Source organism: Schistocerca cancellata, chromosome 3 (assembly GCF_023864275.1).
Source record: "Schistocerca cancellata isolate TAMUIC-IGC-003103 chromosome 3, iqSchCanc2.1, whole genome shotgun sequence".
NCBI lineage: Eukaryota > Metazoa > Arthropoda > Insecta > Orthoptera > Acrididae > Schistocerca > Schistocerca cancellata.
In genome coordinates this window covers 766,624,473-766,768,651 of record NC_064628.1, presented here as the reverse complement: position 1 = coordinate 766,768,651, position 144,179 = coordinate 766,624,473, and the positions used below count along the sequence as shown (strand labels likewise).

Here is a 144,179-nt window from a genome sequence, read left to right as displayed (position 1 = left end):
CAAGCATCAACTTTAGGTTACAGTATCTCCGGATGTAATTAACATTTTACAATGCAACAAACGGCACTGATTACGTATTTGTTTATATGTTCAGATGTGCTAACAAAACTAACGTGGACCCATTTAAAAAAAACGTAGGTTTGTGTTAAAAAACATACTTCCGTGCATTTTTGTATGGTTTGTATTAAACAATTACACTGTATTACACAATTACACTAGCCCCTCTCCTCACGTTCGGTCTGTGGAATCTGTTCGTCAGTATTTGATGTGGTTTACGAAATATATCCAGCGGTAACGTTAGGTGACTCACCCTGTATATATATATATATATATATATATATATATATATATATATATATATATATATATATATATATATATATATTTGCGGACATTGTGACGGAAGTTTGTCTCGGAACACTGTTTCAGATTGTAAGCTCCTACTCCCAAATAGTCGGAACCTACTAAGGTTGCACAACATTGCCTCTTATGATTTCATCACTAATGCTCCTTGCTGAAGCTTAATTCTTAAATGAACATGTAGCCTGGTTGCTACTGAACATTCCCGATCGGATAAATATGCATAATACTCGGCTTAAACACGTGAAGGGAATGCACATATGCATTACAACCAGAACTCGCTATATCAGAAAACATCTGTCTCGTACACTTCTAAATTCTTTTTATACCTCCCACAATCATTGTTGTCATTATTATTGGAATTGTTATTATTACTATTATCATTATTAGTAGCAGCAATTGCAGTAGTACAAGTACTGGCAGTATGAACCTTATTAGTTCAATTTTTTGATTCTCCTATATCTATTCAGAGAAGTGTTGACATACTCACACATTCGACACTTTACCGAGTCTATGACGATAGTGCAAGAAAACATGACACAAGGATGAAATGTATTTTGTAAATTGTGATTAATTGTTAAAATAAATTTACAGCAGTCTTCTAATAATCTAGACAACTCGATGTTAGCCCATAAACAAAAGTTTCCATGAACAAAATAATACACAAATAGCGAGCTTTTAGTACCCCGGAGGTAAAAAGTTGTCCAGTAGGAAGCAATTGCAGTGCTACTGTCCTCAGACACATCATACTTGCATGATTGCAGCGAGAAGGAAGAAAGCTGGAAGAACACTGATGTAACTGCGGAACTTGATTTCTGATATCTGAAACCCTTAACATTAGACTCGTGCTTGCTCCGTTTCTGATTTCTGCTTCCCACCTATCTCGCAGAACTTGTGACAGCTAGCGAGCCTGCAAACGATTGTATTAACAAGTTATGCTAGTATGACCAATAATTCTTCAAGTCAACCGTTTATTACTAAAAACACGGTTGCTTGCAGAATTACATTGAATTGCAACAGAAGAAGCGATTTATTTTTGCCTCGCTTCAAAACATTTTTTTTTCTCTTGTTGCCATCTTAAAATTAGCATATGTTGCCTAAACACAGTGGCGTTTATACAACTTCATCTCGCTAACTTTACAATGCAGTTAAAATTGTGACAGAATTCTGAAACAATTTAGTTACTAAACAAACAATTGAGAATAAGGCAGTTCAATACCTTATAAGAAGTTAGTGCTCAGCATAAATATAAATGTGCAATTTCTTCCCTTTATGTTGCAAATCTATATTAATTATCATTTCATCGACTATTGATGACCCGTGAAACAATTATGTTATTTCACTGAAAAATCGAGAAGTTTCTCTTATGTAGCAATAGATAACAGAATTTCTTGAATTCTTCTGGGCCTGCAGCATTACACAGGGTAATTCATGAGGGTATGCAAATATTTCAATATGTTATTCTACAAGTAAAACTAAAGGAAAAAAGTTCATAGGTCCGCAAATGTTTAGTTACGGAGTGACAGCTAATAAAATATTTTTCCTGAAATTTAGCAATTTCACAAATATGAAGCTATCGCAAAGTTGTACGAGGTTTAAGTAAAGCATGATTGCCATTTGTTTTGTTCTTATTGGTCTGGTTAATCTAATGAAACATGTCCCAGACGTGTATCCGCAGTATTTTCCGGAACATCCAGAGAAGTAACTCCACTAATGGTTCATGCGTTCGGAATCCTCCGAGTTGGATAACGTACACGACATACGTTGACTGCAGCCGTAGCATTACCATCACATTTGCCATAAATAAACACCATAATCGGCGTATTCCTCTGTCGTAAATGTGAAAGGCATCGCTATGTCATAAAGGATGTACAAACTACAACAGTTACTATGTGGTTTCACTTAAATGCACTTTTGTTGTTATGTTCTTCACTGAACAATACAGGAAACTAACTCATTTCAAGGTTAGGAACCGACTGAAACAACTCATAAACGGTTGCCAACAATGACATAAACGTTTCTACATTCTTAATGGAAAGTAAACAAATTTACTTGTATAATAATGTTTGCTTCTCTGGATGTTCTGGAAAACTACTGCAGATACACGTGTGGGACATAATTTATTAGGTCCACCGGACCAATAACTACAAAATAAATGGAAATCGTTACTTACTTTAGCCTCGTACAGTTTTGCGATGGCTTCATGTTAGCGAAGTTGCTAAATTTCAGGCAAAATCTTTTATTAGACTTAACTCTGTAACTAAACATTTGCAGACCTATGTTTATATGACCTTTTTTCTTTAGTTTTATTTGTAGAAATAATATATTAAAATATTTACATATATTCGTGAATCACCCTGTAGATGTCTTGTAAGGACATTACATGTTTAGCAAGCCAAAACGCTACTATATTTAAAGACTTTTTATTATAATGTTATTTTTTGGTCCTCTAAGGTTCTCTAATGGCCACTATGACCGTTATCAAGCTCCCTGCAAATATATGTAGTTGTTAGTGCATACGCTGAGGAGACAAAAGTCATGGGGAAGGGTACGGTGGGGCTATTCCGCTCACAGTGCTTATTCCCATGAAATAGGAAATGTTGGAACAGTGCGCTAGTTCGCCACACAGTCAACGCTTTTTGGCCTGCGGTGTGCGCCAGTATCTCTGAGCTGTCGCACGTGCCAGTAGTACGGCTGTTTTCTGTTACAGTATTGACAGGACAGAAGAACAAACTCACCTTGTGATGGATTATTACCGTAGTTAAAGAATACAACCTAACAAATTAAGGCGGACCATCTACAATAACGTTAAAGTTATTCAACTCTTTATTTTGCTTGTATAAGAAAGCAGGTTATGCAGTGTGTATCAAAAATCATTGCTGGATTTTTCCACAAAGGTCTAATTTGGGGCGTCTTTCGAAATGTCTGTACATGGCCCGTACACGTGGGGCTATTTTCTTATTTTCACTTGGTCAAATTATTAGTTTAATGCGAAATTCTAGATAATTTTTTTGTGATGGCCCGTACATACAAAAGGAAAAACCCTAGCGCTTCATGGTCCGAGGAAAAATGGTTCAAATGGCTCTGAGCACTATGGGACTTAACTTCTGAGGTCATCAGTCCCCTAGAACTTAGAACTACTTAAACTTAACTAACCTAAGGACATCACACACATCCATGCCCGAGGCAAGATTCGAACCTGCGTCCGTAGCGGTCGCGCGGTTCCAGACTATAGCGCCTAGAACCGCTCGGCAACCCTGGCCGGCTCCGAGGAAAAAATGAACCACACAGTAACAAGTGCGATTGGGGAAGACGTGCGTAAGAGAACAGCTGCTGGGTTGTTCATAATTCATTATTCGACACTTAAAGATTGGGTAACTATTTTAAAACGTGATTCGGCAATGGGAGGAAAGAAACCTCATAGACCAGCTGGTCATCAGACTGTATTCATCCTAGAAGAAGAGGATGATTTAACTTGTAGGTTGAAAGACTTAGCTGCAAAAGTTTTTCTGCACTCCGGAAGAAATTCGAGAAGCGGGATCCACGTATACAACGACGAATAACATCAAACAGCCCTGGGGCATGGAACACATGATTACAGGTAAAGACTAGTTGACTGGTCTATGAAGAGGCATAGTGATTCATCACACCGAAAACCACAAGGCTTGTCAAAAACTGAAGTGAAGGGGATGAATAAGCTGGCTGTGGCTGCAGTTTTCGATGTGTATCAAAATTCGTCCGAGCAGACTGGACTTTGTGGTCAGCCTCATTTCATCTTCAGTGCTGACGAGACGGGTTTGTACCATAATAATTCCGCACTTAAAACAGTGACACCATAAGGTACCAGGGAAATAGTTAAGATAACAAACGTCGAGAGGGGAGGAAATGTCACTATTATAGCTTGCTGTAGTGCTAGTGGCTTTTTTTATTCCTCCCTTTGCTATCTTCAAAGGTGTTCGATTTAAGTAATGTACAAACATCACTTACCAGTGAGTTCTAAGCCACCATGCCTGATTCTGGGTATGTGAACGACGTTTTTCTAAAATGGTTCGAACACTTTCAGAAGCACCGCTCACTTGGAAAGTGTATTCTGATTTTGGATGGCCATAGCTATCATTGTTCTCTCCAGTGTCTGGAGCATTGTCGTCAGAACGGCATAGAGAAGCTTTGCCTTCCACCTCACACCACACATGCCCTTCAGCCTCTGGAGAGATCAGTATTCCAATCGTTGGAAGTTTTCTACCATCATGCTGCAACAAATTACATCCATTCGACACCAGGAAGTGCAGTCTACAAGTTTAACTTCAGAGAACTGTTTTCCACAGCTTATAATAAAGCTGCTACCATTGGATATAGTGTTAAAGAATTTAAATGTACTGGATTGTTCTCTTTAAATTTGTTGGTTATTTCCGTAGACAAATTTCTCCCCTCAGTTCATTACCAGGCAGACATTTCCAACGTGCCATCGTGTCTCCTTCCGGAGATTCCTACATATTCCCAGTTGTGGCCTAAGCCCCTTTGCTAGGACCCTCCTATGTTCATCGGTAGACTTCTCCTTTCAATGCAATCATTTCCAACCCAGCAAAAAGAATTTCCCACAGGACGCCAAGAAAGGTAGGAACAGAAATAAGGCATTTGACCTCAAACACGAACTATGAAGCGACGAAGGCTAAAAGCAGACTAAAAATGGAGAAAGAAAGCAAAGGTAATGCAAGAAAGAAATGTCGTCAACTGAGTGAGACGGATGACGACGTACAGCCAATCGTAATTGAAGACGATCATGAGATATTTTGTGGTCTGAAACATTATTCATCAGAGTCGATCAAGAAGTGAGACTGGTTACAGTGCCAGCAATCTGCTACGTGTTTTGATGAAGTGCGTGTTGACGCGAAAGGACGGAAAATGTTTGTTTGTGGCAAATGATTGTGATTTTGGACACTGACAGAATTGGGCGGAATAGCCCCGTGACTGGGTGGAATAGCCTCACCGTTTTGGTACATTGTGATTTCTGCCTTCGTGTGATGTTTGTTTAATATTTTGTTCTTGTAAACGAATTTCCATCTTTTATATACTGTAATTGATTCGCAATTAGATTGCCATATTGTATCACATTGACTGATTTTTTTCAAATGTTTCACGTCATATTACATAATAGTTTTCTTTGTGTTAAGTGTGTGTGGTTCTATAGATTTGTAATTGACTTCTCAGTCTGTTCAGCAATTCCTGTACTGAACAGAATAGTCCCACTGTACCCTATCTCCTAATAATTTGTCGTGGTATGGGTTCAACAAGTCGCTGGGAGTCGCCTGCAGAAATCTCGAACCATGTTGCCTCTATAGTCGTCCATAATTGCGAAAGTGTTGCCGGTGCAGGATTTTGTGCACGAACTGACCTCTGGATTATGTCCCATAAATGTTCGATGGGATTCATGTCAAGCAATCTGCGTGGCCAAATCATTCGCTCGAATTGTTCAGAATGTTCTTCAAACCAACCGCGAACAATTGTGGCCCAGTGAGATGGCACATTGGCATCCATAAAAATTCCATCGTTGTTTGGAAACAAAAAGTCCATGAATAGCTGCAAATGGTCACCAAGTAGCCGAACATAACCATTTCCAGTCAATGATCGGTTCAGTTGGATCAGAGAACCCAGTCCATTCCATGTGAACAAAGGCCATACCATTATGGAGCCGCCACCAGCTTGTACAGTGCCTTGTTGAAACTTGGACCCATGGCTTCGTGAGGCCTGTACCACACTCAAATCCTACCAACAGCTCCTACCATCTTAAATCGGGAGTCATCTGATCAGGCAAATGGTTTTCCAGTCGTCTAAGGTCCTACTGATTTGGATACGAGCCCAGGAAAGGCGCTGCAGGTGATGTGCTGTTAGCAAAGGCAGTCGCGTCGGTCGTCTGCTGACATATCCCATTAACGCCAAATTTCGCCGCCCTATCCAAACGGATACCTCCGTCGTACGTCCCAAATTGATTTCTGCGGTTATTTCACCCAGTGTTGCTTGTCTATAAGCACTGACAATTCTACACAAACGCTGCTGCTCTTAGTCGTTAAGCGAAGGCCGTCCGCCACTGCATTGTCCATGGTGAGAGGTAATGCCTGAAACTTGGTATTATCATCACACTCTTGACACTGTAGATCTCAAAATATCGAATTCCCAAACGATTCCCGAAATGGAATGTCCCACTCATCCATCACCAACTACCATTACACGTTCGAAGTCTGTTAATTCCCGTCGTGCAGCCATAAACAAGTCGGAAACATTTTCATTTGAGTACAAATGACAAATACTCCAATGCACTGCCCTTTTGTACATTGTGTAGGCTATGCTACCGCCATCTCTATATGTATGTATCACTATCCCATGGCTTTTTTCACCTAAGTGCATATCTGTGTCTGTTTGTAACTAATAACAATTTTTTTATATCTCTCGTAACTAATAATAATTTGTAATTATCTGACGTGGTACTTACTTTCATGACACGTAGTTAAAACTGTTGCTGTCTAACACCTTATACTGCAGCATTTCGTAAATGTAGAGCAAATGAAATTATAGATATATAATGTCTCAGCAGTGGAATTTGTTACTGATCAATATTCAGTAAAACCTATTTAATATTTTTCATAAGTTTGACAGGTTCAGTTGACAGCTAGGGGAACAATATTACATGGTTACGTAATAGGATTATTCATCTATGGAGTTGTGTGTGGTAGTAGTAAATTCGTTGCTAACGTTTGCTGTTGCTGTCCTGGCCTTCTATAAGAAGAAAGGTTTCAAATGTTAACTGCGAGAGGTGTTCGGTAACGGATGCAACATGTTTTTTTCTTGTCGGCCAACTTCGAATGAAAAAAATGCATAATGAGTTGTGGACATCGCAGAATATCCCTGCTTCAGCTCCTGATGGGTCACGGCGCTGTACGTAGCCTTCAAAATGGAGTCCGTAGCGGAGGTGCGTTCCAAGCAGAGAGCTGTCATTGAGTTTCTTTTGACGGAAAACCAGAGCATCGGATATATTCATAGGCGTTTGCAGGATGTCTACAAAGACCTGGGAGTGAACAAAAACACGGTGATTCGTTGGGCGAGACGTCTGTCATCATCGCAACAAAGCCGTGCAAATCTGTCCTATGTACCACGTGCCGGATGCCCGCACACAGCTGCGACTCCTGTAATGTTGGAACGTGCGGACACTTTCCTTCGAGGTAATCGACGAATCACAAACACCTCGCTGCACAACAGGACTTCCTGTTGGTAATGCTGACACACTCGTTCACCAGCTGGAGTACTCAATGATGTGTGCCCCCTGGGTTCCTCGCCGCCTAACAGAAGACCATAAAGAGGAACGAAGGACCATCTGTGCTGAATTGATAGTTAAAATTTTTGGTCGAACATTGTCACGGGCAATGAAACATGCCATCACTTTGAACAGGAAACAAAATGGCAATCAATGGAGTGGCGTCACACCACCTCTCATCCAAAGAAAATGTTCAAAGCCGCACTCTCAGGCGGTAAAGTCACGGCGACGGTCTTCTGGTACTCTGAAGGGTTTTTTCTGTTTGATTTTCTTCCTCATAGTACAGTGATCAACTCTGAAGTGTAATATGGTACTCTTAGGAAATTGATATTACCCGATACTCATCTGACCAGAAAGAAGAGAAAGACTAATTGGGTTCTGTAACAAGTTTCAGCTAGTAATAGCGAATACCCCGTTCAAGAATCACAAGAGGAGGAGGTATACTTGGAAAAGGCCGGGAGATACGGAAAGATTTCAATTAGATTATATCATGGTCAGACAGAGATTCCGAAATCAGATACTGGATTGTAAGGCGTACCCAGGAGCAGATATAGACTCAGATCACAATATACACTCCTGGAAATGGAAAAAAGAACACATTGACACCGGTGTGTCAGACCCACCATACTTGCTCCGAACACTGCGAGAGGGCTGTACAAGCAATGATCACACGCACGGCACAGCGGACACACAAGGAACCGCGGTGTTGGCCGTCGAATGGCGCTAGCTGCGCAGCATTTGTGCACCGCCGCCGTCAGTGTCAGCCAGTTTGACGTGGCATACGGAGCTCCATCGCAGTCTTTAACACTGGTAGCATGCCGCGACAGCGTGGACGTGAACCGTATGTGCAGTTGACGAACTTTGAGCGAGGGCGTACAGTGGGCATGCGGGAGGCCGGGTGGACGTACCGCCGAATTGCTCAACACGTGCGGCGTGAGGTCTCCACAGTACATCGATGTTGTCGCCAGTGGTCGGCGGAAGGTGCACGTGCCCGTCGACCTGGGACCGGACCGCAGCGACGCACGGATGCACGCCAAGACCGTAGGATCCTACGCAGTGCCGTAGGGGACCGCACCGCCACTTCCCAGCAAATTAGGGACGCTGTTGCTCCTGGGGTATCGGCGAGGACCATTCGCAACCGTCTCCATGAAGCTGGGCTACGGTCCCGCACACCGTTAGGCCGTCTTCCGCTCACGCCCCAACATCGTGCAGCCCGCCTCCAGTGGTGTCGCGACAGGCGTGAATGGAGGGACGAATGGAGACGTGTCGTCTTCAGTGATGAGAGTCGCTTCTGCCTTGGTGCCAATGATGGTCGTATGCGTGTTTGGCGCCCTGCAGGTGAGCGCCACAATCAGGACTGCATACGACCGAGGCACACAGGGCCAACACTCGGCATCATGGTGTGGGGAGCGATCTCCTACACTGGCCGTACACCACTGGTGATCGTCGAGGGGACACCGAATAGTGCACGGTACATCCAAACCGTCATCGAACCCATCGTTCTACAATTCCTAGACCGGCAAGGGAACTTGCTGTTCCAACAGGACAATGCACGTCCGCATGTATCCCGTGCCACCCAACGTGCTCTAGAAGGTGTAAGTCAACTACCCTGGCCAGCAAGATCTCCGGATCTGTCCCCCATTGAGCATGTTTGGGACTGGATGAAGCGTCGTCTCACGCGGTCTGCACGTCCAGCACGAACGCTGGTCCAACTGAGGCGCCAGGTGGAAATGGCATGGCAAGCCGTTCCACAGGACTACATCCAGCATCTCTACGATCGTCTCCATGGGAGAATAGCAGGCTGCATTGCTGCGAAAGGTGGATATACACTGTACTAGTGCCGACATTGTGCATGCTCTGTTGCCTGTGTCTATGTGTCTGTGGTTCTGTCAGTGTGATCATGTGATGTATCTGACCCCAGGAATGTGTCAATAAAGTTTCCCCTTCCTGGGACAATGAATTCACGGTGTTCTTATTTCAATTTCCAGGAGTGTAGTAGTGATGAAGAGTAGGCTGAAGTTCAAGACATTAGTCAGGAAGAATCAATACGCAAAGAAGTGGGATACGGAAGTACTAAGGAATGACGAGATACGTTTGAAGTTCTCTAACGCTATAGATACAGCAATAAGGAATAGCGCAGTAGGCAGTACAGTTGAAGAGGAATGGACATCTCTAAAAAGGGCCATCACAGAAGTTGGGAAGGAAAACATAGGTACAAAGAAGGTAGCTGCGAAGAAACCATGGGTAACAGAAGCCAGTTGATTGATGAAAGGAGGAAGTACAAACATGTTCCGGGAAAATCAGGAATACAGAAATACAAGTCGCTGAGGAATGAAATAAATAGGAAGTGCAGGGAAGCTAAGACGAAATGGCTCCAGGAAAAATGTGAAGACATCGAAAAAGATATGATTGTCGGAAGGACAGACTCAGCATACAGGAAAGTCAAAACAACCTTTGGTGACATTAAAACCAACGGTGATAACATTAAGAGTGCAACGGGAATTCCACTGTTAAATGCAGAGGAGAGAGCAGATAGGTAGAAAGAATACATTGAAAGCCTCTATGAGGGTGAAGATTTGTCTGATATGATAGAAGAAGAAACAGGAGTCGATTTAGAAGAGATAGGGGATCCAGTATTAGAATCGGAATTTAAAAGAGCTTTGGAGGACTTAACGGTCAAATAAGGCAGAAGGGATAGATAACATTCCATCAGAATTTCTAAAATCATTGGGGGAAGTGGCAACAAAACGACTATTCACGTTGGTGTGTAGAATATATGAGTCTGGCGACATACCACCTGACTTTCGGAAAAGCATCATCCGCACAATTCCGAAGACGGCAAGAGCTGACAAGTCCGAGAATTATCGCACAATCAGCTTAACAGCTCATACATCGAAGCTGCTTACAAGAATAATATACAGAAGAATGGAAAAGAAAATTGAGAATGCGCTAGGTGACGATCAGTTTAGCTTTAGGAAAAGTAAAGGGACGAGAGAGGCAATTCTGACGTTACGGCTAATAATGGAAGCAAGGCTAAAGAAAAATCAAGACACTTTCATAGGATTTGTCGACCTGGAAAAAGCGTTCGACAATATAAAATGGTGCAAGCTGTTCGAGATTCTGAAAAAAGTAGGGGTAAGCTATAGGGAGAGACGGGTCATATACAATATGTACAACAACCAAGAGGGAATAATAAGAGTGGACGATCAAGAACGAAGTGCTCGTATTAAGAAGGGTGTAAGACAAGGCTGTAGCCTTTCGCCCCTACTCTTCAATCTGTGCATCGAGGAAGCAATGATGGAAATAAAAGAAAGGTTCAGGAGTGGAATTAAAATACAAGGTGAAATGATATCAGTGATACGATTCGCTGATGACATTGGTATCCTGAGTGAAATTTAAGAAGAATTAAATGATCTGCTGAACGGAATGAACAGTCTAATGAGTACACAGTATGGTTTGAGAGTAAATCGGAGAAAGACGAAGGTAATGAGAAGTAATAGAAATGAGAACAGCGAGAAACTTAACATCAGGATTGATGGTCACGAAGTCAATGAAGTTAAGGAATTCTGCTACCTAGGCAGTAAAATAACCAATGACGGACGGAGCAAGGAGGACATCAAAAGAAGACTCGCTATGGCAAAAAAGGCATTTCTGGCCAAGAGAAGTCTACTAATATCAAATACCGGCCTTAATTTGAGGAAGAAATTTCTCAGGATGTACGTCTGGAGTACAGCATTGTATGGTAGTGAAACATGGACTGTGGGAAAACCGGAACAGAAGAGAATCGAAGCATTTGAGATGTGGTGCTATAGACGAATGTTGAAAATTAGGTGGACTGATAAGGTAAGGAATGAGGAGGTTCTACGCAGAATCGGAGAGGAAAGGAATATGTGGAAAACACTGATAAGGAGAAGGGACAGGGTGATAGGACATCTGCTAAGACATGAGCGAATGACTTCCATGGTACTAGAGGGAGCTGTAGAGGGCAAAAACTGTAGAGGAAGACAGAGATTGGAATACGTCAGGCAAATAATTGAGGACGTAGATTTATTGGAATCCTGAAGAAAACCAATCTGATTTTTAAAAAAAAAAGTGTTGAGTTACTTATTGAACGCCCCTCGTGTATTACTAAATACTTTCAACTTTCCGTGCTACAGTCTGCCATAAACTAGGTAACTAGTTTTGATATATCAACCATTTACGAGATAGGAGGGGTGTTATGAATATTTAGTGTGTGTGTGTGAGCAGAAGTGAGTGCATCACATACAGTCCATTTTCTTGAGACTGGAGGTAGCTACACATTTTCTCTCAAGTTAAAGAAAAATTCAGTATGTTAGCTACATCTCATATGCAGCACTGTATGACGTTACATGTAACAAATGCAGTAGTTTACTTAATATCAAAGTATCACTATAACTATGAACATTAACGAAATGATAGGCAGTACATCATGAAGCCGACGAGTACGTTTCTGAGCAGGGGCCAAGTTATCTAATATGAGCTCTACTCCCGAATATTGGTATAACATGACTGACTATAGCAGCGGCTCTCTAACCCTGCAATCAAACTATCCCACACTTTAACTTTCTGTGAAGTGCATAACTATATATTTCTCTACATTATGAACGAGTTGCCAGCTTTTCATATTCTGTTGGAGTCTAACTGGATACTACTAAAATGTTTAACAGGCAGAGTTTCCCCGTAGATAATTGGAGCATCAGCGAAAATCCTGAGATTCCGATTAATAACCGCTATTTTATTAAGGTATAACGTGAAGGGCAGTCCTAGTATATTTACATGGGCCATGCTAGATAAAGTTTGGTCAGCGAGTCTTACTGAATAGATATGTTTGATTTCTGAACTTGTATCATCTGTAATGAAACTGACTGGCATTCTTTGATGTTTCAGGGGGATAACACTCGTTTCCATGTTCATCGAAGAGTTATCACTTAGTTGTTCTCAAGTGCATTTCACTTTCATTTATGGTTCTTTTGTCAACATGAATACAGCTTCTGTTCCTTTCACGGCAAAGTTTATCTTTTTTGTTACATATATTTACTGTTCACATTAGGACCGTAGGAGACTATTTTGATTTCTCGCTATGTAATATTATAATCCTTCCAGAACTCTATCTGAGATTTTTGAACTTTAGCAACAAATCCTCATTCACATTTTTAGTTGCCAGAGTCCAGTGTTTGCTGCTAACTTCGTGTACAAGTAGTAATCAACTTTTGTTACATTTGCTAAACGAAAATATTGTTCATTCTGTCATAACATCTCGTAAAAAGAAACATTGGCTGTTGTAGACTAATATTTATATCATTCATTTCCCTTGTTATTGGCCAGTTCAGATCTCCTTGTCATTATCAAGCACATACGAGTATACAGTAACAATATACAGCATGTTGTACTAGAGCATACAAATCAAATTATCAATCCACTTGTGAAACCATACATGAATAACAGTATATTCTGTACCGAATACAAACGCAAGAGCATTAGAATATGTACAAGATCCATGTGTAACATTAAATTATGTGGTCCTGCAGTGAAAAAGTTCTTTGTCCTCAAGTTATAATGTACATGGAACTTTTACATATTTTATTGCTCTTCCGTTTGTATTTGATACAGGATATACTGTTATTCATGTGTGTCTTGCCATGTGGATTGGTAATTTGCTTTGTGAGTCACGTTTTGTGCAATATGTTGCGTATTGTTACTGTATATATGCTTGATACTGACATGGTAGCCGAAACTAGCCAACATCGCAGCATATAAATGATATAAATACACAGCCTACAATGGACAACGTCTTATTTTATAAAATACTAAATGTTCCGATCCCCGTGTTGCTGTGGCTCAGTCTAGTTAATGGAAAAGAAAGAAGTGAGAGAGTACACATTTCTAATATGTATGTACATTGAATCTATATCCTGTTCTCCTTCTGTCCCCTGTTCTGTCCATCTCCTCCTCTCCCTCTCTTTCTCAATTACCTCTTTCATCCTCTTCTCCCTGTCCGTCATCTCCTCCTCCCTCTCTTTGCACATCTTCTCCCCCACCTCTCTCTCCACCACCTCCTTCCCTTCTCCACCCCCGCCACTCATTACTTCCACCCTCCTTTCTCTGTTCATCTCCTCCTTTTCACTCCCTATGTTCATTTCCTCATATACATCAGTCCATTCCCTCTTCCCTCTACTGATCTTCAGCCTTTTTTTATTGTTATTGCAAATTCAGATTCTGTAGTAATATTCAAATCATAAGCCTATAAGCCATCAATACAATATTCCTGTTTGCTAATAACGTTTCAGTATTATATACAGGGTGTTACAAAAAGGTACGGCCAAATTTTCAGGAAACATTCCTCACACACAAATAAAGAAAATATTTTATGTGGGCATGTGTCCGGAAACGCTTAATTTCCATGTTAGAGCTCATTTTAGTTTCGTCCACCTACACTCAATGGAGCACGTTATCATGATTTCATACGGGATACTCTACCTGTGCTGCTAGAACATGTGCCTTTACAAGTACGACACAACATGTGGTTCATGCAGGATGGAGCTCCTGCACATTTCAGTCGAAGTGTTCGTATGCTTCTCAACAACAGATTCGGTGACAGATGGATTGGTAGAGACGGACCAATTCCATGGCCTCCACGCTCTCCTGACCTCAACCCTCTTGACTTTCATTTATGTGGGCATTTGAAAGCTCTTGTCTACGCAACCCCGGTACCAAATGTAGAGACTCTTCGTGCTCATATTGTGGACGGCTGTGCTACAATACACCATTCTCCAGGGCTGCATAAAGGCATCAGGGATTCCATGCGATGGAGGGTGGATGCATGTATCCTCGCTAACGGAGGACATTTTGAACATTTCCTGTAACAAGGTGTTTGAAGCCACGCTGGTACGTTCTGTTGCTGTGTGTTTCCATTCCATGATTAATGTGATTTGAAGAGAAGTAATAAAATGAGCTCTAACATGGGAAGTAAGCGTTTCCGGACACATGTCCACATAACATATTTTCTTTCTTTGTGTGTGAGGAATGTTTCCTGAAAGTTTGGCTGTACCTTTTTGTAACACCCTGTATATAATCTCAAAAAAAGTTTTGCGCCAACCCGGTTCCCACAACTCCTGAAGATAGACGTTGACTGTGGATGTTGTATCACAGACACAGCCCCTTTGGCTGTTCAGAGATGTCACTAAACCTGCCCAAAGATGTAAACAACCATGCATGAGCAGCGCCTATTAGATGGAGGGGGTCCGACAGCCGATCAGTCCCAGTCATTCCGCCAGGGAGGAGACACACGGCTCATGTTATCTGTGGTTCAACCATGCCTAGACGGTCAATTCCGCGGTTCGACCGCGTCCGCGTTGTTAACTTTGTGCCAGGAAGGGCTCTCAATAAGGGAAGTGTCCAAAGCGTCTCGGAGTGAACCAAAGCGATGTTGTTCGGGCATGGAGGAGATACAGAGACAGGAACTGTCGATGACATGCCTCCCTCAAACCGCTCAAGGGCTGCTACTGCAGTGGATGACCGCTACCTACAGATTATGTTTTGGAGGAATCCTGACAGCAACGCCACCATGTTGAATAATGCTTTTCATGCAGCCACAGGATGTCGTGTTACGAGTCAAACTGTACGCTATAGGCTACATGATGCGTAACTTCATTCCCGACGTTCATGGCGAGGTCCATCTTTGCAACCACAACACCATGCAGCGTGGTACAGATGGGTCTAACAACATGCCTAATGGGCCTCTCAGGATTGGCATCACGTTCTCTTCACCGACGAGTGTCACATAAGCCTTCAACCAGACAATCGTCAGAGACGTGTTTGGAGGCAACCCGGTCAGGTTGAAAGCCTTAGACACACTGTTCAGCATTTGCAGCAAGGTGGAGGATCCCGGCTGTTTTGGGGTGGCATATGTGTAGCCGATGTACGCCGTCGGTGGTCATGGAAGGCGCCATAACGGCTATACGATACGTGAATGCCATCCTCCGACCGATAGTGCAACCATATCGGCAGCATATTGGCGAGGCATTCGTCTTCACGGACGACAATTAGCGACCCAATTGTGCACATCTTGTGAATGACTTCCTTCAGGATAATGACATCGCTCGACTACAGTGGCCAGCATGTTCTCGAGACAAGAGGCCTATCGAACATGCTGGGATAGATTGAAAAGCGCTGTTTATGGACGACGTGACCCACCAAACACTCTGAGGGATCTACGCCGAATCGCCGTTGAGTAGTGGGACAATCTGGACCAACAGTGCCTTGACGAACTTGTGGATAGTATGCCACGATGAATACAGGCATGCATCAATGCAAGAGGACATGCTACTGGGTATTAGAGGTACTGGTGTGTAAAACAATCTGGACCACCAGCTCTGAATGTCTTGCTGTATGGTGGTACAACATGCAATGTGTGGTTTTCACGAACAATGAAAAGGGCGGAAATGACGTTTATGTTGATCTCTATTCCAATTTTCTGTACAGGTTCCGGAACTCTGGGAACTGAGGTGATGCAAAACTTTTTTGATATGTGTATTAAAAATATGTAGCCTTTGCTTGTTCAAATGTTCATTAGAGCATTGTGTACAAAATTTGAAGTAATTCTGTCAAGAACTTCTAGGGATTTTAGATAATAACGTTTCTTCTTCATGTATTACATATAAAAAATTGGAATATACACGCGCGTATTTGAATACATCGATGTGTCAAAATTAAAAGCAACCAGAGAAGAAAGTTCGGATATATATATATATATATATATATATATATATATATATATATATATATGTGTGTGTGTGTGTGTGTGTGTGTGAGGTTCTCCAGTAGGTATAGAAAAACATATGGCTAAGAGCTTTCAAAAGATTTATGATGTTGAACAAACAAATATTTACATCTTGGACCCTCATGTAATAAAGATTGACTTAATATTCCTTTCGGCCTTGCTGTATAATGGCATTACAATGGTCTATTATATTACATTTTCCTAAACTTCAAGGCCTCTGGTTTCCTCTCGTATACCAATTAGCATGCATCAGAAACCTCTGGCCTTTATGTTGCTATGCAATTTAAGATCGTTATGGGTCTGTTATATACCTGACGTCTCGAAACAATTGTGGAAAACAACACTGCTAATATTTCTTCCGAATTTTTGTCTATGTCATTCGTGCCATGTAAATGCACATTTTCCCTGTCAGTCCTACCTTGTCAGGGAATTCAGAGAGCCTTTTCTTCAAATTCTCCCAAAGCGTAGGGCAGTTCTTCTGGAATGCCCCGGATGGAATTCTCATAGACAGGTGGTCTGTGAAGAGAATTAACGGCTATAAGCTTCTCACTGTGTTTGTATTTGTAATACAGGGTTATTACAAATGATTGAAGCGATTTCACAGCTCTACAATGACTTTATTATTTGAGATATTTTCACAATGCTTTGCACACACATACAAAAACTCAAAAACTTTTTTTTGGCATTCACAAATGTTCGATATGTGCCCCTTTAGTGATTCGGTAGACATCAAGCCGATAATCAAGTTCCTCCCACACTCGGCGCAGCATGTCCCCATCAATGAGTTCGAAAGCATCGTTGATGTAAGCTCGCAGTTCTGGCACGTTTCTTGGTAGACGAGGTTTAAACACTGAATCTTTCACATAACCCCACAGAAAGAAATCGCATGGGGTTAAGTCGAGAGAGTGTGGAGGCCATGACATGAATTGCTGAACATGATCTCCACCATGACCGATCCATCGGTTTTCCAATCTCCTGTTTAAGAAATGCTGAACATCATGATGGAAGTGCGGTGGAGCACCATCCTGTTGAAAGATGAAGTCGGCGCTGTCGGTCTCCAGTTGTGGCATGAGCCAATTTTCCCGCATGTCCAGATACACGTGTCCTGTAACGTTTTTTACGCAGAAGAAAAAGGGGCCATAAACTCTAAACCGTGAGATTGCACAAAACACGTTAACTTTTGGTGAATTGCGAATTTGCTGCACGAATGTGTGAGGATTCTCTACCGCCCAGATTCGCACATTGTGTCTGTTCACTTCATCATTAAGAAAAAATGTTGCTTCATCACTGAAAACAAGTTTCACACTGAACGCATCCTCTTCCATGAGCAATTGTAGCAATTGTAAACGGTAAGGCTTCTGCTTTAGCCTTTTCCGTAAGATTTTCCAAACCATCGGCTATGGTACGTTTAGCTCCCTGCTTGCTTTATTCGTCGACTTCTGCGGGCTACGCGTGAAACTTGCCCACACGCGTTCAACCGTTTCTTCGCTCTCACTGCAGGCCGACCCATTGATTTCCCCTTACAGGGGCATCCAGAAGCTTTAAACTGCACATACCATCGCCGAATGGAGTTAGCAGTTGGTAGATCTTTGTTGAACTTCGTCCTGAAGTGTCGTTGCACTGTTATGACTGACTGATGTGAGTGCATTTCAAGCACAACATACGCTTTCTCGGCTCCTGTCGCCATTTTGTCTCACTGCGCTCTCGAGCGCTCTGGCGGCAGAAACCTGAAGTGCGGCTTCAGCCGAACAAAACTTTATGAGTTTTTCTACGTATCTGTAGAGTGTCGTGACCATATGTCAATGAATGGAGCTACAGTGAATTTATGAAATCGCTTCAATCATTTGTAATAGCCCTGTATATAGAGTGAAGATTGTTTTCTGAATGACCGCTACATCTACGTCTAGATATGTTCTCCATGTGCATGGCAGAGAGTAATTCGTATAATTATTATCGATATTCTTTCCCGTAACATTCGCGTATTGAAGACGTAAAATATTGTCTGTACACCTCTGTAAGCTCTCTAACCCGCTTGTCTTCTTCTCACGGTCCCTGCACGAGATACACGATGGCGACAGAAGAATGGTAGCACAATCTTCTTCAAATACAAGTTCTCTAAATTTACCCGCCCTGTTACACTTTCGTATTCACTTAACCGACGTGTTACGACCCAGGCAGCACCTCTCTGGATTTTCTCGATGTCTGTTGTCATGATAAGGACTCTAAACCCTAGAACAATACTCTTGAAGTCGTGACATTAACGTCTTGTAAACGATTTCCTTTATAGATTCATTGTTATTTCCTAGAACTTCTCCAACAAAGCTACACCTTACATTCGCTTTCCTGAAACAGATTTTACCTGTTCGTCCGACTACATGTCGGTTTCAGTATTAATTCTGAATACTTTTCCGGTGTGAGGTGCTCAAATTGCTCCCAATTCATACTGTAATTGGGTACTTTCAAGCTCCTTCTCTTTTTTATAGCCACTACTTTGCACTCGTTCATCTCAGCAAGTGCCAGTTTACTCCATGTCTTCGTGTATTTCCTTACAATGGTGTAACGATGATTTTCTGTAGACAGTAGTATCTTCAGCGAACTGCATTGTGCTATCATTCTGCTGTCGCCATCGTGTATCTCGTGCAGGGACCGTGAGAAGAAGACAAGCGGGTTAGAGAGCTTACAGAGCACAAGTGCTGATTATCCTATCTGATAGGTTGTTGATGTATATGCTGTATTATTTCGCATGTTATGTGATGTACTCGTGGATAAATTTCCGATCGCCATTAATTAATAATTCTGACCACCATGTTTCAAGTGAAAAGACAGAAAACCGTGTACGTCTTCATTAATGTAGACGTCATCTCCTTCTGCAACTTCTGCCGTGCTGGAAGTTGAAAGGGTCTCTTACACATTTGAACTTTCCAATAAATGGTCTAGACCCTTTCCCCGTTAATATGAACATATTGATCTGTTCGTCACAATAGCCGAACATCTTACACAACACTTTATGACAAAAGAGGCGTTTCTTTACATGTTTTCAACACAGTTTCGTCTGATAGCAATTGACGTTCATTCTCTCACGAATGACAGCGAACACAATGACCTCTGAGATTCTCGAGATATCGGTGACGTCATCGCGATTGTCGCCGACGTGTTTCCACGGAACGCTCCGTATCTCCAAGGTAGGAGTCAACAACACACAATAAACCGCCCGAACAGCAGGTATCGCGAAGCGTACGTACCGGATTACACATATGCTTCGTCTGCCCAACTGCAGATGACATGTACAGAAAGAAAACAAACTTCCGAACAGCATACTACACTATCTCGTTACCTAACCAAACTTTTACAGTAGCGTTCTTCATTAGTCGGTTTGGTACAATACAGTACCATTGCACTACAATACTGAGAACATTAAAGATACTATTAAGGGGGGACGTACACGAAACTGCAGTAATTTTAAAAGTATTTTATAAAACTCTAATTTTTTAAGATAATCAATCCAAATTTGGTACAGTTATTAAGAAATGTTATGCGCATATGAACCTAAATTTTCATTTTTATTGACCTTTTACATCTTTAATTATTAACAATTAATTTTTTTTCAACAATGTAATTACAAATGTTCCTTTTTTGAGAAAACTGTGAGAGCAATGTTAATGAATTTTTGTACACACTTTCATACCAAATAATTACAAAACTCTGTGGAGCAGAATTTTTATATCTTCTTTTGTTCAGTTTTTACGGGTCTCCCAATTTCCCTGAAAAATAATATATCAAATTTAAGGAATATTTTCTACCATAAATACCTTACTATTTTATTAAATGAAAATTCCTTCCACAGAATTTTTCACTATAGTACTGACTAGTCATATACCAAATTTCACTTCTCTACCTTTTGTGGTTTTTGAGAAAAAGGTACATAAAGTTATAAAAATGTAAGTTACGGGAAAACTGAATCAATGATTTGATAGTGTTTGTATTAGGTCTTACCGTCTCTGTGTGAACTAGTGCAAGCCATATGCATACTCCTCTTCATCTGCAAGCAGTCTCTTCTTTGCTTGTCTTCTTTGGTTAACCTGCTGTTCAATTTTATTGGCTGTAATATCAGCCGCAGCAACTCTTTTGTCATCGATGTCCTTCAATATTGAATAGGTGAAAGCTCCTGGATGAAATCCTAGCCTCTGTAGAGTTTTTATTCTTCCAAGATTACCATTGTTAAAAACTAAACAAGCATCATATGCAGCAATTTCAACAATAATTGTTGAAACAAATGTTGTTTTTGGGCAACGTTTCCAAATCAGTGAGTTGTAACTTTCATTAGGGTTTTGTGTCTTTCCATGCACACACTTTCGTAGGAGGTCTGGCTCTGCTAAACACCTAAATGTTGGTTTTATAGCACTTAAAACAGCCACAGGTAAACTGTGCTTGTGTGAATAGTTCATGCCATCACGCTCAGCCTGCTTGAATTTGCACCACGATATGTCACACAAATTATGTACAGGTTTGTCATCTGTGGATAGTTTATGAAAATAAATAGACCACACAGCCTTCTGCATGTTATTCAAATTTCCACTGTTGTCCCTTATTGCCTTGCCATAGTACACTTGTAAAGAATGAATTTCTTTGTCTGTGAGTCTGTTGGGACCACCTAAAAGTTTTCCATCCTCAAGTTTCCTGCCCTTCAATTCACGTTTCAATTTTAAAAGTCTGCCTCCCATTCGTTTTTGCACATGTCCAACACATTCCAACTTTTCTATAGCACAATGGGGACCATAAGGTTCACTTTCCAAAACAGTTTTGAAGGAGCTGGAGTCACCATCACCAAGGTATTTTGTGTATCTAACACCGTACTTTTCCACACTTCGATGGAACATAAGTTTCATAGCTGCAGGTTCCATTCCACCACTAGAACCAGAATAATTTCTACAGCACACTTTCTTGTGTTCAACCTGCCACTTATTTTCTTCCACTTCACCAGCTCTCTTTCCGAGTACACAGCTATAGCAATATTTGCTCATTACCTGAACGTCAAGAATTTTTCCAGTATCAACACTAATGACAGATGATACTCCATACAGTGATGTATGTCCACGCTTCATCCACGTTCCATCACATGACACACACAAATCGGTGTCTGGCGTGTTATCTGCTTCTGTCTTTAGTTCACTATTCATCTTCACAGCTTCCTTTGCAGAGGACTTCAAGTTTTCTTCCACTTCCTCTTGAAGAGCACTTAGCAGTGTTTTATTTCCAGTGGTGTACCTAGCACTTGGTTGTGGCATGTTCATGATCCCACAAAACAGTCTGGTACCTTCCCTGCCTATGCCCAAACATCTCATGCCATATATTAAACGCATATTTGCTTCATATATCCGGTTACTTGATGCCGAAGTTCTAAAAGCAGTGTCTGAATGACAGCTTTCACAAGTAAGATGCAACATACACACTATTCCAATTCTGTTTTCTTCGTCATATAATCTCAAACTTTTTGCACCACAGTCAGCATATACACAAGCAGATGATATAATATCAGATAGTATTTTCAAATCAATAAGCCTAAAACCACTAGTAGCTTGAGTGTCTGAGCCACAATCATCAAGTGATTGACAGCTGTCAATTTTCCTTCTCGAAGCACTCGCTTTCTTGGTTGAAGTATCGTTTCCATTTGTTATTATGGGGCTGGTTTTCAAGTTGTCTTTACTACATCGAGAAGCTTGACACTTTCTAACCTTTTTAAACACCTTACTAGAACGCGGCATGCTGCAAAATATAATAACAAGTCTACTTACAACTTTCGTAAAAATGTATTCCAAACAAACACTCGTAAACAAACGCTATAAATCAAAGAATATAAAACCAGCGGCAGAGATATTATTCCACAGCCTTCTTGATGTAGTACACAAACGTTCCCTGCATTGTGACTGCACAAAACTGGAAAAAAACGCAGTATAAATAGATATACGAGAGGATGAAGACCAAGATGGGGGGGCGTCGCCCTGTGCAAGCTATTACAAATTATTATTTTTTTCCCCCTTAGAAGCGGAATTGGAACGTAATATTTGGTAATTGAAATTTCAATACCATGTAGTAAATGAAGAGCCAATAAAATTTTTTTCACAAATTTGGTCATTTTCATGTACGTCCCCCCTTAAGCTCCCCTTTACGCCGGAGTGGATGAAAGTGAATACCAGCGAATGCACCTTTGCAGGTAATTAGCCAGTGTTCACTTCCATTCGCCTGTATCGGTGAACGGGCGTTTTCACTTCACAGAGAACGGACGAGAATACTACGTAACGAACATAGCCTATGAACACTGCGTTATTGTTTTTTGGATTTAACAATCGGCACACAAGATATAACATTGTACAGGCTGTTTATAAATTAGTTATACAAAAGTGACCTTTCATTATGAAAAGAGTAAATAATTTACGGAAATGTTTGACACAAGACTGAAAGTAGTGTATCTTCAGGTTTTATTCCCGCCCAACACTGTGAGTTCTCGATGTTATAGTTAGGTGGCATACGTGAATGAGTTCAGACTCTCTAAGTTATTCGAACAGTCATTAGGGAGTCGTATAACGGTGCAGAGTGAATGCAGTCTCGTATATGGTTTCATGAATCCAAATCCGCTACTACAGTTCAGAGACAATTCAGGACTGAATGTCGCAAGTCACCACCTTGGAGGCAGAATTTATTCTCCAGCAAGGTGCCGCATTATCATTGTGCAGTAGTAGCGTACGATCGTAGGAATGTGCCAACTTGGATTGGACGTGGTGGAACAATATCCTAGCCACCACGATGAGCTGATTTAACACCACTAGATTTCAGTGTATACGTTTACATTAAAGACAGTGTTTGTTCCTGCGCTTCCGGAAAATATCGACGAGCTGCGACAACGCATAACACAAGCAGTTGCCACCATACATCAAGGCTTACTTCACAGTACTTAGCAGGGAATTGATTAGGACAGGACATTTGTCGTCTTACAAAAGGTAGCCCGCAAAGAAGATTTGTAAATAAAAACTTTAAGATATAATGCACTCAGTGCTGTACTAAACATTTCTGTAAGTTATTTACCTTTTTCCAAATTAAAGGTTAGTTCTGCATAACTAATTTCGAAACACCCTAGGGGTATTTTAGTTAGAGCCACGATGCGAAACGTCATTATTCCGAGAGGATTGCTTTGCGTGATGAACGCGTTGTTTCTGACGTAGAAAGTAAAAGTGTATAGAAAGGGAAGAACTTCAGTGTCTCAGTTTGTAAGTAAAAGTGAACTGCATGGAGATAGCGCACTCGAATTGCAGCTCCATCTTTACGTAGCATAATTCAGACCTTTGCACATATGTCAGTTGACGTTTTCCGCTGTGTTCTCATTACAACTGAGATACAAATTTAAAAGCATAACTAAAAAAGTCCAGCTAGTTTTGTATTATCATGAAACAGTGAAGAGAATGTCACGGACATAATAAACGAGCTGAGGCTCATGAAAACATAGGTGTTTTTCGTTGCGGAGTGATGCTTTCACGAAATTTCAATTACAAAATATTTCCTTGGAATGTGAAAATATTTTACTGTCGTCAACCTACATAGGGAGAAATGATCATCGTAATAAAATTAGAGAAATCAAAGTTCGTACAGAAATATTTCAGTCTTCGTTTTTCCAAGCACTGTTAGAGAGTGGAATCGCGGAGAAACATGAGTCTGAAATGAAATGGTTCAAAGAACCCTCTGCCTGGCACAATAATGATGTAGATGTATAAGTAGAAGAAAGGATAATTTTTTAACTGATAGTTCGGTAATATTCACACCTGTCAGGACCTGCTTTCTTTGGAACTGGAGTTATTTCTTCTTGAAATCTGAGGGTATTTCCCCACCTCAAATATCTTGCACCCCAGGTTGAATAGTTCTGTCATGGCTGGCCCTCCCGAAGATCTCGGTAATTCTGAGGGAATGTCCCCATTTAAGTCTTTCAATGCTCTGCCACATTCTAAATCATGATCAGAGTCCACATCTGTTCCTGGAATGTCTTACAGTTTAAAATCTGATTCCGAAATCTCTGCTTAGCCCTACGTAATCAATCTGAAACATTTCAGTGAGTCCAGGTTTCCGTAAATAACTCTCGTTCATGATTTTTAAACCAAGCGCTAGTGGAGATGAAATTATACTGTGTGCAAAATTCTATCAGGCGGCTTCCTCTTTCATTCCTTTCCCTCAGTCCAGAGTCTCCTGATTTTCGTCCTCTTCCTCCTCCTACTACCTAATTCCAGTTCCCCATCACAGTTAAATTTTCCTCTCTCTTGTTATCTGAGTAATTTATTTTCTTTCAATCTCTTCATCATCAGCAGAGCTAGCTAGCGTATAAACTAGTACTACTGTGGCGGGTTTTGGCTTCGCGTCTGTCTTGGCTAAGACAATGAGTTCACTATGCTGTAGATAGTATCTTACCTGCATTCCGCCCGGCCGCTGTGGCCGAGCGGTTCTAGGCGCTTCAGTCCGGAACCACGCTGCTGCTGCGGTCGCATGTTCGAATCCTGCCTCGGGCATTGATGGGTGTTACGTTAGTTAGGTTTAAGTAGTTCTAAGTCTAGAGGACTGATGATGACCTCAGATGTTAAGTCCCATAGTGCTTAGAGCCATTTGAACCAACCTGCATTCCTATTTTCTTATTCATTGTTAAAACTACCCCTACTTGCTCACCTTATCAAAAGTCTTTTTCTTCCTGTCACCAGATTTCACTAATTCCCACTGCATCTAACTCCAGCCTATCCATTTTGCTTTTAAAACTGCGTAACCAACCTGCCCGATTAAGGAAGCTAACATTCCATGTTACGATACGTGGACTGCCACTTTCGTTTTCCCTGATGACGACGTCCTTCTGAATAGTCACCACCCAGAGATCCAAAAAGGGGACTATTTCACATCCAGAATATTTTTTTCCAAGAGGATGCCTCATCATTTAACCATGCAATAGACCTTCATGCTCTTGGAAAAAGAACTGGCTGTAGTTTCCTCTTGCTTTTAGCTGTTTAAAATACCAGCATAGCAAGGCCATATTGGCTAATTACAAGACCAGATCAGTCAGTCATCCGCACTGTTGCTCCTGCAGCTACTGAAAAGGCTGCTGTCCAGGAACCGCACTTTTGTCTGGCCACCCCACAATACCTCTGACCCCTTCCCCTCGCACCTCAATTTTGTTTGCACCTACAGGACGATGTTTTGTAAGGTTGAGGTACGCACGCCTCCCCATCTCCACAGGGCTTGTGGTTCACGAATGGTAGGACAATACTGTATGAGTAATGAAATGTGAAATATAGACTCGCCCTGTCACAGACGCTACTTTGTAAAATCTACTATATAGTTCGTTAGCAGGCAGAGAACATGATTCCGAGTAACCCTATTTATTTATCACCATTAATCTCTAGCATAACTGTGATACATCAGCCATGTAATTACAGATACTATGAACATAAGCAACGAGGATGATCAGGTCTTTCGTATACTTTTTAATTTTAATTATTACACTTCTGGCTATTAAAATTGCTACACCAGAAAGAAAGGCAGACGATAAACGGGTATTCATTGGACAAATATATTATAAGAAATCAGTACCCAGAACAACCACCTCTGGCCGTGAAAACGGCCCTGATACGCCCGGGCATTGAGTCAGACAGAGCTTGGATGGCGTGTACAGGTACAGCTGCCCATGCAGCTTCAACACGATACCACAGTTCATCAAGAGTAGTGACTGACGTATTGTGACGAGCCAGTTGCTCGGCCACCATTGACCAGACGTTTTCAATTGGTGAGACATCTGGAGAATGTGCTGGCCAGGGCAGCAGTCGGACATTTTCTGTATCCAGAAAGGCCCATACAGGACCTGCAACATGCGGTCGTGCATTATCCTGCTGAAATGTAGGGTTTCGCAGGGATCGAATGAAGGGTAGAGCCACGGGTCGTAACACATCTGAAGTGTAACGTCCACTGTTCAAAGTGCCGTCGATGCGAACAAGAGGTGACCGAGATGTGTAACCAATGGCACCCCATACCATCACGCCGGGTGATACTCCAGTATGGCGATGACGAATACACGCTTCCAATGTGAGTTCACCGCGATGTCGCCAAACACGGATGCGACCATCGTGATGCTGTAAACTAGAGATGGGCAAAACTGTTCTTTTCAGAGATCGGATCAGAACTGTTCACTCCCTGAAATGAATTAGCTCTTTTTCAGGACTCACCACTCATTTACAATAGAAAATAAATGGAAGGCACATTGCCCTTTAAACTTGGTTTATTCCAGTACTATACCTGTATTTTGATCTTATTTGATCCTATTTTGAAGTAACACAGATAATGAGTAAGAATTTTGTATTGTTTATTGAAATTTCCACGATATGACAAAGTTTTTGATTGTTGATTTATTTTGCACTATCGTGGTTTTTTGGGTGATCAGAAAATGTTGTAACTTGAGATTTACATTAACAATATATTTGGCTATAATGTATTAAAATTTCATTAACCTCATACAAATACATCGCAAGCCATATATTTTTAAACTGAACGTTTCCTTCCGAAGACGCCTAAAATCGCAAAATCCGTACCAGAATAAGAAAAAAAAATATAAATTTGACTGTAAAACGAAAGTGCTGCAGATAGCCTTACGCAGAATAAAACAAGGAAAATATTGGTGTATCACATTTTGCGATACGTTTATCGGTTCGCTCGTAATTAAAGCGTAAATTCGAGTGTCCATAATAAAAATCCTATAGTAAGAGGAGTCGTCAGGAACCTAATCTGATCAGTTTAAACAAATAAAAATAAAATAAAAACAAATGATGTATACATAACATAATAATGTAATATACATAGTGGAGTTACTACGAAGAACAATATCCAGTAGAGACGAACTCCGATGCAGAAGCACTGAGTCGAGCAGGTCAAGCCGCGAGCTGTATTACTGCGTGAGCTAAGACCGCAGAGAGCAGAGTGACACCTGAGTTGCTTTGCTCAACGCTCTGGCTAGAGTCGAGAACGGTGGGGTGAGCGTTGAGCGGGCGAGTTCCGAGGGTGGGGGGAGCGGTGAACGGCCACCACTCACCCGCTCTGAGACAAATCGTCCATTCCCTTGCGAGCAGGTTGTTGCAAGTAGTTCCTATGTTATCCGCTAGGTGGCTCTCTGTTCTGTTGCTCGCATCAACTGCCCAGAGGGCAGGACGTGTGACTGAAACGATCGCCGACAGAGTGCGATGCGAAGTTAAGCTGCACCAGACACTGCACGTGGCAGATGACGCACAGAGGCGACACGGCATATGTGAAACACAAAATCCAATGGGGCACTGCACAATGCAGGCAGGCAAGGTAGAAGCAGGGCAGAGGCCGGCGCTGGCTGTGTTGTGTGGCGTGCACTGTGCTGTGACCAGCAGAGGCGCTGCTGATATGCTCTGTCTCTCTCTCTCTCTCTCTCTGCCATGGGAAACGTTTGGAGCTACAGTTCTTTTTTTCTAAATCACTGATTGTTCACTCCTTTGAAAGATTCAACTCTATGAATCAGTTCAAGAGAGGATCCTCCATCTCTACTGTAAACAGAACATGGATTCATCTGAAAAAATGACGTTTTGCCATTTGTGCACCCAGGTTCGTCGTTGAGTACACCATTGCAGGCGCTTCTGTCTGTGATGCAGCGTCAAGGGTAACCGCAGCCATGGTCTCCGAGCTGATAGTCCGTGCTGGTCGAACTGTTCGTGCAGATTCTTGTTGTCTTGCAAACGCCCCCATCTGTTAACTCAGGGATCGAGACGTGGCTGCACGATCCGCTACAGCCATGCGGATAAGATGCCTGTCATCTCGACTGCTAGTGATACGAGGCCGTTGGGATCCAGCACGGCGTTTCGTATTACCCTCCTGAACCCACCGATTCCATATTCTGCGAACTGTCATTGGATCTCGACCTACGCGAGCAGCAATGTCGCGATACGATAAACCGCAATCGCGATAGGCTACAATCCGAGCTTTATCAAAGTCGGAAACGTGATGGTACACGTTTCACCAGGCAACGCCGGTCAACTGCTGTATGTGTATGAGAAATCGGTTGGAAACTTCCCTCATGTCAGCACGTTGTAGGTGTCACCAACTTTATGTGAATGCTCATATCAAAGCATCATCTTCCTGTCCGTTAAATTTCGCGTCTGTAGTACGTCATCTTCGTGGTGTAGCAATTTTAGTGGCCAGTAGTGTATCATACATACGTATTCGCACTTGTCGCAACGTTTCAGTCAGTTTCGTACCCATCATCTTCGCCAGAAGTTCCTGGACACATGTCATTTTGTAGGGCTTCATCCTTATATGGCTTAAAACATTCACTTGTTGCGACATTTTATTTGTCGACTTCTTTGGATTCTGGATCGTCCGTGCTCGAATACCCGCGATCACAGCAGATGTACGAACGGATGGTGTCGATTTTTTTTTGCGTTTGCAACTGACAATGTAGTACCCTACTTTTTTTTATCAAATCCTGTAAACCGCTCTTTGCTGGTACGATAAAGCCAGGAAACTTCTTTGCAGAAATGTCCCGCGTTTCTATAAGTGAAGTGGTAGATACGTACACCTCGGATACTGGGATTTTTACTTGAAGTAGATACGTCTCGCTGAGATATTTACTTCGCAAATCTTAGCCGAGTCGCAATGGCTTTCGTACTGACAATACAAAACGTAATTGCAACAGCTTCGAAACAACAGACGACAATTGGCGGACGGCAATGAGCAGTCTAATACTCAGGGAAGGTTTTTTGTGCGCCATGCTGCACCATAGGGCTCCAGCCTTATCAAACTAGACACAATAGTAAGTAAATATACGATCTATGTTTCTGTTATTGAGCTGTAATACCATTTTAAAAGTGATATGCGGATTAATAAAACTACAGCTGCTACTGCCATTACATTTTTATAATTTATCTAGTCACCGGTACATCATTTAACCCTCTAACCGCGGGCAATTTTCCGATTTTTTCGCGCAAAATCGCAGAACATTTTCGATAATTAGAAAAGTTGTAAGAATAGAATCATAGGAAAGTAACAAGAAAACCAAAAACTTAAGATTTGATTTTTAACTGGCATTTAACGTCATGCGGGAAGCGCAAAAATCGCGTTCAGCTTTGTAAAAGCTGATAAATTTTTTGAGTGTTACAGGCCTATGTCTTAGAGCAAGGTTCCATACAAAAACTTGGAAAGATGGATACGAAACTGCTGCTGAAGTGTATGAGTCAGACTGGAGAATGTGTAAAACGCGATTCCCGATGTTTCAGACGGGAAAATAGCGTCCTCCGATGTTCCAGAGCAGTAGAAAAAGATTTGACGGGAAAATAGCAGCCTACGACGTGCCAGAGCAACGGACAACTGTTCGATGTGAAAATCGTGATTTCCGACGTCCAAACAGAGCAGAAATTACGTTCGACGCGATAATCACGGGCCCCCTACAATTATCCGGAAAGAGCTGAACGCACACGTCTGCGTTTTTGTTTCATAAACTTTCTTTCTGTAATTTTAATTGATGGTTCAAATGGCTCTGAGCACTATGGGACTCAACTGCTGTGGTCATAAGTCCCCTAGAACTTAGAACTACTTAAACCTAACTAACCGAAGGACAGCACACAACACCCAGCCATCACGAGGCAGAGAAAATCCCTGACCCCGCCGGGAATCGAACCCGGGAACCCGGGCGTGGGAAGCGAGAACGCTACCCCACGACCACGAGATGCGGGCATTTTAATTGATGCTGCCAGTGTTAATGCGGAGACTATAAGTGAGTTTACCGAGTGAAGTGACGCAGTGTTTATTTATTTACTTATGCATTAATTCATTTGGCAAGATGACCTTAAGACACTGTACCCTTATTCGCCATGAATGTGGTTCAAAATCACATCCGGTCATTCAGATTTAGGTACTTCACTTTTTTCCGAACTTGCTTACGACGTCCTTCGATTTGAGACGTCTGTCCTCTAGCCTTCCTTATCCAAGCTTGTGCTGCATAATGACTTAGACGTCGGACAGCAGTTAAACCTTAATCTTCCTTTCGTTTATAAACGAATTAGGAACTCATTTTCCAAATTGTTTTGGCAGTTTTTTTTTTTTTTTTTTTTTTTTACGGTTAACAAGGAAAACATTTCAAACACAACACTGCTTAGAATCAACACAAAAGGCCTCAGGAGGTGGCATTAATGGCGTCAGTGAAACCACCAATTCACTTGACGCGTTCGTTTATACACATTTTACTGTCGAAAACGACATTATGCAGTGTGATGTTCAACAGAACGACGTTCTTGGCAACCTTCGACACTGATGACACCTTCTGGACGATTAACTCCTTTTCTGAGGAAATCGTGGTGCTGCAACCCCACAGAATGTGATCTTACCGCTTTGGAGTGTAACACGATCACACTTTTTGCTGTGGTACACAGGTTGAAAACACCCAGGGACCGATAAGAACCGTGTAGCGAAATTTAAACACGATACGAAGCAGCGAACGGTGTTAATGCGTTTTAGCTCTCCTGTCCCACACCCTATTGTGGAATCAGAAGATACCACCCAACCCCACTTCCCATCCCGCCCCTCCTCCCCCCCCCCCCCCCCCACACACACACAGTTCGGCGACGCCCTCAGTGCCATACTCGCACCATTGTTGCACATTTTAGAAATGTACATAGACAACCTCTGACCGATTCCTAGGTGCCTGCAGGTTGCGTTGAAGTTCCAATGATAGCGAGGCAATCTTAGCACTATATGCCCCCTTTTTGTTGCTATTTCATCCACAATGTAAACTACGTTCTTTGGCTTGTGTTGGGAGGACACAAGTGCTAATAATTCTGCCCTTCACAAGTTATTGTCAAACCATATGTTACATCTCTCTAGTCACCAAACAATGTTTTTATTCGTTGGCTTTGTGGTTGCCTTGTCTTGTATAATGGAATGATATGGAGCGTTGTCCATGACAGAATTTTTCGTTAAGTGTTGAACCACATGTCTTCAGACCGTCCTCTAGAACTTAGAACTACTTAAACCTAACTAACCTAAGGACATCACACACATCCATGCCCGAGGCAGGATTCGAACCTGCGACCGTAGCGGTCGCGCGGTTCCAGACTGAAGCGCCTAGAACCGGTCGGCCACTGCGGCCGGCCTTTGAACTTCACGTAAGTGCTATAATTATTCTTTTGTCTCGGCCGAGAAAAGTTGCCATACTATCACTGATGGTATCGTCTGTCCAGCCAGCCCTCTTGTTAAAACTGTGATGATGATGATGATGTTTGGTTTGTGGGGCGCTCAACTGCGCGGTCATCAGCGCCCGTACAATTTCCCAACCTTTGCTCAGTCCAATTTCGCCACTTTCCTGGATGATGATGAAATGATGAGAACAACACAAACACCCAGTCATCTCGAGGCAGGTGAAAATCCCTGACCCCGCCGGGAATCGAACCCGGGACCCCGTGCTCGGGAAGCGAGAACGCTACCGCGAGACCACGAGCGGCGGACAGAGTGTTAAAACTGTGTCCCGCATTCACCCATGTTTCATCAGGCCAAATGATATCGTCAAAATTAATGCCTAGTAATTCTCTAAAAAAGCAGCATCGCCAAGCTGTAATATCTTGGCGTTTGATTTATAACTTGCGGTGAGAGATGGATTTCTAGCGAAATCCTGATTTTTTCATGACTCATAGCAAGGACGATTTTCTACCCTGAAGTACGTACACTGCTACAACTAAGCATGTAGCTTCTTGTGTGTCAGGTACTCCTTTCTCGAATAATATGCATATATTTGATGACAAATCACATCCTCCTGAAAAGAGTCGAATGTGTGACACTCTTCTCAAGGCACCTCACTTCCCAGGTGTCTCCAATTTAGACAACTCGCCCAATTCTTTTTTTACGAATTTCTCCTTGCAGCTTCTTATCATTGATCATTCACTACCACTTTATCTAAAGGAAGTAGAGGCGCTCCTTCATCCCTCCCTCTCCCTCAAAATACTCCCTCATGGAAAACACGAATTCTCATGAATGACTGCTTGAAATCATGCCATGTCCGACACTTTTTGAAACTTTCCTAGGAATGTGCAGCCTCCGACTGCCCTCCTTTGGACTACTTCCATCACACGTTGTGAGGCAAGCGAAGCTGAAAGTCACCAAAATCTCTCACTACAACGACTCACTGAGAACTGGCTGGCGCAATGCTTTAGGTGATGCAACGCAGCCGAAGTGGCAATGTAGTCACTACATCTGCATGTAACACATCTTCCGGAAGACGAAACCGTTTTTCACTGTCGGGTTTATAGCTAGCCCATTTGCATATGGCGCCTGGAAAACAGATGATACAGTTAATGATTTAGTCACCACAGTCGGTATTTCTCTTCGACTAGATGAGGTATAAACAGCTTTGGTCTAATATTTCCACTTATCATTCACTGTACAAAAAGCCACACCATCCATATTAACCAAAAAATTTTAAAAACAAGACGAGAACTGACTGCCCAAGCACATTTCAAATCCGGTTGCGTCTACATGGGAGCGAAAATCGATTGCGGAATTGGAAAACTAGCAACAAGAAGCGGATTTTCAGAATCGATTTTGAAGTGCTTACATGACCACCCAGAAGCGGAATTGGGAAATCGGTTTACGAAATCTGGTTTTGGGAGCCGCCGGTAAATGGGGTGTGTGGGAGCTTAGAGTGCCAAGGCTCCTATAGCTATCCTGTTGGTGGGAGACGTGCAGCCTGCTACCTGTCGAGTGACAACTATAGTGGGCGGCACGAAAATAAGCCTTCAAGGTTATCTCGCCGTCTTACGGCATGGGAGTCTTTTTTTAATAGTGATTGTCTCAAATGTTCGTAAAAATTAAAAAAAAAAATATTGCGCAAGTCCGTGTTTAGTCCAAAATATGTTGGAGTACTTTCCAAAAGAAAATTCTCACTAGCTGCTAGGAAAAACAATGAAAATTAATGTTACAAGATATTTTGGGCAAAAATAATTTTTTACTTCAACCTGTGGTAGTAACAGAATCACTAATGTAATTGGACTGAGAAAAAGTCGGCCGCTGTGACCGAGCGGTTCTAGGCGCTTCAGTCCGGAACCGCGCTGCTGCTACAGTCGCAGGTTCGAATCCTGCCTCGGGCATGGATGTGTGTGATGTCCTCAGGTTAGTTACGTTTAAGTAGTTCTAAGTCTAGGGGACTGATGACCTCAGATGTAAAGTCCCACAGTGCTCAGACTCACTTTTTTTTTTTACTGAAAAAAATGAACGTCCTTAAAGTATACAGATGCATTTGCTGCGTCTTTTATTTCGGAAACATAAAAGTATTCTGAGATAAAAAATATCATATTATAAGAGGTGTGAAACAGTGGCGACTGCTTAGCGAAACATGTAGTCGCAGATGAATTTTCGTTCCGTAGGACTGCGAAGAAACTTCCCGCGAGAAAGTTGTTAAGAAAACTACAAAATTATTTTTGGTAACATTTCTGACATCATTATTGTATCGTACCACGTGCAGAGGCAAATTACTTCCACGATATTCCGTGCGCAGCAGCGCGCGAGTCGTTGTAGGCCATCACCAAAGAGTTTTGTTCGAATGGCTCGTTTTAATATGACCGAGAATATTCCATACTTCCCGAAAATATTTTACTGGCTGCTAATATGTATCCTTCGTCATTGCATCCATCACTCAAAACGCCAATATACGCTACGCAAAAGTGATTGAAGTTATTTTGAAGCCAATATTTTCACTTTAGTCGAGCAAATTAAGGAAGTTCATAACTGGTCAAATAACAACAAAATAACCCTTAATGTGAGGAAGACTAATAACATAAACTTCTATATAAAGAAAAAACTGAATATGAGTAAACTTAAAAGCTCAAAATGAAACAGTAGAGTGTGTAGCCAGCACAAAATTTTTGGGTATGTATGTTGATCAACAATTAAAATGGGATGAACATATTAGGATGCTTGGGAAAAAAATTAGCACAGCATGCTATGCCTTACGAAAAAATGGGATGAACATATTAAGATGCTTGGGAAAAAAATTAGCGCAGCATGCTATGCCGTACGAATATTAGTCACTGTGTGCAATAGTTCATGCCAGAGAATGACATACATTGCACACATACATTCTATAATAAGTTACAGCATAACATTCTGGGGTGCAAATGCCCAAAATATGAAATATGTGTTCAGGTTGCAAAAACGAGCTATCAGAATAATGAGCAAGAGCACACTGCAGTGAGCTGCTTAAAAGGGGGGGGGGGGGGGTGGGGTGGGGTATTCTGGCTATCCCAAGTGAATATATCTTGCAAACTACAGTTTTTATTCACAAAAGAATTGAGAAATACTTAGGAAATAGCTGCATACATGACCACCAAACCAGAAACAGTAACTGCTTGCACCTAGACAGAATGAATAAAACTAAAACCCAGATCACTATGTTTTACCAAGGTGTCAAGATATACAATAAATTGCCAAAAGAAATCAACAGCATAAAGGAACTATGTAAATTTAAAGCATTCCTTAATGAATATTTATTAAAAATAGTTTTTACTCGTTTAGAGAATTCATGCAGCATAAAATTGGCATAAATAAATAATCAGGTTAATTTATCATAAAGTGGACATTCTAGATTGTAATTTACCCATACAAGTATTACAGGAGACTTGTGATATATTTCTTTTGATTGAAGCAGGTTCTTCAGCCAGTAAATCCTTCTATGAGAAAAAGGAGTTAAATATCGAATGTACAAGTAAACCGAATGCAGTAAGATTATATCCGAATGTAAAGACATTCGAATTAATGCAGAATTGACACTCTTATTTTAATTAACAGTTACTGTCGAGTAAACTAACCGCCACCACTTGCGAGAAATTTATCAGACGTCTACTGTAAGGGAAAAACATTCATAGTACGTCCTCTATAACTGAAATAAATAGACAACCATTTAAATCATGTCAGCTTTTTCAGCTTTTTACATAGACGGCACTTACCTGAACTGAAGGAGCTTCTGGCTACGTGTCTTCAAATTCACTGTCTTTTGTTTCAGCCAGATTCCACTACGGTGTCTCTTAAACCCTGGTTCAAGAAATCAGTTTCTTGCAATGCTTCTGCGTGTTTTACGCACCTCCCCCAGCCCTGCTAAGTAACATAGTCAAGAGCTTCGTGTGTTAGCTTCTCGACATCAGCAAGTTTGAAAGTAATATTTCTTGTCGCTACTTCTCGCTTTACTTGGGATCATATCAATTCAATGGAATTACACTGTCAGCGATACGGTGGTAGACGTACCACTTGGTGTCCCATTTCGTTTGCCAGTTGATCTAATTCGCAAGTCTTTTTGGCATCTACGATTTCTTCCTTAGACAGGAGTTCAGGCTTCGTTTCATCGACTGAAAATGAAACATTATATCTCTTTAACCACTCAATAATATCGGCCTTGCGCCAATTTGAATATAGCAGCTTTTATATCTGAATGGTGTGGTAGCTGGCGTTATCCATCACGGTAATTGACTCTTCTTCCAGCGCAGACAACAGTCGAATAAACCAATTCTTAAAAACTTCTCCATTCATTTCTGAATGGTAATCGGATTGGCAAGAACTTTTCCCACCACGAAAAACAAATTTGGCCTCTGGTATGAAGCCTATGGTTAATGAACCAACGTGGGTGGTGATTAATCGGCCAACTCTACCAGTAGGCCCTTTCAAACCGCCGTTCCGCCGTTTCCTTTGGAGTCGTGCCTTATATACTTATTGGTGTGGTTCTATGAAACCCAAGTATCATCCAAGTACACTAAACGCCTGATGTCTTCAGCACGCAAGAAGTGCATTTTACGCAAAAACTTTGCTCTTGCTGCTGCAGTGTCTCTGCTTTCCATTAATAATTTCTGTCCGTCATTACACTTCTTGAATCGGAAACCAAGGGAGCGGAGAAGACGAAGAACGGACCTCTCTGAGCCCGAGTAATTAATTTTTTCACGGAGGACAGTCTGCATTTTTTAGCCGTTGGATACTCTCCCCTGTTGTAATATCCAAATATTGTTCTACGCACGAGCTCTTTGTTAAAATCGGCAAAGTCGGTTGATTTCCGTTCAAGTTCGTATCCCTTTCCTGGAGAATCGAAACACTCATTCATGTCTGCAGATTCTTCCAATGGCACAGATTTGCTAATACGGCCTACTGCTGACTCGAAGATACCACACACTTTTGCAGTAAGTTTATGAATTTGCGCAAAATTTAAGTTATTCCTCGCTTCTTCATTGTCGGCCAGATCAGTAAAAAACTTGAGTACATTCGATATGATAATTTTCGATTGTTTACAAATGTATTTCCGCTCTTTACGCACACTGATCGGAGGAGTACTACAAGTAGGCCGTTGCTCCTGCATTGTTGTTCACCACAGAACACATGTCAAAGCACCTTTCTAAAGACAGTAAGACAATGATATCAGATGTGAGCACTCGATATAGCATGGTAACACTGACCTTTCACCTACTCTGACCTACCGCACGGCTAACATTACCTACATGGCAACAAAGTCAAAAGGCGGGTGAATCACAGCCCGCATCCCCTGCTGGCGGCAGGCAGCAGCCGTGACCTTGAAGACTCTACTTTCATGCCGGCCAGTATAAGAAGGGTCATCAAACTTTGAGAAACTGGTAAGTTGAACTAAAGTCATAGGGGTTACAAAGACTGCAGTGTTGGCTTCCGTCACACAGCTTGAGGATGGTGCCAAGGGGCATCACTGTGGGGGTCAGATGCGAGGGACGTTGAGCACGACCCACGTATCCTCCAATCAGTCCACTGGTGTGGCTTCCCCAGGTACTGCCTGCACTGAGGTTGGCTGCTCACCTGTGATTGAGTGGGAGATCATTTGCTGGCAGCCAGCAAAAGACTTTCCAAGGGGCTGATCGTAGGATATCCCTAGTTCCTTTAACAAACAGGTTTCAGGCATTACCTGTGGCTGACTAAGTCTCTAAGTTGGATGCAGTTGTCCACCCTGTTCCAGAGAAGGCTTCTCGGTGCACAAGGTCTACGCATTCACAGAGGGTGGGTTTGCTGGTAGTTGGAGGCTCCAACATTAGGTGTGTAATGGGGCCACTTAGGAACATGGCTGCTAAGGAGGGGAAGGAAGCCAGTGTGCACTCTGTGTGCATACCAGGAGGAGTCATTCTGAATGCCATGAAGAGTACAGTGTGCAACCAACTGCAGGTGATAGCTCATGTCGGTACCATTGGGGTGTGTTGCTTTGGATCGGAGGAAAGTCTCTCTGGTTTCGGGCAGCTAGTGGAAATGGTAAAGACTGCCAGTGTTTCTTGTGAAATTAAGGTGGAGCTCACCATCTGCAGCATTTTCGGTAGAACTGACTGTGGTCCTTTGGTGCAAAGTTGAATGGAAGGTCTGAATCAGAGGCTCAGGTGGTTCTGTGACCGTGTGGGCTGCAGGTTCCTTGACTTGCGTCATCAGGTGGTGGGTTTCCAGGTTCCGCCTAATAGGTCAGGATTCAAATACACACAGGAAGTGGCTACATGGGTAGCGGTGACTGTGTGGGAGGGACTGGGCAGTTTTTTAGGTTAGAGGGTCTCAGGAAACCACAGAAAGGATGTCCATCTAAAAGGGGGCAGGTAAAACACATTAAGGTAGCTGAAAAAACAAATGGTATTGTAGTTGTAAATTGTTGTAGCTGTGTTGGGAAAGAACCAGAGCTCCAAGCTCTAATAGAAAGCACTGAAGCTCAAATAGTTATAGGTATGGAAAGCTGGTTAAAGCCGGAAATAAATTCAGCTGAAATTTTTTCAAACAACCTAACAGTGTTTAGAAAGGAGGTATTAAATAAAGTTGGTGGTGGAGTATTTATTGCTGTCAGAAGTGGTTTACCTTGTAGTGAAATTGAAGTAGATAGTTCCTGCAAAATAGTATGGGTAGAGGATATACTTGACAATTGGACTTAACTATTAATTGGGTCATTTTACTGACCCCCGACTCAGAATATATAGTTGCTGAACAGTTCAAAGAAAACTTGAATCTCATTTCAAATAGGTACCCCATTCATACAATTATAGTCGGTGATGACTTCAGTCTACCCTTGATATGCTGGAAAAATTGTATATTTAAAGTAAGCAGCAGGCATAAAACGTCATCCGAAATTGCACTGAGTGTTTTCTCAGAAAATTATTTTGAACAATTAGTTCATGAGTCCACTCAAAGCGTAATGATAGGGAAAGCACACTTGACCTCTTAGCAGCAAATAATCCTGGACAAATAGGGAATATCATGATGGACACAGGGACTAGTGACCACAAGGCGGTTGCTGCTAGGCTGAATACTGCAACACCCACAATCATAAAAAACAAACACAAAGTACACCTATTTAAAAAATTTTATAGAAATGTTCTCCACTCCTTCTGATCTAATCACGTAAATGTAGAAAAGATGTGAAATGATTTCAAAGAGATAGTATTGAGAGCAATTGAGAGATATGACACATAAATTAATAAGTGATGGTACTGATCCCCATGGTACATGAAATAGGTCAGATTGCTGGTGCAGAAGCAACAAAGAAAGCGTGCTTTTAATAATTTCCACAACAAAACTCTGTCTCAGAATCTGGCAGAAAACCCAAAGAGATTCTGGTTATACATAAAGCAGACCAGTGGTAAGGAACAATCAATACCTCCATTGCACAATAACAACAGTGAAGTCACTGATGACAGTGCCACTAAAGCAGAGTTATTAAACACAGTTTTCTGAAACTCCTTCACCATAGAAGACAAAGTAAATATTCCTGAATTTCAATTAAGAAAAAATGCCAAGATGAGAAACATCGAAGTAGATATCCTTCTTGTAGCAAAGCAGCTTAAATCACTTAATAAAGGCAAGGCCTCAAGTCCAGATTGTATACCAGTCAGGTTCCTTTCAGAGTATGCTGAAACAATAGCTCCATATTTACCAATTACATACAACTGCTCATTCATAGAAAGATCTGCACCTAAAGACTGGGAAATTGCTGAAGTCACACCAATACTTAAAAAGGGAAGTAGGAGTAATCCACTGAATTACAGGCTCATATCACTGATGTCAATTTGAAGTAGGGTTTTGGAACATATATTGTGTTCAAACATTATGAATTACCTCAAAGAAAATGATTTATTGACACATAGTCAGCATGGATTCAGAAACTGTCATTGCTGTGAAACTCGGCTAGTTTTTTATAAATTGATTCCATACATTAATATTTCCAGAAGGTTTTTGACACTGTTCTCACAAGCATTTTCTAACCAAACTGCATGCCTATGAAATATTGCCTCAGTTGTGCAACTGGATTCGTGATTTCCTGTCAGAAAGGTCACTGTTCATAGTAATAGATGAAAAGGCATAAAGGAAAATAGAAGTAATATCCGGCATTCCACAAGGAAGTGTTATAGGCCCTCTCTTGTTCCTGATCCATATTAACCACATAGGAGACAATCTGAGTAGCCCTCTAATATTGTTTGCAGATGATGCTGTCATTTACCGTCTTGTAAAGTCATCAGATGACCAAAACAAATTGCGAAGTGATTTAGATAAGATGTCTGTATGGTGCAAAAAGCGGCAATTGACCCTGAATAAAGAAATGAGTAAAGTTATTCACATGAGTACTAAAAGAAATGCACTAAATTTCGATTACGCCATAAGTCTCACAAATATGAAGGCTGTAAATTCAACTAAATACTTAGGGAAGACAGTTACAAATAATCTAAGGTGGAATGATCACACAGATAATGTTGTGGTAGAGCAAACCAAAGACTGTGCCATTTATTGTCAGAACACTTAGAAGGTGCAACGGATCTACTAAAGAGACTGCTTACACCATGCTTCTCCACCCTATTGTGGAGTATTGCTGTGTGGTGTGAGATCTGCATCAGGTGGGATTGACAGATGGCATAAAAAAATCAAAGAAGGGCAACTCATTTTGTATTATCACAAAATATGGTAGATAGTGCCACAGACATGATATTGGAATTGGAATGGCAATCAATAAAACAAAGGCGTTTTTTATTGTGACGGGATCTTCTCATGAAATTTTAATCACAAGTTTTCTCCTCCAATTGCGAAAACATACTTAAGGAGAAATGATCATCATGACAAAATAAGAGAAATCAGGGCTCACCCAGAAAAATTTAAGTGCTCATTTTTCCCACTTGCCATTCGAGGGTGGAACTGTTGAGAGACAGCTTGAACATGGTTGATTGAACCGTCTGCCAGGCACTTTATTGTGAATAGCAGAGTAATCATGTAGATGTAGATGTAGATTAATATAAACAACATAACTTGGAAACATCACATGTTGTGGTGGAGGTGAAACAAATGTTCGGTTACTGACATAACCCTTAGAAGACCCAAGAAGGCTACTAAGGAGACTGCCAGCACTATGGTTGTTCGACCTCTTCTAGAATATGGCTGAGATTGTGCAATCATTACCTGATGGGACTGATGGAGGATATCAGAAACTTTGGAAGAAGGTAACTGATTTTGTAGCAAATTAGGGGAGAGAGTGATGCAGATGTTTTTATTTTTTTATTTTATTTTATTTTTTTCCCCCTTGAGGTTGGATTGGGAGGAGCCAGAGGCATGAGTTGGGGATACAATATTAAAACAAACACATTTTCACTGTGGCATGTTATTTCCATGGCTTTTCAGCCATCATCTTTCTCCTCTAAATGCAAACAGTTTTTGTTGTCACTGCCATACAAAGGATGACATTACAAGTGTAATAACATAAGGAAATTAGAACTCACACATAAAGATTTTGGTGTTTGTTTTTCTCGAGTTTTGCACTGAGTGGAATGGTCGAGAAATTGAAGTGACTCTTTGAACCTTTCACGAAATACTTAACTGAATATAGAATAATCATGAGTCATTGCAATGTAAATGAAGTGCCTCAGCAGATCCATCCAGAATTTTGGGTTCACCTCCATTATTAGAAAGATACCCACAGATTTCTTCCCCTGAAGTATCAATACCAGCAGCTTCAACTTTCGTAACTTCAGCACATTCAACATCATTACTACGTTCCTTCAAAAATAATCCACCGATATCCACCGATACACACAAAAATTCATCAACAGCTGACGAGCCTAATGCTACCCCACCCTTATTAACCTCCTTAACAACTTTTGCCATCACAATATCGCCGGAAACATCATCACCTTCATCACTATAATTGTTACCGCTGGTTAGTACCTCCTTAGAATTTTCTATACCCTCTAACTCCACCAAATTCAGCTCCACCTCAGCCTCCTCTTTGCACATAGAATCTTTCATTCACACACTCTTTCGTATCACATTCATAAAACAAATCATTTAGCCCTAAATCATCATCACCTTTATCGTTATCTTTCATTATCTTAGGATTATGCCTTTTACGTATGATCTGATCTAAAAATTTACCTGTTTGATTCCCATCTCTCAGTAATTTCATTTCAAAATCCTGACATCTTCATACTAATTTATTGACGCCTATCACATTTCCTTTTATTCGTGTCCTATTCATCGCCGGTTTATTTTGCCATCTCCAGACCTGAGATGCGGCGAAACTTTGTTTCCCGATCTCCCATTATGCTGGTTCATTTTGCCAGGTGCCAGCCCCTCAAATCTACATTGTTGGTGTAAGTCTCTGTCACAAAAGTATCCGTTCACACTACCCCTTTGAAATTTATCATTGGATGTGTTCCTGTTACCGTTTACCTTCTCAAAACTGCTGTTTATGTTTCATCAATAACTTCCTAGATGTCTTTCATAGTAGTTACTTGGACTGTAGCTATGATTTCCACTCTGAAAACTATTTGTCTGCTTACTTTGCGGTTTAATTTTCAACACGTGTTCTAATTTTTCTACAAAGTCCAAAAATTTGTCTATTGAGTTGCTAGGAGCGTGTACTAGATCCCACTGCAAATTTTCTGGCAACTGCCTTTTCAATGTCACAATTTCAGTAAGCACTCCCAATGGACGTTTCACATGCATTAATCTCACAAGTTCACGTTTACAAAATTCTCGCATTGACCCATTCCCATATTTAAACGTTGGCCATTCAGAAACTCATTTTGGAGTAGTGTTTTCTTCGCTTCACTCCAGAACTTGTTCAGGAAACTGCTTTCAAATATTTCAAACAATGGAAAATCCAGGATGGAATGTAACAATACGAGAGAAGGAAAGTTGCTACTCATCATATAGCGGAGATGCTGAACCGCAATAGGCACAATAACAAGATTCACATAATCATAGCTTTCGGCCATTAAGGCCTTTGTCAGTAGTAGACACACATACACACATGCACCCACACACTCACTCATGCAAACGCAACTTACACACACATCTGCAGTCTCAGAGAGCTGAATCTTTTTATTGTGCCTATCGCGGCTCAGCATCTCCACTATATGGTGAGTAGCAACTTTCCTTCTCTCGTATTGCTTTCAAATATTTCCTAGATAGTGAATGTATCACTGTGTATATTTTCCCATGATTGCGGCTCACCTTCCAGTCTTTTCATGAATTTTATCTTCACCTCATTGGACACTTCCCTTATGAAACCATCACTGCATGCTGCTACAAAATTTACTGGGTGGTATTTCCCATCGTCTCCAAAACATTTGACCTTTCCATGGAATACTGATCACTGTAGAGGTTTGATGTGCAGCTAAAGAATTCAATTCGCTTTTTATTTCATTGATTTGCTTTTTAACTTTACCATTTTCAATTTCAATGTCAGATTCTACTTGTTTCTTTATTTTATCTACTTCTTTCTCCCCTTTACCTATTCAAATGGAAAAGTTGCTAAAAGCCTCTGTCATCTCAGCCATTAGAGCATCTTGCCTACTCATACAATTTCTTACATTGCCTCCCAGATCTGCCTGCAACTTCTCCACCTTATCACTAAAACTTTTCTCCACTTGATCTACCTTAGAGTCAAGTATCCCCAATTCATCGGAAATTTTTGCCCATTTCATCCTGGATGGTTTTTAATTTTCCGTCTATCAATTCCTCGATTTCACTAGCAATTTTACCTACTTCATCCTTCGCAACCGAAGCTATTTCAAACTGAACTGAATCAATTTTTAAATTTACATCACCCATATTGGTTTTAACAAAATCAGTTTTGGATCCCAATCCTCTTATCGTTTGCATTGATTGTGACATCATGTCCCCCCAAATTCATCTCCATTGCCTGAATTTCGACTATTTGCCCTACTAAATTTACTGCTGATCATGCTCTCCCACTATGATTTCGGGCTAAGTGGCTCGCTAGAGTTTTTAGATCCACACAAGCTGGCTAACTGCTTAATATTAGCAATGTCTCTTATTGGTGACTGAACCACAGAATCATACATAATTTTGCTATCAGCCTAGATACTTAGCTTTGTCGTGCTGGATCCTTCTGCCATGGTATTGCTGCTGATGTTTCATTTGAACCAGACACTGAAGATCTCGTAGCCTCTGCCATGGTACTGCAATCACAACTGCGTGATGAATCACCATTGAAGATGCTGCTGTTGGCTGGAACCATGTCCTTTCGATGTTGCCTCCTCTTCCATGTTACTTTTTTTTTTCACTCCTACCCAATGCTAAAACTCGGTGCACACAACTGTTGCAAGATTCGTAGCTCAGAGCCCCCATGCAAACTGCCTAAACTGCCACAGACTTGGGACCTAGATCACAGAATGTCATTAACTGTGAGAATTACATTTGTAATTTCACAACTATTAAAGAAAAAAAATATTCAGTCCTGAATCAATCTCACATTTAACTCTTGCGAGAGGTCCTGCCTATCGAAGTTCAGATAATACTTTTGAAAACACTTTGCAGAATTCAAATCCAGTTCTAAAACTTTCCAGAGTTCATATTTTGCAACTAATACTTTCCAAAATCCAATCCTGTTCCAACAATCAAGATTCTTATCCCTCAACTAACACTTTCCAAATTCCTATCCTGGATGAAGCCCCAATTGCGAGCTAACATCCCAAAGATGTTCGGGTTCACATGCAGTTCCTCTTCATTGAAATGTCTTGGCTCAAACTCATCTAGGGGTTGAACTGCACATGTCATATTACACGCCCTAAATTAGACACTTGTGACCCTTTGGTTAAATTGTCTGGCTGATGGCAAGTTTGCGAAATTGTATGAAACATACAAAGTTGATATAACATATAATAACAGTAATAATAATATTAGGAACTAAATTAATGACCCATAAATGACGTAGGCCACACAGTTGCGATTTGGTTAGAATAATGTTTATTCAGAAAGCAAACTAATAGCAAAAGTGGTCATATTTAGAGTTACTGTTACACTTGAGCACATATCCATTTGCCACAGTTTCATCACTCACAATCACATCACAAAATAAAAGTCCAATACTCCACCTCTTTATCTATGCAAAGTTCACACCAGGCGTGTGGCTGCTCACTGCTCAGAGACTAAGTCTCGTCATGTCACACAACCCACTTCCTAGCTACCTAAAGACCAACTGCCTGCTTTCATATCTCAGACCGAACTGTACCCTTTGGTGTCTAGACCAGCACCGTCCCTTTGCCTGTCTCTGACCGCATATCCCACATGCTGAATGTTGTCGCTCAACTGACTAGTGCAGTTCCCTTCCCTGAAGCCATCCATCTGACTGGCTACAGCTTATTCTACATTATTTTACATTTTAAGATATTTAAATTATCAAAGCTTGACCACTTTCATGTTCTAAATAAAGTAACAATAATATCCATTACATAATAAATGTTAAATTCTTTTACATAAAACCAATACAATTTCCATATTGACTTTTAATGTCATAGCCAGTAGCCTTGCACCAATGTGGTTTCTGGTAAACAAATAAAGAACAAAAGTAACTACTATGCACTTAAGTTTACAACAAATATTCTATTACCTAATGATTCAATAAGGTGTCATGCTGTCATTGTTCAATGTGTTTTGTGTGCAGGAAATGATGATCTGGTGCTTAACTGAAAATACTGATAATTTAAATGTACTATCTTTTAAGGAAACAAAGTTAGAGAGTTGATATTTGCAACATTTGTCATTTTAATGATGCGTTTTTATATGAAATGTTGACTGTTAAGATCAACCAAAGCATTCAGATTTTAGCACTCAGATCTTTGTTACAAAACTTGTTAATTTCACTTTAACAGTAAATCCTAAACTATTATAGATATGATCAGTGTTCAAGTTTTATTGGGATCACCATGAAAATTTAAGAAAGATGGTAGATTAAAATTACTGTGGCTTCATTCCCTGAATTACTGCAGAATTAAATAGTTTTCATAAATGTTTCCCTTTATGGCAGATCTTAGGTCCACCATATTTAACAGTGCTATGCCTCCCTGGGCACAAACAGCTCCTATGGGGTTTCCCTATGATGTAGGTTCTCGTCTGTCTCACTCGCACACTACAGTGCTTAGGTCTGATCAGCCTGGCCTCATTCAGCACAATAGATGCCTGTGAATTTCCCCATCTCATGGCGAATCTGCACTCTTTGTGGCACACGGTCCTGGACGACAGGATTTGTTTCACAGTGCCTGGAAGGCTGTCTCTTTTGGCCATATACTTAAATAAGAGTGTAATGCTCTTTAACTCACAATTGTTTCACCACACATCACTCATTGTGTTCTTTTGGTCAGTTTCATGGAACATATGTCAACATTTACATTTGACATGTTCTGTAAAATGCTCACCAAGCTGAGACTTCTATTCCATATTTGGTGACACTGGAAACTCCTCTGATGAAACATGCATGCACAAGTTACTCTCAGACTGAGGACAAGAAATGGAATATTGTCCCACAGTGCCCTTTTTCTAATGTCAATGATTTTTACAATTGCAATGGCTCCTTTAGCATTTCACTTATTATTGTTGTTGACACCAGTCACAACATTTTGTATGTTGATGTTGATTACCAAGGAAAATGTTTGATGGGGTTGTATACAAGAAAGTTTCAACTGAACAAATTCACTGCGAAAGAGTGAATTTTCAACCTTATGACTGTTTAGTGGTAAGGCCAAAGATGATACCATGTGTATTCCTGGCAGATGACACTTTTCCATTACAGAAAAACATTATAAAGCCTTGTCCAGTAATGCACAACCAAGGTTCAAAAGAAAGCATTTTTAATTATGCAATGTAACAGAGTGGGACAATATAAAACACAAAGAACTATACTGTACATTTTGGAGTTTGAGTCACTGTCACACAATCTTTATGCAAAGTCAAATACATGGGGAAGTTCTAATTGTATCATTACTTACTTACTGTATGTATGAAAATCAATTGACTTATGATGAAATTAAGCCAATTGTATTCAGTTCTGATTAGCTGGTAGAAGTACTGTATTACAAACCCAAAATATGTTGAACCAAATGTAAATACACACTGAGAACATTCTGTGTAGAAATAACATACAAAGGAGCAATAGTAATAATGACAGAACTCAATATAACGGCACCAAAATCATGTCAGGACCCAAATTTGTCGTGTGATTGTGTAGTAATTAGCAAATATAGTAAGTGTACTGTTATCAATGTATGTTGCATGTAATTTCAATGATGAGACAAAATTATTTCAGCATAAGAACCAAATTATATCAACACATTAATTATATCAGACATGTTTTTATAATTTGTCAAGCTAAAATTTGTAACCAGTAATGTGAAAGCACACAGATTTCAATTATAAGTTTAATTATGTGCAGTTTATACACTGTTTATAGAGATCTTGTAATTGTTCCATGTTATGCAAGGATAAATTGTGCTAGCTGTGTCAGTATTGCAACAGTTTTAGTAAAGTATTACACCAATACCATGGTAGTTCTGGATGAGATTTTGGTATATGTCATCGTAGAAGTAAACTTATGAAACAATTGTTGCAGTATGTTGACTACATGATTTTAATAATTATTGTACCATAAAAACTGTCTTGTTGCATCTAACTGAAACCATGAATGCTCCATAAGGGATGCATAACTTATTTGCTGAAAAGTAACACCAACCATTTGATGGAAAACAAATAGGAAAATTAAATATTCGAGTTTATTCCCAGAGGCTGCAGAACATTATAACATGGTGGAGATGTGCTGGGATGTGCTGAAAACATGAAGATTGGTAAGTTAATTATTTTCTCAGTTCCAGGTCCACGGGAAGAACAAAAATATATTTTGTTAAGCAGGACAAAAACAAAATTTTATGGGCTGGTTTGGACTGCATTACTGGCCAAGAATGTGATGGACAATAAACAGAAACTAAGTTATGAAATAAATGATTGGAAATTGATTGTGTGGAGCACTGTAGTCGTGAACATCGAAAAAGTTAAGTAATGTGATTTTCATATTTTTTCTGTGTTGTAGTCAAAAAAAATTGATTAAGCTATATGACACACTTTTTCTGAGGTTCTCAAATATTTAAACCACATTAGATATGGAACATCAGGAATAGTTGGTTAACAACAAACCAATTTTAAAATAACAATATCGAACGTAGTAATAGTCTTAGCAAGGCAGAAATAATTTTGAACAATAATGTTTAACTGAATTAGTTGTGATGAAGGAGCAGTAGGCAGGAATGTTAGTAGTGTTTGCAGTTGTTTCCAAAAGTTTCAATCACAGATAGCTTTTAGAACCCAACAGCAACTTTTTTGAAGAACTCTTTAAGCTCTTTGGTGAAGAAATTGACAAACAAAATGATGATTTAAGAATAAAGACTTGGGCAGTAGAATTGAGGCATCAAAAAGTAAAAGAAATAACAGTTTAGAGGAAAAAAATAACAGGATTGATCCATCAAAAACTGAACTAAGGATCAGCTTAGAGCAATCATTGGCTGGCAGGAGCAATGCTACAAAAACAAATTAAAAGAGCTGAAAAATGAAATTTTAAATAATAGTGTTCAAGTAGTTGCAATAAGAGAGGGTCTCAGTAAATATAAATTAGTTGTAGAGTCACAGCACAAACAAATTGATGCATGGGTTAGTACTTTAGAAAGTGAAGTAACTGAATTTAAATCAAATTTTGTTGGTACAATTGAGAAACTTGTCAAAAGTTTAGAAATAAGCACAATGAGGTAAAACAAATATCGTCATGTGTTAAGATCCAAGATGGGTCAAAATAATTAAAACCTTGAAAACAAGTTCAGTAATTTAGAGAATAAAACAGAAAATCAAATTTCAGTAATTAATAGTAAAGTTGTTAGGTGGCAGCAATTTTAACTAGCAATGTGGATGCACGTAATAGTAATGCAGGTAATGTTTGTAGGAAACTAGCTGAATTGGAAGAAAGGTTAGCAACTAAAAGCTCCAATAGCAAGTATAATAGGATGTAAGCCAATGTACAAATTAAAAGTTTTCCAGGAGATAATACAAGCCACCCAGTTGTTTTCTACAACATTGTCATGATAATTTTGCTAGTAGTATGAGTGCTTTGGTTAAGATATAGTTTGTAAAAATGTTTTTGGATGGGGAAGCACTCTCTTGGGCTAACCAATATATCAATGCAGACAAGTCTTACTGTGATTTTGAAAACATTTTTCTGAACAAATTCTGGTTAGAAACTGAACAAGCCAGGATCAAAAGTAGAGTTTTAAATGGACCACTTTATAGAGAAAAGAATGGTAGTATGAAAGAATTTTGTGAAGAGCAACTGAGGTGATTAATTCACCTGGATAAATCATTTGATCAGCTAACATGAATAGATACTTTAAAGAGATGATTACCAGAGAAAGTGCAATGTCATTTGCCTTATGAACCAGAAGATTCTATTGAACAATTTTTGAAACATGTAGATAAACTAGTCAGGGCATTAGAGAGAATGACAGGTATTGTTTTAAACAAAATGGGTATGGTAGAATTCAGCATGGAGGGGGGCGTGAAAACTGCATTGAAATAGGTAATTATGGAAGGAAATTATAGAAATAATTATCAGGTTTGTTCAAACCCCTTGACCTAGATTTCAATGTCTTTAAAGAGTTTATCTTCAGGATGATCAATGGTTCAATCCACAATAGTTACCATTATATAGATGTTAAAATATATGTTAGGCATACAGAAAAAAGTGAAAAATAACTGACTACTATATAACAAATTATTCACACTTACTGGTTATATAATGTGGAGGTACATTAAAATTATAGACATGAGGAATCAGGGAAGAAGTAACAGAAAGAGAACCACAGTGGAATGACAGAAATAGGAATGAGAACAGAGAAAATAAAAACAGAAATAGATCAAGGTATGGAGTAACAGACCACGTAGCCACAGCAGATACAAGAATAGGGGCAATGATCAGACAAATTAGGGAGCATCTCATTGGTAGCTGGCCAGTTTGGGGTGAGGAAAAATAAACAAAAGTAGGCTAGTTATCACTAAAAAGATTGTATGTGAGAGAGAAACTTTGGACCATACAGCACAAAAATAGAGGTAGATATGAGATGAAAAGACTGTATTTTTATAGCAGAAGTATTGCACCAATCATAGGCACACAAACAAAAGGTACGGAGCTTGGCTAGCTTTTGGAATGCACTTCAGACTGATCACAGCATTGGGAGATTGGTGTGTGTGTGTGTGTGTGTGTGTGTGTGTGTGTGTGTGTGTGTGTGTGTGTGTGTGTATTCCCTACAGCTAGAAAAAGGAAGTGCATTCCAAAAGCTAGCCAAACTTCGTACCTCTTGTTTGTGTGCCTATCAATGATGCAGTGCATCTCGCATCTGCCTTTTGATAAGTCATCTCCTTTATTCCTAAATAATTCACAATTGTCGGCCAGAATTTTCTGTGCATTACTGTATTTTTAAAAGAAATTTTGGAAGTAAATGAGCATTGATAAGTGTGGGGTGAATCAGAAACAATTTCTCATTGTATAGAAGTAGAACCAGACACAGAACCATTAACAAATTTTTATCACATATCAGGCACTGAAGATTTAGTGGTGAGAAGAGAACTGATGATAATTCTGATGAATTTGGGCTATGATTTTGAAGTAAACTGAGCTCCATTATCAGAAAAAATATCTTTTGGGATTCCTACAATTCCAAAGTAATCCTTTTAAAATTTTTATATTATGCTTTTACTGGTTACTTTCTTTGTAGGATATAACTTTATGAATGTAGAAAAAATTCTACCATAACCTAGATATTACGATAACCCCCTTTTGCTGTTGTTAACTGCCCAAAAAGTCAACTCCTAACAGTTCCATCTTATTATTGTTTTGGTTAAGTTGTAGAAGTATAAATTTTCTTGATTCTTTGGATACACTTCAAAGCACCACATGTCCATAACTTTCATGTACATACTTCATTAGATCATCTACATACTGTTGTGGCCAACACAACTTCCATTTAGCACTATGGGCTGTTCCTCCTAAATAATACTCCCTCATAAACTTTATAATATTTTTCCACTTCTTCTCTTCCTTTCTATCCCAGGTAACTTTTAAAAGTTTCGAGTTTTCACCATGGTTTTGGTTTTCCTTTATTTCCTTTCAAATCCATCTAATTTCTTTTTCATTCATTAAGATATGTTGAAATAAGCCAGTCAGTTGCAGAAACAAAATATTTATTCAAACCCCTTGACCTAAGCTTCAACACCTTTTAAAATGTCATCTACACAAGGATCAGTGGTTACCGCTACAATAGTTATTGTTACATACATCTTAAAATATATGCTAGGTATCCAGAATAAGTGAAAAATAACTTTCTACCATCTAAAAAATTATTTACACTTACTGGTTACATAATGGTGTGGATGAACATTAAAAATGTAGACATAAGGCACCAATGAGAGATAAAATTCACTTCCATAATAATGAAACTATACAAATCATGCAGATGATCATTGTACACTACTTCACAAATGTAACCAGTGAACTGACAAGAGTGAGTGAAAATAATAGGACTAAATGGCTTAAAACAATTAAAATATTTAAACTGTGACATAGGAACAAGAGATTTAGAACCCATATGATAATACAAAGACCCAGTGTATGGCATTTTATTAGGATATCATCCAAAACTTTTTTTGTAAAAACTAGTGAATTATGTAATCTGTAAAATAACTTAATCTACATCATTTGTGAGTGAAAGGGACGGGGAACAGGGAGTAAGTAAAATATTAGGGACAATTATTATAAAAAGGGAATAAAAATTACAGAATTACATATAGTGCAGTCTTTGTGAACGACCAAACGGTAATCTTGTGTACAGGAACAGTAAGTAAGCTAAAGTGAACTACTTACAATCCATGGAGCAGTGCCACACCATCTCTCCTCTGAAGAAAACGTTCAGAACCACACCCTCTGCTGGTAAAGTCATGGTGATGATCTTCTGGGGCTCTGAAGGGGTTATTCTGTTTGACACCCTCCCTCATGGTGCAACTATAAACTCTAAAGTGTACCATGCCACCACCAGGAAATTGAAGAAATGATTTCAGTGTGTTCATTGTCAAAAACATGCAAATGAACTTCTCCTTCCCCATGACAATGCAAGACCTCACACAAGTCTGCACACCTGAGAGGAGCTCATAAAACTTCATTGGACTGTTCTTCAACATTCAGCCTATTGCTCAGGACTTGCACCTTCCATTTTTCATATGTCTGGCCCAATGAAGTATGCGCTCTGCAGGAAACAGTATGTGGATGATGGGGAGGTTATTGATGAAGCAGTGTGATGGCTCTGATACTGACCAGTAGAGTGGTAGCACGCAGGCAAACATGTCCTACCAGTAAGGCTCCACAAGGCCATTGCATTGAACAGAGATTATGCTGAAAAATAGGTTTTCATAATCAAAAGAGTGGGAAATAACACAGTGATTAGGAATCCTGAATAAAACCAACCTGGTTTCAGAAAAAATGTGTTACATTAGTTACTGAACACCCTTCATACATTATCTGTGAAGGTGGGTTTACACTGGATACCAAAATTAATTTTGTCGTTCTGTAAAATTAGTTTCAGGTTTAAGAAATTTAGTTTCCTATTTTCATTTTTTAATTCTTTTGTAAATTTGTTTTTCTTATGGAGGTTGTCAAACACAGGGAGCATTTGTTGTAAATCATGGTCAGTACCACTGAACACGACGAGTATTTAATCTACATGCTGGGCATGAATAAGAATATTACTCTTCAAATCAGACATTTTTGAAGTTTTGCTCCAGTGCTCTCACGAATATATTTGCTAAAATTCCAGCTAATAGGCATCCCAATGCTAAGCCAAAAGGTTGTTCATACATTTTATCATTGAACTGGAAGTAATTGTACTGTAACACTACCTACAATGAATTCAAGGGCTGAGATGTTTATAGTTTGTTAATTTTTTATAACATTGAAAATTATTTTCTATAATTTTAAGAGTTAAGTCTTCAGGACATGTCAAAAGGAACCAACTGAGAGAAAGAATTGTATTCCACAATTTGTATTGATGAAATCTACACTATTTTTAACAGAATAATTATTTTAAAAACCAAAAACTTATTTGCTCTTAGTGTGTAAAATTCTAGCCAGTTTGTCATGAGCACTACTTGTCCCATTAACAATAAGGTGGGTCAGGTGCTTATCCTTATGTACTTTAAATTGGCTCTTTAACGTAGGTGGCATTGCATTCATGTTTGTTAACCTTTTATATTGGAATTCTTTAATATTTTTTGTTCTACCTCAGCAATTTCTAATCTCTTTTGGTACTTTCTGGTCAGTCATTATCAATTTCAGAGATTCTTTTGCTTTTTGGCAACATATTCACTTTTTTGGCCAATAACAAGCATTTTCACCTTATTTGCACTTGTCTCTAAGGTCTCCCTGTTCTTTACCTTACAGTTATACTTGTAATATATATTTTTTTCTTCTATTGTTTAATACACTTGTTGGCAGAAATGACTTCTTTTCTAAAATGTTCCTGCATTTGTGACCAATTCTGGTCTGTTGAGATTTATCTATTTTTATACTATCAAGACAAATTTTAAGGTTGTGGGCACTGGAAAGCAATTCGTCAGCCATCAACACAGGGCAGCAGGCAGCGGATCATAGCCATTATGTCACCTGCCTGCCACCTGGTGGACAGCAGTGGGTGCATGTGTTGTGCCCCCACACTTGCAGCCATAATTAGCTGAGACCACCAGGACTGGAGTCATTGCTGACAGAATCAACCAGACAGAGGCAGTTTCAGAACAAGTCTCTGCTCAGCCTATGCAGCACTCTTTCTGCGTTGCTGGATGACAACACACAGTAGGCTGCTGGATGCCACAGCCATGCCTCTGCTTCCTATATTAAAACATGGTGCGAACCTGTAATAAAGCAGTATGAGAACTCCTCGATGCCTGACTTTCACTGAGTGGTATCCTCATCCATAATCCACTTGGCTTCTTCAAAAACAACAAAAAAATTATCTTCAACTCTATGGTCATTTAATGTGGCTGCAGTACTATACTTAAAATCTTTATTGGCTTTGCACTTCTTCCTGAATAAAACATATTGAAGTTTTGTTTAACACTTTTTCAAAAAAATTATATTCATGGTTGTTAGCCACTGGTGGTGTAAGAAAATTAAGCTTAGATGCTGTATTTCTAAGTTTAAACAACTTTCAGACATGTCTGTATTTAATTTCACATTTACAGTTATGCAACCAATCAAATAATACCATTCCAGATGCAACTTATTTGAAAGTTAAGGAAATCTATAAAAATGCTAGATGTAGTGAGACATAAGGAATCCACTTCTTCATTTAGTTTGTCCTTTTTCTTATAGATTTCACTAATTATGTCAGCCACAATTTGCTCTTCCTGTAAGTCCTAAAGAAATTTGGTGTCAAATGAAGTCTGTCATACCATTTATTAGAATCAGTGTACATACCTGTTTTGAGAATTTAAAAAGAAATGCCCATATACCTGTATTTGGAAACAGCCTTAGAGACCTGGGCAGGTATGAACTTTAATGTCTTGAATATGGCTGAATGCAGCAACTGTTCAATGGAATCTTTGTGAGGATGAAGTGAAATACAGCTAATTAGCTGCAGAAACAAAAGATTTATCCAAACCCCTTGACCTAGATTTCAATACCTTTAAAAATGTCATCTGGAGAAAGATCAGTAGTTACACTTGCAATAGTTAACATTATATACATGTTAAACTATAGGTATAAAGAAAAAATGAAAAATAGATCACTACCATCTAACAAGTTACTTACACTTACTGGTTACATAATGTTATGGAGGTACATTAAAGTTGTAGTCATCAGGCCAAAATGAAAGATAAAATTTACTTCCATAATAATAAAACTTTACAAATCCTGCTGATCATCATTAGACAGTACTTCACAAATGTAATTAGTGAACTGGCATCACACTGATGTCTCTTAGGTTAAGGAAAGTTTTGAACATGAGAGGACAGTATTTCTATGTGCATGATGTGTGCGTAAAAGTAAAAGTAGTAACATTAAAATGGCTTAAAACAATTAAAATATTAAAACTACAATCTACTAACAAGAGATTTACTGGCCACATGATAATATGAAGAACCAAAATATGCCATTTTATCAGGTTATCGCCCAAAATTTTTTTTTAAAAAAGCAGATCAATTACATAAATTGTAAGATAACTTAAAGTAGATCATTTGTGAGTGACAGCAAGGTGAAAGACAGAGTGAGGTGGGCTCTGGTGGGGAGGTGGGTTTGTGGTGGGTGGGATGGGGGGGGGGGGCAGGTGTAAGTACGATATTAGGGACAGTTGTTGTTGTTGTTGTTGTGGTTGTGGTCTTCAGTCCAAAGACTGGTTTGATGTGGCTCTCCATGCTCGTCTGCCCTGTGCAAACCTCTTCATCTCTGAGTAACTATTGCAACCTACATCCTACTGAATCTCTTAGTATATTCAGCTCTTGTTCTCCCTCTATGATTTTTACACTCCACACTTCCCTCCAGTACTACATTAGTAATAACTTGATGACTCAGATCATGTCCTACCAACCAGTCCCTTCTTCTAGTCAAGTTGTGCCACAAATTCCTCTTCTCCCCAATTCTATTCGGTACCTCCTTGTTAGTTACATGTCTATCCATCTAATCTTGAGCATTCTTCTATAGCACCACATTTCAAAAGCTTCTATTCTCTTCTTATCTAAACTGTTTATTGCCCATGTTTCACATTTGTACACTCCATACAAATACTTTTAGAAAAGGCTTTCTGACACTTAAATCTATTCTCAATGTAACAAATTTTGCTTTTTCAGGAACTTTTTGCTTGCTATCACCAGTCTACTTTTTATATCCCCTCTACTTCAATCATCCTCAGTTATTTTGCTGCCTAAATAGCAAAACTCATCTACTACTTTAAGTGTCCCATTTCCTAAGCTAATCCCCTCAGCATCACCTTATTTAATTTGACTACTTTCCCTTATCCTGGTTTTGCTTTTGTTGATGTTTGTATATGCACCTTTCAACACACTGTCCATTCCATTCAACTGTTCTTCCAAATCTTTGGTGTCTCTGACAGAATTACAATGTCATCAGAAAACCTCAAGGTTTTTATTTCTTCTTCCTGGATTTAAATTCCTACTCCAAATTTTTCTTTAGTTTCCTTTACTGCTTGTTCAATGTACAGATTGAATAAAATTGGGGATAGACTACAATCCTGTCTCACTTCTTTCTCAACCATTGCTTTCCTTTCGTGCCCCTCGACTCTTATAACTGCCTTCTGATTTTCGTACAAATTGTAAGTAAACTTTCACTCCCTGGCAGTTTCAGAATTTGAAAGGGAGTATTCCAGGCAACATTGTTAAAAACTTTCTCTAAGTCTACAAATGCTGTAAACATAGGTTTGCCTTTCCTGAACCTAGCTTCTAAGATAAGTCATAGGGTCAACATTGCCTCACGTGTTCCTACAGTTCTACAGAATCCAGACTGATCTTCCCTGAGGTTGGCTACTGCTAATTTTTCCATATTGTTATAAAAATACAATAAAAATTTTAGAATTACATAATGTGCAATATGTACTAAATACCAAAGAGTAATCTTATTTACAGAAAGAATAAGTAAACATCTAAACTGAACCACTTTATTGTCATGTTACTGGAAGTAATAACAGAAACAGGGATGTAGGTACAGGGGTATAATTTACAATGGGAGGGGTCCTCCATGGTACACAGTAACTGTAAATAAACTTCTAAACAGACAGAGATTACTGCATAATAGATGTAAAACAAAGCATACAGCTATAGACAGAGAGATGAATGAAACACATTTGACTGTCAAGAGAGCAATACATCATGCCTTCAATGACTACTGTAGCATAATATTGTCAAGTGATCTTCACCCAAAGAAATTTTGGTGATATGTAAAGGCTGTAAGTGACACCAAAGTTAGTGTCCAGTCCCTAGTGAATGAGACAGAAACTGAAATTGAGGGTAGCATAGCATAAGCTGAAATGCTTAACTATATTTTCACACATTCCTTTACAGAGGAAAAGCAAGAACTGCCCAAATTTAATTCTTGTACCACTGAAAAGATGAATGAAATAATTATTACTGTCAGTGGTGTTGAGAAACAGCTGAAACCATTGAAATGGAACAAAGCTTCAGGGCCCAATGGGATCTTGGTCAGATTCTATATTGAGTTTGTGGCTGAGGTAGCCCTGCTTCTATATTTTGTACAGCCCTCAAATAAAAAACTGTGCTCAGTTCTTGGAAAAAGGCAAAGGTCACACCCGTCTACTAGAAGGGTAGTAGAAGTAATCGACAAAACTACCATCCAGTATCCTTGACATTAATTTGTTGATTTCTATGGTTTTATTATTACAGAAGTTAATGTTATTTCTTAGTGGTGGCTTAAGGGTATAATTTTTACATACCTCCACAATGATAGTTTTAAATATGTTGAAACCTAGCCAATCAGTTTCAGAAACAAAAGATTTATTCTAAAACTGATTGGCTGCATTTCACTTCGTCCAAAAAAATTCCATTCCAGAGTTGCTGCATCCAGCCATGTTCAAGATTTTAAAGCTTATACCTGCCTAGGTTTCAAAGACTTTTTCCAAATACAAGGATATTTGTTTTAAAATTCTCAAAACAGGTGTGACAATTGATTTTAATAAAAAGTGTGAAAGACTTCATTTGATGCCAGATTATTTCAGGACTTACATTAATGCCTATTAAGAGCAAATTGGTACAGCAAATCATGGCAGACAGAATTAGTAAACTCCATAAGGAGAATGACAATTTAAATGAAGAAGTCTGTTCTTTATATCTCACTAAAGGGTGTTTACAGACTTCTTTATCTTTCAAATAGATTCAATCTGGTGTAGGTTATATGATTGGCTGCATAACCATAAATATGAAACTAAATGATTAATGGAAAATCTCATATAGAGATGTGAAACAAATACTAACAAAGAGATAGAGGGGCTGGCCAGTACTTACCTCAGCTCAGTACAGCCGATAGATACACACAAAACAAAACCGAAAATTTATGTTCCTAGCTTTCGGAACAAATGTTCCTTCACCAGGGAGGAGAGAGGGGAAAGAAAGGGAAGAAGGGAAAGGAGATTCAGTTACTCACAACCCAGGTTATGAAGCAACAGGGAAAGGAAAATAGGGAGGGTAGCAAGGATGGAGGCATGGTTGTCAGAGGGAAGCCAAAGATATTCTACTGTAAGTACTGTGCCAGCTTCAAACCAAAGAGGATGCATACAGAAGTAAAGAGGTATATAGTATAAAGATAAACACAACTATGCAGGATGAAAAGATGCGTGAATGGCTAAGAGGAAAGGGAAAGAGGAGAAGACTGAAGAGTAAATGGGAGTGAGGTTGTTTAACGTAGGTTCAGTCCAGGGGGATGGCAGGATGAAAGGATGTGTTGGAGTGCAAGTTCCCATCTCCGCAGTTCAGAGGGACTGGTGTTGGGTGGGAGAAGCCAAATGGCACATACGGTGTAGCAGGTTCCTAGGTCCCTAGAATTATGCTGCAGGGCATGTGAAACTAAAGACAGACGTGACCAAAAGTTGTTCAAACTTGCAAATGGAAGATATAAACTTAATGTCAGCAGACCAGCAGTGGCTAACAATTGTGAATATAAATTTTTTGAAAGTGTTAACTTCAATATGTTTACACAAGCAGAAAGCACTATGCTAATAAAAGTGCAGCACTGTGCCCAAGATAAATGATCCTACTGTTATAAATAATTTTCTTGTTGACTGTAAAATTAGCCTTTATAGCATTAAAATAAACAAAATCCAAGCAGACTAGAATCACTCACAAACATAATATTATTCTAGAAAAAAAGGCATTCCTGCCAACAACAACTGCATTCAACAAAAAGAAAAAAATTATTACAAATATTAATTTAAATTAAAGACTACTGAGGCCTGAGAGAACTGATAAACGGAATATGATTATCACCCATAAAAGTGGATATGTAGCCAAAAAATTTGCATTTTTTTAGGCAAATGACATTTTTCATACTGCTACTAACCCAGCCCACAAATTATGAAAACAGATTAGATATTGCTTAGGTAGAACAAAAAATATTATAAATAATTCCAGAAGAAAAAGATAATAAACACAAATCCAAAGCCTCCTATGTTAAGAAGCCAATTTAAGCTGCTTATGGATGACCATGTGGCCCACCCTTTGTTAATGGTACAAGTAGTGCTCATCCAAAAATGGCTAGATTTCTAAACACTAAGATCAAATAAGCTTTTTTCTGACAATAATTATTCTGTTAAAAATAGTGTATATTTATCAATAAATTAAAAATGATGAAATGGAATTCTCTCACTCAGTTGGTTCCTTTTGTCATTTCAAGTCTGTACACAAATGTTCCTGAAGACTTAACTCATAAAATTGTAGAAAATAACTTTCAACATTATAAACAATTAACATAACTACAAATATCTCAACTCATTAATTTATTGTAGATAGTGTTAAAGTGCAGTTACTTCCAGTTTAATAGTAAAATGCATGAACAGTCCCTTGGCTTAGCATTGGGATGCCCATTAGCCAGAATTTAACATATATATTCATGAATGCACTGGAAGAAAACTTTTTCAGAAGAGTAAGAATCTTATTTATGCCCAAAATGCAGATGAACTACTCACAGCATTAAATGGTTTTGATCATGATTTACAGCAAACGTTCCATGAGTAACAATCTCCACAAGGAACTCAAATTTACAAAAGAATTAAATAATGAAAAGAGGGAACTAAATTCCTTAAATTTGTAACTAATTTTAAAAAGAAAGATGATGAGACTTACCAAACAAAAGCGCTGGCAGGTCGATAGACACACAAACAAACACAAACATACACACAAAATTCTAGTTTTCGCAACCAACGGTTGCCTCATCAGGAAAGAGGGAAGGAGAGGGAAAGACAAAAGGATTTGGGTTTTAAGGGAGAGGGTAAGGAGTCATTCCAATCCCGGGAGCGGAAAGACTTACCTTAGGTGGAAAAAAGGACAGGTATACACTCGCACACACACACATATCCATCCGCATATACACAGACACAAGCAGACATTTGTAAAGGCAAAGACTTTGGGCAGAGATGTTAGTCGGGGCGGAAGTACAGAGGCAAAGATGATGTTGAAAGACAGGTGAGGTATGAGCGGCGGCAAATTGAAATTAGAAATTAGCGGAGATTGAGGCCTGGCGGATAGCGAGAAGAGAGGATATGCTGAAGGGCAAGTTCCCATCTCCGGAGTTCTGACAGGTTGGTGTTAGTGGGAAGTATCCAGATAACCCGGACGGTGTAACACTGTGCCAAGATGTGCTGGCCGTGCACCAAGGCATGTTTAGCCACAGGGTGATCCTCATTGCCAACAAACACTGTCTGCCTGTGTCCATTCATGCGAATGGACAGTTTGTTGCTGGTCATTCCCACATAGAATGCTTCACAGTGTAGGCAGGTCAGTTGGTAAATCACGTGGGTGCTTTCATACGTGGCTCTGCCTTTGATCGTGTACACCTTCTGGGTTACAGGACTGGAATAGGTGGTGGTGGGAGGGTGCATTGGACAGGTTTTACACCGGGGGCGGTTACAGGGGTAGGAGCCAGAGGGTAGGGAAGGTGGTTTGGGGATTTCATAGGGATGAACTAAGAGGTTACGAAGGTTAGGTGGACAGCGGAAAGACACTCTTGGTGGAGTGGGAAGGATTTCATGAAGGATGGATCTCATCTCAGGGCAGGATTTGAGGAAGTCGTATCCCTGCTGGAGAGCCACATTCAGAATCTGATCCAGTCCCGGAAAGTATCCTGTCATAAGTGGGGCACTTTTGGGGTTCTTCTGTGGAAGGTTCTGGGTTTGAGGAGATGAGGAAGTGGCTCTGGTTATTTGCTTCTGTAAGCAAAGACGCGGGATTGAACCGTCGTCCTCCCGAATGCGAGTCCAGTGTGCTAACCACTGCGCCACCTTGCTCAGTCATTCTCGATTGGGGGCTAGTAGATAAGAACTGAAAAAAAATGGGGAAGACTAAATGTGCAAATAGAAGACCAAATGCAAAATGGCCAAAACTAGAAGATGACATGTTGAAATGGATTCAAGGACACCATCAAAATGGCACTGGAATTAACACAAAAATGATTCAAACAGATGCTCATAAGGTAGCATTTGCATGGAACTTACCAGACTTTGAGGGTGGAGTTGGTTGGTTTTACAGGTTTAGGAAGCGTCATGCATGGACTTAGCATGTGAACCATAACCAAAATACCTCAGAAAATGCCACAAGAGTATGAAGAGAAAATATTATTTTTCCATCACTTTATCATCAACATTGAAGGAAAACTAGTATGGAAATAAGCCAAATAGCGAATATGGACAAAACTCCTCTGACATTTGCTGTGCCAAGCAATAAATCTGTTGCCATGAAAGGTGATAAACTGTAACTACAAAAACAAGCGAACGTGAAAAAATTCATTTCACTGTTGACCATTAATGTTGTGCTGATGGTATTAAACTTAATCCAGTGATCATTTACAAGAGCAAAACAATGCCAAAACCTTCTGAAATACTGCTGAGTGTTGTTCATGTACATGACAAGGGTTGCATGGACAAGGCTGGTATGAAATTATGAATTAACAGTATGTGGGAGAGAAGGAAAGGTGCTTTATTGAAGAATATTTCTCTTCCTGTACTAGTTCAGTTTAACAGTCATTTGAAAAATCCTGTGAAAGAGAAACTGAGGCAGGAAAGTACAGAGTTTGCTGTTATTCTGGAAGGACTTCACAATTGCAAACTCTTGATGTCTCGGCAGATAAACCATGGGCAATGCGTGAAACCCAACATGAACTAACACTAAAGAGAGCTTTAAAATGATCTACAATAAAACAACTGCATCAGTGGATAAAACAACCATGGTCTAGAGTGAGAGACGACATTATTCTCAAATTTTTCATAAGTAATGCTCTTGATGGCAATGAAGACCATCTTGTATATGAAGAGGACAAGGATTACATTGAAGAGGAAGAAGAAGAAGAAGAAGAAGAAGAAGAAGAAGAAAGTTCAGATGATGAATTTAATGTATTTTAAAGGCCAGATTGGTTTTATCAACAAAGAATTATTTAAACTCCCTTTTTTTACTTAGGGGTAGGAAATTTACCTATGTCTGGAATCTTATCACAGTCAGGCAAAAATTCCTTTCTCAGAATATCAGTGTCCAATAAATTTCAACTGTTTCAAAGCAAATTTACACTTCACTGACTTTAATGAAATTCTTCCATTTCCTCAACTTTCTCCCTACTTCTCTTAATAACTCCAAATGCTCTTTCCAACTTTTTCCTATGATTAAAATATCATTTATATAAACAATCAGTCTTGCTAGTAATTCCTACCCCAGAACAAAATCTAAGTGTCACACAAACTCTGTGACAGAAATGATTAATCCAGATGGAACAAAATGGTGTTGATAAAATCTACTGTCATACAGAGAAGCATTATATTTTCTGGATTTGGGTTGAAGTGATATCTGTCAAAAACCTGAGGTAATATCAAGACTAGTCATGTAAGTTACATCTTTAAATATATACGATAGTTCCTATATTTTCAGGATTGTGAATTTCTCTCTCTAATATTTTGTTTATGTGTGTCAAATCCTATACAAGTCTTATCCCTCCATCTCTTTTACATACTACCAAAAGTGGAGTATTGTCTTCACTGCAACTCCTTTCTATACATCCCCAGTTTTCAATCTTTTGTAGTTCTGTTTCTACAGCCTTCCTTCTAGAGGAAAGTATTACATAATGTTCGATGAAAAATGGTTCATGGGCACTTAAGTTAATTTTACACAGGTAATTCTTCAACTTCCCTGTATGCCATCAAAACATCACAGTACTCCAATAAAAATCATCTATACACTTTACCCCCAAAGACTTTATTAGTACTGTCCATGCCATTTGTAATGATCTATTTTGTTTAAAAAGAAATTTCTCTTTTGTGTTCAGTAAAGTATAATTCCTTATTTTTCCAACAAAATCCTACTTTACCTTTTACAATTCAATTCATCCCCAGCATAATTTCCTTGCTCAAATCAGGTATCACAAATCAAACCTTGATAAATTGTATGTTATTAATTCTAAATGACAGTAATATTTGTTTGTTCACTATTTTTCTATGTCTTCCAATCGCTCCTCTAATATTATCTCTATTACAAGTAACTCAACAAAATTTGGACTGTATTTTGTTCTATCTCTTAATTTTTCAGATACTTCACAAATAGAACTCTCAGTGTCAATCATACAGTTACCTTCTCATTTATCATTTTCAGTATGAATGTATGGAGTTTCCTGTACATCACTGTCATCTTTGTTTCCTGTCTCATACAAATGATCCTTCTCAGTTTCTTAGATACCTATATCTTTTACTCCATCTTTTGTTATGTGTGTTTCTATTTTTGGCTTCAGGGTAGTCACTGTTTTCTGAATTATTTCTTGTCTCCTCCCAGAATTTTGGATGCAAGCTTTCACATACCTTTTCCATTGTATCTTTTGTTTTACTAACTCTGATTTCATTAACATAATGATCCCAAGTTACCCTTAAAATTTCATTACTTATACATTTTTCATACTCCCTATCAACCTTACAATGGTTTACTGTTTTATTGTTATCAGCTGGTAAAATCTCAATCTCAAGTACCTCCCCATCACATTTCTGGGCTTCCTGGATATGTTCATTGCTGTCCCCATAAATTCCTTATATAACATTTTATCTTTAACTTCCACATAAATCATGCCATCTAATTTTCCCTAGAAGTCATTCTCACTTCTTATTTTCTCTTCAAAATCTTCACTATCATCACTAATATCAATAGTTACATCTTCACTGATGTCACAATGATCATCTCAGATACCCTCTTTACTCCTCTTAGTGCTACTATGTAATATAGCATTTTCTTCCTTATTTACACGATTGTCAGGATCACCAGCTTGAAGATTAGAAACAGTAATTTCTCTTTTTGCATCTGTTACATCCTCAGCCATTGATTTATGAAACCCAAATTTATCAAAGTTATCATCAGTTCTCTCCTCTCCCACTAAAACTTCATTACTTAATACACAGTAAAGATTTGCAATGAATCTGCATCTGGCTCTATTTCCACACTGTGAGTAACCTTTCTATTATTTCCCCCACACAGATATATGTTCATTACTTCCCAATATTTTTTATCAAATGTAGTCTATTCATTTCATATTTGTTCCTATCTTTATCTTGTTTTTTGTACAGTTCAAATTTCCCCTTGTCTCATAATTTCTTTTGTGATAATTAGCCTGATTTCTTCTATTTTCTGTCATCCCAAACGAACAACCAGGAATGATCCACAATTTACCTGATTATTACCCCATTTTTGTATCTACTATGGTTCCTTCTCATGATATATTTCTATTTTCACATATTATATTCACATTCCTATTTCTGACATTCCATTGTGGTTTTTTTATCTCACCCCTTCCCTGAAAATTATTCCTGTAATTTCCTCCCTTTCTCCTTCCATAATTATCTGTATTATTATAGTTTTGGTTCTATCTCTCACTTTGGTCCCCACCATGTCCATTCTGGTTCAAGCTGTATGTATCATTTCACTCTGCTGCCCTGTCTAAATTATCTATATATTTCAAAAACTGTTCAGTGAAATCACCTGGCCCATTAGCTGTGTACCATTGTACTTCCCCAGTAATATTCTCTTTAATGTGACTGTGTAAGCTCATCAAATGATTTATGTAGGTTATTAATCATCTCAGTTACATATTACAAAAATCTTTCGTACCACCATTCCCTTCTTTTGATTATTTATTTATTTATTTATTTACTGTCCATATAACAATCAGTTTTTGGACATTGTCATAGATTCTAGTTCACATATACATAGGTTTATTTAACATACATAAGCGCAACATTGATACAAATAATGAAAGTCAGAAATTATCTTTTTTTTCCAAAATCAAACTTATGCTGTATACACTATTTTACAGACAGACATCACAACCTGAAATTTAAATACATACATTGATATATTGTGTGAAGATCAGACAGTATCATTTTTTTGTTGCAAAAACTAACTTACGCTGTATACACTGTTTTAGAAATGGACATTACAACTTGAAATCTTCTACTCAATAACACTTTTCTCTATTAATGAATGCTTAAGTTTATTCTTTACGTATTTAAAGTAGCAGTCTTGAGGTCAGATGGTAGCCTGTTATAAAAGATTGTTCCCTGTTCGTTACATTATAGTCTGAATTTTGTTTCACAAATGTTATTGCCTGAAGGATGTACATAGAGTAGAGGGTTAGTATTTTATATTTTCTGAAGATTTCTCGACAAGGCTCTCTCCTATTTACCTTAGCTACCACTCTGAAGAGCATGTCTGTATAGACAGTGGGTGCCCCACCTCATATCTCAGTACCATATTCAAGATGTGGATTAATCACTCTGAAGTATATTTGTCTCAAGCTGTCATTGTCCATGAAGGCTGAGACCTGTCTCAGTAGATACATCTTTATATTAATTTCTTATAAATATGGTCTGTATGTTCTTCTCATGATAGGTGTTCATTGACACTTATGCCCACAAATTTGTGTTCGTTTGTGTAGCTAAGAGCCAATAGAGACGATTATGTGCAAAATGTGTGAAAAATGGTGGCAATAAGGACAATCTGTGCTACTCGTGCGCTGTAAAAGTAAATAACTGTAAAGGTATGTTTACATGATCAAAAACGAAGAACTGTGTTTTGGTGCTACATGGCGATCACAAACTCGTAACGGACTCAGCATTGAAAGACGAAATAATTAAAGTGTTGCAAGAGGATATAAACGTTCTGTTAGCAAGAATCAGCGAGTTAGAACAAGAACTAAGCAAATATGTAAGCAGTGAAAAGTGCGTCGAACACTCACAATTTAAAGTCTCAACTAAAAATGCACTCGTGCTATAACGCCAACATCAATGCATTGCCAACAGTATCCAGAAAAAGTGTGTCTAAACAAGTAAGCGCACCTTCAGATAAAGAAACTGTTCTGATATCAGCTGATAAAGAGCCAATGCAACGTGTAAGTGTAACTGAAGGCAGTGTTTACACGGCAATCAGTGAAAACGAAACTGTAATGAACGATACCAATAGTGTTCCAGAAGATAAAGCACCTGAACATATGAAACACAGTTACGAGTTAAAGAATGCAGTACGGAATCCAAAAGTTTTAATAGTGAGTGACAGCCAAGGCCGGTACTGCAGAAACATTCTGGAGACAAAACTAGACACAAAATATGACATTCAAAGTTTTATTAAACCAAATGTTCCTCTCCGTGGAGTTTTTAATCAAATTGACAAATTAGCAGAAGACTTGAGTGCGAGTGATACTCTTATCTTAATGGCTGGGTCGATCGATACTGAAGACTCGTACAACAACATTGTGGAAAGCATTGATAACATGTTACCAAGTGTTCTCCAACTCAGTAACAAGACAAATATCATTTCGCATCCAATTCCCCAAAGATTTGACAAAGAATATATAAACGAAAAAATGGACATGGTTAATCATCATTTAGTGCAAACAGTGAACTGTTCAAAATCTTGCAACAAAAGTAGAATATCCATAAACTTTGAAATGGAAAGACTGTCTTGTGATAAATTCACACGTCATGGATTCCACTTGAACAGGCAGGGGAAGGAGCAAGTATGCAATAGATTGTCTTCGTTAATTAAAATTAACAATTTTACAAACCAGATGCATGTATCTCTGAATTGACCAGTCTACCTGAAGAAATCAGTGTTTCACCAAAATAGATACAATGTGAAAACCAGTACAATACAAGTGTCTAAAATGAAACAAATGCTACTTGACAAGTGGATTACCATTAGAAGCACCACAGCACACAAAAGGCAGGGCCCAGAATCCAGGGAACCAGCTAGCAAGAAGACAACACCAACACCTCAAATCAAGGAGGATTTTTTACAGCTAACAATACTAGATGTAAAAAAGAGGTAAGTGGTCAAGCAAGACACAATATAGTCCCTGCTTCATACTTTAAATTGTTACATCAGAATGTTCAGTCTCTTTCCAGTAAACTGAATGAAATACAAATCTTGTTAAATGATATGAGTGATATTTCTGTTTTATGCTTTACTGAGCACTGGCTAAATAAAGACATGATAGAACTAGCATACCTACCTCAGTTTAAATTAGCTGCCACATTTTGTAGAGAAGTACTCAGGCATGGTGGTAGCTGCATATATGTTCAGAAGATATAGACTTCACTAACATAACCAAATTTGACAGCTTATCTAAAGAAAGAGACATAGAACTCTCAATAGTAGAACTGCCAACTAGCAATTCTGTAATCATCTGTGTATATAGGTCACCAGATGGCGATAAAAAAGTTTTTTATAATCATATGGAAGAGCTGTTAGAGGACTTCAACACCCTTAAAAAAAATATTATCATATGTGGCGATTTCAATGTTGATTTCTCCAAACCCAGTAAATTTGAAGATGAAACCAGAGACTTACTGAAGTCCTTTAACCTAAAACCAACTATAACCAACCCAACTCATATAACCACTACTTATGCAACAACCATAGATCAGGTGTTTGTAAACACAGATAAATATATGTGCAACACACAGATGGCAAACACTGGTTTTAGTGATCACAATGCCCAAATATTAACAATCGCTATTCCAGGAAACACGAAAGCCCAGAAAACTAGAACTATTGTGAGGAAGTTTAATAATGAAAACATAAATTACTTTTGTTCTCTCTTGAGAAGAGAAATCTGGACTGATGTTTACAGTTCAAACAGCACAGATGACATGTTTGATAAATGTATGGCCACATACAAACACTTTTTTGAAATAGCCTTTCCTAAAAAAAGTCACTTATAAATTTGGTGCACAAACCAAATAAATGGATCATAAGAGGAATAAAAATATCATGTCAGAATAAAAGGAACTTATATGAATACTCAAAGCAAACCACAAATCCTGTATTTATCAAATACTTTAAACAATATAAACAAATACTTCGACAAATTATAACAAAAGCAAAGAAAATGGAAAATGACAAACAAATAAAAAATTCCAGGAATAAGACTAAAGCAACCTGGAGTATCATAAAAAGAGAAACAGGTACTACATCATTAGCCGACAAAAATATAGAACTTCATGAAAACAACAATAAAATAATCAACCCCACAGTAGTGGCTAATAAATTTAACAACTACTTTTCTAATGTAGCACACCACCTGATTACCAAACATTACAACTCACAACCAGACAGCAATACACTCCAGTCAGATACAAAACTTCTTACAAGAACCCTATTCATGTCTCCAACAACACCTGAGGAATTATCTGTCATTATAAAAAGGTTACCCAATAAGTATTCAGCAGGTACTGATGAAATACCAGATATTATGATCAAAGCAAGTATAGCATATATCGTAGAACCATTAACGGATATTTTCAATTCATCATTTGTGAGTGGTATATTCCCAAAAAATCTGAAAATGGCAAAAGTGACACCACTCTACAAGAAAGGGGACAAACATGAAGCTGCAAACTATAGACCTATATCAGTATTGTCAGGCTTTGGTAAAATTCTTGAAAAACTATTTCTTAGAAGGCTGACAGCCTTTCTAAATAAACAAAACGTAATAAGTGATGCGCAACACGGATTCAGAGCTGGCAGATCAACACAGTCAGCTATTTATACCTTCTTAAATGAAATTCTAACTGTAGTAGATAATAAGCAAACATGTGTCTGGCATATTTCTTGACCTTAGTAAAGCCTTTGATGTAATTGATCATAATACTCTGTTGCAGAAGCTAGGTAATCATGGAATACAAGGCCTGCCAAACAAGTGGATACATTCCTATCTTCATGACCGTCAACAGATCACTCAAATAAAATACAAATACATAAAAACACAAAAAATTTGTAATTTTTACAGTAATGCACAAAACATTACATTAGGAGTTCCTCAAGGGCCAGTCCTTGGGCCACTTCTTTTCATTCGTTATGTTAATGATTTGTCAGAAAAAATAACTAAAGGGACAACAATACTTTTTGCAGATGACACAAATATCCTAATCAAATCACATGATGAGGAAAGCCTACAAAAAACAGCTACAGGTATGATACAAAATTCGACACAATGGTTCAGAACAAACAAGCTAATAATAAATAGTGAAAAAACAGTGACAGTCAATTTCCACAATTCACAGAAACTACATCCTGCAAGACCAATTTTTAAAATTGATGAAAAAACTGTCTCATCCGTGAGTGACACAAAATTTTTAGGTATACATATTCAGCAGAACCTAAAATGGGAGACACATCTTAACCATGTAAATAAAAAGCTTAACACACTTAAGTACGCAGTAAGAATCCTCGCACAAAATACGAGCCATGCGTCTGTGATCCCAATGTACCATGGCAGTATTCAGTCACTGCTGATGTACGGCATTATCTTTTGGGGGAACTCCGTAGGTACAAACAAAACATTTAGGCTACAGAAAAAGATTGTTAGAATAATAAACCATGCTAAGTACAGAGACTCCTGTAGGCCAATATTTAAAAATCTCAGTATACTGCCTCTTCCTTGCTTATATATGTATGAAATATTAAATTTCACAAAAGGAAGTATTTTAAAAGATGGAAATATCTTCAAATATAAGTGTGATTGCCAACCTCATGATACTAGGCAGAAGCATTACTTACATGTCAATACAGTAAGTACAAACATTTGTAAGAGAGTAGTGTATCATACTGGCATAATGCTGTACAATCACATGCCATCCTACTTGAAACAGATGCTAAATTTACAAAAGTTTAAAGTGAAACTGAAATAGTACTTGCTTGACCACTGCTTCTATTCTGTTTCCGAGTTTTTAGAGTACCAGAAAAGTGTAGTGTAATTGCTCAGATATTCTTAATAAGTCTGTCATTTTATTTTATTATATGAAATTTGTCATCATTATTCAACATGTATTAAATAATTTTTAATTATTTATCCTTTTAAAATAACAATGTGTATGATGTTGTATATACTGTACGAACCTGACTTGTCCTACATTGTTTGTGCAAAATATGTACCTAAACACGGTTTACAGGACCAATAAAGAAATACAAATACAAATACAAATTGAGTGCTATTTACGTTCTGATTATAGCTAAGCATAAATTTCATTGTCACTGGCTTCTCTGTAATTGGTTCATTTAACAATTCACTTTCACTCCTCGCTTGTTCAGTTTCTGACCCAATTTATTCAGAAAGCTTTTCTCAAAATCACAAGAAGTCATCTTTCTGTTAGTATACTGGTTAGCCAAAGAGAATACTTCCCCATCTAAAAGCTTTTTACAAACTTTGTCTGAAGCAAAGCAGTCAAATCACAGGTAAAATTATCATGACAAAGTTGTAGAAAACAAGTGGTGAAGTGTATTATCTCTTGGAAAAATTTAAATTGGTACAGTGGTTCGTACTCCGCTACAGCTACTATTGAAACTATTAGTTGCAAAACTTTCTTCCAGTTCAGATAGTTGTCTACAAACATTACCTACACTACTATCACATCCATCCACATTGCTAGTTACAGCTGCCTCCACCTCAACAACTCATATCATTAGTTACCAAGATTTGGTTTTCTGTTGTACTTTCTTAATCATTAATTTTACATCCAAGGTTTTGATTTTTTGACCCATTCTGGTCTTAATACATAGCTTTTTTGTTTTATCACATTGTACATTGTTTCAAAACTTTCACCCATTTTCTCTACTGTTTCAGTAAATTTTGTTTTAAATTCAGTCACTTTACCTTTCACAATGCCAACCTGTGCATTGATTCATTTGTGCTCTGACTCAATAACTAATTTATCTTTGTTGAGAAACACTCTTATTCTGGCAACTTGAACTTTGTATTTAAAATTTCATTCCTCAACTGTTTTAATTTGGTGTTTAAGACATCAATTTTACTGCTTAAATCACTTTTTGATGCTTAATCTCTATCAGCAAAGTCTTCATTTAGTTCAATTTTTGATGCACTTCTTTTTCTGGTTGCTAAATTATCCCATAATAAATGCCTTTAGCTGTTGATGTTGGTCCTCAAAGTCCTCTGTGATCAAAACCCTTGAAGAGGATGCAAACACTAGTACCATTTCTACCTACTGCTTCCTCATCACAATTGTGATTAAGTTTGTCATTATTGTTCAAAATTATTTCTGCTTCACCAAGATCATCACAAGTTCCATACTGTCATTTAAAACAATGTCATTATTAACTACTGATTCCTGATTTGCCATGTCTAATTATATTGCCTCAACACTCCCCATCGAAAAATAGTTTTCACATGACTTTAACACTGTCTCTGACTACACCACAGAAAAAAATGAAATTTACAGTACTTATATTTTCAGTGTTTATGATGATGACATCCCACATAAAAATTTCCATTCATTTAGCTCTTCACATTACTTGTCAATCCACGTACTTCAGTTTTGGTCAATAATATTGTTGATGTCATCAGTGTCTATAATTTAGAATTTTGTTTGGAATTTTGTTTTCATGATGCATGGAAACCTGAAACTCAAAATTTGATTAACACATCCATCTCACGATACTAGGAAGAAGCGTTATTTGCATGTCAATACAGTAAGTACAAACATTTGTAAGAGAGGAGTGTATCATACTAGCATAATGCTGTACAATCACATGCCATCCTATTTGAAACAGACGCAAAATTTACAAAAGTTTAAAGTGAAACTGAAAGAGTACTTGCTTGACCACTGCTTCTATTCTGTTTCTCAGTTTTTAGAGTACCAGAAAAGTATAGTGTAACTGCTCAAATATTCTTAACCAATCTATCATTTTATTTCATTATATTAATTTTGTCATCAATATTCAACATGTATTGAATAATATTTAATTATTTATCTTTTCAAAATAACAATGTGTATGATGTTGTATATACTGTACAAACCTGACTTGTTCTACATCATTTGTGCAAAATATATACCTAAACATGATTTACAGGACCAATAAAGAAATACAAATACAAATACAAAGATCTAATTATGTCTATAATTCAGGTTTAATGCCTTTTCCTCCACTGAAAACTATTATCTGGTTTCAGTTTTATGTAATTTCAGGCAATTTGTGGTGAGTTCACCAAAAAATAAAGTAGTCAAAATATGCAGAATTCTTTTAAAATATGTAGGCAACATGGGTTTAGTGCCTAAAAACTGACATAAGATTAGATGCTATATTGCTACCCACTGTGGGTGCTTGGACAGGAGACAACAATAACTTAATCACTTTATCCATTGTTTAAACTGAACATATTTGAATTTGTAATTGAAATTTCTGTACTTTTACAAAACTGATTTTGGAATTTAACATTACAAATCATTAGCACATATCTGAAACAGTTAGTTTACAAATATCACAGTTTTCATATTAAAACTTTATGAAATACATCAATAGCAATGCCATAGTTATTTCTGTAAACTGCTTTAACTTTATGGTATAACTTTTGTTGCTAACATGAATGCTGTATTTTTACGGTGGCTGTGTCATAATTACTATTACTATTCTACATATAAATTCCACAAAGGATATGTTGGCCCTATGTTTACATTACGTTCAACATATTTTTGATCTGTAGTGCAATATCTCCATAAACTTATCAGAGTTATTTAATTTCATAACACAGGAGGTTAGCATGTTACAATTTAAACGTCTACACATTCGAGTATAGAACTTTGTGTAATACTGCATGATAGCACATAATCTCTGGTATGTGTGGAATTGTACTCTTCATTTAATACTGTCCAAATCTGCTACATGACACAGTGATCATGATTTTAGACCACCACACCTCTACCCCTTTGCCATAAAGGCCAAGGAAAAGCAGGCAACAGCAGATGGTATAGACAGTCAGTTACCCATCCAAGTACTGCCCACACCTGACAAGCAGCTCTATAGGTTTACAATATAGAAGACACTACAAACAATCCTGATAGATGAACATCCACAACTGAACATGATAGCAGAGGCTGAAAATACTGCTTCAGTTATAAGGTTCTTTTTATTTAAAACATGACCTGTTGTGGGCTCTTACATGCCCATCACCAGATGTTATACTGAAAATAAATTAGCTCTAGTCTCTTATTTATTTTCAGTATGACACCTGACAATGGGCATGTAAGAGACTGACATTGGTCATGTTTTAAATAAAAAGAACCTTACAACTGAAATCGTGTTTTCAACCTCTGCTATAGTGTACACTATTTGTTTAGCATGTGAATCTGTAATTATTTGTACACATTTTTGTAATGCCTGCTAGAGTCACACAAATTTCCATGAATTTGCAGTAATCATTCAAATGTCATGCAGTTTTTCCCCATAGATATAGCTGTATGAAATTTCCATAAATGTGTGGTGAAAGGAAATTTCAAATGGCTCTTAAAACTATGATTTTATAACAGGCTATGTAGCCTAGCAACAATTATTTCATTTTCTGCCTGAAAATTTCACATTTTAAGGTAGGACTACATCATTTAGCAAATGACAACAGCTTGGTGTTACTTGTAGCTGTAATTGGATTTCCCAGCCACAGTGGCATTATCCTGGTATAGAGGAAGAGCTGTTTACCATAAAGTGTTACTAGTGGTCATTTATGAAATTACAAATGTACATGTGATGGTGTGAGTTCAAGGGAGCACTGTACTGTGACATTATTTACCACAGGGATCTAATTTTTATTTCAGGTCGAAAAAGAAAAACTATCATCTGTAAAAATTTTGTTTCAGTATATTCTCACATCAAAATGCAAGTTGAGTAGTGTGGTGCTGACTAACATGTCTCAAAATATTCCACTGATTTTTCCACCTTTTGTCCAAATTTCGAAAGAATGTTTCAGTTAAATCTAGATTACTTTTGTCATTTGCAGCAAATTAAAAACAATGTATGGTTTCAAATATTCCAAAATATATATGCTGCTATTGTCATATTTGAGTTTCTCTTAATAAATGAGTATTATACATGGGCTTCATCTCATCATCTAGTGACAAATTAATTTTATTTGCATTATTGCTAGAGGTTGCAGAGACATCTAGCCAATCCCAGTATTAGAGGAGCAGCCACAGTGTTGAGTGGCTGGCAGTAGAGAGGTGAGGCAGGAGAGCAGGTCTGTGCTGGCCCAGTGAAACTCAGCCATCAAAGGTAAAACTTTATTCACACAACCATCTCTGTTACAACAGCGTGTAGTAGTGAACACACCCCCACAGCATGTGGCAGGGCCTTGTGGCCAGTGAGGTGACATCCAGCATCCAGTTGGATTCTTGCAGTAGTAGCAAGCTCTGCAGAGTATATCATTGCCTCTAGCACTGATGGTGTGTGGTGCAGCGGTGCCCACAATGTGATGGCAGAAGGCAGCTTTTGTTCCCAGGAAGCAAACTGCTGCTCCTGGGCAAGAGTCCAGTTTGCTGATGGAGTGGGCCTGGAATGGCCCTGATGTACCATGGCACTGAGTCTGGAAGGTTGGCTTATTACAAGAGGCAGATACTGTGACAGAGACCCGAACTGGTGACTGCTGTTTGTGGTTATAGATTGTTCAATCATCTAGTGTAGGCCCTATGTCCTAGAAGAACTGCTAGGCTGCAAATGAATCTTCTAACAAAATGACAACTATTTATACAGATAGCAGTGCACCCCTTAAGGCAATGTGCTGCATCTGGTCCTGTTTTAAACAACACTACTGAAACCCATCAGTGGAGAAATCTCCTTGGCTGTACTGCAAGAATTGTGCCTTACTGCTGTGCTGGCAAGTTTCACCATGCTTCTTTCTCCACACTCTCACAGCTTATCCCATGACCTTGTAACCTCTTGTAATCTCTTAAACTCCAAGGAGTACATTTCTCATCAAAATTCACATTACAATAATCCACATAAACTCATTTCATGCTCTAGGGATCCAGTCCACCAGAATATGCGCTACCAGTAGATTGGGTTGATGAGCAGTTCTCTACCTAAGATGAGGGCTATGCAAAACAGAGTGAGAACTCTATGGTGCTACATATCATGGTACTCAGTCACACTTGCTCATTGTTGCTCTTCCCTACACCACTGCATATGCTCCATCAACTATTCTGCTGAAATCCATCCCTCTTGTGCAGCTATTATATGGTTCAGGGAATCAGTTAGGTCTTGTTTCAGTAGTTCTTCTGATCAGTAGAGCTGAGGCAGTGTTACTTTCAACTTGGTAGTTCCTGCGACCATGGTTGGTGTTGGAAGGTTTGCCCTGTTACGTCACATGCTCCACTGTTGATCAGCTACCCACTACCTCTCAGCTCCACTCATCTTTCCTCTGTGAGACTTCCCTGTTCATAGTAGCCCACCGTTGCTACCATGTTGTTATTCACAGCTTACTGGAAAAATGGTGTAGGTTCCACTGTGCCCCTAACACTCTGGCCAAGCACACTCTAATCTTCTCCCTCCAACAGTGTTGCATTTCCTTGTCCATCATTAATACACATCTGTTTCTTTCTGAGATTAAGAACACACTGCCTTTCCTTACTTGTGTAAATTTCCCATGGAGTGGATGGTATAACATTTAAACTGTGCCTGTCTATTCGCTACTGGGAATGGAACCAGTGCATAACTTTGCCTGGTCAGTCCTCACTTTTGCTGATGCTATATGGCAATAGAAAGGTAAACTCTGTCTACTGGGCTCTGTAATCACTCTCAACTCTGGCCACACTTCCTCTTATACCTTTTGCAACTCCAAGTATTGCTCTGGTGATAATGGTATAGGGCTCACCTGCCCAAGCAATGCGTGATGAATGGTTTATCATCACCGCCTGAAATGGAACCACCCTTCCAGATGATTCATAAATTCTGCAAATTATTATTGTAACATACACATATAGGAAGACCAGCTGCAGTAAGACCAAGGATTCTCTTTCCTAGTGGAGCAACCTACATCCAAAGGAATTTAGATTAAGTATTCCTTAACCAGCAACAGAGAACTGACTCGATAAATACAAGTTTTTTTCATTTTACTGGATGTTTAACCAGTGCTGAAGGAGAGAAAGAAGCATGTGCTTAATTCTGTAAGTGCTGATATTACTATTCGATGCAATCTATAACATGTGAAGAACTCACTGATCACATTGATAGTAACTGGAATACTTCCCAAGGTAGCGGGAACATTTCACACCCATGCAATATTCTGTCTGCTAGCAATTGTAACAGCCTCATCATAGTGACTCTTGCTTCCAACACATCCACCTGTGCTTGCATGATTCCCAGATCTCAGTTTATGGTATCCCCTGATGCCTTCACATATTTCATCATCTCACTTGTCAACTTCTGGAGATACTCATATTATTCAACACTCTGTTCTCCAAGTTTGCTATCTGCATGGTATGCCACTCCACCACTGACTTGCTACCCTCTGCCAACTACTTCACCACTTTTACAATTTCACTTAACTCTCAAATGTCAGTGTCATCTGCTGTTTTGAACATCCAGCATCTACCAAACTCTTCTTCTGTCAATGTAGTGAATGTGGCACCATTTCTTCTGCTTGATGAATCTGTTCCCATGTTCCCATAGTCATTCATACAATTTATGCAGGTTCTCACATTTCCCAGAAACTTCCTCAAGCACATGCCTGCTCTTGGCTCCATGTCAAAATCCAGAAAACACCTCCAGCCTCCTCACTTCATTCCTTAACTTTCACACTCCAAAAATTAAACTTAGCATCCATTGATGGCTTGTGACCACCATATCCTCTTGTTTTGAAAAAGAACTCCTCCATCCAGGTGCTGATTCCTAAGCACCCCCACTCCATCCAGGTGAAGAGGTGAATCCCCACTGCTACAACTATAACCCAGCCATCCTTGCCCTTGGAGTACAGCAACTTGAGGACAGGAACTACCATCATGCCCCCTGCACCTCAAAAGGACTGTTGTGAGTGGCCAGTGTTTGCATACAATGAAAATTAAAAGAACCCTTACTCCAACACAAAATTTATTCAATACCCCAATGTATTACAAAACAACACCCTACACATAGTATCATAAACAATTACCAATAAGTTTAAAGAAATACTTATTTTATTTTCTCAACCTTAATGCATAGGGCACATCCTGCACGAGTCCATCCACTTTCTTACATCACTCCTCTATTCCTCCTCTTTGTGTCCTTCTGTGGCTTTGGTCCTAGTACTCCTGAGACTAAATCCAGATCATTTCAGAATGGCTGCAGGTGTTCTACATGCACTATTTTCAACTTTGTCAGCAACTGTAGTCTAACATTGACTGATGACACAGACTCACACCATGCATTTCACTTCAGTTTCCTGCCTCTCTTATGGCGTCATGTTATCTTTCTGCACCTGTTTCCATACTTCTCTTGCCAGTCTAGTGAAATTACAGGTTGACTCTCCATCCTTCTTCCCTTAATTGTATCAAATGTTAATGGCATTTTCTTACCGTACAGTGTCTCACATGAAGAAATCCCATATTATTGTGTACTGCAATGACAAATAATGTTGAGTTTATGTAGTAACTTAACGTCCTTCTCATTGTATGGTGCACCTTTTTTGTTCCATCATTTGACTGTAGGTGAAGCAGACTAGTTCTCAGTTTCTTCACACACTATTATCAACATAACGTTTTATCAAATCTGACATAAAATTTGTCCCTTGCTCTGTAATCATTGTCTCCAGTACCCCAGACAAGTATCCAACTGTTTACCAGTGCTTGTTTGACTGCAGCTGCTAGCTAGTCTGGTACAGTGATCATCTCCACATTCCACATATAGTGATCTGTTATTGCCAACACAAAATTATTCCCTGTTGGCATCCAATTACATGGTCCTAACACATCTCCCCAACCATTTCAAATGGCTTTGGCACTTCTGACAGTCTCTGTAATTGTATTAATTTATGACTCAGTTCCATGTGCTATGCACACTACACACAATTTCTCACATACTGACCCACATCTTCCCTTCCACCAATACCTTTTAGCCATCCTTTGGCTTGTTTCTCTGCACCCTCCATGACCAGATAGTATGTGATCATGCACATATCTCAGTACTTCCTCCTTCAACTGAACAAACACCATTGCCAATGTTTGTAACCTAGTTAATTTACACAACATATCATCATACATGTCAAACTGTGGCTGTGTCCTGCTATTAGCATTCTGCCCTACTTGTACTATTGCTACATTCCTCCTCAAAGAATCCATATTTCCTTGTTTCTTACCTGACTTATGCACTACTTCCTTATCAAACTCACTGAGACTTAAGTCCCATATTATTAATCTGCTGAACAAGTCATTTGTCCCCAGTAACCATTTCAAAGTGTCATGGTCAGTCACTGTTTTAATCACTTCCCTTTCACTGAAAATATGTGACACCATATATGAGGCTTATCATTTGTTTTTCCATAGTAAAATAGTTTTTGTCTGCTCTGTTAAATTTTCTCAATGTGTAAGCCACAGGATGCTTCTCACTATTGACTCAGGATGCACCCCAAAACATGGTTAGATGTGTAATGTGATATTATAAATTCCTTTGAAAAATCTGAAGAAATTATAACTGAACTTGACATCAAAACTTCCTTCGATCCCTCAAACTTGGTATGACAATCATATTTTTGCACATTCCACCTCAGCATACATACTTGCTTCATCTGAGTTTAACAGGAATAACTTTTGGTGGACTTGGGATTCCCTCCCATGTTTGACAGCTGCTTATTTCTTCCCTGCCTACCCCTGTTACTGTCACCAATGTTCCGTTGCTGATACCGTCATCTCTACCCCACTGAGGCTGACAACACTGCCTAAGCACATGTCCTATCTGTCAACATCTGTATCATCTTACATTTGTGCATAACAAGTCACAGCTGTCACATACACCCATTGACATATAGGTCTCCTCACATTCCATTGCTAAACTGACACCAGAATGCAAATCCTTTGGAGCACCTGTGTTTACCCTTCTAGACATAGGTGATAAGCCTCTCAGGTATTGCATGGCTTCCTGCAGCAAAACTTTACTCACTTCACCATTTTCCCATAGTTCACATGTATGCACATTCACCTTTCATACATTATCAACAAAATCCTCCAATGCCTCCCAATGCCGCTTCATAACAATACTCAATCACTCCAAAAAGAACCTTGCTCTGTTCTGTTTCTTATACCCCTGAAGAAGCCTCTGTTTTAATTGCTCAGGTGTTTCCACATTCTTCAATGTCTTCGTACATCCCACTAAATGCAATTTTGCTACCTGTAATAACTGATCGCCAGCCCATCCTCCAAACCTGCCAGCATCATCAGTTCCTCCATGAAAGATATCATATCCGCAGATGACCTTCCAGAATTTGGAGTGATTAGGCTGGTGGCAGCTAGATCCACCTCCTGTGCTGGCATCTGGAATGATGCTATTTGCTCATCCTCAACTTCAGTTTATCCTCATAACTCTTTTATTATCTGCCGACAGCTGTGTTACCTTTATTCGCAATACACATATTGCCTCTGTCTCCAAAAGGCTCCACATCCCTGATGCTGCTCCTAGATAATCTTATTCCCTCATTCATAAGTAATACAAAGTACAAATATGCAACACCTCACACACTGAAAATTACTGACAAATTATACCTTACATCTTATCGTTAACCATCTAGATTCCCTGTACTGCTTCACAACATGACCATAACAGTAGCAGCTAAAGCACTCCACTAACACTGATTCTGTGCACAGTCCAGTAAGCCTGAGTGTATTGCACTGCAGACATCTAACAGGCTCCAAGTGCTGCTGTCTGCAGATACCCTGAAACTCAGGTACATCAGCCAATTCCTCTGACCTAACCAAAGGAACCTTTAAATTATGGTGACATTCCCACCTACACCCCTGTCTGTCACACACACCAAAATAACCAACAGTTCACCAAGCCAAGCCAAACTCATCTTGCAACAAATCCTCAATGTTGTTACTATAGTTGGAATGCCAGTACTTTGCACTCACCAGAGGCCAGGTGCTGTTGCGATACCTCACCACCATGTTCTGACAGATTTGCCCATAAAATAATATTGGCATTACAGATGGAGCAAATTCTCTAGCTTGTCTGTAACTAGTGTCTTTGCATTCATATGCTGTGAGTGGTAATGTGTCTAATGTGTAATTGTTCATGGAAGATGACTATTAAGAGAGTGAGAGCAATCAAATGCTGAATAACAGTATTTTTCATTAGGCTGGTAGGTCAATTTTGTACAGAGAGATGAAGAATGCATTCTTCTTCAATAATTTTCAGAAATATTCACATCTTTAATGTCATCATTTGTCCTCCCAAATCTTATAAAAATATGAGAGCTGTGCAGTATTGTTACCAGTGATTTCTGTCTAAATCACTAAACCTATTCATTTTCTGATATTCCAAAAGTATGAGACAGAAAATCTTTGACTGCTGCTTGCAGCTTCTAATGTGGAAGACTGTTAAGTTAGTTATTATGTTGTAACACTCACAGAAATTTGGGAACACTTTTCAGCTACAGTTGCCTCCATCTCAAGACATAGATAATCTCCTTGTGAAGAATAGCCATTGCAATTACTTTCCGCAAACTAGCTGTAATCTTTCCATATTGTCTTTCACTGAGCACTTATTTACCAGCTAGTGTCATTAATTCCATTTAACTATGGCTTGTCCACACTCTATTGTGTTACTAACTCTACCTTGACCTATGAACAATGTCACCTAAACACCAAATTGTAGGTATTATAATCCATTGCATTATCTCACTTTAAAAATATTTTTGATGAATGTCTCAAAAAGAGTGGTTGAAGCAGAACTCCTTGTTGAGAAGAAAGCAATAAGCTCTAGAAAGCACACTTTGTGATTTATTTTCCTGGTTATATCAGGAGTATGTAAATATTACAGTGTATTTCTCAGGTGGTAGGACTGCATCCTCCTTAAAGATCCCTGTCACAGGAACTGGCCTGAAAATTTTCATAGTGTCTCCACACCACAATATCCAGTATCATGTGACTGAGGACGTTCTGTAGCAAAAAAATATAGATGGATGTTCTATTCTCATTAATCCCACCATTGCTACTCGAAACTAAACTCCATACAAACAGGCCTTGGAATCATTGCTACTTCCATCAGTATTTGCTCATTTTGCAGATAGGAGCTAGTTCTCCAATCCACTTTCATCAACCATTTGGTCTTAACATAAATCATGCTAGTTGCTTGGCATTCTTTTCTCCTCCCCATTTGGTTTCACAGCTACTTTTCTCCATCCTGTCTATTTCCTTTCCCACTATATCACCATCTTTCTTATGTTCTGAGATATTACTGTCCACCAAGCTGGTAGTGCAGATGATAAATTAAATGTGTTCATCATATACTCAATCAAGAGTGTGTATAAAAGGTGACTAACAACTGGAAGCAAAGTATTGAAAACCAGGAAAAAAGAACACAGTTTAATTCAGAGGACTATTTGAAATTAAAAATGGAATCTGCATTCCAAGCAATAACATTTTTTACTGTTTTGTCAAAATGTAGGAGGTACCCTCATTGAAGGAAAACTAAAAAATTCGAAGGATAAAGCAAAATATTGTTTGGAAATGGTTACTACATCAACATTACTCAACATAATGTTAGTGACTAAGATTTAGTACAAGCTGTGGACATATACTAAGATAAGTTTCCACAAAACATAATGAGCATAAAATTAGACGTAAGTCTTCGAAGGCAAACTAAGACATCAAGTGTTTTCTTCCTGTTGCTATAGTATAATGGAGTACTTAGACAATAGTAAATAATTTGCATAAATGGTGCAACTAAACAAGGTCAGAAAACGAAAACAAATTATTCATGAATGTATCACACATTTGTACAGCCTCCAGTAGAAAGAACCATTCCATTTAGGAGAAAAAAGGGAAACCAAGATGAAGGTAACAAAGTTCATTTTCGGATTTAATAGCACATGTGCACCAACTTCTTAAACATCACCACATAGTTATCAATAGATAGATAAATGCCCATAAAGTACAAACAAATTATTTTAATTATGGAAGTCACAAAACTTAAATTTTCACTAGCCCCTTCCCCCACCCACCCCAATCCCTGTTCCCATTTCTCCCACATAAACCCATTAATCTATACTCACACTTTACTGTCTGCTCCAGTGGTGTGTATTCAACTCATGCATTGTAAGCACTGCTTACACAGCATAAACTGGAAACAACGTCAAGCACAAAGCATTATTTACATGGATTGACATATGTGATGTTATACATTATTTTTGGATTAGCACTGTCAATTTTTCATGATTTTCAACAAAATTCAGACTCATAATAAGTTACAATTCAAGCAAGGTCTGATTCTCTCTGAATGGGTTGTAAGAGGAGCAGCTGGAGCTCCAAGACACATAGATACATGTTATCTTATGCCATCAGGTTATGCAGTGTTTCAACTGCAGATATTGGTGTGAGGTTATAACAACTAAAAGTCATTATTTCTTTCCTGATACTACAGAAAATAACTAATTACACCTGTGGTATAGTTTCATGTCTTATCAATTCTATAAACAGACTTAACCATGTATTATAACCACTACATAGGTATGCTACTATTGGTAGAGAGGCAAGCGACAAAGCCCATCATGTAAAATTCTGCAGAGTGAAGAAATCATGGAAATATAAACAGGGCAGCACCAGCGTGAATCCGGGGCAGTACTGCACAACTTTGCTGTCTACAACATCCAAGAGGAGAACAATATAATATGACTGAGTAGACCCACAACTGAATCATGCATCATATCAAGAGATCTTGTGTATGGCATTTCAATATGCAACTAACAACAGCAGTGAGTGACTGTCAGGACACTCTGATATGCAGATTCTGAATAAATGTAATTGTGTTGGACTCATAATTTCCTCAGTGAATATTATAAAATGTTGAAACATTGTTTAATACAGCCTTCTGTGTTTACAGCAGTGTAAAATCTAATATGGAATGACCTTAGTCTTTCTGTTCCAAATGCACTCATGAATAAAATAAGAATGAAGATGAATCATTTGAATTTTGTCTCAGATATTTTGGATGAAACAACTGATGTGTGTAACATTTTGCGGGTCTCTTCAGTACTTTGCTGTGTCACGGCTATCACTTAAGTCCATGAAAGATTTCTAAAATTCATGAACGTGCTCAGAGTTACAATGGGACTGCAGATGGCTGATGTGCATGGATTGCAGTCAAGAGTAATATACATGATTTTTAATGCAATGTTCATTCACCATTTTGCTCACTGACTGAATTCATTAATATTTCAAGCCATGTCAAAGCATCAAAGAATGCAGAATGTTTTTCCTCACTTTGAGTAGTCATGCTACTTTTTTCCCAATGTCAACAAAAAGAACCTGGGTTCTAGAATGGTTCAAATGGCTCTGAGCACTATGCGACTTAACTTCTGAGGTCATCAGTCACCTAGAACTTAGAGTAATTAAACCTAACTAACCTAAGGACATCCATGCCCGAGGCAGGATTCGAACCGGTGACCATAGCGGTTGCTCGGCTCCAGACTGAAGCACCTAGAACCGCACGGCCACTCTGGCCAGCCTGGGTTCTAGAAGAGAAAGTAAATAAATGACTGCCCAAAGTGTCTGTCACAGAGTGGATTTCTGCCTCCCATTTGGTGAGAATCTAATATGACACTCTTAACTGTTCCACTTTTCAGAAATGCAGTAGGCACAGATAAGTGGGATGAAGAAGTCTATACTGCTGCTCATTGATATGAATGCTGATACAAGATGTCAGTTTAAATTTCATTCTGAATCTACATACTATTGCAGATATTTTCCTTACCATTGATATCTCTTTTGGTATATTTCAACTAGAACTTATGGCATTGACCAATGTGCAACAAAATTAAATAATTAAATAAAATATTAAAAACCAAATGTAATGCATTTGAAAGAATATAAGACATGTCATTTGTGATCAGTGTATGGATGAACTAGTAACAAAACACCCAAGGAATAATATTGCAGTCAATTTGGGTACAAAGTTTGGAAAAATCTACTTAAAATTTTGTACACAGTGATGTAGCATTCACAAGACAGATTCCATAACTTGGCCTCTCTCCTACTTTTTGAATGTACAGATGTTCATAATTCTGATCAGTATAAACAGTGTTACATTGAACCTTCTTTACAATCACTAAAAGACTGCTATGAACCAGTTCTTGTTTTCCCCTATTTAAAACCAGAGCTACTAGTTGTGTGTATTTTCAGAAAAATGTGTCATAGAAGTGTTAGTGATTTGTTGAAGCTTATTGTCAAATGATCTCCAGACTGCATACTGTGAAATTGTATAGCTCTTTGAACTTCTTTTGGTCAATGCTGAAGCCAGAGCCTCAGCTGAGCAATAGTTTTTAGCCATGACAAAGATAAAAATGATGTATGTAGTTCACATTCTCTAGAACAGCTTACAAACTTTGCTTTATTATTTGAAAAAGATCTCTTGTGACAGCTGAGTTCTAAGGTCCATGACCCATTGATCAACAAATTTGCCAATAGAGTAATTTCAAATCTATTTATTTATTTATTTTGATCCAATATCAACTGATCACAAAAAAAAAGTTTTTTTGTTCCACTCTTCTGGATAAGTCAGAGCCTTACTTACTGGATTTACATATTATTGCCTAGAATTATTATCTACACAATATTTTCTAAATATAGTTGAGAGATCAATGTTACATATATGGACTATACATAAAAACAATTTGCTATTGCAATAAATAGATTAAGGAATTTACAGTTTGTGACGCTGTCTTCAGATCTGAGATCTAAAAATGACACTTTATTCTATTGTAACTACTTACCTGTAAAAAAAAGTTCAGTTTGTGCCATTGGTCTGCATTCTCCCTCTTCCTCTATTCTGTTCCCTCTAACCACTCTTCTAATTCATCGTGTGCTACATGTAATTCTCCCTCCTTGCACCAGGAAAATCTCATCAAGACCACATTCTTACCCTGTTGTCACTGCTCTTTCTCTTAGATCTTAGTCAACCCTTTGCCCACCCATCCACATCTCATTTCACTTCTCATCCACTTACCTGATACAACTACTACTCTCAGTTGAGGTGCAGCACAAGGCAGAGTAATCAGCTGGGATGATGTAGCCAATGCAAGGGTATTAATCGGCTCCAAAGATGGACATTTTCCAGCAGTTGAACAGTGTTCATTGGCCTTTCAATCCCTTAACTACACAGTAAGTAGTTATCATTACTTCTTTCATTATATGTATTCCACCAACGATATTCCGGCTTCATATAAAAATTTTAAAATTATTGGTATTCAATTGTCTGTGCATGTGATGGCAAATCTGATCAGATGGTATTGTCTTGGTAGCCAGTATTTATACACTTCCCTATCTCAGATATGATGTACCTTATTTTCACTGTGTTGGGTATGAAACTAATATCTTTTAAAGATTCATATAGCACCTTATTCAGTAAACTGAATGTATTTATGTATGAATAATTTATCCTTAGCCTTTGTGCTTCTTATTTCTGTTATGTTGAATTACTGGATTTTGTGAAGAATGGTACTGGCATCCCTGTTAGTTTGCTGTTGGTATCAGAGTATTGCATCTTGCACATATCACTGTTGTATTTTTATCCTATTGTAAAAGTTTCTGAAAGTTTTCCTTTATTTTAAGTACATTTATTTTGTTGGGTTTAAGGAATAAGTCATAAATGTTATATTACTGTACAAAGTGCAACTACAATAAGGTGCCCATTCACAATCTTTTTACACAGATGAAACCAGTGTTAACAGTATCCAAGATCTGGCAAAAGAAGTGCCAACACCAGCTTAGCCAGACGCAAAAGGAACTGTCATCTGGACATACAAAAAATTGGCCATAGCAGAACATGTTTTTCGATATGGGAATTATGAAATAAAATTCACTGAGATGAGCATTTTAGCAAGGACATCACATTATCTTGTGTGCATGTATAAAGAAGAAATAGAGATTCATAAACATCATAATAATTTTTAGAGAAAAGAAGAATGTTTGAAGTTACATAAAATATGGATGTTGACTTCGCGCCGACAGAATGATAACTAATTATTTTTAATCAAGAATGATGACACCATCCAGAGATAGTAACACAGTCTTTATCATGTGACAAATGGTGGTGCCCTCTATGCATTCTAGAGCTCCTCAAGCCTTAGTGGCAGGAACCATTTTACCTCAGAATATGTCTCCCACAGCTGGAGACAAAAGATCAGAAAGCAGTTTTATACAGCAACCATGACCTCTCAGCCCAGAAGTTTTAATTAAAGAGTCTTTCAAGGTTTCAGGTGAAGCTTTACATTTGTTGTTTCGAGGGGGAGGGGAGAGGATGTGGCTCACTTCCTGGTCTTGGCAACTTAGTAGCTGATGCAAGTGGGATACATACAGTCATTTCAGTGCCACACAAACTTGTGAACTGTGCTGTAATGGAGACTGTAAATTTTTCTTTGTTTCTTGGTCAGATCATGTAATGTGGTATGTTTCTATAAATTTGAATGTTTAAGATAGTCTTAGGTTATGCCATATGGTTACAATTCAGTTATTCTTACTTTCCTTTAAAAAAAGTCTGCTTAATTAATTAAATTTTATGAACAAGTTGAGCTGGAAGTACTAGGACACTATGCTGGAAATCAAGATAACACCTGACCTGTTTTGTTTATTACTGCAATACTGTTTTCATGCAGTGACAACTCTGCTACTATGATGTGTGATACAAGCCATTTCCGGTAACTGACTATTAAGCACTCTATAATAACACATTAATTTCACATTTCAGATTTCCATTATGTTGTGAGTAAACCAAAAGCAGCAAAAGTATGTTTTGGATCTGGCTGTCAACGTGATGTTATGGGAAAGCCAATATCAAGACATGGAATACAATTCACAACTGAAAAATTTGTTAATATAGGCCCAGCATCTTATGAAGTGAAAATTGATCTTCTATTACACAAGGTAAGATGATGAACTGTTTTCAATAACTGGAACACTTGTGGAACTCTGTGGTGCTTGTTAGGAAGTTCCTTGTAATTATATAGTGTGATCAGAAACAGTTTTAAAATCTTAATAAGGATGTTGCAGGGTAAGTTATGCTGAGAAATATTGTTAAGGGAAAAAAATTGATACATTGCACCATTTCACGTTTAATTAGCATTGGAGTTATTCAGTCAGGTGGCTGTAGGCACAAATTCAAGCGGCCTGACAGAGACAGTGTTGCCAAACTTCCCCTTCATTTGGTTTGCTCAAACAAAACAAACATAGCTTTTTCTCTCCTAGCTTAAATTTAGCACTCCTGAAGAGATTCATCTTAATCAGTCTGAACAAGTGGTAATCCACAAACCCACAGATATCTGTGCATTGCCACATTTTAGCACCTGCACATGCTCCAATTTGCACTCACAATGACTTGATTGGCTAACATCAATGGGAAATTGCACAACATACTGAATTTTTTCTTAACGATTGTTTCTCAGCACAACCTTCCCTGCAACATCCTTATCAACTTTATAGAGTGTTCCTGACCATCCTGTGTATGTTTTAAATACATATGAGGACAAGCAACCACACTCATATAAGTGATTAGTGTGTGGCATGTATAAAAATGCAAAAGAACAGTGATGTAACTATGCTTTAATATGGTCCTCTGTTTCTACTGTATGTATATCTAAACACAGATACCCTAACAAACCCATTTCCACCTATTAGCAATGGCTCATATTGACAGTAATTGTGTGTGTGGGGAGGGGGGGGGGGAGGAGGGGGGAGGAAGGGGGGCTGGGGAGCAGGGGGTGATAACTGCTGGCAGTGGGCAAGGAGGTAAGTGGAAGAGATAAGACAGAGGAGGAAACAGGTGGCTTTCAGAGGAAGTAGCAAAACGAGGACACCAAAGGCGATATTGACAAAACAGAATAAGTAACATGAGGGTGGGCATGGGGTTAGAAGAAAGAAGAGTATGGGAGAAAGTTAAGCAGGAATAAAGTTTTGACATGTGAAGAAAAGAAGTATGGAGACTGAAAGGAAATGAAAAATGTTGGGAAAGGGCTAGGAGAGTTTTAGACTAAAATGCTTGAAGGTATGTTCCCATCTACATGGTATGTAGTTCAGGAGAGGTAGTGCTGGGTTGGAAGAACCAAATGACATCAAAAGAGAAGCTTCTACAGAACTGATTGGTTTTTATTGTAGTGTCCCTTCCACTTTCACCCATGGAGACTGAAAATTAAAAGCAAAAAGCCATTACAAGTTGTGGGAACTGCTCAAAGAAGTAAAATTATAGTCCTTATAATATAGCAAACAACAAAAAAGCCAAGTAAATATTGTGAAAGGAAATGGATTAGTTTGGTTAGATTACTCCACAAGCTAAATCATCTAAATATATGTACACTTCAGAACATAACTTGATTTGTTTTAATCAGAGATAGAGGAGTTGTCCGGTTTCAGTTTTTGTATATGCATTAACTACCTATTGATGGAATGATTATTGACATTTCAAGATACGATATTTAATGCTTTCAGAAATCACCAGCCAATCTAAATTGTAATTCAAGGCACTGATTATCTTACTCTTTTCCTCATCTGGTTGTGGATTTCTCATTTTGATGTTGAAATGACATCTATCTTCCCCTTGGCAAAATAAAATTTTGTGTTGCAATCTGCCATATGAACAATGAGTTTCTGAGGCTCACTGAACATCATCATTTATAAAATTAGGCATTATATCATGTGAGTTAAATTCTTTGCCAGCAATAATACATTCACAACTACATCTACATTCTGAAAACCACCATGAAATGCATGGCAGAGGGTATGTCCCATTGTACCATTTATTAAGGTTTCTTCCCATTCCATTCACATATGGAGCACAGGAAAAATGGTTGTTTGAATGCCTCTTGTGTGCTGTAATTGTTCTGATCTTATCCTCATGATCCCTATGTGAATGACACATAGGGGGTTGTAATATATTCCTAGAGTCATCATTTAAAGCCATTTATTGAAACTTTGTTTAACAGACATTCTTGGGATAGTTTATGACTCTCTTCAAGAGTCTGTCAGTTCAGTTTCTTCAGTATCTCTGTGACACTCTGTCATGGATCAAACCTGTGACAATTTGTGCCGCTCTTCTCTGTATATGTTCAATATCCCCTGTTAGTCCTCTTTGGTACTGGTCCCACACGCTGGAGCAATATTCTAGAATGAGTCCCTTGAGTGATTTGTTAGTAATCTCCTTTGTAAGCTGACTGCACTTCCTCAGTATCCTACCACCTGCTTTACCTACAACAGAGCCTATGTGATCATTCCACTTCATATCCCTACAAAGTGTTACATCTAGGTATTTGTATGAGTTGGCTAATTCCAACAGTGATTCATTGATTGACATTATAGTTATAGGATAACATTTTTTTTTTCATTTTGGGAAGTACACAGTTTTTCATTTTTAAACATTTAAAGCAAACTGCCAATCTTTGCACGAAACATTATCAAGATCTGCCTGAATATTTAAGCAGCTTCTTTCAGACAATACTCTTCATTAGATATAACTGCATCATCTGCCAAAAGCCTGTGGTTATTATTGATATTATGTGCAAGGCTATTAATATACAACATCAACAGCAAGGGTCCCAACACACTACCCTGGGTAACACCTGAATTTACTTCTACATCTAATGATGACTCTCCATCCAAGATAACATGCTGCATCCTCCCTACCAAAATGTCCTCAATCCAGTCACAAATTTCACTTGATACTCCTTATGATCATAATTTTGGCAATAAGCATTGTTGTGGTGCTGACTCAAATGCTCTTCGGAAATCAAGAAATTCAGTATGTCATGTGACAAAAGTGCGAGTTGGATTACTTCTACTACCCTTCTTGTAGATGGGTGTGAGTTGAGCTTTTTTCCAAGAACTGGGCACATTTTATTATTTGAGGGATCTACAATAGATTATAGCTGGAAGAGGGGCTAACTCAGCCACAAATTCAATATAGAATCTAACAGGCATTCCATTGGGCCCTGGGGCTTTGTTCATTTTTAATGATCAACTGTCCTAAACACCACTGACGCTAATACTTATTTCACCCATCTTTTCAGTGGTACGATGATTAAATTGGGGCAATTCTCCTGGGTTTTCCTTTGTAAAGGAACATTTGAAAATGGAGTTAAGCATTTCAGCTTTTGCTTTGCCACCCTCAGCTTCAGTTCCTGTCTCATTTGCTAGGAACTGGACACTTACTTTGATGCTACCAACAGCTGTTACATATGACTAGAATTTCTTTAGTTTTTGTGAAAGATCATTTGACAGTATTCTGCTATGGTAGTCATTGAAAGCATCATGCATTGCTCTCTTGACAGCCAAACACATTTCATTCAGCACTACACTTTGTTTTACTCCTGTTGCAGTAATCTCTGTTTCCTTAGAAGTTTATTTACAGTGACTGTGTACCATGGAGGATCCCTCCCATTATAGACTGTTTTACTCAGTACATATCTATCTAGGGCATTGTCTATTATTCTTTTAAACTTCAGCCATAGTTCTTCTTCATGCTCCTGCCCTATGCTAAAATTTCAAGTTCCTTATTGAGGTATAAAACTGCTGATTTTTTTAATCTAATTTACTGAACATATATATCTTTGTTTGAGTTGTCCTTTTTACATTGCTAATCATTGATGCCACAATCACATCATGGTCACTGATACGAGTTTTGATGTGGACACTTGCAAAGAGTTCAGATCTATTTGTCACCATTAGATCCAATATATTTCCATCATGAGTGGGATTGCAAATTATCTGTTGTAGGTAGTTTTCAGAGAAGGCATTTAGCAGTGTTTTACAGGATGTCTTATCATGTCCACCACTAACAAAACTAATTTTTTCAGTTGATTGTTGGATGATTAAAGTCTCCACCAATGATTACAGTATGATTTGGAAACCTATATCTGCAACAAATGCACCACTCACATTTTCCATTTGCTTATCCTTTCACCATACACTTAAAATTTTCCCAAAAATTCTCACTGCCATCAATTTCAGGTTTCAACCAGCTTTCTGTACCTAGAAGTGTGTGAATTTTGCTGCTTTTCAAGAGCACTGTTGTGAATTCTTTAACAGTTAACCATTAGGATTGTAATACTCTCATCTTTTGGAAATATTTATTTTGAGCTTTTTTGATCTTACACTGATATTTCTGTGTTTCCTACAGCAATTGTTATATGGATTGGATGGAGATACACCTAATCTAAAAAAACCTCGTGTGCATCCCACACACAGTCAGCTACCTGAACAGCAGCTCTGATGTGTAGTGTACACCTAACCCATTTAGGAGGATCCTATATTATCAACCCTATGGCACAACTCCAGGAAGTTGCAGCCTAGCGTGACACAGAACCTTTGAAGTCTCTGCTTGAGACCTTCCAATTCTCTCAGAAGCAAAGGGCCATGATCAGTTTTGGGAGCAATGCTGCAAATTGTGAGCTTTGTTGAAATTCCATGCACAAGGATGGTCTCCTGAACCTTCTCTGCCAAGAGTTGTAATGACCCAAATATGACCTCGAAGCCTAGATGACAGACGTCATGTGTTCCAATGTGCACCACAAGCTGCAGCTGATTGCACCCTGTTGCTTCAGTAGCTGCTGGAATAGCCTCTTCAGCGTAATGAGGCCCCAGGCATACACACTGAGTGTACCTGGTGTCATTTCCTGTCCTTGCTGCCATTTCTCTAAGGGATGCCATCATTTGCCGTACATTTGAACTGCTAACGATTATTAAGCCCCTGCCCTTTTGCATTTGCCTCCTCTTGATGCCACACAAAACAGGTGGAATGAGTCTCGCTGACTCAGTTTATGTGAAAGATACCTAACTTGTTGGTTTGGGAGGTCAACAAAACATCCCGAGTCCTCCCTGGTCCCTGTCCATCCTGTACAGGATGCCTAGGTCTACCACTGACATGCCACTCTGTCGTGGATGAGTAATGACAGATGCTGTACTTTCTGCAGAGGAAACAGGATCCATGGGAGAGGATAATACTTGAGTTACCTGTGGTACAGTTATCACATATACACAACTCTCAGGAGCTCTCCCAACACACCGATTTGCAGCAGCTACCAATCATCTGACAGTAGTCAGGCCAATTTTCAGCTGCTTATGAATGTCAATCAACTCATCCTATGTTTGAGAACAGCAGGGGCTACATCTTGGCTGGTGCAATGTATTACAGGACAGTGAACAAATAACTTTGAATGAAGTCTGCTGATTATCTTTTAATCTTTTGAGCCAAAAAGTTGCTAATTCCCTATAAGAATTGAAGTGATTACACAAAAAGCAACACAAAAACCTGTGAAAAAAATTATTAGTCTCCTAAAACTTTTTGGGGTTAATTATAGTTGTTAGCAAACTCGAAAACTGAGTTAATTTATGATAAATGTAGGTATCATATATGGCTACTCCTCTTTATGGGAACACTAGATGTAACAAAATATGTTTGTTAGAATATCCGCTACAGTAACTAAACCACAAACGCTGATTTACTACAAATTACTCATATATTATGCACAGGACAGTGGTAGCTTTCAAAAACTGCATTGATATGAAATTCAGAGATGATATATTCTTTGGCAGCAGCTGTGAGCCAAAAATGATGATTTGCTACAAAATAAGTTATGTATTTAAAACACTTGTACTGGTAATCTATGAAAATATATTTTTTAAGCATCCAAATATTCTCAAAAATAATAAGTTTCTCATGTAATTATGCAATGAAATCAGAAAATGATTGTTTTGGACAAGAATAGGACTACTGTTCTCAAAAATTTTAAAAGAGCACAATTAAGTTTAAGCCTACAATTGAGACAGCAGTATGAGTTTACATGGGGCTCTTGAATGTTTGAAATTTCACAGTGTATCACAATACAAACAAGTTTCAATACAATCAATGAAAGAATCTGCAGAAGCAATGTTAATAGTAAAATGTGCAATCTAGAACTTCAGATTGGCATGCAAACCTTATATACACACACACAAAGGAAAATTCTTAAGTTAGCTTTTATACATAAATAAATGTGCGAATGGCATGGATTTTTCACTTAACTGATTCTGTGCCAACTTCTGCACTTGCATACTGGAGAAGAACACTGCAACAGGAGTTTTTCTCAGTCAAAACGTGCAGCACCAACAAAGCTTGTCTTCTGTCTGTTGTAGCTAAGAACATGAATCTGTCATGTAATCAGTTGTTGATGCACTGTGCTGCTGGCTGTCAACTGTTTAGTCAACTCTAATGACAACTACATCATCAGCTGGAATTTGTTCAAGGAGATTTGTGAGCAACTGAATCAGTTCCTTGTGCTGATCACATAAAATTTGTATGCAGCAAAAAATTCTCATTTAGTGCCCTTATTGAGTCAACAACATTGATTGATCTGTTCATTGGTGTTTCTCATAAAATAAATTTGAACAGATTTGTGATCTGCATTTGGCGCTGGTAGTACTGATCCTGCACAATGGTAAAATCTGTCCTTGCACTTTGAATGTTGTCATGTAATTCTCACATACTATATTTGTTGCACCAAATTATGTCATCTGGTAACATGCATTATAATTCCATATGTTCAGCAAAAATTCTTTTGATTGGTTTGTCACCTGATACCAAAGTTGATAATGGGTGGTGAATGTAATTCTCATAATTTTACTTTTCCACTCATGCAGTACATTCATTATGTTTTAATCTTAAGTTTGAGGACACTGTGTTACATGCACAATTCGTCCGTTTTGCCAATAACTACACTTGGACGAAGACTGTAATAATAACCTCTGTCCATCACCTCCCCCCTGCTCCCTCTATATCTCTTATCCTACACTCTTTCTATCCATCTCTCCCTCCCTTATCTCTCTGTCCATATCCTCCTTCCCCTTCTTTATATCCATTCCTTCCCCCCCTCTTCCATCTCTGTCCATGTCCTTGCCCCCCCCCCTCTCTCTCTGACCTTGTTGATTGTTATTGCAAATTGAACCTTGATTGGGAATAGAAGTCAAGATGAATGTGTTAATCAGTTGGAATCATTAGTACACAGTCTATGAGAGAGACCTTTCCAGTTGCTGGATCTGTGAGGACAGTAACTTTAATAACAGTATTTTGCATAGTTTTAATCTACAAACAGATAAGATTATAAAGTTAGCCAAAAAGACAACTTTCCTGTTTTCTGATAAAAATGACTACAAAAAGGACAACAAAACCACACATTTTCACAGCAGAGTTTAGCATGTTCTTTCTTACAATCAGTTTAACTGGAAGTGTTTAGTGTATAACATGTATATATCTCCAGTGGTTTAGGCTGTGCATTGTCTGGCAGTCAGTCAGTCACTTCGTCAAGAAGGGTTTCATCCAGTTAAATCGTTCCTTGAATGTGAGAGAATTCAAACAAAACAATTTCAGTAACATTGTGAATTCATTGAAATGAAATAAATTGGAATTCATTGTTCTGACAATAATTTTTTGTTTTTTATGCATTTGTTGCAACTCTTGATGATGACTGACATTTTTTGTCTTTCTGCCCAGAAAGAAAATGATTAGTGGCAATCCTTCACCAACTCTCGAGCATGCCATGTACAACTATCCGTGAGAAAAACATGGCCATTCAAGGTTCATTCCACACACTTCCAATAACTCACCTTGGTATTTATTAATTGTAATTGCAAATGCAAGGCAAATTGGAAATGGGCCACATTTAAATCGAAATGGCAAATTGGTTGAAATCAATGGTATTTTTGCAACCAGAACATCCTTGCCTTTGAACTTTCCTATGGTTATCATTGCTTCAATCACATTTTTCATCAGTGCCTTAACAGTGAGTCTTGCTGCATTTCATAGTTTCAGTTGGTCCAGATTGTGTAACATGATTATCAGTGGACTAACTTTGAGCAGCAAACTCTGCGAGGCCATTTCAGGAATTCAGGTGGATAACTGACTATATCTGAATTGGTAATGGGATTGATTAATTGAATGCAATTGGCCTGCAATTTGACTTTAAATTTTTATGTTCAGATTGTCTATGTCCATATTTTTCACTATCAGAATAGCTCATTTGTTCAACCAAAGACGGTTTTTGTAATTTGCATTAATATGATGCAATGATTATGCAGTTGGCCTGCATTGCATGTATGCCAACCAATATTTTGACACATCACTGGTGGCATTTTTTCCCCAAAGAAATAAACTACAGACTGAAATCAATTAAATGTATGCAGCACACCAAATTTCCATGAATGGACATCAGCAACACACCAAAGATATGATCACTACCAATAACACACTGAAATATTGCTTTCTATTGTATTCATTTTCATAAAATATCAATATTCAATGTGGAATTTGTTGTTGTTATAAAAACATGTGACAGTAGGACTATAAAATAAGACTACACATGTGGACACAGTGAGATGATTCAGCAAAACAATAGGCTTAGTTAACAATTCCTCAATCACACAACTCCACACATTTATGGATAAGTGATATCAAAAATGTATCTGGATAGTGGCACACAGAGATATATAACACAGTTCCATGAGTGACAAGTGTTGATACTGATGTGAAAGTAGCTTCATCAGTGAAAAGTATGAATTCAATTAATTGATAATTAGTGATCATCCATTCGTAAAACTCTAATCATTGAGATTCACAACCTATGAGAAGCTGCAGCACTGACTGATGAAACAACAAATGTAAGCCGTGCTGACATTATATTTGCCATATTTTTATATGTTGAATACTGATACATATCAAATTTCTCCATGGCCAAATGACAGTATTACACCATACTGACAAAAAGCCATGTATTGTGATCCTATTGTTTTCTTTTGCACCCTCAAAAGTGTATGTATTGAAAACTGTACCAGTCACAAGAAGTTTGTAGAGGACCAAGTAAGCACTCTTGAAACAAGTTGCTGGGGTGGAATACCATGTAAAGCATTCTTGTGTGGTAAGAAGAGCACTGTCATTACAAAACTGATAAAGAAAAGCAATATTAGCATTTATAAAGAGTTGTGGAATTTATTGAAATTTTTGTGTTATGATCAACACAGCTTGAAACTACCACCCCTTTTCATTCAAACACTGTGTGTTTTTATTTTGATCAACTTATCTTCACTGAATAAAAACTAGACATGTATTTAACACAGTTTTACTCAGAATTCTGCATACAAGTCTTCATAAAATATTTATTGTTCCTCTTGAACTACTAGCTTACTTTCAGTAATAAATAAATACTTAATTTGATTACAGCCTATGAGTATATATGGAGTTGGCCCAGGAGCCAGAAAAGCACCTAGGTTCAAGATAAAGTATCCAGTGGTCCCATCACCTCAGAAGTACCACCTAAAAAGCTGCATTGCACCATCAACTCCAGCTCAAGCTCCATTTAACTCTGATGTACAGCGTATGAAAATGCAAGTAAATCTCAATCCTGGGTAAGAACAAAATTTTCACAAACTTTTATCTGTAGCAGTACAGAAATTGAAGATACTGAGCTATTAATTTGAAGGTATTTTCTGTGAATGTGCCAAGACATTCGATTGTGTAAAACATTAAAATATACTTGAAAAACTAAAATGTTATGACAGTCCTTATCTTCATAACAAAAAGCAGAGACCATATTGTCAAAATACATCACATGAATACAGCCAAGCTCAAACTGAAGAACATAAAGTATGAGCTCCCATGGATTACTGTACTTGGGTCCTTTCTTTTTCTTTCCATACATAAATGCCATTTGTATGACTTTAAGAAACTATTCCAAAACTGATTTTTGTATAGTTGGCTGCTCTCATATCGATGAATCCAATAGAATTCTTGAAGTAATGGGAGATCACTGCATTTGAAACACATGTCTACTCTCAACCAATATGAGTAGCGTAACACAAGCAGTGAGATGTGTAGATATGTCCATTAAAGGAAGAAATTGTCAGAGAGAACGATCTGCATAACAGTCACAGAGTTTGTTTCAGCCTTTGATTTTATAGATAACATTGATGACACGGGAGTACCAACACAGGGATCAAACTCAGCTGTGCGAGATACAGTCCAGATGATAAAAGGACAGACATCCAGCTGGTTTACAATAAACACCTTTAAGTTCTAACATTACAGAGACATGGATTATGCAGTTTCATACAAAATAAACTCCCAATACAAAAAAATAGACGTCAATGGTGTGGTGTAACCGCCTTTCTGGGGATTATTGATGTCAACAGAAAATAATTCATAGTAAATGTCTTTATGAAATATCACTTTTCTCAATGGTATCTGGAATAAACATTCTTGAGATTTGATGGGTGTAATTCAGTTTGTTCAAAATATTAAACATTGACCAGAACTTATTGCTATTTCATTGCTTCACTGCAGTTGATGTTTCCTGTAAGTTTCTTAAATGAAAACAGGCCAAGGAACACCATGGTACACCATACTGGAATCCAAAATGATTTTTTGAGGATCTTGCTAACAACTGATATATTTTAGTATATAGCAAATGAACTAATTACAATTGAATCAGTAATTTTGAAAGGGCCATATATCCACCAAAATAAAATTTTCAGGAGAAAGGATAAACTGTTTTGATTGCAAACCAAAGTGTAAAATTTCTTTGCTGTATTTAGACTACAGTGTAGGATATGTAACATAATGTGACCATAAAATTTTGTGCCAAACCAATATGTGACCTATGTCATGGTCCTTAGACCTTGTAAATAACCATCTTGAGTATCTTTATCAGCAAAACTATCCATATGGATAAATGTTTGCATTTGCAGTTCCTCTGTCACAGTCGTGAAACACTTTCTTGGGCACCTGAAGACACCAACACAATCAATGTGATCAAACAGCCCATTTTTCAAGGCATGGGTGTAGGCTTATTAAGATAGGATTTCTATGAGTATTGCCCATTATGTCAGTAAGATATCACATAAGGTATAGTTATCGTGTTCTAGGCTCAACATCAGATACCACACCCACCTGCATTGAGGTCCCATTTTTCGTACTGCTATGACATTCTCACCATAGTTCACATCCTGTTCCCCTTGGACTTTTGCTCTTTTTACTCTATCACATTTACTCAAACTACCCTTTTTCCTTCTCTTTAAACACTCACAATTACTGACACTATCACTTTCACTCATTGTAAACAAAAGTATGACATAACCCTACAAGGAAGCACTGTCAGTTGTCTAAGCAAGCTTATGCTTGGCACACAGCGCTTCAGTGGTCAACATGTGACCTAACAGCTGGTGACTTCAAAAAGCCAAACCACAGGAGATAAGGCTCTTTTTCATGGAAGGTGAAACATGACTCTTGATATCAGCCACAAAGGAGTGAGCAGGACATAGCCTTTTCACAGTGAATGCCCATTTCTTCAAACACTCCCAGATTTCAAGCTAAAATGGAAAAGTTGTGGGGATGGACATATAGACCTTTCAAACTGACTGGTTCAGTTGCATAAGTTGTTGATAATTACAAAAAATGTTGTCAAACAATGGTTACAATTGAAATGCAAGGAATGTGATACAAAGATGATTACTTATCTTTTGTTTTCATGGAAGAGTAAGTGAAATGATACAAACAAACAATGTTAATTACATTTTAGTTAATTACAATGAAACTACATTATCTCAGGCATTGCCACCATGTTTCAAGCTTATAATATGAGTACATTACTTTATAGCATGAACAGGATTTCAATATGCAATACAACAGTCCAAATAAACAATTCGTTTATGTTGTTAATCTACTTTTGTTTTATAAATTACAGTAATTATGAGGTAATTAGATGTTGTTATATGTTAGCAAGAGTAGGAAAGGGGAGAGAAGGAAACATAGTAGGTGAATATGTATTGGGGGAAAGAAATGAAAGAGGAACCCGTCTGGTAGAATATTGCACAGAGCATAACTTAATCATAGCTAACATTTGGTTTAACAATCATAAAAGAAGGTTGTACACATGGAAGAATCCTGGAAATACTAGAAGGTATCAGATAGATTATATAATGGTAAGGCAGAGATTTAGGAACCAGGTATTAAATTGTAAGACATTTCCAGGGGCAGATGTGGCCTCTGACCACAATCTATTGGTTATGAGCTGTAGATTAAAACTGAAGAAACTGCAAAAAGGTGGGAATTTAAGGAGATGGGACCTGGACAAACTGATAAAACCAGAGGTTGTACAGAGTTTCAGGGAGAGATTAAGGGAACAATTGACAGAAATGGGGGGAAAAAATACAGTAGAAGAATAATGGGTAGCTCTGAGGGATGAAGTAGTGAAGGCAGCAGAGGATCAAGTAGGTAAAAAGACTAGGGCTAGTAGAAATCCTTGGGTAACAGAAGAAATATTAAATTTAATTGATGAAAGGCGAAAATATAAAAATGCAGTAAATGAAGCAGGCAAAAAGGAATACAAACGTCTCAAACATGAGATCGGCAGGAAGTGCAAAATGGCTAAGTAGGGATGGCTAGAGGACAAATGTAAGGATGTAGAGGCTTATCTCACTAGGGGTAAGATATATACTGCCTACAGGAAAATTAAAGAGACCTTTGGAGAAAAGAGAACCACTTGTATGAATATCAAGAGCTCAGATGGAAACTCAGTTCTAAGCAAAGAAGGGAAAGCAGAAAGGTGGAAGGAGTATATAGAGGGTCTATACAAGGGCGACGGACTTGAGGACAATATTCTGGAAATGGAAGAGAATGTAGATGAAGACGAAATGGGAGATACAATACTGCGTGAAAAGTTTGACAGAGCACTGAAAGACCTGAGTTGAAACAAGGTCCCGGGAATAGTCAACATTCCTTTAGAACTACTGACGGCCTTGGGAGAACCAGTCCTGACAAAACTCTACAATCTGGTGAGCAAGATGTATGAGACAGGCAAAATACGCTCAGACTTCAAGAAGAATATAATAATTTCAATCCCAAGGAAAGCAGGTGTTGACAGATGTGAAAATTACAGAACAATCAGTTTAATAAGCCACAGCTGCAAAATAATAACACGAATTCTTTACAGATGAATGGAAAAACTAGTAGAAGCCAACCTTGGGGAAGATCAGTTTGGATTCCGTACAAATATTGGGACATGTGAGGCAATACTGACCCTATGACTTATCTTAGAAGAAAGATTAAGGAAAGGCAAACCTACGTTTCTAGCATTTGTAGACTTAGAGAAAGCTTTTGACAATGTTGACTGGAATACTCTCATTCAAATTCTAAAGGTGGTAGGGGTAAAATACAGGGAGCGAAAGGCTATTTACAATTTGTACAGAAACCAGATGGCAGTTATAAGAGTCGAGGGACATGAAAGGGAAGCAGCGGTTGGGAAGGGAGTGAGGCAGGGTTGTAGCCTCTCCCCGATGTTATTCAATCTGTATATTGAGCAAGCAGTAAAGGAAACAAAAGAAAAATTCGGAGTAGGTATTAAAATCCATGGAGAAGAAATAAAAATTTTGAGGTTCGCCGATGACATTGTAATTCTGTCAGAGACAGCAAAGGACTTGGAAGAGCAATTGAACGGAATGGACAGTGTCTTGAAAGGAGGATATAAGATGAACATCAACAAAAGCAAAATGAGGATAATGGAATGTAATCGAATTAAGTCAGGTCATGCTGAGGGAATTAGATTAGGAAATAAGACACTTACAGTAGTAAAGGAGTTTTGCTATTTGGGGAGCAAAATAAGTGATGATGGTCGAAGTAGAGAGGATATAAAATGTTGACTGGCAATGGCAAGGAAAGTGTTTCTGAAGAAGAGAATTTGTTAACATCGAGTATAGATTTAAGCATCAGGAAGTCGTTTCTGAAAGTATTTGTATGGAGTGTAGCCATGTATGGAAGTGAAACATGGACAATAAATAGTTTGGACAAGAAGAGACTAGAAGCTTTCGAAATGTGGTGCTACAGAAGAATGCTGAAGATTAGATGGGTAGATCTCATAACTAATGAGGAGGTATTGAATAGAATTGTAGAGAAGAGGAGTTTATGGCACAACTTGACAAGAAGAAGGAACCGGTTGGTAGGACATGTTCTGAGGCATCAAGGAATCACAAATTTAGCATTGGAGAGCAACGTGGAGGGTAAAAATCATAGAAGGAGACCAAGAGATGAATACATTAAGCAGATTCAGAAGGATGTAGGTTGCAGTAAGTACTGGGAGATGAAGAAGCTTGCACAGGATAGAGTAGCATGGAGAGCTGCATCAAACCAGTCTCAGGACTGAAGACCACAACAACAACAACAACATGTTAGCTGAAAAGTTTCCTCTTTTAGCTGGGATAAAATGCTGAACTCATCCACTTCACAGAGGTGATTTGTTGCTATTGCTGTAGAAAAGAAATAAGTTGAAGTCCTGGTATAACAAAGACTGACCAAGTGGGTAGTAATGCCCACATTAATTTGTGCCACATGTAATTTTGAGTTTCAACATTGTTTATTTCTGTGTTTGAAATATTTCCAGCAATGAGACACGCTATTGTACAACTGTAAAAAGGTGGCATAGTGTGTTCCTTTAAGAATCAATTACACAATTACAAAACAGATTGGCACAGAGGCCACCTCAAAACTTTGAGCAAGATTGGGTGCACAACAGTGGTTCTGCATGGGCCTTATATACACTTTGCTGCAATGAAGTGATAATTAAAGACAGAAAATTAGAGAAATACAATGAATTTTGACAGATATCAGAACACTGAATGACACTGCATGAATCCTAAAATAAAAGGACATTACATAATATATGAATTCATTACATTCACAATGAAAAGACTCAGACATGTAAATATAAAAACACATATTACATTTAAGTTGGTAGTTCATAAAATATCAAATATAATATCCCTAGTTTGTTTCCTAGCTTTAATAAAAATTTACTACATTTCAGTAATAACAGTCTTTTGAAAATGAGCCTTACAGATAGGATAATTCTTTGCAATTACATAATAAGACTTATATTTTAACTTGATTCTGTTCTTTACTTTCAAATAATATCAGATTTAAAACATGTGTCATAGACAATGATCACAGCTGTATTTTATGATTTTAAGAAAAGACTATGGTTTCAAACATTCCTACCAATTACAATGTCTACTTGAGGCACAAAGAATACATAGTACAGGTTTATTCAATCATAGCAGTTCCCAAAGTATAGCATTACTCATGTTGCCCATATCTGGTTATACTTAGGATTGCTGTTGACATGTTATTAGCTGTTCTATTATTTAATGTGAGAGGGAATCTGTTCGTAACAAATTTTAAAGAAGTGGAAAGGAACTAGCTGTTATCTTTCACAGCCAATAGCATAGAACTTGACACTATGATAAACAGAGTTGTTATAGGTTTCAAACATTATAATTACAGTATATTTGGTATCTCTTTTGTTAGTCAGTTGTTTGTAAATGAAAAGCTCTGATTGCAGTTAAACAAATTGGCAATATATGCTCTTACCAATGGATGGAAGTAATATTAATGAGTACTTTGAAATGAAGTTGTTGAAAAATATGTTAAAGAGATCAACAGGTGAAATTACTTACATTTGTCTAACCTAATGATGTAATGGTTAATCATGCAATCAAAATGAGCTTCAAAATCATATGAAAAATGAGCTGCTACATTTCAGTACACTCACCCCCATACAAAAAGTATTTACAGCCCACAGTGGACAAAACTTTTGCAGGCAATCCACAAAGTTAAGGGTTAAAGGTGAGGCCTTTCTGTAGGACTGAAACTTTTGTGGTGCTGAGGATTTTGGTAGAAAATTTAACAACAGTGTTCCAGGATTGTATGGGCTTTGGATATGGAATGTTGGTAGGGAGTTTTGGGGGATGTGACAAGTTGAAGCTAGGTAACATCTAAATGATATGATGGATTGACGAGGCAGAGTACTGTGAGTAGGTTAGGCATTTGGTAGTGGTGCCCCAGGGTGGCAGTAGGGTGTCAGCAGGTTGGATAACTTGTGGAAGTGGTGTCTGGAATGCTCTTCCAAGTGCCAGAGAGCAAGGGATTGAATTTCAGAAATGTGATGTATGTAATAGAGATTGCACAGCAGTGATATCTTGCAGAGGGAGCAGAGTTGGTTCTGGGACACCTGTGCCATGGCAATATGTTTTTGCGGTACCAAGTTTGTGAGGGACAGGGGCTAGTGGAATCTTAAAAGGTGGGGATCATTGCTAAAGATGGGGTGGGATCCAGGAAAAGGAATTTTTGTGTTTAGGCCATTGGAGGAGATTTAAGGAACAGGATGTGGAACTGGGTTTTAACCAAGGAAAGAGGTACTTTTCTGAAATGGTACAGAAGAATAGAGCAGGGGTCCATTGTGACAGGGATGGCTTTGGGCAAATGGGACATGAAGTAGGAAATGGGTAAATGAGGGCATTGAGTGGTTGAGGAGACCTGGATAACAGAAAAATACGCATAAAAATACTTATAGACATGCAAAGACATGTACAGATAGACAAAAACATGAACAAATATGCAAAAATACATAAAAATATGCATAGATACGTAAAAAGTGCACAAAAATGTGGGAAGAAAGGAATGGATGAGGTATGGGACTTCATGTGGCACAGAAAGGTGAGGAAAATAAAACGTAAAATACACAACCCTCAATACCCCATTGTAGCTGGTTATTGTGCTCCCAAGGAAAGGATTTTGGCTCACATTGACCACCACTCCTAATCAACTGTCCATAATCTAGCCTCCCACGTCAAAGATACTAATCACATCCTTCACCATCTCTCCACCATCCCCACCTCTTTACCTCCTGGTTCCCTACTGGCCAATGTTGATGTCACTTCCCTATACACCAACATCCCTCATTCCCATGGTCTAGCTGCAATTGAACACTACCTCTCCTGACATTCAAATGAGCTTCAAAATCATATGAAAAATGAGCTGTTACATTTCAGTACACTCCCCCCCCCCCCCATACAAAAAGTATTTACAGCCCCCAGTGGGCAAAACTTTTGCAGGCAATCCACAAAACAGCACTCAAAGTACAATAACTTATGCGTTCATAAGTATGACCATAAATACAATATATAAAATACGTGATTTAGTATGGCAGTAATTGAAAACATGAAACAGGATTACTATGTATATAACAATACTTTTTCAACATTCCCTTGCTACATACTTTTCTTATGATATATCTCAATAACCAATGGCCTTGCAACAAGGCAGGCAAAACTAACATAGCACCTAAGTTACATTTTGGGTTAGGCAAGCACCTCTCATACCTCCATTTTTCACTTCAAACATAATAGATAGTGATAATTCCATAGAGCTCCCTATACAAATAGTCAACTTACAGTATGTCATTTCTCCTTGTCCAGTATATTTAAATAAACATGAAAGAAATGGAGGTTCCCTCAGTTTGTATAATCACATTAAGTATAATATCTATTTTATATACAATGTAAGTAATGTAAATCAGAAGTGGTCATACTTGTGCTAGTGCACACTGCAAGTATAAACGATAATTCTGAATATAACAAACCTCGTATATGTAGACCAAGTAACACTTTTGTGTAGTGACATAATAGTTCTGATGCTTATCAAATGTGTCAATCAAAAAATTGTTTCATAAATCTCCATTTCAAGCATATACATAAGTACATTGTTGTGACTCGCTGATCATTTAAAGCGTCGCCACGCAATTACACGCGTCCTCTACATGCGGCGCTGTCTGCCAGCCATGCAGCAGCTGCGCCACCTAAGCGGCCAGCCGAGCAGCGGCCGCTAGACTGGGACTCAGTGCTCATTTGATTGCTAACGTGTACACATGTCTTGCTTGTCAACTTACTCTGTGACTTATATGTGTTGTGTCGTTCTGAAATATATGTGTTAAACTTGAAGTTATAACAATTGGCGACGAGGATGGGATTTTTCCTTTTCACCGTTGACCCACAGGGTTCCATGGCCACTGTCAAGCAACTATTGCAAAATCTCCTTGAACAGCAAATGCTTCTAACAGCGGCGATTCGCGATTTCGTCGCAGCGTCAAATGCAGGGCATTTCTCGTCGTTGGCTATACCTCCTTTTCCTCCTTACGATGAGATGGCGGAAGACAGGTCTGATTATGAAAAACGTCTTCGACAGCACTTCTTGGCATTTCATGTCACGGACGAACAACCATGTAAGTCTCTGTTCCTTTCCTGGATTTCACCTCAAATGTATCGGTTGTTGTCGCAATTGGCTCCTTTGAAGAATCCTGCGTCTTTGTCCTTTGCTGAAATGTGCTCACTTCTGTCTGTCTATTTTCAAAAGCAAACACATGTGGTAGCCTCTCGTGTTGCCTTTTATCATTGTCAAAAACAGCCTCATCAAACCTATCGCGCTTGGGCTGCTGAACTTCACGGGCTCAGTCGAAAGTGTCAGTTTGTTACTGACATTCACAAAGAATCCTATGCCGATTCCATGGTATGGGATGCTATTATCCGGTCGGCGCCCGACAAAGAAGTTCGGCAACGTGCCCTTCAGTTGGCGAATCCAACTCTGGATGAAGTTCTCTCCATTGCGCAGTCTTTTGAAATTTCTCGCGCCGCTGGGGCACAAATAGATGCGTGGGGTGATGTTGGGGAAATACAACCTCTGTGCGCTGTTGACGACGTGTGCGGCGCGTCCCTGCCGTCCGACGTGGCTGCAGTGCGCTCCCACGCGCAGCCTTGGCCTAGCCGTAAACAACCCGCTAAGAAACTACAGCAAAACCCCCGGCAACTTCCTTCATGTCCACGGTGTTTTACAAAACATCCACACGAGGATTGTCCCCAACGTTAGGCAATGTGTCACAATTGCAAAAAGAAAGGTCATGTGTCTTCCATTCGCAAATCCGACCGCATACATGATGTTCATGAACATGACGCTGATTCTGATTCTGTGTTGTCTGTCAATTGCACTTCTTCCCTTTCAGGGAAGTTATTCCTCACTGTACAAATCCTTGGTCGAGATGTTTGCATGCAAGTGGATACCGGTTCTGCTGCCACTATAATTAATTCTCAGACATATCTTCAGTTGGGTTCTCCACTCCTGTCACCTATCACTCGGCAATTACGGATGTACAATAAACAGAAGATTTCTCTCTTGGGACAGTTTAATGCTGAGGTATCTTACAAATCTGTCATTCACACTGTTCCCATATTTGTGGTCGACCAGAGCAATGCAGAAAATCTTTTTGGTTTCAATGCCTTTCGCGTTTTTGGGTTCTCCATAGATGACTCTGTCAATATTGTCTCTGATGCTATTCCTTATGCTCAACTGGATTCCTTGTCGACAACATTTTCGTCCCTTTTTTCTCCTGGGTTAGGCTGTGCAAAACACTTTGAAGTTCATATCATGCTCAAACCCACTGCTCGGCATAAGTTTTTTTGGGCTCGGCCCATTCCTGTGGCCCTTCGTGATCGGGTAAAATGGGAGTTGGATCGTCTCACTACTTCAGGGGTCTTGCTTCCTGTCACTTCCAGTGAGTGGTCCTCTCCTGTCATTGTCGTTGCTAAGCCAAATGGTGATATTCGTCTCTGTGGCGATTTCAAAGCCACTGTAAATGCTCAATGCCTCATCGACACTTACCCTATGCCCCGTCCTGAAGAACTGTTCACTAAACTTGCTGGAGGCCAGTATTTTTCTAAAATTGACCTGTCAGAAGCTTATCATCAACTTCCTCTCGACGTTGCTTCCCGGCAGTTTCTGGTCCTTAACACGCCTTTCGGCCTCTATCAATACCGACACTTGCCATTTGGGGTTGCTAGCGCCCCTGCTCTCTTTCAGCGATTCTTGGAACAATTATTGCTCACTGTCCCTGGGTGTATCAATTACATGGACAACATTGTTGTCACTGGCTCCACAACTGAAGAACATTTTCAAAATCTCTGCACACTTTTTCATATCTTACAGACTGCCGTCTTATGTGTAATCTTCAGAAATCACAATTTTTTCAGGCATCTATCACGTACTTGGGGTTCCAACTCTCTCAGGATGGTATTCGTCTGCTTCAACAAACTGTCGCTGCGATTGATGCCCTTCCTCGCCCTACGTCTGTTAAGGAACTGCAGGCCTTCTTGGGGAAAATAGCATACTATCACAAGTTTTTACCGTCTGCCGCTTCGGTGACTCAGCCGTTGCATCGCCTGTTGCATAAAAACGTGCCTTTTCACTGGTCCGCGTCATGCGAAGCGGCTTTCCAGAAACTGAAGACTATGCTGAAACAGGGCCCGTGCCTGGCTACTTATCGACCTGGCCATCATCTTGTTCTTGCCACAGACGCCTCCCAATACGGGGTCGGTGCAGTCCTTGCGCACCGTTTTTCTGACGGTTTGGAACAACCCATTGCTTATGCCTCCAAAACGCTCACGGATGTCCAACAAAAGTATTCTCAAATTGAGAAAGAAGCTTTGGCCATTATTTATGCTCTTCATAAGTTTGGTGTTTTTCTCTATGGCTCAAAATTTCATCTTGGTACGGATCACAAACCACTTGTTTCCTTGTTTCATCCATCAATGTCGCTTCCCGACAAGGCTGCACACCGCCTCCAGCATTGGGCTCTTTACTTGTCTTGTTTCAATTATGAGATTCATTTCTGGCCAATGGCTCAACATGCAAATGCTGATGCTCTGTCTCGCCTTCCCATGGGTCCTGATCAGGCATTCAATAGGGACGAACTTTTGTGTTTCCACCTGGATGTTGCCGAGCAGCGGGTTGTGGACGGGACAGGCTGGCAGCTGCTATGGGTTCTGACCCTACCCTCTCCCGGGTTTTATGCTGTATTCAGAAGGGTTGGCCAGATCGTCCACTAAGACTTCTGATCCGTTGCGGAACTACTACGCTTTGCGCTACCGCCTCACGGGTAGGTATGGTGTTATCCTCCTCTCCACTGACAATGCTTCGCCGCGTGTTGTGGTACCTGCGTCTTTGTGTGCTTCGGTCTTGCGCCTCCTTCACCAAGGGCACTGGGGTGTGTCTCGCACAAAATCTCTGGTGCGCCATCATGTATACTGGCCTGGCATCGACTCTGAAATAGCACACATGGTCGCTGCCTGCGGCCCTTGTGCGTCACAGGCCACTGCCCCGAAGTCATCTTTGTCACCGTGGCCTTCACCTGAGAAGCCCTGGGAGCACATTCATGCTGACTTTGCGGGACCCTTTTTAGGTACTTATTGGCTCTTCGTAATTGACGCCTACTGTAACTTTCCTTTCACTGTCCGTTGCATGTCGCCTACCACCGCAGCAACCACCAGTGCTCTCACCCGCATTTTTTCTTTGGAAGGCCTCCCCTCTACTCTTGTTACTGATAATGGTCCGCAATTTGCCTCTTCCGAATTTGCGGATTTTTGTGCTCGTCACGGCGTTATGCATGTCATGGCCCCGCTGTTCCATCCACAATCCAACGGTGAGGCTGAACGAATGGTCCGCACATTTAAGGCTCAGATGCGGAAACTTCTGACTTCTTCTGCTGCTGATGATGCACTTCTCCAGTTTCTGGTGTCTTACCATTTCACCCCCATGGGTGACCACAGCCTGGCTGAGCTCTTACATGGCCAACAGCCCCGCACACTACTTCATCTTCTGCGGCCTTCCACCTCACGGCCGCGGGTGCTCTCACTTGGCCGGTTCACCGCCGACGACCTCGTCTGGGTAAGGGGATATGGCAGGTGGCCAAAATGGAGCCCGGGCTGCATCTTAAGACACCGTGGCAGACGCCTGTATGAAATCCAGACGGACACGGGTGTTGCAGTGCATCATTCAGACCAGCTTCGGCCTCGTGTGCCAGCAACGCCTGTTCCAAATGCCGCTACACCACCTTTGGCTCTACCTGATGCTCGGGATCTTGGCATCTCTCAATACTCACAACACAGCCCTCTCACCATCATCGCAATGCCAGCACAAGAACGGACGCCACCAGGAGACGTGCCCAAGCAGGAACCGGATGACCATCCTCTGTCAGAGCAAATCTACTCGCCTCCTCCTCAAACGGACGCCGACACATCTCCCATGTCTCCTGTCATATCATCTGGACTTGCCGCAGTGGGCAGACGACCCCTACGTCTCCTGTCATCTCGACCCGTTATCATCGGGGACACTTCCGTCCGTACGGGAAGCCTCCTCCTCGAGACTTTACGGCGAGTCAAACAACGCCTATGGACGTTAGCCATCTCCAGGACACCTCCATCAAGACCAGTGCAACAATTTCAAAGGGGGGAAAAGTGTTGTGACTCGCCAATCATTCAAAGCACCGCCGCACAATTACGCGCATCCTCTATGTGCGGCGCTGTCTGCCAGCCATGCAGCAGCTGCGCCACCTAAGCGGCCAGCCAAGCAGCGGCTGCTAGACTGGGACTCAGTGCTCATTCTAATGCTAACGTGTAGACATGTCTTGCTTGTCAACTTACTCTGTGACTTATATGTGTTGTATCGTTCTGAAATATATGTGTTAAAATTGACGTTATAACATACATAAATAGCTAATACCTCTTACATCTGAATCTTTTTTAAGATTTATGTTCTGTACTGCTAAAAGTGGTGATGTGAACTATGCTTAAATCTTGATATTGCTGCATGGTTACACAATCAGTAAAAGGTCAAGCTTCAAACATACAACCAAAAGTTAGCCTGTTCTTCTCTTCATTCCTGAAAACATAATTCAAATTGTATGGGTGATGAAACAGCAGAGTCCACATTTCCTATCTGAGTGTCATCAAAGTGCAATGAAAAGTACAGAGTAATGCAACGACATTAGTGGTAAACTTTGTATAGAAGAATATGTCAATATGCTATACATCTGGTTGTGTATCACAGGGTGTTTCTGCTAATGTAAAAATTTCTCACCACAGCATTACCAATAACTCTTATGGTGAAATGAACAGTGGACATAACAAGACTACAATTTATTATCTATGCCTAAGGCATGTATTGCAGCTCACAAAACAGAAGCATGTCCTTAGCTCTAATTGTGTAAGAATGAGAATCATCATACAGTCAGGCAATAGCACAAAATCTACACTCTCTATCTAAATAATGGAATGTGGAACAATTTTGCAGTTTGGTAGACTTTAGCCCAAATGTTAACATGAATAGTATTGTATCATAATCCATTAGGAAGTCAGGTACAGTTTTGACCTGCTAAGAGATTCATACAATTGTTAAATTCTAATTTCTCTTCTGGATAACAGTACATATCTCACATTGTAGCAGAATAATTCAAAAGTTCATTATCAATATCTCTCCAATGTGTTAATCGTATAAGCCATAATTCATAATCTCTAAAACAAAATGTACAGTATTTTCAATTCTCATCATCCATGACAGTATAAGAGTTGAACACAATAGTGATCTGAACAAACAAATGTAGCATCATGTCCTCCTTCACATAATCAAAGTACCATCGTGTAGTGTAATAAACAGTATCTATAATCATCAGTGTATCCTCATGCTCAACATAGCTAAATTAATCATCCACTCATAAGTAACTGTGTGCTCAAGGCAAGTATGCCAAATCCACTCCATAGGAGTTGAACAACAAGTAGTTACAATTGTAGATATTGAATTATCTAAGTATGTAGTTTGAGAGCTTTGAAACACATGGCTTAACAAGACAGATGCAGTAAGACTCATTTCTTGGTTACTGGTCTAATACTGTGTATCATTATGGTAAGAGGTGTTGAAGTCTCAAATTGATGTACCAAGTAGTTTGTCAGCATATTGGAGAGTATAGTTAGTCCACAAATCTAAAACCTTTGGCAAAAATATATATATATACAAACTCTAGGGATTGGTCAATGAGAGGATATGGAACAAAACAAGTCTAATGAACTTACATCTGGAAATGCATGGTTTCCATGCTAGAGACCATTTATTCAATCATACTTTGTTACAGACATTGTGGTCTAATACATGCTGTACCATGCAGCCACAATTACAGTATGCATGGTTTCCTCCTATAGGGTGGTACTGTTCCTCATAAGTCATGTCTTAGTGACTTCTTCTGTCATAGTAATTGGTAATGTTGCATCTGATTCACTTCTCTTGCTGACTCACCTTGTAGTGGATGTGATACAGTGTTGTACACAATGGTTCTGTATTTGAATTGAGAGCTTTCCAATATGGTGTTTACTTACAGAAAGGGAAATGGCAATGTGCAGTGAGCAGCAATGTTGTGTTAGGAGAGCTACCCCCACCAGCAACCATAGCATTCAATGTTTGCAACAGTGTTTTGCTGCTTGTCTGAGATGAGGTTGTTGCAGGAAGCAGGAAACCATGAATGACGTACCCAAAATGTTTCGACACAATACTTGGAGGAAAATGTGACTAACACTGTGGAAGGCAACCACTATTGCAGTTGGCAGTTGGCCCACCAGTGCAGGGTAAGCCAGATGACCACATGGAACATTCTCCATGACAATTGTGTGGAACATTCTCCATGACAATTGTTTCTATCCTTATCACTTATAGTGCGTGCAGGGCTTACTAGTGACAGACTTTCCACATGGGGAGCAGTTTGTCACTGGTTTCTTCACCAGGCAACTACAATTCTGGGATTTGTGACATCCATTCTATTCACACATGAGGCCATCTTTACATGAAGTGGTATCTTCAACTCTCATAAGAGTCGTCTGTGGGATAGTATGCAGAACCCCCATGGTACAGTGACAGCAAATCATCAGCATTGGTGCAGCTGGAATGTGCAGGCTGGGAGAATTGGTAACTGTATTTTGGGACCAGTCTTCCTTCCATGTCACATAATAGGCTGGAACTATCATCGTTTCTTGTGGGTGACTTTGTCTTTCCTGCTGGAAGAAGAGCCAATAGATGATTCAAAGGGTTATGTGGGTGCTACATCACGGTGCTCCAGCCCACTTCACCATTAATGTCTGGGCGCATCTCAATCGTGTCTTCCCTGGTCAATGGATCAGACAAGTGGGTCCAGTTGCATGGCCTGCTCATTCATCAGATCTCAACACGTGTAGTTTCTGGTTATGGTGTCATCTCAAAAGTATTGTGTATGCAGTGCACATTCCATATGTGGAGACACTGGAGCAGCATATTCATGCTGTCTTTGACACTGTCCGGATGCAGCCTGGCCGATGTGAATGGGTAAGACAGAACATGCTACAGCACATATATGCATGTGCTGAGGCACACAGAAACCATTTTCAACACATACTGTAACTGTGGCTGGCATGATTCAGCATGTAATAGACTGCAGTCTCTGTAACAATGTATGACTGAATAAATGGTCTCTAGCATGGAAACCATTCATTTCCAGATATAAGTTCATTAGCCATTTTTGTTCCATATCCTCTCATTGATCAATACCTAGAATCAGTCGCACAGAGGTCGCCTTGTCCCAGTGTAATGATACTATTTTTGACATCATCTAAATCTTTTCTAATATATTTTAGTGCTTGACCTTGCCCTCTCCAGCTTTCAGTCTAATTTTTACCCTTGTTGATCCAGCTATTTGTCTAATTTCTCATTCTGTTTTTCAAGTTTTTCCCCAGTCTTGCTGTCTAGTTTCTGACTTTGTTTATGCATTATTCTCCCCAGTGAGCTTCACAAGCATTTTTAGAAGAGTGCCACTATTTTTAACTATCTCCTGATGACTGAAACCTTGAATCAGTGAATGAATACTGTCTGAATCTGCAACTACTTCTTCCCCTTCAAATTCTATATCACTAACATTATTTTCAACTGTCTCCTCATTATCTTGTATCAGATTTTCTATCTCCTCCACTTCCTGATTGTCAACCCTAGTGTCATCGCACATCATGAAGATATTATACAAAACAAAATCAAAACAAAAAAACTCCATAAACACCAAGTTTTTCACACAGCCTACTGAATTAATAACATTGCAGAAAAGATTAAATAACTGCAGGTCATGTACCTCAGTTGTTGTATTGTCCAAGTTGATTATAGTTACTGGTACTCACAGTTCTACAGTCTGATTTCCTCATTCTCATACTTTTTTGGATCCAGAATGTTTCAGTGTACAGCCCAAAATTTCACTGTCCAAATAAAATCATCTGTCAGTCTTGATGTTATGGTATACCTGAAACTCACAAGCTGACAGTAGAAAAAATCACCCTGTGTGTGTGTGTGTGTGTGTGTGTGTGTGTGTGTGTGTGTGTGTGTGTAACATGGTGTCACCTCATCATAACATGATATAATTAATCCTAGTATAAATGTTCTAAGAGCAGGTGAAAACCAAGTACATTTTCATAATCAAAGTTCCATCTTCTGTCTATCCAAGCATCAAAGTGTATTAATCACATAGTCAAGTGTTTATATGTAGGTGTGTAAGTTAGAGATAAAGCACAGTGTAAGAACATATGTGACATTAGAAATGTTTTACTGTTGAATTAAGTGTCAAAAGGCTGGGGTCTGTTCATTTGCCACATGCATGATGCACAATTGAGTGTGCATCCTCATGAGAGACTGCAAAGTGTAGTATATCATGAAATTTTAAACAAACAAATTAGTATACATATAAATCATGATCTCAGCTTGTGTGTCCGTACAATTTCAACTGTGTTACATTCCCAAGTCCATAAAGCTTCATTTATTTTGGATGGAAAAGTCTGTATGCATTCAGATGTGGTTTTCCTGAAATTTCAAATTGTTGAAGGTATATTTCAAAAAACTTGTTAATATCACTATACATAAACTTTATTAGGAATAGAATAGATTTGCTACTCAGCATAAAGGTGGTCCATTGTGTTGCAGACAGGCACAATGAAAAGATTGTTAAACATGTAGCTATTGGCAAAGTCTTTCTCAGCAAAGAAAAAATACACATTCTCACAGGCAAGAATACCTCATGCATTCTAGGCCACCAACACTAGCAGCTCTAACCAGAATTGTTAAGTGTAAGTGGGGGAGGATCATGGTTGGATGGTGATATAAATTAGGAGAGACATAGTTCAATGTCTGAATTAGGTTGGCTTTGGTAGGAGGGATTGGTGGCAAAGAAGTGTTTCCATTGCAGGGACCATGAGAAAGAGAGTAGGTCTTTCACATCATGGTTAAATTTGGGTGTAGGGTTAAAGGTGAGGCCTTTGTGTAGGACTGAAACTTTTGTGGTGCTGAGGATTTTGGTAGAAAATTTAACAACAGTGTTCCAGGATTGTATGGGCTTTGGATTTGGAATGTTGGTAGGGAGTTTTGGAGGATGTGACAAGTTGAAGCTAGGTAACATCTAAGTGCTGTCATGGATGACGAGGTAGAGTACTGTGAGTAGGTTAGGCATTTGGTAGTGGTGCCCCAGGGTGGCAGTAGGGTGGCAGCAGGTTGGATAACTTATGGAAGTGGTGTCTGGAATGCTCTTCCAAGTGCCAGAGAGCAAGGGATTGAATTTCAGAAATGTGATGTATGTAATAGAGATTGCTCAGCAGTGATATCTTGCAGAGGGAGCAGAGTTGGTTCTGGGACACCTGTGCCATGGCAATATGTTTTTGCAGTACCAAGTTTATGAGAGACAGGGACTAGTGGAATCTTAAAAGGTGGGGATCATTGTGTAAGATGGGGTGGGATCCAGGAAAAGGAATTTTTGTGGTTAAGCCATTGGAGGTGATTTAAGGAACAGGATATGGAACTGGGTTTTAGCCAAGGAAAGAGGTACTTTTCTGAAATGGTACAGAAGAATAGAGCAGGGGTCCATTGTGACAGGGATGGCTTTGGGCAAATGGGAAATGAAGTAGGAAATGGGTAAATGAGGGCATTGAGTGGTTGAGGAGACCTGGATAACAGAAAAATACGCATAAAAATACTTATAGGCATCCAAAGACATGTACAGATAGACAAAAACGCGAACAAATATGCAAAACTACGTAAAAATATGCACAGATACGTAAAAAGTGCACAAAAATGTGGGAAGAAAGGAATGGATGAGGTATGGGACTTCATGTGGCACAGAAAGGTGAGGAAAATAAAACGTAAAATACACAACTCTCAATACCCCATCGTAGCTGGTTATTGTGCTCCCAAGGAAAGGATTTTGGCTCACATTGACCACCACTCCTAATCAACTGTCCATAATCTAGCCTCCCATGTCAAAGATACTAACCACATCCTTCACCATCTCTCCACCATCCCCACCTCTTTACCTCCTGGTTGATGTCACTTCCCCATACACCAACATCCCTCATTCCCATGGTCTTGCTGCAATTGAACACTACCTCTCCTGACATCCTTTAGTCTCAAAACATATTACCTCTTTCCTCACTCTCAACACATAACTACTTCCTCTTTGAAGGGAAGGTATACAAACAAATCTGCGGCACAGCATGGCACCTGCATGGCACCCTTCTATGCCAACCTGTTTATGTGCCATCTAGAGGAAACATTCCTTGCCTCCCAGAACCACAAACCTCTTATGTGGTTCAGATCCATTGATGATATCTTTATGATCTGGACTTGTGGCCAAGGCATCCTAACCTCATTTTTCCACAACCTCAACACCTCCTCTCCCATCCACTTCACCTGATCCTCCACAACAACCAAGCATATCACCTTCCTAGATGTTGATCTCCTCCTCTCTGATGGCTCCATCCACACCTCTGTCCACATTAAACCCACAAACCACCAACAGTACCTACATTTTAACAGCTGCCATCCCTTTCACATCAAAGACCCTCCCATAAATCCTTGCCACCCACTGGCAGTTTTATGTTGTCATTGCCACTGTAGAGTCTTGTGCCATGGGGAACAGGGAAAGGATGTTGTTTGGTGGCTGGTATCCTCTTTATATAATACATCTGCACTGTATTAACAGAGCTCTTCCATAATAGTCCACATCAGCCTCACTGCTGGTGAAGTACAAGTTCCACTATGTATGCTACTCTGGTCACTAGGTATTGACTGACTCTGAGCTAGAGACTGTGACTCAGACTGGGCCTGTAATTGATGACTGACTGGGCCTCTGGTCCATGGTGGTAATCTAAATACAGGCAGTCAAGAGAGCATTGACAGTGCATTTCTTGCGAGTTTTTCTTTGTCCTCTCTCCTGATAGGTTTGCTTGCTCCAGCACTTACTACTGATCTTCTCATTGCTTCTTGGATGCTGAAGGTCTCAACAAGGCCTTCACAGACAGGCACTACTCATCAGACATAGTCCACAAACAGGTTTCCTGTGCCATTTCCCCACATGCCCTCAATCCTCACAACACCTCAAGAACCAGTTAAAAATCAGAGGTTGCCCCTCAGTCTGCAAGATCTGGGCGGTTGCAGAGGGTGGGCTTACTGGTGGTTGGGAGCTCCAACATCAGGCGCGTAATGGGGCCCCTTAGGGATATGGCAGGGGAAGAAAACCAATGTGCACTCCGTGTGCATACTGGGAGGAATCATTCCAGAAGTGGAAAGGGTCCTTCAGGATGCCATGAAGGGTACAGGATGTACCCATCTGCAGGTGTTCTCTCATGTGGCACCAATGATGTGTGTCACCATGGATTGGAGGAAATCCTCTCTGGCTTCCGGTGGCTGTCTGATTTCGTGAAGACTGCCAGTCTCACTAACGGGATGAAAGCAGAGCTCACCATCTGCAGCATCGTTGACAGGACTGACTGCACACCTTTGGTACAAAGCCGAGTGGAGGGTCTGAATCAGAGGCTGAGATGGTTCTGCGACTGTGTGGGCTGTAGATTCTTCGACTTGCGCCATAGGGTTGTGGGGTTTCGGGTTCTACGGGATAGGTCAGGAGTCCACTACACACAGCAGGTGGCTACATGGGTAGCAGGGGTTGTGTGGTGTGGACTGGGCAGTTTTTTAGGTTAGATGGCCTTGGGCAATTACAGAAAAGGCAACAGCCTCAAAGGGTGCGGGGCAAAATCAGGACATGTGGGGACCAAGCAGCAATTGGTATTGTAATTGTAAACTGTCGAAGCTGCATTGCTAAAATATCAGAACTTCAAGCACTGATAGAAAGCACCGAAGCTGAAATTGTTATACATATGGAAAGCTGGCTGAAGCCAGAGATAAATTCTGTCGAAATTTTTACAAAGGCACAGACGGAGTTTAGAAAGGATAGATTGCATGCAACCAGTGGTGGCGTGTTTGTCACTGTTAGTAGTAGTTTATCCTGTAGTGAAATAGAAGTGGATAGTTCCTGTGAATTATTATGGGTGGAGGTTGCACTCAACAACTGAGCTAGGTTAATAATTGGCTCCTTTTACTGACCTCCCGACTCAGCAGCATTAGTGGCAGAACAACTGAGAGAAAATTTGGAATACATTTCACATAAATTTTCTCAGCATGTTATAGTCTTAGGTGGGGATTTCAATTTACCAGATACAGACTGGGATGTTTAGGATGGGTGGTAGGGACAGAGCATCGAGTGACATACTGAGTGCACTATCCAAAAATTACCTCAAGCAATTAAACAGAGAACTGACTCGTGGAGATAACATCTTGGACCTACTGTTAACAAACAGACCCAAACTTTTCGACTCTGTAAGTGTAGAACAGGGACTCAGTGATCATAAAGCCATTGCAGCATCCCTGAATATGGAAGTAAATAGGAATATAAAAAAAGGGAGGAAGGTTTATCTGTTTAGCAAGAGTAATAGAAGGCAGATTTCAGTCTACCTAACAGATGAAAACGAAAATTTCTGTTCCGGCACTGACAATGTTGAGTATTTATGGAAAAAGTTCAAGGCAATCGTAAAATGCGTTTTAGACAGGTACGTGCCGAGTAAAACTGTGAGGGATGGGAAAAACCCACCGTGGTTCAACAACAAAGTTAGGAAACTACTGCGAAAGAAAGGAGAGGTTCACTGCAAGTTTAAACGCAGCCAAGACCTCTAAGACAAACAGAAGCTAAACGATGTCAAAGTTAGCATAAGGAGGGCTATGCGTGAAGCATTCAGTGAATTCGAAAGTAAAATTCTATGTACCGACTTGACAGAAAATCCTAGGAAGTTCTGGTCTTACGTTAAATCAGTAAGTGGCTCAAAACAACATATCCAGACACTCCGGGATGATGATGGCATTGAAACAGAGGATGACACGCATAAAGCTGAAATACTAAACACCTTTTACCAAAGCTGTTTCACAGAGGAAGACCGCACTGCAGTTCCTTCTCTAAATCCCCGCACAAACGAAAAAATGGCTGACATTGAAATAAGTGTCCAAGGAATAGAAAAACAACTGGAATCACTCAACAGAGGAAAGTCCACTGTACCTGATGGGATACCAATTCGACTCTACACAGAGTACATGAAAGAACTTGCCCCCCTTCTAACAGCCGTGTACCGCAAGTCCCTAGAGGAACAGAAGGTTCCAAATGATTGGAAAAGAGCACAGGTAGTCCCAGTCTTCAACAAGAGTCGTCGAGCAGATGCGCAAAACTATAGACCTATATCTCTGACGTCGATCTGTTGTAGAATTTTAGAACATGTTTTTGCTCGAGTATCATGTCGTTTTTGGAAACCCAGAACCTACTATGTAGGAATCAACATGGAGTCCGGAAACAGCGAGCCTGTGAGACCCAACTCACTTTATTTGTTCATGAGACCCAGAAAATATTAGATACAGGCTCCCAGGTAGATGCTATTTTCCTTGACTTCCGGAAGGCGTTCGATACAGTTCCGCACTGTCGCCTGATAAACAAAGTAAGAGCCTACGGAATATCAGACCAGCTGTGTGGCTGGATTGAAGAGTTTTTAGCAAACAGAACACAGCATGTTGTTATCAATGGAGAGACGTCTACAGACGTTAAAGTAACCTCTGGCGTGCCACAGGGGAGTGTTATGGGACCATTGCTTTTCACAATATATATAAATGACCTAGTAGATAGTGTCGGAAGTTCCTTCCACAGAGGAAGACTGCACTGCAGTTCCTTCTCAGCAAAGGAGGTGGCTTACAAAACACTCATTCGACCTATACTTGAGTACTGCTCATCAGTGTGGGATCCATACCAGGTCGGGTTGACAGGAGAGATAGAGAAGATCCAACAAAGAGCGGCACATTCTGTCACAGGTTTATTTGGTAAGCGTGACAGCGTTACAGAGATGTTTAGCAAACTCAAGTGGCAGACTCTGCAAGAGAGGCGCTCTGCATTGTGGTGTAGCTTGCTGTCCAGTTTTCGAGGGGGTGCATTTCTGGATGAGGTATCGAATATATTGCTTCCCCCTACTTATACCTCCCAAGGAGATCACAAATGTAAAATTAGAGCGATTTGAGTGCACACAGAGGTTTTCTGGCAGTCATTCTTCCTGCGAACCATACGCGACTGGAACAGGAAAGGGAGGTAATCACAGTTGCATGTAAGGTGCCATCCGCCACACACTGATGGGTGGCTTGCAGAGTATAAATGTAGATGTTGATGTGTAGATGTAGATCAGTGTCCGCCATGTCATCCAACAAAGCCCCAGTGTGCAAGTGAACCACGTTGTGCATCAGAACTTTGATTATTTATCATGATGTCCTGAAATGAGCTACATACTACCCAAGTTCCTTCCCATCCCTCCTAAAGCAGTGTTCCATCACCCACCCAACCTTCACAACATCCTAGACCATCCTTAAGCCACTCCTAACACCAACCTCTTGGACCCAAGTGCAAGACCTGTCCAATCCACCCACCAAGCACTTCCTATTGGAGTCATTGTCACAGCAAAATAGGGGAGAGTGTGTCACTGACACGATACAGAATTTGGGATGAACATCATTAAAACAAAGACATTTTCTGCTGTGCACAATCTTCTCACAAAATTTCAGTCACCAACTTTCTCCTCCAAATGCAAAAATATTTTGTTGACAACAGCCTACAAAGGGAGAAATGATCATCATAACAAAATAAGGGAAATCAGAGCTCACACAGAAAGATATAGATCCTTGTTTTTCCCACATGCTGTTTGAGATTGGAATAATAGAGAATTAGTGTGAAGGTGGTTCAACGACCCCTCTACCAGGCACTTAAGTGTGATTTCTAGAGTATGCATGTAGATGTATATGTGTCTTGCTTCATCAAAGGCTGGGCCACCTGTGAAACCAGCCATGTTGTGTATCAGACTGCTGCAACCTTTGCACAGCTTTTTATGTTGGTACGGCTACCAACCAGCTGTCCAATAGAATGAATGGTCACAGCCAAATTGTGGCCAAAAGCAAGGTGGCCCAACCTGTGGCTCAACATGCTTCTGAACATAGTATGCTTGATTCCAATGGTTGCTTCGCAACCCAAGCCATCTGGATCCTCCACTGCTCCACCTGCTTTTCTGAACTGCACAGATGGAAGTTATCTCTACAACAAATTATCTGCTCCCAAAATTATCCATGCCTCAGCCTACAGTAACCTACTGCCTTCACATCCTACATCCAACAAATTCCTCCCCCTCAACCTATCACAACCTCCCCTTTCACATTCTCTTTTTGTGTGCCACCCACTGCCAGTGTTCCTGTCATTCCTTTCCCCTTCCCTGCTACTTCCCTTTCCTCTCCCCCTTTTCCACTCCTTTCCTTTTCCATTCCTGTCCTTTTCCGCTCCTCTCCTTCTCTACACCTTTTCCGCTCTCCTCCTTTTCCTCTCCTCTCCTTTTCTGCACTCCTCATTTTCCTCTCTTCTCCTTTTCTTCTCCTTCCCCCCCCCCTCCCTCCCCACCTCCACCCACCACCTCCTGACGCTGCACCTATCAGCCTCTAGTCCCTGCATGCCATGCCAGACAGCACTCTTCTCTTCCCCAACCCATAAGCCACTGCTTGCCCTCCCCCTTCTTTCAGACCGTACATCATTATAAACAACTGCACTATCTGCAAAAAGTCTTATGTTATTATAAATATCATCCACAAGGTCATTAATATACAACATGAACAGCAAGATTCCCAATGAACTCCCCTGGGGCACTCCCAAAGTTAGTCCTCCCTACCAAAAACTCCTCAATTCAGTCACTGATATCACTTGATACCTCATATGATTGAACTTTTGACGATAAGCTTAGGTTTGGTACTGAGTCAGTTGCTTTTTTGAAATAAAGAAATACTGCACCTGACTACCTTGATCCAAAGCTTTCACTATGTCATGCGAGAAAAGTGTAAGCTGGGTTTCATGTGATCGATGTTTTCAGACTTGTGGTGGTTGGCATTGAGGAGATCATTCTGTTCAAGATACCTCATTATGTTTGAGCCCAGAATATATTCTAAGATTCTACAACAAACTGATGTCAAGGATATTGGACAGTAGTTTTGTATAACACTTCTACTACCCTCCTTGCAGACAGGTGTGACCTGTGCTTTCTTCCAACTACTGGGCATGGTTTCCTGTTCGAAGGATCTACAATAGATAATAGAAGAGGAACTAACTCAGCTGTAAATTCAGTACAGATATGGCAGGGATTTCTTCGGGCCCTTGAGCTTTGCTCAGTTTTAGAGATTTCAGTTGTTTCTCAACACCATTGATACTAATACTGATTTTGCCCATCTTTTCAGTGTACAAGGATTAATTTGGAGCAATATTCCTGGGTTTTTCTTTGTGAAGGAACATTTGGAAATGGAGTTCAGCATTTCAGCTTTTGCTTTGCTACCCTCAATTTCAGTTCCTGTCTCATTCGCTAGGGGCTGGAGACCAAATTTTGTGCCACTAATAGCCTTTGCATAAAACCAGAATTTCTTTGAGTTTTGTGAAAGATCATTTGACAATATTCTGCTACAGTAGTCATTGAAGGCTTCATGCATTGTCACTTGACAGTTAAACATTTTTCATTCAACATCTCTATCTATACTCCTATGTTATGTTTTACACCTATTATGCAGTAGTCTCTATTTCTTAGAAGTTTCTTTACAGTAACTGTACACCACAGCTGGTCCTTCCCCTTATGAACTTTTCTACTCGGTACATGTCCTCCAGTGCGTGGTCAACTATTATTTTAAACTTGAGCCATAGTTCATCTACTTGAGCTATATTTCCTCCTGCCCTGTGCTGAAAGTTTCAAGTTCCTCATTGAGATATGAAATTACCAATCCTTTTTCTCATTTACTGAACATATATATCTTCCTGCTTGTTTTAGTTGTCCTTTGTACTTTGATAATCATTGTTGCCACAGCTGCATCATTATCACTGATACCAGTTTTGATGTGGACATCCTCAAAGAGGTCAGGTCCATGTGTTGCCATTAGATCCAATATATTTCCATCATGAGTAAGGTTCTGAGCTATTTGTCCTAGGTAGGTTTCAAAGAAGGCATTTAGTAATGTTTCACAGGTTGTCATATCATGCCCACCACTAGAAAAACAGTAATTTTCCAAGTTGGTTTTGGATAATTAAGATCTCCACTGATGATTACAGTATGATCGAGGAACTTATGTACATGTAAACTGAGGTTTTCTCTAATATTTTCAGTGGTGTCAGGAGATGTGTCTGGTGGGCAATAGAAGGATCCAGTTATCATTTTATGCCCACCCTGATACTGAGTCTTGCCCAAACAGTTTCACAAGCAGCTTCAATTTCTATCTCAGTGGCTGTGATCTTCTTGCCTACTGCAAAAAATACACCACCTCCATTTTGTGTTAGCCTATTCTTTTGATGTACACAGAAATTTTCCACAAAAATCTCCGCATGCACAAGGCTGGTCTTCTCAACCTTCTCTGCCTTCGTTGGAATGATCCAAGTATGACCTCAGAGCCAAGATGACAGGCTTTGTTTTTTCCAACATGGGTTGTAATCTGCAGTTACTTGCACTCTGTTCCCTCAATAGCTGCCAGAATAGCTTCTTCAGCATGTTGAATGAGGCCCCCAGTCGTACACAGTGAGTGCACTCTTGTCCATAGCTGCCATTTGTTGAAGGGGTACCATCATTCACCATACGTTTGAACTGCTGAGTATTAATACACCCCTCCCCTTTTGTGTTTGTCTCCTCTTGACACTGGATAAAACAGTTTTCCCCAAAACAGGTGAAGTGAATCCCACTATTTCAGTTTCAGTGAAAGAAAGCACCTCAAACAACCTGAGTCTTCCCTGGTTCCCCTACACACAGTATAGGACCCTTAGATCTACCATTGAAATGTTACTCATAGTCAAGTGGGCAAGTAATGACAGAGCCTGTACTTTCTGCAGAGGAGACAGGGTCCACAAGGGAGAATAGTACTTGAGGTACCTTTGGCACCAGTACCACAGGTACATCACTCACTGGAGCTCTTCCATCACACTGATTTGCAACAGTTTCCAATTGCTTGACAGTAGTCCAGGTGATTTCCAGCTGCTTATGAATGTCAGCCAATTCATCCTGTGTTCAAGAACAGCATTCATAGTGGGGCTGCATTTTGGCTGGTGCAATGTATTACAGAACAGCGAAAAAACAACTTCAAACTAAGCCTGCTGATTATCTTTTATATATGTTGAGCTAAAATGATTACTAATTCCCTATGAGAATCAAAGCAAATGCATGAAATAAAATTTCCATTAAGGCAACAGAAAAACTTGTGATAAAAATTAATAAAAATAATAATTTCCAAAAATGTTTTTAGGTTCATTATAGTTGTTAGAAAACTAGAAAATAGGGTCAATTTACGATAAATGTAGATAATATGTACTCTTCTTTAAGGGATAATGAGATATAATACAATGTGTGAGTTAGAAATCTGCTACTATAACTGAATCACAAACACCAATTTACCACAAATAAGATTATGCACAGGAGAATCATAACTTACAAAAATTTTCAAAAATGCACATTTATTTGTGTTAATATGCAATTAAATTTGGGGTGATTTTTTGGCAGTAACTTTAGAGTGGAAATCAATAATAGGCAAAGTGCCAAAAAACTGTGTCTGATGTATTCAGCTCTTTTTTTTTTAATATTTTAATGAAAAAATCTCAACAACATTTTTTTATTGTCTACAATAATAGCCTCACACTTGGTGGAATTTATTAAGTTCTCTTTCTTTTATCAATAAAAATAAATATTTTATTCCGGAAAATGCTAAACATGCTAAATGCTGTACAGGTGTCAGCAAAAACAACGTAAATGGCGATGAAAGAAAACTCAAGCATTTATCATTTTTGTTAACAATAAACATTTTACAGACACACTATCCTGCAATTATATTATTTTTAATCCTCCTTTTAATTTTACAGAGCACAAAGCAATTTTAGTTGATTAACTGTCTGAAAAATGTTCTGTTAGCTACTTTCAAATACGGCAGAATCTGTGGCAGATCCCTTTTCTTTTCAGCTGACAAATTGTTTTTACATTCATGTGATGATTGAACAGAGTTCTTTAATATGTATTATTTCTTGAAAATCTTGTAGGTGCTCCAGTCTTCAAGTTTGTTAAATATTGTTCTTGTTTTGGTGCAATTTTTTTCACTTGAATCCAGCTATATTTGTAAATATTTATTTTCATTGTGTTAATATGTGTACTGGCTGCTTTTTTAAAATGAAAAAATCCTCAGGCTAGAGCATAGTAACCACAAACAGAATGTTATGTGTCGCATTCTCCACAAGTTTTACAAGGTCATTAGGTACTTGACACGCTGACATTCTTCCAGCCCCATATGTTTTTCAATCTGGGAATAATCTCTGTCACACACTGTTGACATTAGAAAGCTTTGTGGCTCTTAACCTGCTTTAGCCTCACCAGTGGGCCAACACATACCACTTATGTTATCTTCCAGGTCTTGTATGAACTATTAGAAATGGTCATAGTGCTTAGCCCACTTTTCAGGTTGTTGGCAGTGGCACTTAGCTTGGTTTTTTGGGTCTAACTAAAAAAATGTTTTTGTCATTTAGCCCATTATTGATTTCTACTCTACAACTTTGAATCACAAACATTGATTTGCTACAAAATAAGTTATCCAAAAACACTCATACCATTAACTTATGAAAATATTTATCATGTAATTATACAGTGAAATTAGAGAACAGATGTTTTGGATAAGGATAGGCCTATAGTCCTCAAAATTTTTAGAAGGGTACAAATAAGTTTACTCCTAGAATTGACAATAACAGTAGGAGTTCAATGTGGCACTTGCAAATGTTTGAAGTTTCACAATATATCACAATACAAATGGATTTTGATACAAACAATGACAGATTATGCAGAAGTGACATGAACAGTAAAATATGAAAAATTCAGAATTTCAGAATGACACATGAATTTTGCATACATTGTTTCACATGAAGGAAAATTCTGAAGTCGTATTTTATATATAAATAAATGTGTGAATTGTACAGATTTTTTACTTTGCTGTTTCATTGTGAACTTCTATACTGGTGTGCTGAAGAAGAACACTGCAGCATGAGTTTATCTCAATCAAAAGCTAGAAAATGTGCAACACCAACAAAGCACATCTTCTGTCTGTTTGTTTAGTCTTTTTGTAGTATTTCTTCAAGTAGGGTACGATAATGAAGTCCCATAGTAGATCGTTTGTTGTTTTCAGTTATTCAGGGCTAACCCCAGAAGTAGAAGTACAGTGCTAAAGCACTTCACTTGCACAACTGGTGTCTATAGATGGTCAAAGAAGCAGCTGAGAAGCACTGCCCTCTCCAGAACAGAGGCCATCAGCGTGATGTGAATTCTGGCACTTATCAGTCGCACAGAGGTCGCCCTGTCCCAGTGTAATGATACTATTTTTGACATCATCTAAATCTTTTCTAATATATTTTAGTGCTTGACCTTGCCCTCTCCAGCTTTTTATCTAATCAGTCTAATTTTTACCCTTGTTGATCCAACTATTTGTCTAATTTCTCATTCTGTTTTTCAAGTTTTTCCCCAATCTTGCTGTCTAGTTTCTGACTTTGTTTATGCATTACTCTCCCCAGTGAGCTTCACAAGCATTTTTAGAAGAGTGCCACTATTTTTAACTATCTCCTGATGACTGAAACTTTGAATCAGTGAATGAATACTGTCTGAATCTGCAACTACTTCTTCCCCTTCAAATTCTATATCACTAACATTATTTTCAACTGTCTCCTCATTATCTTGTATCAGATTTTGTATCTCCTCCACTTCCTGATTGTCAACCCTAGTGTCATCACACATCATGAAGATATTATACAAAACAAAATCAAAACAAAAAAACTCCATAAACACCAAGTTTTTCACACAGCCTACTGAATTAATAACATTGCAGAAAAGATTAAATAACTGCAGGTCATGTACCTCAGTTGTTGTATTGTCCAAGTTGATTATAGTTACTGGTACTCACAGTTCTACAGTCTGATTTCCTCATTCTCATACTTTTTTGGATCCAGAATGTTTCAGTGTACAGTCCAAAATTTCACTGTCCAAATAAAATCATCTGTCAGTCTTGATGTTATGGTATACCTGAAACTCACAAGCTGACTTTAATACTCTGACCTGAATTAAATCACTGTTGCAGCTCATTCCAGTGCACTGCAGTGTAATCACCTTGCTGGGGATAGATGATGTTGACAGAAAATAGTTCAAAGTGTAAATATCTTAAGAAATATTAATTTTGTCAACACTAGTTGAAATTAATGTTCTTGAAATTTGGTAGGTGTAACTCACTTCATTAAAAATGACAAATATTGCCCATAACTTATCTCCATTTCATCGTTTCACTGCAGTTGATGTTTTCTGTAAGTTTCTTAAGTGAAAATGGACCAGAGAGCATCAAGCTTCTCAAAGGATGTGAAAAGTCAGTTACTGCTTCAGGTGTATAATTTATTATGCCACATAGTGCTGCTCAAGATCTTACATCATACTGGGCTTCCCATGCAATTTCTTGTGGGTCTTTTATATTCTTCCCGACAACTGATATATTATTGCATGAAGTAAATTTGCTAGTTACAGTTACAGAAGTAGTTGAGAAGGAGGAGGAGATTAGCGTTTAACATCCCGTCGACAACGAGGTCATTAGAGACGGAGCACAAGCTCGGATTAGGGAAGGATAGGGAAGGAAATCGGCCGTGCCCTTTCGAAGGAACCATCCCGGCATTTGCCTGAAGTGATCTAGGAAAATCACGGAAAACCTAAATCAGGATGGCCGGACGCGGGATTGAACCGTCGTCCTCCCGAATGCGAGTCCAGTGTGCTAACCACTGCGCCACCTCGCTTACAAAAAAGTTATCATCCAGTGTTTACAACTGAAATGCATGGAAAAGTAAGTGAAATGATAGAAATAAATGATGCTAATTACATTTTTATTAATTACACTGAAACTGCATTATCCCAAGCATTTGTATCATGTTTCCTGTTTAAAGTATGAGTACATTATTTTTTAGTGTGAATAGAATTTCAATATATAATATGGCAGCCAGAATAAACACTTTGTTTACATTGTTAATCTGGTTTTGTTTTATGAATTACAGTAATTAGGAGGTATTTTGATGTTGTTATGTTAGTCAATAGTTTTGTAAGCTAACAGTATGATAAACAGAGTTGTTACAAGTTTCAAGCATTGTAATTACAGTATATTTGGTATGTCTTTTATTACTTGATTGCATGTGAATGAAAAGCTCTAATTGCAATTAAACAAATTGAATACATATTCCTACCAAAAGATGGAAGTATTATCAGTGAGTAATTTGACATGAAGTTTTTGAAAATTGCATTACAGAGCTCAAAACAAATTGAATACATGTTCCTACCAATAGATGGAAGGAGTATTAGTGAGTAATTTGACATTAAGTTTTAGAAAATTACATTACAGAGCTCAAAAGGCAATATATTTATGTTTCCTACCTAATGATATAACATTTAGTCATGCAATCCCAGTTAACTTCAAAATCGTATGAAAATGAGCTGTTGCATTTCAGTGGAAATACCCTGAATGAAAACTTTGTGTAAAGTGCCTTGGAGCTTGACAGGATAGCTTGCAGAATGAAATCAGTACATTTACAACTAATCAAGAAGATCAGTTCAGCATATTTATCATGCAGTACCCCACATGGTATTGGTTGTGAAGCAGCCATTGAAGTCAACTACTTTGTGCTCAGCTATAGTTTCTCCCAGTAGTTGGAGCAAAGTTGACCAAACAGTGTCAGAACACTTAGTGGCTACAACACTACCTTTGCATTACGTAGATGGGAACTGTCCTTCCAACATATCCTTTGAGCCTGTAATGCTCCTTTCCTCTGTATTCATTATATCCTGTCCCAAATCCACTCCTGCATCCATCCCCGTACCTACCTTTTCACTCTTTCACACACTCCTCTCCACGTTCTCCCCATTTCTCTGTCCCATCACCCTCTCTCAAGCCACTGCTCCACTACTATTCCCATCACCCCCTCCCAAGCCACTGCTCCACTACTATCATATCCCCTTAGTACTAAGACTCCCAGCCATCAGCTTTACCCATTCCCTTCACCCCTTCCTCCCACTCCCTACTTCCTTTCTTTTCTAACTAACTCCTCTTGACACAGCCCCTCACCACAGTCAAGGTATGGTGTCTGTATAATGTAACAAGCTGGGGCAGTGTGATTTTGTGTGTGTGTGTGTGTGTGTGAGAGAGAGAGAGAGAGAGAGAGAGAGAGAGAGAGAGAGAGAGAGAGAGAGAGAGAGAGAGAAGTTAACTCTAAAGAATACCATTCAAAAGTTTAGGAATGTTTTCAGTTTTGCTAATGTGCCTGTCAACAGCTCAAATACACAGTAAATTATTACTGTTACTGTAGAAAATTTGTAATCTCCTTATTTGAATGAAAGCATCTGTTCAAGTTGTTGTCAAACACAGATCCAAGCATAGTTCTGTTTCATTTCCTGCAGTGCTGATTAGGATGTAGTTAATTGTACAGCAACAATGTGAAGATGATAGTGTAACACTCAAAATATGTTGGTAACTATTATTTTGAATTGTGCATTTTCAACATAAGAACAATGAAGCAAAAAACTGGTGAAGAAAGAAAAAGTAAGAATAAAAAATTATAAGCTGATAAGAAGATTGTATCCCACAATCATTAACAAAAGTCCAAAAATTAGAAGAAGCAGTATAAACAGGATAAAATAAAAATGCTACACATGACAATTGCTGAAGCACTGCCACAAGACTCAGGGTGTTGAGTTACAAATAGTCTGGACTCTGCCAGCAGGAAGATAATAAACTGCCCAAAGCAACCATCAGACTTTAAAATGAATTACAACAGTCAGTTCATTCAGATTCTCATCTGATGGATGCCGATCTTTTGTAAAACAATTTCTTTCACCATTATAAAGAGAGGTAGATAATCATAACTTTCTCCTATTTTAATTATTACAGTTCATTAAATAAATAAGACTATCACATGTTTGTATCAGACCTGTATATTGTTCAAGTTATTCAGTGGAACGTTTATCTCTTTTCTTGTTAACATGCAACTTTTATAATGTTGTGATATTTGTTTATAACCTTGACACACTTTTCAAAACAACTTCCATGTTTGTATGACCTCCGTATTAAAGTTCGGCTCCAGCTCACTATCTCTCACAATACATAAATTATGAACTCAGTAGTTGTTTATTAGCATAATTATGTGTATTAAAGTTCGGCTCCAGCTCACTATCTCTCACAATACATAAATTATGAACTCAGTAGTTGTTTATTAGCATAACTATGTGTTTGTACCTCATGTGTATCTTGGTTTCAGTCCAGGCACATATAATCCACAAAATAAAAAAAGTCAAATGGCTTTTCTTCATAGTTTTGGGGGAAAGAAGAGAATCCTTCCTCATGTGGATGTAAGATGTGTGTACACCAAAGATGAGTGTTCATTCTGCCACAGACATCCTTGTGGAGATTATTGGCATTTTAAGTACTCAGAATTCATGTGTCAACAATGTATGCAAAAAGTCAAAAAGGGAATAGCTCATCTCATTCCCTTAGGGAAAGTGGACCAATTCAGAGTAAGTTGTAAATTTCAATGAAACTTTCCTGTGATTGAGAATGTGAATCCAAGTGAAAGTGAGAGAGTTTGCTTGTAATTTTAAGTGGCTTTATGTTTTATGTATTTTCAGCTTTACCTATTTAACCATGTTCATTTCAGTCTTTTTTTTTACCAAGGGCACTAACATACTCACTGTTTATGACCTTAATATCAGAAATCCACATAGTTGTAAAGCTGCCCAGGTGTAAAAAGAGTTATTGAAATCAATATTCCTTGGAAATAAAATGTCTTAAAAGATCTCATGATGTCCAAGAAAGGTGTAACAGGGTCATAGATACCCCATCTTTCACTTGAGATTACAGAATGTGACGAAAGTGTTTAAAAAGTATTATTCGGAGCAATGCAAACAGGCCATATATGCATTTATGTACATTTTCTGTATGCACATTTGTCTATTTCTGTCAGTCAATTATTATTTTGACATAGATTGTCCCATGTAATGGTGTTATTAAGTGATTTATAAAAGGGAAAAACCTCTACTTAACTTGTCTTGGGGTAAGTGGAATTATATTAGAAATGGAATAACTTACGTTCTAGCTAAATATTTCTTCTGATGGAGCAATGTATGTGGAGATAATGTGGAAGAACAGTTTAATTAAGATGTGTTCTGATGCAAAGGAATTGTCCTATGTCATATTGTGGTACAAAGACTCATGGCAAAACTTTTTGAAATAGAAAGTATTTTTTTGTTTGTTTTGTTTTGTTTTGTTTCCAATACTATCCATTTTTATGAAAATTTTCTGATGAATAGGTAGCATAATATTGTAGGTAACCCATCTGTCTTATCCGATGACCTACATTGGCATGGTACGTCTCCAGTTTTACAGAGAATCAACCCTATCTGTATGTAGGCTACTTTTATGGTGGGGTTGCCACTCCCAAAGGCATTTTAAGTTACTGCCAGTGTCCACTCCCCCCCCCCTCCCCCAGAGGGGGGAGGTGGAGAGGTGTTTGTGTACCCCTTCTATCTATGTCAAGTGTATATCGGATAGTCAAATGTCTCACCATTTTTCAAAACGTTGGTGCACTGCATAACTGAGGTGGACTTGGGAACTAGCCCAGTATTTAACTAAGAGAATTTGGAGAACTGCCTAAAAACCACATGCAGACTGGCCAGCACACACACACACACACACAACATTGCTGTCCCATGAGGCAGATTCATTCCAGAGCCGGCACACCTACCTGTGTCCTGGTGGTCATTGCTTTAATTGGCTAGGCTATCCAGGCAGGTTAATTGTAGATCACATTCCAAAAGTAAAATAGCACTCATTATGTACTCTTATGTACAAGGAGGAATGGTTAGTATTCAGGAATGTGACAGGAATGATCGTTTGAAGCAAAAGAGTACAGCAAACATGTGCTCTAAAATGCATACCTTAAGAGCTAGGACCACCTTCTATATCTTCCATACTGTGTAATAAATCTCTTCTGCTGCAAGCTCTTTGCTTTCCATGTTTTGTGAACTGTTAGTATGGACCAAAATAGTAAAAAATGTTCAGTAAAGCCGGTCGGAGTGGCCGTGCGGTTCTAGGCGCTACAGTCTAGCACCGAGCGACCGCTACGGTCACAGGTTCGAATCCTGCCTCGGGCATGGATGTGTGTGATGTCCTTAGGTTAGTTAGGTTTAATTAGTTCTAAGTTCTAGGTGACTGATGACCTCAGAAGTTAAGTCGCATAGTGCTCAGAGCCATTTGAACCATTTTTGTTCAGTAAATGTGAGCTATGAGCACTTGTTTATCTTTGCTACTGTGAAACACATATCTTCTATTGAACATAGCTCTTAAGGTGTGCATTTTAGACCCTACGCTAACTACAATTTTTACTTTGAATTGTTGGCAACTGAGGTGTGGTTACAATTGAGTAGATATAGGGGTGAGGCTTGTACCTTGAGCCAGGATGTAACTTGAGCCAATCTTATCTATCTGGTCTTTACTCTCTCATTTCATTCTTTTTCACACCAAAGGTTGCCTACACTGATAAGAGTATAGCCAGTAGTTGTTACAGGAGCAAGGACCAACAGTTTCAGTTTCCTACAAAAATCATCATTTTTTTCTGTTCTTAATTCAATGTTAGTACTGCTATGTATGTAGCAATAAATGGAAAGTTAAATGGTTGGTATTTATGACAGACATATATTGTGACAACCATGCTGTGATATTCCAGCCATGTTGTTACTGCAGGTTATGTATTTATTTAATCATATGGTGATTTTATACAATATACAGTTGATACAAGGCAAGTGATTTTATACAATATACATATGATACAAGACAAGATTAAACCTTAAAGTCCGTGTTTTTCTACCAACTAATTAAGCTGGGTGTGAGAGTGAACAAGTCGTTGGGAATTCCAGGGTATGAATGAAATGGACAGCGATGGACTAAATCTTCAATTTTCTGCTCTTCTTTATTACATTCACACACTGGTGAACTGATCCAGCCCCATTTGCACCTGAAGTATCTACAACAACCATGTCCAGTCCTTAACCTGTTGAGGCTGCACCAGAGGTTCCTCGGTAGGTCAAAACCTTTTGGCTTTTTTTTGGGATCAAGGTAATGGGCTCTTGTTCCCAATGTTTTTGTTGTCCATTCATGCTTCCAGCTTTCATTTAGATCAAAACCATCTGCGATGAGTTGTCCTGCAGTAACACTTGCTGGTCTGCTTGACTGCAATTGTTGCTGTGGCATATGACAGAATTCCTGGTGCAGTGGTAGAGGGGGTGATGCAGAAATTTTCTTGGCCTCCCTCAGTAGAGCTTGTTTCCACCTTAAGTGAGGTGGAGGGATGTGACTCAGTACAGGTAACCAGTGGCAACGGGTTGATGTGATGGAACCAGTAATACAGCGCATTGTGTCGTTAAGTTTTGTGTCTACCTTCTTCACATGTACACTTTCCATCCAGACAGGTGCACAGTACTCAGCAGCAGAGTACACAAGACTGATGCCAGTTAAACGCAGACAGTCAGCAGAGGTTCCCCAGGTTTTACCACTGAGCTTATGTAGTATGTTGTTCCTTGCAGCAACTTTATTAAAAAGCTTGGTGATGTGCTCTTTGTAGCTCAGGGTTCTAACTAGAGTGATTCTGAGATATTTTGGGAAAGGATTGTTCCTCAACATTTGTCCATTGAGCAGAACTCTTGGTTTGTAGTTCGCAGCACAATTCGCTAGAAGGAAACAAGAGACTTCAGTTTTTGATGTGCTTGGGATCAATCTCCAGGTCTTAAAGAAAGTTGACATCTTCTCCTGATCCTCCGTAAGAATTCGTTTGCCATCTTTGAAATTACTGCCCTGTGCTACCAGTGTGATGTCATCAGCATGGATGAATTTAGTTGATATTGTGGTTGGTAAATCATTAATGTATAAACTGAATAGTAATGGGGCTAAAACAGATCCCTGTGGTAGTCCGTTATTTAGTTTCCATTTGGAGCTTTTATAGCTGCCTCGAAACACTTCAAATTACCTTCACTAAGTGTGCTGGATATAGATCCATAATTTCTCGACTTGGTACAACTTGCAGTAGCTTGTATATCAGTCCCTGTCGCTAGACAGTGTCATACACAGCTGTAAGGTCGATGAAGACAGCTGTTGATTTCAGATGGCCTTGAAAACCTGCTTCAGTATGAGTAGTTAGGGCAAGAACTTGACCGGTGCAGCTGCATCCTTGTCTGAAGCCAGCTTGTTCAGGAAGGGTAGCAGCCTCGACGAACGGTGCTATTCTGGTTAGGAGGACTCATTCCAAAAGTTTGAATGTTCAACTGAGCAGTGCTATAGGGCGGTAGCTTTTAGGGCTGTCTTCAGGCTTGCCAGATTTGAGAGTGGCTATAACTTTCGACAGTTTGAATTGTCTGGGAAGTTTGTTCTCTGAGTATGTAAGTAAATAGCAAAGTGAGCCATCATATGCAGTGTGGGCCCATTTTCTTAATAAATTCATTATAGATGTTGTCAGGGCCAGCAACTTTGCCGACTTTCAGCTGCTTGACAGCACTTTCTACTTCCGCTATGGAGAAGGGCCTGGAAAGTGGCTCATTTCTTGGGGCATTAGGCTTGAGGTTAGAGAGTTTACATTTTACATAACCAAACTGCCAACACCATCCTGCACTAGATTGATTCAAATCACGGACCTGAAAATTCTGCTGTGTTACAACCACATGAAGATAAGTTTTTTAACATCATCCTGTGGGAATATATTTCAATAATTGTAATCAGCAAAAGATCCAAAGAAGATCTTATGGTATTTGGGAATTAGCCAGTCTCAAAAGCATTGAAAAGAAATGTACCACTACAAGAATGGAATGAACTAATAACTTTGAAGAGGAGAAGTGGAAAAACTTCAAATTCAGGTGTGCTCTGCTTGTCAGTAGAGATCAGAAGTGTATACTAATTTAAACTTGCCAGCAGATCTCACGATGTTGTCTCCAAACTTCCTGTCTTCATACGCTGGAAGACTCAAAATTTCTCCACTCCATTAGATTGTCTGGTCAGCAACCATACAGTGAATATTTTAATTAAAAAGCAGTCTTGTTCTATTATTAACAATGTGTTTTGCCTTTGTGTGGGCATCTTCCGGCTATCTATAGGGATAACAAACTAAGCAAAAAATTAGGCATTGCCCAAACTTGCGCGATTCTAAATGTGAATGAGTTGTTACTGACGTTAAAAGTTTCCTTTTACAATGTATTAAAACATTAAATAGGTTCTGTAGGACTGAAGCACACATTGAATCAAATGAATGAGCAGAAACCTAGTCAGGAACAACTGATGTAATGTAATGTAACCACTGGATAGAATGCTAAATAAATAATCAAAATGGACAAGAAATATTTTATTAATGTCATACCAGCAGGGCAGAATGGTGTAATGATAGGTCTACACTCACAAAGAAGTATACACATTTAAACATAATATACAGTACTGCTCCAGTAACATCATGGAAGGAACATGAAGCAGGCACACATGTGACCAATGGAATGAGATTTACATACAGTGCCTGCAAAGGACATACATAGGATGTCACTGTCACCATATTTAATGCTTACAAAAATATCTAAATGGTCAATTCACTATAATGAAATTAAGCAGTTACAATTAATCAGAACACAGTCAGCCATAAAGGAACTTGAAAATTACTCCAGGTAGACAGAGTTATAACTAAATAAAATGGTAAATAACTACAAAAAATGGGCATCGTCCCAACGACTGGGGATAAAACAGATTCTTAAAAAGGCAAGTTCTGACTCAACTTTAAAAGTGTAGTGTCTAGGAATGAATTACTATGAGGGAATTAATAAGACTGAAATGGAATCCATTAGAAGAGCACAAAGAAATTTATGCAAAGATTTTAAAAAACTAATGTCACTGAATCCTAATAGCCTTGGTTCCTACTAGAGAGCTGATCATCAAGCAATTGTTCATCAATTGTACACATATGCTTAAGGGCTTCCAACTCTTCCACTAAATTAAGCTTTCTGCCTTCCTGAGCACAATGTAAGATGCAGAGATCATCAAGTGTGTGAGGCTGGTGCCCTGCAGTCTTTCAAGGGTTCAACAAATGTAGAGTGCTGCTTTACTTGACCTTTTTTAGTTAACAAATGCTCACTAAATCTCTTTCTAAACAATCTTCCTGTCTGATCAATATATAATTTATGGCAGACATTGCATACCGATCTTTAGTAGGCCTCTATGCACATAAGAGTTCCAAATGTTATTATATGGTGAAAGAGCTGCATGAACAATGAGATTTTTGAATAACTTAGCTAACTGATATGATAATTTCCCCACAAACAGCAGCTTTATATGTCTCTGTGGTGGTGGCAAAAGATTCAGTTGCATAGTGTTCTTGTTACCAGATAATTTTCTTTTATATAGTCTATCTACCATCTGTGCATTATAACCATTAGTATCTGCAGTAGCCTTTAAGTTATCAAGCTCTCTCTTTATAGATAAAGTACTGAGGGGGACACTGTAGAGGTGGTAAATCACTTTGGCTCTGAGCACTATGGGACTTAACATCTGAGGTCATCAGTCCCCTAGAACTTAGAACTACTTAAACCTAACTAACCTAAGGACACCACACACATCCATGCCCGAGGCAGGATTCGAACCTGCGCCCGTAGCGGTCGCGCAGTTCCAGACTGAAGCGCCTAGAACCACTCGGCCACACCGGCCGGCCGTAAATCACTTTGTTTGTGCTGATATGGACAGCATAATGAAGCATGGATAACTGCATTACTGGTTGTGGACTTCCTAAAACTATCAAAATGAGTGGAATACTTCTCAAAGTGCAACTGTAAACCTAAACAATTAACATGCTCATTATGATTCATAACTTCATGTGTAAAGGACATGTTGGGATGTAAAGCATTAAATTCACTTCTTAACTGGGAATCATCCATGTCAGGTCCATTGAATATTATAGACATGTCATCTACATACCAATGATAAACAAGTACTTTATTGTGTAAATTGGAGTTTCCCTTAAAGTATATTTGTTGCAAGGAATTCACAAAAATGTCCACAAGGCCTCCAGCCATACAGTTCCCCATAGCCAAGCCATCATTCTGCTTAAAGACGTGATTGTTAAAAGTAAAGTAGTTATACAGAGTAGGAAGTCTAAGTAAATCAGTAATCTCATCAGCTATGAGCTACCATGTGCAAAAAGATTCTTTTGGATGACTGCAATAGTATCATCTGTTGGAATGTCGGTATAAAGATTTTTTGGTATCAAGACACAGCATGCAACAACTGGTGGGAAAGCTCTGTCCTTAAGGAGCTGAATTAAGTCATTCCTATTAGATACTGAATAATTTTCTTCATATACAAAATACTTACATAAAAGCTGAATCAAGAATTCTGAAAGCGGCACCCGAGGTTTACCAATGCTGTTAACAATAGAGCATTTAGGAAGGCTTTCTTTGTGAATCTTTATCTGAATATATAGAGCTGGTGCTTTGGAGTTCATTACCTCCAGTTTAGATAAAAAGTCAGGATTGATAATATTACCACATTTTCCAAAGCAAACATTTGTTTGTTCAATGTTATTTTTGTGGAAAAATTGGATAGTTTTTGCAGTATAGTCCTTCTTATATAAAACGACAAATGTATTGCCTTTGTCAACATGGGTAACTGGGGCATCTGCATTCCGTAACTTTGATGATGGGAGCATCACTACTGCTAGTTTGCAATGCCCCCATCTTTCCCTAAATCAATAAAAACTGTGGAATAAAAATGCCCTAGTTACCTGCCTTACAAAGGCAATTTGGCTGTCACTTTATATAAGATGAACTATATTGCAAAAACTATCCAATTTTCTCATGAAAATAACATTCAACAAATGTTTTACGTTTTTTTAAAATGTTGGAAAAGGAAAACATATTGGCGGACCCATCTGGTTGAATGCATGTTTCAATCAAGCACAGAGCTGTTTCACAGCTTTTAATACATTGTGAAAGGAAAATTTTAAGATCAGTAACAATTCCTCATTCACATTTAAAATCATACAAGCTAGGAACATACCCTAATTTTTTATTACTTTGTTATTTCTACAGATCTGAAGAAGCCTCATAAAGGCAAAACATCTTGTTAATAAAATAACAAGTTGCAACCAAGATTTCTTTTTAAATTCAGATATTTGTTTTATCACTGTGTATTAACAGGGACAGTAAAACATGAAGAATAATCATACCACAGCAGCAACTGATTAGCACTACTGCATGGTGGTAGCAGTCAGTGGTGGCCAGGTCGGTGCTGCTGCGGTACTGGTTATTCTTCATGTTTTCCTGTCCCTATTAATACACTCCTGGAAATTGAAATAAGAACACCGTGAATTCATTGTCCCAGGAAGGGGAAACTTTATTGACACATTCCTGGGGTCAGATACATCACATGATCACATTGACAGAACCACAGGCACATAGACACAGGCAACAGAGCATGCACAATGTCGGCACTAGTACAGTGTATATCCACCTTTTGCAGCAATGCAGGCTGCTATTCTCCCATGGAGACGATCGTAGAGATGCTGGATGTAGTCCTGTGGAATGGCTTGCCATGCCATTTCCACCTGGCGCCTCAGTTGGACCAGCGTTCGTGCTGGACGTGCAGACCGCGTGAGACGACGCTTCATCCAGTCCCAAACATGCTCAATGGGGGACAGATCCGGAGATCTTGCTGGCCAGGGTAGTTGACTTACACCTTCCAGAGCACGTTGGGTGGCACGGGATACATGCGGACGTGCATTGTCCTGTTGGAACAGCAAGTTCCCTTGCCGGTCTAGGAATGGTAGAACGATGGATTCGATGACGGTTTGGATGTACCGTGCACTATTCAGTGTCCCCTCAACAATCACCAGTGGTGTACGGCCAGTGTAGGAGATTGCTCCCCACACCATGATGCCGGGTGTTGGCCCTGTGTGCCTCGGTCGTATGCAGTCCTGATTGTGGCGCTCACCTGCACGGCGCCAAACATGCATACGACCATCATTGGCACCAAGGCAGAAGCGACTCTCATCGCTGAAAACGACACGTCTCCATTCGTCCCTCCATTCACGCCTGTCACGACACCACTGGAGGCGGGCTGCACGATGTTGGGGCGTGAGCGGAAAACGGCCTAACGGTGTGCGGGACCATAGCCCAGCTTCATGGAGATGGTTGCGAATGGTCCTCGCCGATACCCCAGGAGCAACAGTGTCCCTAATTTGCTGGGAAGTGGCGGTGCGGTCCCCTACGGCACTGCGTAGGATCCTATGGTCTTGGCATGCATCCGTGCATCGCTGCGGTCCGGTCCCAGGTCGACGGGCACGTGCACCTTCCGCCGACCACTGGCGACAACATTGATGTACTGTGGAGACCTCACGCCCCACGTGTTGAGCAATTCGGCGGTACGTCCACCCGGCCTCCCGCATGCCCACTATACGCCCTCGCTCAAAGTCCATCAACTGCACATACGGTTCACGTCCACGCTGTCGCGGCATGCTACCAGTGTTAAAGACTGCGATGGAGCTCCGTATGCCACGGCAAACTGGCTGACACTGACGGCGGCGGTGCACAAATGCTGCGCAGCTAGCACCATTCGACGGCCAACACCGCGGTTCCTGGTGTGTCCGCTGTGCCGTGCGTGTGATCATTGCTTGTACAGCCCTCTCGCAGTGTCTGGAGCAAGTATGGTGGGTCTGACACACCGGTGTCAATGTGTTCTTTTTTCCATTTCCAGGAGTGTACATAATAATAAAACAGATATTGCATTAGTCTAGTTTTGGACTGCTGTATCAATTGAATTCTCTCTCTGCAGCAGAGTGTGTGCTGATTTTAAAATTCCTGGCATATAAAACTGTGTGCTGGACTGAGATTTGAACCTGGGACCTTCATCTCTTTCAGGAAGGTCCTCTACCAAATCCAAGCACAACTCACAATCCACCCCTTCAGCTACATTTCCACCAGTATCTCATCTTCTGCCTTCCAGACATCACAGAAACTCTTCTGCAAACCTTTCAGGACTAACACTGCTGGAAGAAAGGGTACTGCAAAGATATGGCTTAGCCAGAGCCTAGGCGATGTTTCCAGAATGAATTCTCATTCTGCAGCAGTGTGTGCACTGATGTGAAACTTCCTGACAGAATACAACTGTGTACCATACTGAAACTCAAACCTAAAATCATTATCCACTTAACGAGCATAACAGATAATGAGTGAAAATAAAGTAGTTTAAGTAGCAGTACTGCTTACATCCTTTAGTAATTTGCATGAATTGATTTATTTTTTTCAGAGAGTTCGAGATTGTTCTTTCTTCCACAAGCATCAAGGGTCAGAAGCTGCAGTCAGACTAATGTCTGCAAATAAAATAAAACAGCTTGAAGTAAAAGAAGCCTACTTGAGTCAATTTTTTAAATAAAGGACAGTTAAAATTTAGTTTCTTCCAGTGCTACTGTATCTTTGTAATTACAAAGGGTTAGCCAAATCATTACTTCATTTACAAAAAAGTTCATGTATTTGCTTTTTCATTTTAATGTAAATATTATATATCCATTATCTAGAAAGAGCTAATAAAAGTTGAAAACCTAATAAGTTAATATTACATACAGGGTGGATCATAAATGAGGAAACATTTTCTGTGCATCGTGTCACACATTGAGCTACAAATAGAAAATTGTTTTACCCTTGTTCCTTTGTTTATAAATGGCAATGCAACTGAATTCAAAAACAAAATCAAGAAACTGTATGTATGGTTAATCCAGGTGGAAAAGAGTGGCAAGATTACAGAACTTGCCCTTGTTATAAACAGTATTTTTTCTTGCTCCATTGGCCATTCTTTCATTTATAGCTGAAACTTTATATGGTTTAGGACTGTTTATTCTGTCACTGGTGGAAATATGTGGGTCACAAGTTCTTATAAGATTCCTCATACTCTATGATGCGATGAGTGTTTCCCCTTACCTTCCTAGTGCTGGATGATACAAATCATAACTTAAGTATGTCATGTGATACATATGTGGAAGAATAAAATGTTCAGCTCTTCAGGTTCTTCCTCGCCTTGTCCAATGGGTTACTCTTATTCTTTATATTGTGAACAGTAGACACAGAAGGCAAAAAATACCAATGGTTTTTTACTTCTTATTTTCCTCATTTATGACTCACACTGCATATTTGAGAGAGAGTTGTAAAAATATAAGCTTCCTAATTAAAAAACTAAAACCAATTGGTTATAATGTATGTGGCTTAAATAATTACGTATTTCTAATATATAATCATCATTGATTCACTGTAAAAATATTCACATGAGAAAACATAGAATTCCTTCTGTGTCAAAAGATAATACAGCACTTAAATTTACTGAAAATGAATGAAATCAAAATACAACCATCTGCATATAAGTAGCCAAGGGTATATTTACAGTTCATTAAACACATTCAATATTTGTAAGCAAGGATGACTAAAGTAGTATAGACTTACAGTGGAAATGTCCTTAATTCATTAGACAACAAATTAGAGGCAACTGGCATATTCTGTGGCCTGTCACAACATTCTTTTAAGTAAATTAAAATATTATGGCATCACTGGTAGTGCTGCAAAGTGGTTTCAGTCATATCTTTCTAATAGAAAACAAGGGGTGTCATTACATAACAGTTCAGCAGTAGGCAATCAGACATCATCTGACTGGGAAGAAATTACTTGTGGTGTTCCATACTAGGTCCACTACTTTTTCTTGTGTATATTATAGTAATGATCTGTCATCTGTTACACTACCAGATGCCAAGTTTGTCTTATTTGCAGATGATACAAACATTGCAATAAATAAAAATCAAATATAAATTTTAAAAGGGCAGCTAATCAAATTTTTACTGACATTAATACATGTTTCATAGCCAATTCACTGTCATTAAATTCTGAAAAACCCACTATATGCAGTTCAGAACTTTCAAGAGATTTCCTTCTAGTGTGTGTATAAAATATGATGACATGGAAATAGGAGAAGTTGAGAGTGCAAAATTCTTTGGATTACAACGTGATAATAAATTCAGTTGGGAGCGACATACTAACAAACTGCTAAAGTGCCTAAACAAGTCTGTGTTTGCAATGCAAATTATGTCAGATATAGGAGATATAAATATAAAAAAACTGGCATATTTTGCTTTTTTCACTCCATTATGTCATATGGTATCATATTTTGGGGTAACTCCACAAACCAAGAAAAAATTTTTAGAGTACAGAAGCGTATAATAAGAGTAATGTGTAGTGTAAATCCAAGAAAATCATGTCGAAACCTGTTCAAAGAATTGGGCATACTAACCACAGCTTCTCAGTATATTTATTCCTTAATGAAGTTTGTTGTAAATAATACATCTCTTTTTCCAACTAACTGCTTAGTACACAGTATCAATACTAGGAATACGAACAATATACATAAAGATTTAAAATCACTTGCTCTTGCCCAGAAAGGAGTCCAGTATTCAACAACGCACATTTTCAATAAGTTACCAGCAACCGTTAAGAGTTTACTTTCAGACAAGGCACAATTTAAACATAATTTAAAATAATTTTGTGGACAACTCCTCCTGTTCCATCCATGAACTTCTCAACAAGTGCAGTAGATCATTTTAATGAAAATTTATTATACTTTAATTTTTGACAAAACTTGGTTGTAAATTTTTGACAAAACTTGGTTGTAACAGCCAAGTAACTACCTACTGTGTGAATGATGGATGTATGGATAGCAGATGTAAGTCTTAAGTCTGTAAATAGTGGAAGTTTAATTTTAAATCTTGTACATAATTTGACTGTTTTTGAAATTAATAATTTACTTTAATTTTTGACAATACTTGGTTGTAATAGCCAAGTAACTAGCGACTGTATGAATGATGGATTTAATGAAAGCAGATGTAAGTATTAAACCTGTAAATATTAGAAGTTTAATTTTAATTCATGTGCATAATTTTGCTGTTTATTGACTGAGGATCATTAAAATTAATGAAACTCAAGTTTTTATAATTACATTTTTGTAATGTGTTTATCTGACATGTTCCACACCCAGGAGGATCCTCTCTTTTGTGGAGTGAATAATTAATCTAATCTAAAGCTAAGACACTGAGATTTATCAATGTAACATTTAAAGAGACACTACCCAATAATCTTAATGTAGTAACACGGTTCACGTTTTCCGTCGCACTTCACTTAGCATAGACCGGGAACTGTGTCCTAGGCATGCCCGATGTGAACTGAACGGGCACGGCCCTTGCTGCCTGAGTAGTTGTTGTTGTTGTTCCGCCGGCAGAGGTCGCTGCCGAATTCTCGCGTACCCTCTGGTGGACGGGACTCTACTTGCAGCAACTACCGTCCGTGACACGCCGTGCCGATGTGCGCCTCCCGCGATCTTTCTGGTGGCTACTGCACTTACAATAGCCAGATTTTTAACCATGCACTGCAAGTCACACTTTTATGTATTTGAAATAAGGACTAATTCCATGTGCTCCAAACATACTGGATGTGATACTATATGATTTTTTCACTTTTAAAGAATAGTCTCAAGGGCAGCTCGTTCCCCTCAGATGATAATATGTATCACACAGAAATTTTGTGGATCACACATTGTTTGTGAGAATTCATTCTTGCAGCATTTACTTCACTGATGGGTGAAACATAAAGTTGTAAATAGTAACCCTCTAGCATAAAAAATTTATAAGTCGATAGTAGGCATATGTTATACTTCTTTCATTTAAAGACTATGCCAAATCTGCTATTGGGTTATATAGATGGAGCATTAACACCAGCATCACCTGTCCCCTGTTTTAATTTTAAAAAATGGATATCCCTGACACAGAACTGAGTAAAAGCTGAAAATCTTTAGAACTACATCCATACTTGAAATCAAAAGTGGAGGAAGAGACGCAAAAAGAGTACTGTACCACTTCTCACTTGGTATCTGAGGACTGATCTTACACAATGTTCTGCTCTGCTCTCAGGCTGTCTTTCTTATTCCTGGAAGCTAGTTTCATGTTTTTTCTTGTCTAAAACTGCTTATTTCAAAAACTGCAGATCACCTAAAAAGAGCCTAAAGCAAGTTTGAGAACATAGTGAACAGTTTGTAAACTAATCAATTCTGGTACATGCTCATCTAAGAACAACAAAGGAAAATGCCTGCAGGGGACTCTCTGGGCTGCACTCGGTTCATTGGGTCCTGCAGGCAGTTTATTTGAACCTTCAGTGTCAATCTAGGGGATCAAACAAATTTACATTTTTGCAGCCATAATCTTTCTGTTTCTATCATAAAGTTGTTTCATCTTACTGTATGAAACACCACATCACAAATGTCTTAATTGTTTTCTTGGATGGCGCGACATAATGTAAGTCAATGTGTTTCCATGGATTTCCTTGTACACTGGAAACCAGTAAATGTTAGCTGCTTGTCTTCCCTTGAAAGAGAAAGCAAGCTATGGATGGTATTTTGCTTTGGACACTTCTTCAAAAGAGTCTGGATGCCCCTTGATGTATTGAAAGAAATCCCAAAATCTTCCCTTAACTTTATCTCAGTTGTTTCTGTGGCTCAAGGAACATGACAATGAGTATGGTATATTCATCCATAAGTAAAACCCTACACATTTGTTTAGGGAAATCCCTGAACAAGCCAAGAAGCACTTTGATCTTCTAAGCAGCCGGACATGTTTCAAGTAAAACCTTGTGAAGAAGACTAGCCTGAACCACACTAACCTCCAGAATGTCTTGCTTTATACAAACCACTAATGTAATGAATAATTACTATAATAATATTGATTTATACAAATCAATAATGGCATAAATAATTACCAGGAGTCCATCACAACGATGGTCAATACATGGTGCACAA

The 144,179-nt window shown here is 39.0% G+C and overlaps 2 protein-coding genes across 2 annotated transcripts; both read left to right on the top strand.

Moving 5' to 3' along the window:
- The first annotated feature begins 4,366 nt into the window (after positions 1 to 4,366).
- LOC126176556 (uncharacterized) lies at positions 4,367 to 4,885 on the top strand. Its single transcript, XM_049923716.1, has one exon. The coding sequence runs from the start codon at positions 4,367 to 4,369 to the stop codon at positions 4,883 to 4,885; it is 519 nt and encodes a 172-aa protein (XP_049779673.1).
- A 66,638-nt stretch (positions 4,886 to 71,523) lies between these two features.
- LOC126177014 (uncharacterized) lies at positions 71,524 to 139,806 on the top strand. Its single transcript, XM_049924234.1, has 5 exons — positions 71,524 to 71,597; positions 86,820 to 86,995; positions 96,306 to 96,490; positions 129,550 to 129,805; positions 139,608 to 139,806. The coding sequence occupies exons 2-5, from the start codon at positions 86,891 to 86,893 to the stop codon at positions 139,731 to 139,733; spliced, it is 672 nt and encodes a 223-aa protein (XP_049780191.1). The 5' UTR covers positions 71,524 to 71,597; positions 86,820 to 86,890; the 3' UTR covers positions 139,734 to 139,806.
- The last annotated feature ends 4,373 nt before the right edge of the window (positions 139,807 to 144,179 follow it).

Excerpts from the sequence above, each read along its gene's own strand:
- LOC126176556 (XM_049923716.1), top strand. The coding sequence starts at position 4,367 with ATGCCTGATTCTGGGTATGTGAACGACGTTTTTCTAAAATGGTTCGAA.
- LOC126177014 (XM_049924234.1), top strand. The coding sequence starts at position 86,891 with ATGGGAAAGCCAATATCAAGACATGGAATACAATTCACAACTGAAAAA. Across the intron at positions 96,491-129,549 it reads CAAGTAAATCTCAATCCTGG|TCCAGGCACATATAATCCAC; the intron begins GTAAGAACAAAA and ends TCTTGGTTTCAG. Across the intron at positions 129,806-139,607 it reads GGAAAGTGGACCAATTCAGA|AGAGTTCGAGATTGTTCTTT; the intron begins GTAAGTTGTAAA and ends TATTTTTTTCAG.